This window comes from Vigna unguiculata, chromosome 11 (assembly GCF_004118075.2).
Source record: "Vigna unguiculata cultivar IT97K-499-35 chromosome 11, ASM411807v1, whole genome shotgun sequence".
Lineage (NCBI taxonomy): Eukaryota > Viridiplantae > Streptophyta > Magnoliopsida > Fabales > Fabaceae > Vigna > Vigna unguiculata.
The window spans coordinates 25,140,301-25,284,479 of record NC_040289.1 but is presented as its reverse complement, the minus strand read 5'-3'; the positions used below and the strand labels follow the sequence as shown (position 1 = coordinate 25,284,479).

The following is a 144,179-nucleotide window of genomic DNA, read 5'->3' as shown; positions in this document are numbered from 1 at the left end:
TATTGGGTTAGTGGGAGTCTGAGATTTACACTCTATATTATTATGGTTTTCATGAGATGTAAATTTGTCAATGACGTCAGTTTCATTACATCTTTTCTCTTTCTACATAGAGAATTTATGAACCATTTTGGGATCACATATTTATTATGTTTGTTTTTTATTCTATATATTATCCATTATTTAAGAAATCTAAGCATATGGTAAGTATCCCTATCGGATATTATCTTTGTGATTTATGTTTATATTTCTTAATTGGTATTTGTACTTATGTTGCAATTGATATAATTAATTTATTTATTAATGTTATCCAAGTGGGAGAATGTTATATTTTATATAATAAAATTATATAAAATTATTATTCTCTATATAATTATTATTATTATGGATTAGCATTAATAATAAATTAAGTTATTCGTTAATATTAATTATTATATGGGTAATATATATATATATATATATATATAATTTTGGGTATTCTGATAAACGATCTGTGATGGGGTTGGATTGTTTAATAAACGGTCTGTGATGGGCTTGAATAATCAGATACATTTTGAGAGGTCCCTGGTCTCTGCTGACGGGATATAAAACTGATACTCATTAGTCAGTTTTAATGTAACAACGTAAAATACTCTTACGTTTACAAATATCCATCAGAAAGAGAACAGTAACATCTCATACTGCGTGCTTCCATGGATCCTTCATTAGTTCCAGGTACACAATTTTAACTCATACTTGAATATATTGTATTATTGTATCTTATGCATATATTATTTCTATCAGTACGTTGTGGCGACGAAGTGCGAACTCTAGGAGGGTTTTGATTTCAGTACGGAGACAGTGAGGTTAGTGAGGTTGGAGACGAAGTACGTTTTGTTTTCAACGCATGGAAGAGGTTGCAGTGACATCGAGTTTTATTTCTTAGACGATTCCTTTTTTATTTGTTGTTTGGTAGACGATTCCTTTTTTTATCAAACTCCTTCACTCCTTTTTGTGCCATCATTAGTCTCAAACTTTGCCGACGTTTCTTTTCTTCACCTGTTAGAGGTTAGTGTTTCAGAAAAAAGATTTTTCGTTTTGATTTACTTTATCTATCTTCATTATTTGTTTCTTTGTATATTGATTTGTTGTTACACATTTTAATTCTTTTATGCTTGTTTGGTATGTGTACTTGCTCTGATTTGAGTATCACATCGTAATAACTAGTGTACTTTAGCATAAACAAGAAAATCCACTAGACTTAGATATCACTATGTGAAAATTAAAACACCACTAGCTCAAGCTTTGGACTCTAAGGGTTCTAGTTCCTGCACATCCTCCTTTGAAAATCCATTAAATTATCTTCCGATCTCCTTTTTACCTTTTTATGTACATAACTAAACATACATATATCAATAAAAAATTAGTTTGCAGTCCTTGTTTCTTGGCTTTGACTTTTTAATGTGTTTGTTTGGTAAACATATATATACTAATAATCATGTTTTTGGCCAATTCTTTATATCAGTTGCAGCTTGTATCCAAGATGTTGCATTATGTTTGGCTTGTCTCCATATTTCATAGTAAAGTTTAAGTGAGGCGCGTAAGCCAGATAATTCTTTATTAGTTATTGGTGATGTTCTCATTCCTCCAATATTTGAATGCATACATAACATAGCTTAACTTGTCTTTGTTGATTAAAGACTCTATATTAAATTGTTCTTATATACTAAAAGTAGGGAAGGCCCTAAATTCTAGAAAGGCTGAGATACGGTTCCTGGTGATATTTTCAAGTGTATGTCACAATAACTTTTAACATCTAGGTGTTCTCTCTTTAGCATGCTTTGGCTTGTCATGCATCTTTTATTTGTTGCACTCTACATCAATCTTGAAAGCAAAAGTGGATTCAAATATAGTAAAGAATGTCATTATTTTGAAATATAAGATGATATGAGGTGACCTGGAAAACTAGAGTAGAAATAAAATAAAATTTTGTGAATTAAAGACCTATGGAAGCACAGGGTTAGATAAAAATGAATATCCATAGGAGATTTTTTGTCATTTACTAAATAAACATTAGCAGGGTAGAGGAAATGAGGTTGACATTTTTTTTTACAGTGCAAAGGGGATAAGTATGAGGAAAAAGTGGATGAGAGTGATAGGTTGGTGATGGAGGCTTGCAGACCCTCAGTCGGCTTCATCATTTTCACTATTGCTTCTATTCTTTTTGTTTTCTTTAAAGAGGGGTGAAAAGTAGGTAACAATCCATTTATTTATCATTTATCCAGTCTATTTAGACGAACGAAAATTATACTTGACATCTTTTTTAGAAGTGATTAAATTGAATCTTACTAATATTGTTTTATCTTTTAAAATTACGTGTATAAATATATTACCTCGAGTCTTATTATCTTTTGGATAAGAAAATGAGCCAAAATTTTGTTTTAGTTTATGCTTTTCTAATTTAGTTATTTTTTGTTGCAGTTTTAATGAATCTTTATGGGCTAGAAACATTTTAGCTTAATTTTGTTTTAAGTCATAAGTGTACCATTGATTAACTTCTATTTTATAGATTATTAATTACTTAATAATACTATAATTTTAATTCATGTAATATTATTTTCAATTATTAATTGCTTAATGAAACTATAATTTCTTATGTATTACATTAAAGGTGATGGATAAGGAGTGGAGTAAATTTTCAAGGATTAGTAATGAGTATATAAAGGGTGTTGAATCATTTCTTCATTTTACTTACACAAGAGGAAGGCCTCAAGGACATGAGATTTTATGCCCATGCACTAAATGTAAAAAATTATATTTGGGCTAGACGACACGTGATCTACGAACATTTAATTATCAGTGGATTTCTAGAAGGGTATGATCTTTGGGTTCACCATGGAGAAGAAATACCTTCACCTACTAGTAAAGATGAAGACATGGTAGATGATGAAGATTCACACGATGATAATAATGCCTTATTGTATGACACATTTAGAAATGTAGTAGAAGCAAAAGAAGACAAAGAGGGTCCTAACGATGAAGCTAGAAAGTTCTATCAATTGATTAATGATACAAATCAAGAACTCTACCCTAGATGTGAAAGCTTTTCCACTTTATCTTTCATCATTCGGCTATATTTATTAAAGTGTCTTCATGGTTGGAGCAATTTTTCATTCACTGACCTCTTACAACTACTAAAAGAGGTCATGCCTAACTTGAATATTCCTGAATCTTTTAACAAAACAAAGAGTATGATTACTGATTTAGGTCTTGATTATAAAAAGATTCATGCATGTCCAAAAGATTGTATGTTATTTTGGAAAGAGAGTGAGAATTTAGATGCTTGTAGTATCTGTAAATCTTCGCGATGGAAAGAATTTCTTGAAGTCAATTCTGAGGTTGAGGGCCCAAAATATCAGCATAGAGTTCCTGCCAAAGTATTGCTAGACTTTCCATTGATTCCTAGACTTCAAAGACTATTTATATGTTCAAAGACTACTGAGTCAATGAGGTGGCATGAAGAAGAACGAGCAAAGGATGGGAAAATGAGACATCCCGCTGATGGTGAAGCTTGGAAGAGCTTTGATGGCCTTCATGAAAATTTTTCTACTGACTTGCGCAATGTAAGACTTGGTTTGGCTAGTGATGGCTTTAATCCATTTAGAACCATGAGCATATTACATAGCACGTGGCCTGTCATGATGGTCGTGTACAACCTTCCACCTTGGTTGTGCATGAAACCTGAATATACAATGTTATCATTGTTGATTCCTAGACCACAATCAAATAGGAAATGATATTGATGTGTACCTTCAACCGCTGATCCAGGAGCTGAAAGAGTTATAGGAGTTGGGAGTACAAACCTATGATGCTTCAAAAAATGAGACATTTCAAATACGTGCAGCTCGTCTATGGACAATCAGTGATTACCCCGGATATGTTATGTTGTCTGGTTGGGGCATAAAAGGAAGATTAGCTTGTGCATATTGCAATTATGACACTAATTCATCCTACCTAAAACATAGCCATAAGATGTGCTATATGGATCATCGTGTCTTTTTACCAATGAACCATCCTTGGAGATTTAATAAGAATTCTTTTAATGATATTATGAAGATTTAAACTTTTGTGAAGTTATTTCATTCAATTGCAATTTTATTCAAATAACTAGGTTTTGAAATGTTATGAAGTTTTAGAGTTAAGGAAAAGACTCACCCTTACTTTCTTTATATTTCAGAGGAAGAAAATGGAGACTTAACATGCAATAATAAGATTGTCTAGCTTAACTTTTCATGTAACTTTGGATTCTGTTAAAGCTACATCTGGTATAGTGTAACTTGTTTGTAATATATTTCAAACTAAGAAGTATCTTTAGTTGGTTGTAAAAGTATACACAAACTTCTATTACAAGCCCCTATATGTATATTAACATTTTATTCACATAAATATTATGCATGTTTAACAAATGATGCATTTGAGTGATGTATCTTTCTTAGTCTTGTATTTGTTAAATGAATACAAATTAGTTTCCTTTAAACAAGTAAATGATATAATAAACAAATAAAGCATGTTGAAACTCACATTTCTCTTCCACACATTGAGGACAATGTGTCTCTTAAGTGTGGGGGTAGGAGGTTGAGTTATTGTTGTTTTGGTTCTTGTATATGTTTTTGTAGCTACTTTCTATTTTTCTGGTTAAATTTTTCTATTTCTGTTTTTAATTTTATTATTTATTTTTTGTTTTCAATTTTTTACTGTTTTTAGCCTCAAATTCTACTTTTGTTCCCGTTTCTCTCTTTCTATTTTAGTCTTCAAATAAGTTTGTAAATGCATGAGAGTTCATTTGATAGACCTTGTAGCACGAAAATGAAGAGGAGAAGGTTCACGGCTGCAGCGGAAATGGAGTGAAATGGAGGAGTGGATTCAAGCTTGGAGGCGCTTGAAGCAATGAAGGTTAAATGAAGTACACAATTAAGCAATCAATTATAACAACTAAGAGCACTTTAGAAGTTGCCAACACACCAAAAACCGCAAAAAATTTGGAAAATCCTGAAGCTGCAAGGCCAGGATTTTATGCCTCTGATTCAAAGATTTATCTTATTTTTTGTATTAAACATTTTTTATGTGATTCTTTTTTTGTTATTTTCGTCTCTCTTAGATTCAAGAGGCGAAAATCAGAAAAATATTTGGCCTATCCATGCGTTCAGAATAAATCACAAACAATAGGTGTGCGTAACTGAAAAACAGACTGGAGTAGAGTTGCTCACGAAAATTTGAAGATGTTCTATGAAATTCAAGATGAATGAACTTGATTATAATATAAAATCAAGCATGAATCATAGAAGAACATCTAGGACACTCAAAAGCATAATCCAATCGGTGAAATGGAAGAAAAACAGTGAGACATTTTCTTTACACATCCACAAGCATCACTTGAAGTTCATAGCTCAAATGTGTGATGTAGGACTTGGTTCTCATCAAACAAGTGCAAAGTTTTTAAACAACATAATGAACTGAAATTTAAAAGATGCACCGATTAAAATGAAGAAAAATAGTAAGGAATCAGAGAACAAGTGTTGGAAACAAAAAAATGGAACCTAAAAACACATTTACACCATTGAAGCAAGGAGTACTACAATTTGAATCAACAAGATTCATGTAGCCTCAATGACAATCGGTAGAAAACAAGAAAACTTGAAGAAAACAATGGAGAAGAAGAGAACAACACAGAAAAATGAAGACAAACACAAGTATGGACCAAGAACCTTACCCAAACCAAGACAATGGATGCACCAAGGCTTGGATGGCTCTAGATACCACTTGATGGACCTTGTAACACGAAAATGAAGAGGAGAAGGTCCATGGCTACAGCGGAAATGGAGTGAAATGGAGAAGTGGATTCAAGCTTGAAGGCTCTTGAAGCAATGAAGGTAAAATAGAGAGGAAACCTAGAAGAGAAATTTATTCTAGGAAAGGAGGCTAGAGGAGTTCTTGGTAGAAATTAGTCTACCAAAGTGACTCCAGAGGCAATAGATGGAGTACTCTCAACACTTAGTCTATCACCAATCCAAAGTAACCAAATACAAGAGTAGAATGACCCCATTTATAGGAATCATGGTTGGCCAAATGAAATGAGAAAGGTAGCATAAAATGAAATGGAGATGTAGCTTGGAGAATAACACCCCACGGTTCTTCTTCTTGATCCTCGAATTTCATCTTCATCTCTCACACGTGATGTTTCGAAGGAGAACATACAAATACTAGGAAGGAACGAGAGAGGCAGTTTTTTCTGGTCTTTTGGAAGCAGGAGAAAAGGTGGGAAGGGGAGAAAGAAGAAAAAGTGGAGAAAGCGAGAGAAACAGAAAGGTGGTGAGCGCTGGAAAAGAAGAAAAAGACTGTGAAGGTTCTTGCTAAATTCCATATTCTTTGTTTGAATTATTTGAATGATTAGGTTATACTGGTTTGAGTTGTTTTCAGTTTGGTCTTGCTATAGAAATTGTCGATGCATTTTGTTGGGACCTTCGATTGACGATAAAATGTAATTTGGGTTTTCTTTCGGAGGTTTTGTTTTGATGAGTTTCGGGTCTATTTTAATAGTATTGCTGTTGTTGTTGGCTTGATGAAACATATACTTCTATGAGTTGGTTTAGGGTTTTCGTAGTGGATTAATTCTATGTTCGTTATCATGTTTGAAGCACATTGAGTTTTCACGTCTGATGATGTTTTTTAGGTTGAAATGCTTGTTGTTCCTGAAGCTTGAACCATGGGCCCAGCATTTGTCAAACCATGTATGATGTATATTTTAATATTCGAATGATAACATAGAGTTGTGCAGTGAAATAATTCAATCACATGAATTTTCATAATGTTGCTTGTTTGCACTTTTGGGATTTTGTCGTGGGTTAATTCTGAGTTTGTTTTCATGTTTGAGTTACAATGGAGCGTGAATTCATTGACCGTTGTTGTGTTCTAATTTTAGTGATTTCATGGTCGGAGGTTTGGATGAAACCTTTGGTGTGACAGTGGGTTGAGGTGAGAAGAAGAACGCTAGGGTTGAGTGATTGGGGAAGAGTATCAAGCCTTGGATTGGGTTTTTAACAATGTTTTAATAACAAAAATGAATAAAAACAATAATAGGTAAAACTAAAACTAAAAATCACTAAATAATAAAACCTTAGCATAAGAAAAATTGGTAGGAATCTGAATCATTCCAAGTTTCTTTCTGTACCTCCATTTTCATATATCCTACGCACGCTATAATCAATTAGAAATTTATGCTGCCTCTACCCGTGTTTTAGCTGTCGCACCCATGCTTTATGCTTCATTTGGTCTTATCTTTCTTATATATAAATTAATTTTTCTCTTTTAAATCAATTTATTTTTTAATATAAGGGATTATTGATCATCATGATAAGTCTCGGATTTATTTGTTAATTATAATTCTCATTTTTTTAAATAAAATTTGATTATTATTTCTAGTCTCGAATTTGTTTGGTAATTAATGTTTTTTTATTAAATGAAGTTTGATTATCATGTCTAGTCTCGAACTTGCTTGATAAATAAATATTTTTGTTAAATAAATTTTAATCAGCATGTCTACTATCGTACTTGCTTGATGTTAAATCTTTATCATGTTGAGTCTCGAATTCACTTGATATATAATACCTATACATTAAAATTTAAAATAAAAGTAATAATGATAAAAAGAGATATTAATCAAATTGAAAGTTTTTAATAATTTGTTTTGAAAAGAGAACTACGTAACCCTAATTTCTTATTTTTATGAGAATATTTAGGAGCAAGGTCAAAAACCTTGTCAGGTCCAAATATAAAATTTTAAAAATAGTTTCTTCAATCATAGTAGTATGTTTTGTTTGATTTTTGGGAAAAACAAATATTTTAAAATCACATTAGTTTTGCACTTGATTAAAGGAATGGTCTTACGACGGACGTGTAGAGTGTTAATACCTTAACCACACGTAAGGTTTTCCATTGTTTTCCCAAAAACTATGGTGGCGACTCCCTTTATTAAATTTATATCTTAAAAAAGATGTTTTTTTTTTCCGTTCACCGTCCCGTCGTGATTTTTTCCGAGGTTGCGACACATGCACCAAGTAACAAAGGCGCACCAAGTGTTCACTACAAGAAAATTGTAAATTACCGACGGACCAAAACCAACGGATCAATGTTCATCGGTAAATCAAACTTACCGCAAAATTACACACGAATATGTATTCATTATTTATCGACAGAGACCGACGAATACAATTCGTCGGTAAATCACACTTACCGACGAACTAACCGATGGATATGTAGTCGTTATTTACTGACTAAAATATTCGTCGGTAAAATGCTATGTCAAATTGTTGACTTATTTAACGATGAACTTTTTTTTGACCAACGGATCGTATCCTTCGGTAAAGTCCTCGATGAATTCAGAATTAAATTTCACTTTCCTAGCCCCAATTTCTTTTTCCTACCATAACGAAAGCCGAAAAACGAATACCTCTCTCTGTAGTGCACTGCCCCTTTGAACTTGGCACTGTGATGTTGTCGTTGGCCGTTATGACTGTTGTGCTTTCGTGGCCTGAGCAAGGTGTCTTTGTCGCCGTCCTCCCTTGATCTCACTCGTCATTGGTAACTTTGTGTGTGACCTTCCATCGCTGTTTTGTGGTAAGTGTAGTGGTAACTCTCGTTGGGTTGTGTTTCCTAGTTCAATGGTCACGTGGATTGCATTGACATTGCGTTGTGGTGAGGAGTCTGTCGGAGACCTAAGTCATTGCTAGGTGTGTGCCATTTTCTCCTTTCACTGTCTCGATCCCTTATTGAGTGATATGTTCTGTTTTTTGTTTGATTGAGTTGGTTGATTAGAAATTTGGTGTAGTTTTGAACCAATTCGTCAATCAAATTGTGTATCAAGTTTATTTGTGTTCTTATTTCTAAAACTGTGAAATTGGACATCCTTTATAGCCACAGGGATGGGTGATGGTAGTTGTCCTTTGTACATTGCACCGAGACCATCTTCACCAATACTCTAAACAAGGATTAAAGTTTTTTTATATATATTTTCTTACTAGTTTCTTGTAGACTAGATTAGACACCATTGAATTAATCTCAACTTTCATACTATCAAGCCACAAATTTCATTTTTTATAAGTCAAGTCTTATGAGAATAGTTTAGGATCATTTTTTAGTTCCCATATAATAATCTCATTCTAAAAATATGAACTACATTAAAGGTAATGAATAGAGTTTCAAAGCTGCCAAGAATTTGAATAGTATGAGCCTATATCAATTAGGTTATCAGACCTCAATCCTAAGAAGGGAGAGAGAAACCCCCTGAGAAAGGAAACTTAAATTGGAATTGTTTTGAGATCTGAACAAATAGTGTGTTTTCACTTAGTTCAGATTCTATTTATATAACTACTAAATATGAGTAGTTAACCTACTGAATTCCTGAGTAAAAATTACTTAAAATTCCCTCCAAATTGACAAAAACTAAGCTAAAATACACTTTAATTATGCTGCATTCCACTTTGGTCTAGTTGGTATGATTCAGACCACTACTTCAGCTCTAAAGTTGTTCAACAATTCACTAAATGTACCTGTAAAAGCCTCCCACATCCTAGTCACAATTTGCTAAAATATACCTTACTATGCTAAACTATGCTAAACTTAGATACACAAAGGTAGCATGAAATTGGACCAAGACTCCAGCCTATAGCCCTCATCCAGGGTTCTCTTGCTTCCAAAAAATGTAACTGGACTTCCTACGTAAATTCCCAATGTTGAATCAAGTATAAAACCTAAATTCCAATAAGTCAACCCAAAAGTCAATATTTTCTTTCTTTACCAAAATTGCTGCAGATTTCTTTTGTCAGCACTGGTTTTTACCAAGCTTAATGAATGATATTGCTAAAATTGTGTTGAGGTAATTTGTGGCTGAGATTTTTTCAATGGCATCTTAATATATAGTTCATCATAGAATAACCATATACATGATTAGTATTGAGTTGTGAGAGACAAACTTTTCTGATTTTGGTATCTTTAGTATTTAGTTCGGCTTACAAACTTTATTAGTTTTTGCTTTAGAATCTTATTAACTTTGTGTTGAGTGAGAGGTAAAATTGCACTGCCTTTCTACTGTCACTCTCAAGCATTGCCTTTGCTTTGCTTTGCATCAAGGACCTTCTTCATCCCACCTAGATCAATTCAATTTTTTGTGATGCATTCCTACGTACAATAGTTCAATTTTTTTATTATGTTATCTTTTATTTCTACATGGTTCTTATATTCTGGTCAGAAATGCCTAAGAGAAAATACTAATGCAGGTAGGTGTTTGATAAAAATGCCTAAATGAATGCAAATTGTATAAGAGATTCAACCAACCATTGGAACATATTTCAATCTAGAATAAACTATGTATTATAGGTTGTTAATATATAGAAAACTGAATTCATGCAATGAGATGAACTGAATCATGAATGGAATATGCAAAGTGATTTAAAATCATGCCAATTGAATGATAGAAAATAGAACAAATGCGTCACAAAATTAAAAATCTTAAAACTGGAATGGGTTAGAATAGAAAACAGAACTCAATAATAGCATAGGATTCTGCTAATAGCAGAAACACCTTCTAGATTACTTCTATGTTGTTCAATACACACACACACATGTTATTGCTTATGCTTGTTTATTTGCATTTCTAAAGTTGTAAAATTTGGATAGATGTTATCCTTATTTTGATATATTCATTTGCATGAAGTATAATATTTATTTGTGCACTATGATAGGGGAGGAAAGGATGAGGGTGAGGGTGGATCTGGAGGTAAATCACAGTAGCAAGGAAAGATTTTCCTAAAAGGTTGCCTAGTACCTTTTGTGAGGTATAAGTTCTTTTCACCTGATGTGATTCTGGCTAAGTATTATCATGCTGCTGATTTAAGTGTTGTTTTACTATTGTCATGGTATAAAAGGTGTTGTTGATTATGAAATGATCTTGTTGTCTTCGTGTATTCCTATTTGGATTATGTTAAAGGCAAACCATTAGGAAAAGAATATGAATTGGTTATGCCTTGTTGGACCAACCCCTAACGTGAATAAAAAGCTTAAATAAAAATTTCTCCAACTAAAGGATTTTTCCACCTAGAACACTATGAAACTTGTTAGAACCATTCCAATGGTCAATTTTGCCTTTAACACGTGTGATTAAGTGCCTTAAATAGTCTCCATCCACTTGCATTTGTATTTGAACTTCAAAACAAAAAGTCAAACTTTGGTCAAATTTCAACATTTCCACTTGGCTCCACTGGTTCAGATGTTCAATTTGGTAGAATTGGTTAATCCTCTACATTGAATCAACTTTGTACAAGTCCATTCTAATGTACTTGAAGGTCTAAAACTCTTAAATCACCAAATAAGACCTTAAATGTAAAAGTCAACCATGATGTCAAATTTTAACATTCAAGTGTTCTTCCAAAATTCATTAGGAAAAGCTACTAGGTTTTAACACCATTAGGAAAAGAATATAAATTGGTTATGCCTTGTTGGACTAGCCCCCAACGTGAACAAAAAGCTTACATAAAAACTTCTCCGACTTAAGGATTTTCCACCTAGAACACTATGAAACTAGTTAGATCCATTCCAATGGTCAAATTTTCCTTTAACATATGTGATTAAATGCCTTAAATAGTCTCCATCCACTTGCATTTGTATGTGAACTTCAAAACAAAAAGTCAAACTTCGGTCAACTTTCAACATTTCCACTTGGCTCCATTACATTTCAACATCTTGAATTTGGCAGAATTGGTTAATCCTCTACATTGAATCAACATTGTACAAGTCCATTCTAATGTCCTTGAAGGTCTAAAACACTTAAATGTATAAGAAAACACCAAAGTGAAAGACTGCAAGACAATAAAAACTCTTGTAAAAGACAACCAACACCTAAAAATATATTAGTTGATAAGTCTAATAGGGAAAGAAAGAGAGAAGTGGGTGTCAATCGTGTACATTTGCACCTAAAAGAAAGAGAAGTTAGCCATTCACCATAAAGTGAGGGAAGAGAAGAAAGAAAAACATGGTTGCACTAATAAACCTGTGTTAAAAACATATAAAATTGAATTTTGTACTTTCAATTGCACTTTCATTTTGATTGTAGTTTGCACTGTATCTTTAAGTTATCTATCTAAAACTATGCAGATTTAAAACTATAAAGGCATCTTACAATATATAAAAACTGACTCTAATTATCAACTAAGCTAGATGTTAAGAATTAGAACAATTAAAAACTAAATCAGGCCAAAAACTAAGAACTGTATTAATGTAGTCAATAAAAATGTAAAGTAAGTGTCTAACAAAGTTTTAAATGGTAAAATGAAGTTTAAAATAAATTCAATTACTCAAAACAAGAAAGAAATCAAAATTTGACTCTAAAACCTGAAATTAGACTACTAAAGACAACAAGAAAGAAAATTTGAGCTTAAATGGTCTGCATAGTCATGGGACTTACATTCCAATTAGGACATTGTAGTTGTTAGTTTTGAAATGGTTGAAAAGCCAAGAAGAGGGGTTGAATTGGCTAGTTAAAAATTTAAGCTATCTTTGCAAGCTAAAAACCACCTTTAATTGAATCAAATAGATCAACAAGTTAGGATGCAAAAGGTGCTGGACATTATACTTTCAGTCGATCAAAAATAGAGTTAACAGATTGATTTTACTAAACAGATTCTGTTCTAGTATAATCAATCGATTGAAACAGCAAAACAGTCGACTGAAATACTAGGAAAAATGCAAAAATGCAAATTCGAATTTTAAACCAGTAACAATGCACAAGATTGATCAAGACAGGTTCCAAATGATTATGTAAACATGCTCAATGCTGCAGATACTATGAAAACATGCAAGAACATGAAAAAGATGATTAAAGTACAAGTTCTTTAAACTTTAAAATGAAAATGCAAGAGAGAAAGGTTAGAGAAGAGAGGACACCACGAGATTTTTATACTGGTTCACTCAAACCTGAGCTACATCCAGTTTGTCAAGGCAACCTGAGCTTGACTTTGCACTATTTCAAAAGATTTACAAAGTATCCATCCTTACACTTCCAAAATATGCAAAAACACCACAAAAGACTCTTGAATCTCACAAGAATCACACCAGCACAGCAAGAACCCTCTTGCAGACCTGGAAAACGACTAGGCACACACACAAAGCTTGAGAAAGATCAAACCTCAGTGGTAGCACAACCCATCCTACCACAAACCACTTTCTCCAAGCTTCAAACCAAGCCAAAAGCTCCAAGAATTGATCCAAGATCAATCTTCATTTGCTGCAAACTGCATGATCACGAAAGAGAGAGTTTCCACAAGTTTCCAGAATAAAATCACGCTCTAAAATGATCAACAGACCTCTCTTTCAAAAATCACAGCTTTTATAGTCAAACTGTTACGAAATTTAATAGGTTGATTTTCAAATCAATCGGTTGATTTCACTTGACTTAAGTGAAATTAGTCGATTAAAAACTAAATCAACTGATTGAATTTGTTCTAGTTTAAGACTACTGCAAGCAACCTTTTAACTTGTTGAAAAACCATTCAACAGACTAAAAGAGACATTTTAACCTGTTGAAAAACCATTCAACAGATTAAAAGACACACATAAGACCAAATACATCTAATTAATGCTACAAGGTCTACAATATGAATTACAAACTTCAAATACACTTTCTCAATGATGTAATTACATGGAGAGCACACGTTCCATCCTTGATCAACATGGTTATCATCAAATCACCTTTCCTTCATCAATGTAGGGTTCATTCTAATGGTAATGACTTCAAGATAGTTCAATAGAGCTTCATTCAATCTTCATCAAATCTTCAAGAAGCAAACCACTTTGGCTTCTCATGTCAACAATAGTTTGGTTAGTATTTGGATATCTTACTTTTAATTTGTTCAATTTGAGTTCCTAAGGTGCACCAATGTCACAATATACAAGTTAGTGTGTTAGTTCCCTATATACAAGAAAAATAGGCTAAACTAGGCTAACTAGTTAGTCTCAAACTAATAAAAAGCATATTAAGGGTTAGTTATTAGCAAATGGAAAGAAAAATGTACTCTAAAATGATTCAATAAGAGTAATGAAACAATGAAAACAGCAAACACATATCACACTCTCATCTCAACTTTTAAAGGCTTAAAATGAGGATTTTTCTTCAAATTGAGTGTGTGGAGTTTAAAATAGGGTATCAAAATGGTTTTTTTTATCCTTTGGCCATGCATAATATGACACAAGTGAACTTTAGAAACAAACAAATAAACAAAATATAAAGAGAATTACAAAATGACTAGTTAAAGTAAAGTGAGTGCAAAATGGCTTGCAAAGAGTGCCTAAAATGCATATGAAGACAAAAAATGAGTTTCAAGTCATGTAAATGCTTTGAACACGTTTCAATATAATGTAATGGCCGACGGCTCAGACGACGGAGGTGTCCGTCGAAAATTACCGATGGACTTTTACAATCTGTCGTAAAGTATTACTGACGATGTGTTTACCGACAAATTTTTGGTTGTCGAAAGTCCGTTGGTAAAACATCATTACCGACGGATTATGGCCATTACCGATGGATTGTGACCGTCGGTAATAAGTGTTTTTCTTTTAGTGATTGCCTCCAAGCACATTCTCAGCCAAAAGGTTTGAATTGGGCTTGCATTAGCCCAATTTGAAACTAAACAACAAAGTACTTTAGTATTTGTATTCTATAGCATGGCCTAACATGTGGCCCAAAATAAAAGTTATTCTAATGCTCCAATCATGTGTGCTCTTATATTTTGATGTCTTCTTTAGTCCATGAGAACAACATATAAAGCCCATGATGAATTTGATCCTCTTAGGGCAAGCCCATTTGGATCCTTCTAAGCATGTCTCTTGCTATTGGGCCTTTGATTTGGCTTTGATCTTTAGGAGCATGTGGGCCGTGTATTGGACCCTGAGCATGATTTGGGCCTTGGTGTTGGCCCAAGCTATAAGCCTTGGGGTGGATGCATCATCATTGCTTGAGTTCTTAGCTAAGGCTCTGATTGTAGAAAATAGATTGAGATGATTAATTGTAGTTTTATGTTGCATAGTTCTTCCACTCATTTGTTGAAAACAAAATGTTGCTTTCTAGTTTTGACATTTAATTCTTGGGTGAGTTTTGAGCCTAATTTTCATTCTTGTGTGATTCATTCATCTAGGCTAGTACATTTAAGAACTTGTGTGTTTTCTGTTTGATATAGCTGAACTGTGTCATACATTTTTAGATGATTAAGGCCTTCTTATTTTCGAGCCCATTAGCGAAATAGCCAACCCAACCATACATCTTCCATTACACCTTTAGTTTCAGCTTTTAATGACATGTGGTAGTCATTGTTCATGATCGTTAATAATTTAAATGGTGTTAGCAAAAAAAGAGCTAATTGAACAAAATTGATGAAAATTAGAACTTATTTAAATACAAAAACAAAATTATGACTGATTTAATAAAACTTGACGAAAATTAAAATTAAAAAGATATTTTAACCTTTATTGATTAATGTTAATCTATTATAATAATAATAATAATAATAATAATAATAATAAAATAGAGAATAATAATTTTATATAATAAAACTATATAAAATATGATGTATTTTGTTTGGTGGGGTGTGAGTTTTATTTTCCAAATAATAACTCTACAAGAATAAGCAAAATGCACATATCATTTTTACACTCAACTTAGTTATAAATTATTATTTTATTATAATATTCGATTTATATTTATTTTTATTAAGTTAATATAATATTTTATTATAGAAGGCAGTTATAAAATGATATAGGAACAAAAGTGGTGTGAAAGAATATTTTTCCATTGGATAAATCACTGCTTCAATTTAGGTATTTATCTAAATGATGATGTCAGACGTGGCAATTTGGTCGTCCATGCGGAAGAATCATGATTACGTATAATCATGCCTCAAATTCCAAGTTGAACAATGACAGGATCTAAAGATTAATAGAATAATCTCAGTTGTTACATGGTTTCGTATCATACCTCACGTTGGTCCCCTTTAATTAAAAAAAAAGACCACGAAGTACCCTAATTCGCAAAGTCCATTTTACACGTTATATATATATATATATATATATATATTATTTATGTCCTTTCTTCCCTCCCAACTTTATAAAAATGAAAATATTATAACAGCACCACACTTTCTCTTTTTTTATATCAATGAAGTTAATATAAACAGACCGATAAAGTTAATATGTGTCGAGCATAATGACTTATTGTTTTTATTTCAACCACAAATATATTATTCTCCTAGAGATGTAGTTCTTGCTTGAGTCTGAACGTGTATATATATATATATATATATATATATATATATATATATATATATATATATATATATATATATATATTATGATGAAACTTATTCTTTTGACTGAACTTTTTCACTGTTACCAATGTATCTATTAAACAAACAATAATAATAATAAAAATAAAAACTATACAAATATACTAAACAACAGTAGAATAACACAAATATATAGTTGTAATACTTATATTTCGTTATAAGGTAGAAATTAAGCGTTTACACAAACATCGTAAGATTATAGAAAAACATCTCATTAGGAACACTAGAAGGTACTTTTACTAGCCAGAAAAGAAAACGATGATTAGAGATTCAACGTGCTTATAATTAAACTCTTTAAGATTAATATACGGATTAATAGCAGGACTCAAATAGTTGGATAAGAGGCACTGGTAGCAATTCCACACAAACCTTCTTTGGCACGTATATCTCTCTTCATCCTTATGTACCCTTTCTCACCCCATTCAGTTCCCCATGAATTCTTTACCAACCAATACTTAGTACCATCACCACCTTTTCCATAACCAACCACTGTAACAGAATGATCCATGTCAGTTCCACACTTTCCTGTGAAAATCCCACTTGAATAAAACTGGAAAGCGGAACCTCCAGCTTCAACATAAGCTGACACTGGTTGATGTGCCACTGCTTTTAGGAGTGCCTTTTCACTGTTAGCTGGAACTTTCTCGTACCCTTTGATCTTAATAGCTACACCATCCCTTTCCTTCTTAACCTTACAACTCTTGTTAACCCCTTTGTAGGGGTAGTTTGTTTCACTTGCTATTCCTCCTTTCTTTGCAAGAAATTCAAAGGCATCTTCCACATAACCACCGTTGCATCCCTCGCTGTCACCTCTCACACAATCTACCAGTTCTTGTTCTGACAGCGACACCAATTCACCTTTCGTTATATGATGGAGACCCTCGATGGAAGCCACAGTTGAAAATGCCCAACAACTTCCTGTTTGCACAAGTTGATGTATATAAGACATTATTTAATGGAGCATTAATAGAAAATAATTGAACTGATGGAAAACAGAATCTTACGACATATGCCTTGGTCCTTGATTGGAGTAACAGCACCTCTTTTCCTCCAGTCCACGGTAGCAGGAATCTTAGTGACACTGTCATACATAAACGATGTTTCTGTTGCTGTCAACACGCTACGTTCCTTCTTCTGACCATTAATAAGTAAAGCCTTAAACTCTTCATTATGGAGATCAGCAAATTGGTTAATGCTGAGGTTGAAAGGTTTGTCCGCAGCAGCATTGAAGGACTCAATGAACTGCAAATTGTTGTTGAATATTTGGAACCGTTTATCCTTCTCAGCAGCATCCTTGTACACCTTACCGTACTGTGCCATCCACTTCTCATGTCTCTCCGATAAGAAGGCCTCAGGCAACCTGCGAGACACTGCATGGCATGTCCACAAAGTGAAAACAAGCAACAAAACTAAAATACTGTTATTTTGGCTGAATGAACTCATCATGTAATGAGAAGAATAGTTTAGAGTAGGTTTGATGAAGTATTCGTTGTAACAGAGACAAAGAAAATTGATTTAGTTTGGGGCAAAGGCAATGACAATGGGAAGTAATTTATAGTGGTGAGGAGCACCTCAAAAGTTGTTTCGTAGTGCATGGAATAGTAGGCAGCACAATTTTGAGCCACTTTCTACTTGGATTCTCGACAGCACTGAACCACGTGTGTCATGCGAATTTGTTGAACAGATTGCTTTCGATGAAAGATCCTTTTCCAGTCCAATTGATGTAGAATTCGACGACCACACGTGCTAACCCCCTCTTATCCGAACGTGTTGCAATATAATCTCTTAACAAAACACAAAGCATACGGTCATTCTTATGTTCAGAAAAGAGGGTGTATGAAAGTTTCTGCTTACGCCAGCCCTCAGTGACGCCAGTTATCTGTGGAATGTGGCCATAGTAATCATTCCTATTTTATATATATATATATATATATATATATATATATATATATATATATATATATATATATATATATATATATAAACTAATTATTGAATTACAATAAATCATAAAAATTAATTAATGAGTGATCAATCTAAATAATAATTAATAAATTAAAAGTTATTAGTAATTAAAATAATTTTAAAAGATAATAATTGATTTTTAAGTTACATTAAAATATTCTTTATTATAAATTAATTTTTAAATTGATCATTAATATTAGTTATTAAAATTTTGATTAATAAAAAAATTAATTTTTAAATTAGTCTCTAATTAAAAAAAAATTGAACATATTTTAAGTCCTTAAAATTAATGATTATTTAAGATTTTTTTTTAAATAATTATATATGGATGACCATGTATGATAATTATATGACGACTAAGACTAAACATTTATGAAAAAGCTCAGGAGTGTTTTTATTTTGTTCAAATTTTCTGTTCCCAATTATAAAAATTCCCTCTCTCAGACAATGACATAAGTTAGAAAGTTACCTGATAAACTAACGTATAATATGAGATTTCTCTTGCGATTCATCTTCTTGAAGTGCTTAAAGTAACTTTTTAGTTGCGCAAAACCAAAATAAACAGTGTGAAGTAGAGCCTCCAAATGTACCATTTTTGGGGAGCTAAAAGCTATTTTCAAAGAACTTTTGGCTGGTGGTAACACATATTTCACGTCGCTTAAAAATGCTGTTTTGCATCAATTATTTAGACGATGTAAGTAAAAAGTTTAAATTTCTATATAGATTCGCTTCACTATTGATGCAGCATTTGTTTAAAGGTTCGTGACTTTTTTTTATCTTCTTTCTTATTTTCTTGTTAACTCCAGGAGTCTCAATTTTTTTTTTAAAAAGACCTAATTAACTTCCAATATATATGTAAAAAAACCTCAATATAGTATTTTCTGCTTAATTGGTATGATTGCGTTGAAAGTATCATAAGTGAAAATTTGGATCACGTTTAAAATTCTAAATCATGACCCTCGCGTCAGGAAATTGCTTAGTAATCTAAATTAAAAAATTTAATTTAGAATAGTTTAATATAATAATCATATAATTCTAGTCTAGTGGTAGTAATAAATTCATGCATTCATTTTAATTTTTCAAACCTAAAGGAGCTCTGTTCCTGCCGAATACAGATGTACCCGCGAACAAAAGTTATGTAGGGACCAATGTAGAACAATAAATAACTATAATAGTAAAAATAACATTGTCCTCCTTACCTCGTGAGCAGTGTCTTTTATAGTACTTTAATGGGCCTAACCCTATGGGCCTAGGGTTTGCCATGTTTAGCCGGTTTTTAGGTTTTGTTAACTATGATTAATTAGTTTGATTCTCTTTTAGTTGATCACTATATTGTAATATCCAAGCTGGAGTATAACCAAGTGATGAAGGTTCCTTCGCTGGAGTATATCCATGCTAGCTTAGTTGGAATATATTCGGCCTAATTTAGTGGACTATACTCGGCTTGGTTTGGTGGAGTATACTCGACCTGGTTTGGTGAAATATACTCGGCCTGGTTTGGTGGAGTATACTCGGATTGGTTTCAATGCGTCTGGTCTAAAACCCACGCTGCTTGCCCTTCTTATAAGGTTGAGGTATCCTCGCCTTTCTAGGTAGTATCCTATTAGGTGGTTTAGGATATCCTCTTTTCCCATCACGTACACTAGTCCCCCAAGAGTTGAGACTATCTTAGTTGGAAACTCTTCATAGTGGATATGTAAATGTGGCGCTGTCTCCGCTTGCCTGCGTCACTCAACATGCCTTTACTTTCTGATATGATTTTTTCTTTATTCAAAAGTTTGAGGCACAGGTGACTCTTCAAGTGTAACGTTTATGGAGAAGTGGAAAAGGCTGCATGCGTGAAGTGGGCTTGGGCCTCAGCTTGATGTGACGTGCCATAGGGAACTGCGACAACCATTGTTTGTAAGGCGTTGGATCCTTTTGATCTAACGGATGGGACGCTATGCATTGTGCTCATAGTTTTACTATAAATAGGCTAATTACGTGTGACACCCTTGTTTAGCCATGCTTTTACGATCAAGACGTACTGTTGCGTTCGTGAACTTGGCAGGTATGTCTTCACCCTTATTGTCTGATAAGTCTGCCTCTAAGGCTCATTCGGATCGGGTAGGGACATCTTTGGCCCATCCCTCTAGTAGTAGCACCTCTTCTGATGAGGAGAGTTTGTCTGATGTTCCTCTTCGTTCTGGGTACGAGTGGGTTGATAGTGGTGTGCGTGAATATTTTTCGAAGTACAAGTGGTCTTCCTCTATTCGCAGGTTTGCCGAGGCATATGCGATTTTGGATGAGGATAACCCTGATGAGGCTGTGTCATTAGACCGAGTTGGTCACGTGAATAACGCTTACCATGGGCAAGATGGTTACTCTGACGAATTTTTTTATATGTATGTTGTGTTGCTTACAAACTTACATGTTCGGTTGCCCTTTGATGAGTTCACTGTTGGGGTGTTGCGTATTTTAAACGTGACTCTGTCACAGCTGCACCCCAATGCATGGGCTGCTCTACAAGCCTTTAGGTTCCTATGTCTAGTCTTAGGTTTAAGGCCATCTCCAGTTGTGTTCCTACATTACTATAGTACCAGGCCTAAGAAACCTGTGAGTTGGCATCACTATTTGGTCAGCCTAGGATAGTCTTGCTTGCCCCGTACTCCTCTTCTTTTAAAAATTATAAGAACATCTTCTTTAGGGTTGTAGTTAACCCTTTTGGTCGTTCCTACTTTTTTTATGGTGACACCCCTAAATTTTCATTTTATTGAACGTGTAATCCGCTGCATTATGATGAGTGGCCCCAGACTATGATGTCAGCTGAGGATTGCGAGGTTCTTAATTTGCTAGATTCACTTCCTCGACGGCTTCCCACTAGGCGTATTGTGGCCATACTAAACTCTCCTCGTCCTCGTGGGGACATGTTGGGTATGTTCAAATTTTTCTCGTGACATGCTATATGTTGACCTTTCGTACTTTGTTTTTGTTTATATTAGCGTTGATGGCGTCTCACGAGGGTGTTGGTGTAGGTCAAAAAAGTCGCTTCCACTTGCTTCGTGAGAAATTGAATGAACGGAAGAAAAATGGAGACACAGTTCTTGGGACGAGCGTTGCACCCCATGCCAAAGTTGGTGCAGGTGTTGGGAGTCCTCGGACTCCTCCTCCGATAGAAAATAAAAGAAAAAAGGTTGCCCAAAAGGATGGGAATTCGTCATGTCAGGCCTCCCCCAAACGCAATTGTGTGTCCGAGGATGCTTCTTACAAGCGCTTGATGGGGACAGAGATGCAGATATATGATGGGATGAGCATCACTATATCTCAAGAGGAAGCCAACTTGATTACAGAGGCACCCTTGCCTAGTTTGATGAAAGCTTTTGCACAGTACCAATCTCGAGCTTTAGTGATTGGGAGACATATCGGCCATGAGCTCATTAAAGTGGGCCAGACAGAGAATCTTGAAGCCGAAGTTGCCTTGTTGAAAAAGCAGCTGCGAGCGGCTAATATTGAGAAAGACAAGTTTGTGGGGGAGGTGAGTGATCTCTAGAAGCATCTCCAACAGGCTATTGGTGATAGGAAGTCTTGGTGCAATCGCTGTCTTGAAGCTGAAGAGAAGGTGAAGAAAAGCTATGAGGAAGTATCTGTTCTGAAACGTTCCCTTGATGAGATGAAGATTGCCCACGCAGAGCTAGACAAGGAAGTTTGGGAGTTGTGGGAGGGTGTCATGGAAGAGAATGAGCTTGGCTTTAGGAAGGCCTTGCGTCAAGCATCCCTTCTCTTTGATATTCGCGCGGATGATGACCACTTTGATGTGGGGAAGGATGTGTATCAAAAATCATTGGTGCAGATTGAGGATATTCCTCCTTGTCCTGAACATGCCGAGGATACTCCCTCTACTCCCTCTAGGGAAGGTCGCAAAGGTGGTGGTGCAAATGGGATTGAGGGAAGAGACTAGCTTGTTAGCTTGACGAATGTTTTTTGTGTTGTCATTGGCTTTGTAAGCCCTTTTTAGGCCAGATGGTGTGTAATTTTGGGATATTTTTGTATATGACTGATTAGTTTAACTAGTGGACAATGCATGTTGACCTTAATCATTTATGTTGTTTTGATTGGGATGTGTATTGCATGTTTATGACTTGTTATTCCAACTCAGAAGGCTTAACCATTTGCCTCGACTTTTGTTTTATTTTATATGCATATAGCAAAATGCCACCTTTGGAGTTTAAGCAGCCCAACCTATCTTGGTTCAAGACATCGCTGGATTGTCGGAGGTGTCTCCACTAGTTGCTTGTATAATGTACTGAATCTGTATGCATTTTGCGTTTTAGCAGTATATGTAGAGGAGAGAGTGAGGTTGTTATTTATGGCTGGAGTTTGCTTTCTTCTTTGTTTCGAGGGTTTGCTTACGTCATTTGATTGCACGACTTTTACTGCTTGATTTTTGCTATTGGTATTATAGTGGCTCAACCATAATATCTTAGGTCGCCAGAAATTATTTCTGTTCATGTACACGTTGTGGTGTGTGTAATTGACTTTGTGTGGGAGAGGTGTTGTACTAGGGCCTTCTAGGCTGATAGTCATGATAAGTTTTCCTTTATGAGAAATAAGGTCTTGCAACAGTCGGGCTTGGTTGATGGGTTGTATCAACAGGGACTTGTAAAGGATGGAGTCTTAGGAGAGACCTGGAGTCGACCTTGGTTGATAGGTTATATCAACAGTGACTTGTGAGAGATAGGGTCTTAGGAGAGACCTTGAGTTGACCTTGGTTGATAGGTTGTATCAATAGGGACTTGTGAGAGATGGGGTCTTCGGAGAGACCTTGAGTCGACCTTGGTTGATGGGTTGTATCAATAGGGACTTGTGAAAGATGGGGTCTTAGGAGAGACCTTGAGTCGACCTTGGTTGATGGGTTGTATCAACATAGACTTGTGACAGATGGGGTCTTAGGAGAGACCCTGAGTCAACCTTGGTTGATAGATTGTATCAACATGGACTTGTGAGAGATGAGGTCTTAGGAGAGACCCTGATTCAACCTTGGTTGATGGGTTGTATTAACAGGGACTCGTGAGAGATGAGGTCTTAAGAGAGACCCTGAGTCGACCTTGGTTGATAGGTTGTATCAACAGGGACTTATGAGAGATGGGGTCTTAGGAGAGACCTTGAGTTGACCTTGGTTGATGGGTTGTATCAACAGGGACTTGTTAGAGATGGGGTCTTAGGAGAGACCCTGAGTCCACCTTGGTTGATAGGTTGTTTCAACAGGGACTTGTGAGAGATGGGGTCTTAGGAGAGACCCTGAGTCGACCTTAGTTGATAGGTTGTATCAACAGGGACTTGTGAGAGATGGAGTCTTAGGAGAGACCCTGAGTCGACCTTGGTTGATGGGTTATATCAACAGGGACTTGTGAGAGATGGGGTCTTCGGAGAGACCTTGAGTCGATCCTAGTTGATGGGTTGTATCAACAGGGACTTTTTTTCCTGGAGGGGGTATATATAGAGATCTTAAGATAAAACATGTAGTGATGACACAAAGTATTTTAAAAGATTGAAGTACGAAAGAGTGACATTAGTTGCAAAGTTTAGCTGTAATAAAACTTTAAATGAGTCATGTTCCATGTCTTGGGAACTGGCTCGCCGAACAAATATTCAACTTGTATGCTTTTTTTTTCAGCATCTGCAAGCATCCGGAAAGGTCCTTGCCAATTCGCAGAGAACTTTCCTTCTGTTTGCCTTACATCATTATTCATTCTTCAAACCAAGTCACCTTGGTGGAACTTCCTTGATTTGACCTTAGAGTTGTATCTTCGTGACATGCTTTGTTTTGCAGCTGCATCTTAGATTCTTTTAACTCTTTCATTATCATGTATTTTGCCGCTCTTTGCCTTAACTAGGCCATACTAGTTGTTGGTCTCTTACACAGACTATCGGCAAAGGGCCCGCTTCTTAGTGCGTTAATCATCTGATACAAGGCTACCTCTAGACTCAAGTTATCGATGTGAGGGCAAGCTTTGTCGAAGCGCTCCACGAACGATCTCAAGGACTCCCCTTCTTCTTGGCGTATGCTGATGAGTGCTAGGGAGGTGAGATCGTGTGGTTTGGACGTAGCGAATTTCTCTCCAAACTGGATGATAAGGTGTCGAAACAATCTACAGAGAGTGGGACAAGACAAGTGAACCAACTGAGGGTTGCACCTTTTAGGGATGTTGGGAATACTTTGCAAAAAATTACATCATCAGAGGTGTAGAGTCCGATCTGGGTCAAGTACACATGTATATGTTCATCCGTGTCGGTGGTTCCATCGTATCTGTCCATGGTCAAGGACTTCCATCCTCGGGGCAAGGGTGTTTCCATTATGCCATCCACAAAGGGGTGCATGCGCGCGCCCTGCCGTGGTGCCATGGTATTTGTTGTGCCTTCCTTGGGGGTTTGAGTGCTTTGTGCGCTTTCTCCTACTATTTTCATATGTGTAGGTAGGGAAGTAACATGAGTCTTGCTTGGACATTGTTGATCACCCTAACCCTCTTCCTTTGTATTTTCAAGCTTTCGTTTAAGTCTATTATTCTCTTCTCATAATTCATCTAACTCTCGTTATATGGCTAATATAATTGCCATCTGACTGCTCTCTGCAATTGCCTGGTTGTTCTCGGCTGTTGGTACATCGGGGTCGTTACTTGTCATGTTTCTTGTAGACACCATGTGCTCTAATTCGCCTCGACCCCACGGTGGGCGCCAAATGTTAATGTCGAATATAGATGTACCTACGAACACAAGTTATGTAGGGACCAATGAACCTTATAAATGCACACGTCCACCTTCTTTGCTTCAACTTCTAAGTCCAGGAGCCTAAGTGTCTCCTTCCGAGAGCTTGAGTATCTCCTTCTAGGTGCCTAGGTATCTCCTTCCAGATGCCTAAGTATCTCCTTCCGATGAAGAGTTCCGCTAGCGGGGAGCCTGCAAAGCCACTCCGACGCTCAAGTCAGTGTTAGAACAATAAATGACTATAATAGTAAAAATAACATTGTCCTCTTTACCTCGTGAGCAGTGCCTTTTATAGTACTTTAATGGGCCTAACCCTATGGGCCTAGGGTTTGCCATGTTTAGCTAGTTTTTAGGTTTTGTTAACTATGATTAATTAGTTTGATTCTCTTTTAGTTGATCACTATATTGTAATATCCAGGTGATGAAGGTTCCTTCGCTGGAGTATATTCAGGCTAGCTTAGTTGGAATATATTCGACCTAATTTAGTGGAGTATACTCAGCTTGGTTTGGTGGAGTATACTCGGTCTGGTTTGGTGGAGTATACTCGGCCTGGTTTGGTAGAGTATACTCGAATTGGTTTCAATGCGTCTGGTCTAAAACCCACATTGCTTGCCCTTCTTATAAGATTGGGGTATCTTCGCCTTTCTAGATAGCAGCTTATTCGGTGGTTTAGGATATTTCTTTTCCCATCACATACAAGTTCATATAAGGAATTTGGTATAATAATTAAGAATATAATATTTATCTAGGACAGCATTGGATTTTGAGATAGAATAAATTAGAAAATTTGAATATTAATTACATAATAACTACGAAGGGAAACACCAGTAGGGTTCCAAAAGATACCCATTTTTATTAATTGAAATTTCCTAATATGTATGAATAATTAATAGAGTAAGTTATAGTTGAATAAATTTATAAACAAATGATTTTTGTGTTTCTCACGAGCTCATATTTAGATTTTGTGATATATATATATATACATATATATATATATATATATATATATATATATATATATATATATAAGTGATGTCATTTTTTGTTTTTAGTGTGTAGAATTCAGTGTTACTCTATTTCTTTATGATTTTATATTTAAATTAACAAATTTACTTTTGATAAAAATCAGTATTTTAAAAAATAAAAAGAAAAGAAGCACAAAAGGTGGCGTTTAAATAATAATAACAATAACAATAATAATAATAATAATAATAATTATTATTATTATTATTATTATTATTATTATTATTATTATTATTATTATAAAACGGGTCATAAATAATTAGTATATGGTTCGTTAGTGAATTTTAATCGAAATCATTTAAATAAATTAAGATTGAATTCCGTAAAATGAAAATAAGGGGGCAGAATAAGAAATAAAAATTGAAACAACCAGTTAAATTCTCTGTTAACTATTAATTATATGTGAAATAATAATAATATGAAAAGAATGACGAAGAGACCATTATCATATATGAAGTGATATGCGTATTGAACAATAACAAAAAGCAGAATTATCTAAAGCACCTAAAATTTGATATCCTGGGGCATCTGATAATGTTTGATGCAATTAAAGTGACAAATGGGGTTAAAGGACAGAGCATAAATGCAATGCAGATAAGAACCTGAGCACATATGAGACAATATGCGGCTACAATGTTATGCTCTTACGTTAATGGAGTATTCTATTGATGAAAAGATTGTTTTTCTGCAAATTCCATGTTTCATATCATGATGCCACATATTGATTTGTATACCAGTCAACGAATAATAGTAGTAGTTACGCTAGCTTTTCTTGGTCATACGTAAGCGCATTATTCAAGAACGGAATCTTGTGAATTTTTTTTACTATTTAGTGGATATGTATTAGTAACCAAAACACACTAATTAATGGTCAAACATGGAAAAGCTTGCTTTTGAATACACGTTTGAATATATAAAAGTGGTAGGAATTGTTTGTTTAGTTGTTTACAACTCTTTCATTTAAGAATTAATGTAGGAATTTCTTTTGGACAAAGAATTAGTTTTATGTCATGTCTGACCGAATTTCCAAGGTTCATAGACTAGGCTTAGTCTTGTAATATACATTGACGCTTTTGTATTTTGTAAATATTTATATTAATGCAAAATATATAAGTTGCAAAAAGAACAGTTAAGAATTTAATGAGAGGGAGATATAAAAGAATTTAATGTGTTATTACTAGAGATGACAAATAAATATGTTCTCGTGGATATGTTGGAACCCGTTTCCGTTTTGATGGGGAATCCCCGCGTTAACTGGGTATGGATATGGGTATAGAGAATCTCCGATTTTTTTAATTGGATATAGGGATGGGGATGGGGATGTATATATTCCCATCATAATACTCGTCCCCGCCATATTTCCATATTCGTTTAAATTATTAAAATATTCATAATTAATTAAGTATATATATATATATATATAATACTTTCTATTTTTTATTTTTTCTAATTATTTGGTTTATCATGAAACTCATCATCTCCAATATATTTTTTATCTTGTCATAACCTTTATGTAATTGTGTTAAAATGATGTATGTCAATTAAAAACATTTATGTCTAACATTTGAATATTTATATTATTTTTTAATATTCTTATTTATTGTATATTTTTCTTTCACATGAGAATGTTTAATACTCTCAATTTAAGTGTTTAATAACATAAACCTTTCCTTTACTAGGTAATATAAAACAAAAAATTATTTACTTATTATTATTAATTTTTGTTTCATTTGAAGAACTCTTTTATTTCATTAAAGTAATTTTTGTTATTTCTCAACCATTGACTATATATGTTGATATTTGAAAATTTTTCTTAGATCTCTAAGATATTTTTCATCTTATCATACCCTTAATTATACATTTGTTTTTCTTTGTGCGATTCCATTCAATAGTCTCCAAATTGTTTATAAGACACACATTTGTTAAATTTGTAATATTTTTATTTTTTGTTTATTTTTATCATGTAGAATACAATTTGGATAAATTTTATCTAATTATTTTTTATTTTCTAAGTCATTACAATCATACTTTAATTTTTTCACTATAATTCTATAAATAATTTTTATTTACTACAATATAAAAATTTAATGTAATTGTTATGAATTTTTTTTATCACCATCCAACATATATATGAATTCAAAAGATACAATATCTATGATAAAATTTTATTATTATGTTTATTATTTGTTCTTTCCGTCATTTCTTATCAACCATTGAGTATATATGTGATATTTGAAAAGATTTTTTAGATCTCTAAGATATTTTTCATTTTATCATACCCTTAATTATATATTTATTTTCCTTTGTGAGATTGCTTTCAATAGTCTCCAAATTATTTATAAGACACACATTTGTTAATTTTTTAATATTTTAATTTTTTATTTATTTTCATCATGTAGAATACTATTTCGATAAATTTTATCTAATTATTTTTTATTTTCTAACTCATTACAATCATACTTTAATTTTTTCACTATAATTGTATAAATATTTTTATTTACTACAATATAAAAATTTAATGTAATTGTCATGAATATTTTTTTTATCACCATCCAACATATATTGGAGTTCAAAAAATACAAGATCTATGATAAAATTTTATTATTATATTTATTATATGTTCTTTGCATCATTTTTTATCAACCATTGAGTATATATGTTGATATTTGAAAAGTTTTCTTAGATCTCTAAGATATTTTTCATTTTATCATACCCTTAATTATATATTTGTTTTCCTTTGTGAGATTCCTTTCAATAGTCTCCAAATTGTTTATAAGACACACATTTGTTAATTTTTTAATATTTTTATTTTTTGTTTATTTTCATCATGTAGAATACTATTTCGATAAATTTTATCTAATTATTTTTTATTTTCTAACTCATTACAATCATACTTTAATTTTTTCACTATAGTTGTATAAATAATTTTTATTTATTACAATATAAAATGTAATGTAATTGCCATGAATATTTTTTTACCACCATCCAACATATATTGGAGTTCAAAAGATATAAGATCTATGTTAAAAATTTATTTATATGTTTATTATTTGTTCTTTGCATCATTTTGATCAAGTGATGTATTATAATGTTTATTAGTGTATAAAAAATAGATTCATTATAATTTAAAAAATTGAAGTAAACAAACATTTAAAATATATTTTAATTTAATTTTTTTTCCTTTTATATTTTTTTAAAAATACTTTAAAATTTATCAATGTCTGCAAATTTAATAAATATTTTGATTCTCATGAGATTTTATTTAGTATTATAATCTAAAATTGAATATTTGATAATATAATGTTTCCTTTACCGTAATTTTTTATTATTTTATAAAAATTAATTAAAATTAATATTAAAGTAGTAAGAAAACGGGTATGGGTACGAGATTATATCCGTTACCCGATAGGGATGTGGATGGGACAAAGTTTGATACTCGTTGGGTTTAGGTATGGAGATGGGGATGAATTTTTTTTACGGGGATGAGTATAGTAAAACCCGTCCCCGCCCCGTTGCCATTCCTAGTCATCACAGTGAGATAATAAATAATTGTTACAGACCATAACACATTTTGTTACAAAAAGTTATGAGAATGGATTTTGTGATGAAAACATTTTCTCCTCCACAACTTTTGTATAAAATTTGCCACAAAATTATGTTAATGATGAAGATATATGATGTTAATATTGTTACTATAATGTAAATTATATCTTTTATTTCGTGATAGAAAATGTTTTGAAAAGATTTAATATGATTCCTCTGGCGTTCATATTTCCGAATTTGCTAAAAAAATAATTCAAACAATATATACACATAATAATTAAACTTAAATAGTCATAGTTAAATATGAACACACAAGATTATTTGTTTTCTAAAGAGTTATAATGGAGACATATTGTTTGTAAAAATTATCTTGATATTGTTAATCTTGATATTTAAAAAAAAAATTATCATTACATATTGTTTGATTTTATTAAAATTCACTTTGATATATCGGATAGTGTTTGTAAGAACTTAGATGAGGGGTTCTTATGGTCACGTGATCAGAGACAAAAACATATTTATCAAAAGATCCTTAGTTGCAATAACATACATGTTAGAAAGATCATATATAATATTTATTCGCATTACTTAGAATGTGTTGTTCACATATAGATTAGAACCATTGGGTGGTCTTATATAGATTAGGTTATTATTTGATGTGGTTCATTAGATCTACTAATCTTAACATCTTCTTATGTTTTTTCCTATTTTCACATCTTGATCTAATCGTATTAAGCCTTGTGGTGTATAGAGTAGAAGATGTGGTCATTAAGAAATTCCTTGTTATCCCTGTCATCCCATTAGTTGAAGAATTTCCTTTCAAAGAAAGCCATGGTTTTATGTAGCTTACATTGACTACATAACTCCATTTAAAATAATTCTAAAAACTAAAGCAAATATTGCACTTAAGTAAGAAATATTCAATTGATACAAATTTTACATAATGCTTTTGTACTTAAGCCATAGAAACCCACACTTTACATTCATTTAAGCGAGTAAGCTCACTCAAACTACAAAAATGACAACACGAAACATGAAACACTAGTGCAGTTTTGGGATTTTAACTCGCGTTATATGCCTCAGTTATCACAAAACCGAAGCATAAAATGGTGCGATGGCAATTTTGTAATTATTGCCAACTTTTTTGCCCCGGTTCACTTCAAACTTGAAGTAAAATATGGGTTTATGCTTCGGTTAATAAAACGTGGTGCCCAAAAGCCTTATAGGCTTCAATTTTTCAGACCCAAAGCAATAATGTCACAGGGAGAATGGAATTTGGCCTCGGGTGGCTGTTGAATCGAGGCCATATGGCAAATTAGGGATTTCAAAAACGCGATTGCACAATTCTTCCTCTTCTACGTTGAGTGCCGCTGTTCGCGCCTCTCTCTTTTTCTCCATCCACGTCGCACCGTCCAACCTGGTTCACGATAGAGATTCGTGAGGTGGTCCATTGGAGATCAATGCGCCGAACTTCGCAACAGAGGAGGGGCGGAGTCAGAACCTGTAGGACTTGGATAAAGCGGCGTTGTCACGACCCTTGGACAAGATGCAATAGATTTGGCTCCTGGGTCCCGGTGAACAGAAGAAGAAGAAGAAGTACGTGGATCTCGGTTGCATCATCGTCAGACGCAAGTTCTTCGCCGCATTCCTCGCCTAATTCATCGCGTTTATCGTGAACATCGTCCCTTGCCATCACCACAAACACTCGCCTCCCGAAAACTACACCTCGCCTTTCACAAGGCCCTGATCTTCTTCAATGCTAGAGATGTAAGAGCAACTAAGATCCATCATCGAGTAATCGTGTTTATGCCATCACTATTTATTTAGTACAAGTAACTAACTTATATGAATGACTTGTGTTGGTGTTGCAGCGGGGAATTTGGGGATCTGGTTGATGGAGAAGAATTTTCATTAGAAGTAGAGTTTCCAACAGTAGACACACTTCCTGCTGAAAGTGTTGGAGACAACTCCTCGATCTGAGTAGACACACTTCCTGCTAAAAGTGTTGGAGACAACTCCTCGATCTGAGAAGAAAATCTCATATGTGCAACGGGTAAATAAAAAGATCCATGACCAACCTGCAAACAAGAAAATTAACTTCATAAAGAATCTTCAATGATGAACACATGGCAACACTTTCCTGTGGAGTTTGCCAAAAGGAAAACTTACCATGCGAGGAAAACTTTGCTAGGAAATGAGGAGCCCCTGATGACACCATCAATGAATAGTTACTGTTGTTCAATTGGGAGGAACTTGGTGGTGGGAAAATTCCCACATGAAATTTTATTAGACTTGTCAGGGGATACACAACATTGATTATTATTCAATTGAGATTTCACTATTGACTGCAAGGTGTTTGACAAATCGTAGCTAGGAGTGCACAGTTGTTCATATCTTTCTGTTGAGATGGCTGCTAGTTAAAAAAATGGTTAAAAATTTGGACATACGGCCTCAGTTGCTACACAACCCGAGGTAGAAAAGCGACCATATGGCTTCAGTTATCAGAAGACCCGAGGTAGAACGTGGGGTTTCTACTTCAGTCCACACCTGACACCAAAAGCTGACCCTTTTTGGCCTCGAATTAATATGCTTCGATTCTAGAACCGGGGCAGAAACACAGAAATAATCGGGGCCAAATCCCCTTCCTGCATTGGTGAAATATGTAAATAAAGAAATAAAATACAAAATTAATGAATTTGTTGTTTGGAAAACAATAACATGAAGAATACTTGAGCAAGAAAGCTAGAAAGTTTTACTGAAAGAAAATGGAGGAAGTAAAATATGGTGGTAGACACCAGTACAGTAAGGGCTTTTTGCCCCGATTATTTTCGTCATTCTGCCTTGGTTTTAGAACCAAGGCATATTGGGCTGAGGCCAAAAGCGGGTGCCTTTTGGCCTCGGTTATCACTCGAGGTCATAGACGCGCTTTTATGCCTCACTTGTAAATGAACCGGAGCCATAGAGGGGGCTTTTCTGCCTCGGGTCTGTGAGAACTGAAGCCATAGATTCAGAATAATTTTTTTTAATTAAAAATTTTGTAGAGTCTTTCGTCATCTTCATCTTCTCTGCACATCCACCGATGAACACCACTGCACATCCACCGATGAACACCACTGCACATCCACCGATGAACACCATTGCCCACCAACTCAACTCTATTGTCCAACACTCACCGCCACCATGCTGCAACCCATGGAGCAAAAACCATCGAGCAAACCTTCCGAAACCACCGACAACGAAAATAGCCCCACACGAAACTTTCAAAACCCATCGAAGATCTTGCAGCCACCGTACATTCACACTGCAGATCGAGGTCCACCAGAATAGCTGAACCGCTTAACCATTGTGAGCAACCGCAAAATAGAGCACACTTCCACTTCTACTCGTGCTCGTCAACGGAGTCGCAAACCACGCCAACACACGAAAAACCATTGCGCCTGCACCTTGCTGGAAAACGCAGCACCCAATTGATATCGCTGTCGTTAGGCGATCAAATTACCACTACTTTAGCAACTTCAGTATTGCCAGTTTGTAGTGAAGAAAATAGTTAGGGTTAAGATAACCCTGAGTCGTCTCACAACGAATACGGAATTGATCTCAAATATCTGATTCTCAAAAATGCAATTTAAAACTAGCAACTATAAAAATAGGGGGGTTTTGATATGCAAAGAAAATGACACGGAAGATTGTAAACACAGTAATAGTAAATAGGTCAATTCCACTGCTTTTTCTAAATAAGATTCTTCATTGGTTATCTAGAGATTATTGTTAAATTAATTATTGTTGTTGATTTACAAATAGATCAATGTAAAGACTCAATTCATTTGCTGGCATCCTCACTTTTAATCAAAGTACAGTCTCAATTAAAAGTGAGAATTGTTAGATTGTCCATAGTAAATTTAATCAAAGTACAGTCTCAATTAATTTTACTATGCCTAATCATGTCTATTCCTTTGTTTCTTTACCAAATAGAAAACTTAATTAATCAAAGTAAAGTCTTGACTAATTTTAGTTAAAGTAATTACCTCTAATTAAATTAAAGTCTCAATTATTGGCAAAAACTTATTTAATCAAATGAAAGTTTCTAAACAAAATCAAAGTAAAGTCTCAATTTAATTTAAAAACCTTTTAACTCATATGATTAGCATGCATGTAGATTTAAAATCATTATTTTCTATTCAATTAAGAAGCAAAAGACATAGATAAACAAAAACCACAACAATAATCAAAATAACAAAACATATAAATTCATCTAACCTCAGAATCCAGTTAAGAAATTACAGTGGAATCAACCCTAAAAGCTTAGCCCTCCATGGCTTTGATGGAATACATGATGATATGAAAGAAAGAAAATAAAAGAAAGAATGAGAGATGTGGTGGAGACGGTATCTGCCAAAACCAGAGAGTTCTAAGTGTCTAAGCTGTAAGTTGTAAATTGTCAGTCGTCCTTCTGCTCCCTTAAGTCTCTTTATATAGGCTTCCATTGGACTTTGGGCTTTATCTGTCAGTTGCTAAAATCTTTTATTTTTATTTAATTAATTAGCAACTTAATTCCTGTCCAATTTCCAATTCTGCCCCTCTCATTTAACCATATTTGCAGTTTTGACCAGAGTTGACTGCTGACTTTGACCAGTTGACCAGAGTTGACCAGTTGACCAGTTTGACTGTCCTATCAGATGCTGACACGTGGCAGTGCAGATTCTCTCTCCAGAATTAGGGTTTCACTCTCACACTCTCCTCCCTCCCTCGTGACGGCGCGGCTGACGGTGCGGCGGTCAGATTTCCAGCGTGGTGGTTGCTGCTGCGTGGAACGTGGCTGCGGTGGTGTTGCGGAGGTGCGCTGCAGTTGCGCGAACGAAGAGGATGGTTGCGGAGAAGGCGCCGCTGGTGCGCGACGCGTTGCAGGTGCAGTGGTGGTGTGCTCGCGGTGGCGTTCTGCGCGAGAAGATGGAGGTGTGCTGCGCGTGAAGTGGCTGAACGCTCGCGGGAAGAAGGAAATGGCATCGCGATGGTGGCGCTGCGGACGAGAAAATGATGGTGGAGGTTGGATGCGTGACGGAATTGCGCAGGTCGCGCTAGCGGTGTACTTGCGGCTGCCATGGATCTGTGTGTGTGGCGCGCGTCAGCATTTTCCGGCGAAGAGGACAGCAGGGAGGTAGTTGCCGGCATGGTGCAGGTTGGATGCGCGTTGGTGGAGGCGCGAAACAAGATGGAAATGGTCACGGTGGCAGCGGTTGGTGGTGCAGTGGTTGCTGGTGCGTCGCCGGCAATGGTGTGATGGTGATGCAGTGGTGGTCGGCGAGGTGAGGAGGTGCGGCGGCGGCTGGCATGGTGGTGGAAGGAGAAAAGAAAATTAGGGTTAGGGTTTTGGGAGATGAAGATGATGATGTGGCAGCCTTCCATTGGACAGCTTGTTAGTGCAAGGATTGTTGCCACGTGGCTTGCTTTGGTTGGCTAATTTTAAGAGGTGGGGATTGCCACATGGCATGATCTGGTTGAATGGAGTTTAAGTGGTAGGAGGGGTGCAACTTAGTGAAAACTGGGGGTGCAGAACAGGTTTTTTGTGGTCCACTTGAGGAAGGAGTGTGCAAATAAAATCTGGGGGTGCATTTAGCTCCTGATTTATTCTTTTTCAGAATTTCTTGATTTTGGACTTATTTTGTAACTTTGAATATTTCAAAATCACATTATTAATTTACCAAAAATAAATTCCAGCTGCATTAACAAACGTTAGAATATCCAATAATATTTTATGCAACTAAAATCAATTTTTACGCCACTTTTACCAAACTTACTCAATAAATCCAATAATCACAAATCCTAATTAAATCAATCTTTAAGCACAGAAAATTCAATTAAATCCCCAAATTTAAATATTAAATGAGGGCAAAAATTTGAACTCATCACACACCCACACTTATCCTTTTGCACTCCTGGGCAAAATTGAACAATTTCAAAACTTTATTCTGAGGTCTTTTATTCCATATTTTCAGTAGATTAAAGAAATGAATACCAATGGAAACAGATCAATCTTCTAGAAATCATGTTGTCATGCACAAACAAATGGATAAAATTCTGTTTTTCACACATGAGTTAATCTTTTGAGTTTACAAGATAATCAAATATGAAAGAGAAACACTCAAGTTAAATATATATTTTCTCACCAAGATTCGCTCAAGTGTTTTGGCTTGTGTTTTCACTCAAAATACCCATGCAAGTAAACACTCTCAATGCTTAGCAAGACTCTAATATTCACAGCTTTCAGAAAACATGCATTCAAAAATCATGAGGACTTTTAACAGGTTATAATGAGGCCAAGGCAAAGGTAGGAAAAACTTTAGGATTTGTGTGTTTTTGAAATAGTAAGGAAGAAAGAGTTATGGAGCATAGTTTCAAAAACAATCTTTACTTCTTCTTCTTTTTTTTCTCTTTTATCCTTTGTTTCTCTTTTTCAGACAGCAATCATTTTTCATTTCAACACTCTGTCATCAACAATTATTTTCCTTTTTGCCATTTTTACAACTTTGTGGGGGAAATACTCACCCCCACACTTTATTCCTCAACCAATCTCAACATAATCCACTAGCTCCTTCTTTCTCCCTAAGGTAAGGAAAAAAATGGTCTTTTTCTTTTTAAGGTTTAACAGTATGCTCAAAACAAGAAAAAGAGGTTTAAGCTCAAGGGGCTACCAATGGATCAATGTTATGGTTAGCTTATTTGGCCAAGTAGCTAAAAACAAGAAATGCCTCAGTCATATCAAATCATGCATGTTCACCTAAGATGCAAAACAACAGAATCAAGCTAAACATTTGAGTACCAACAAGACATGAGCAAATCACACAAGAAAAATAGGAATGACACATGGTAGTTCATCCTTACAATAAAGCTCAAAACTCACAAGGTCAAAAACTCTTTCACAAAAGATTTATTCCAGAAACTCTCAAATCAACTCAATTAGTAAATCACAGAAACAATCCATTCATAGCACATGACTTTTATTTTCCCAGAATTATGATTGTTCCAATTAGTAAATCAAATCCAAAAATCCAATGTCAATATGTTTTATTGAAAGCAGAAACTTTTTTTTTTAATAAAAACAAACAAAATTAGAAAAGAAAAAACAAAACAAATAGAAAACAAAAACAGAAAAAAGGGGAAATCTCCCCACACCCCCACACTTTATCCATGCATTGTCCTCAATGTATTCAATATGTATAAAATGCAAAGAAAAAGTATGAAGTGTACTTACCTCCTCAAGGTGGAAGGTATGAGGGAGAAGTCAAGTTCATCCCATCCATCGTCTTATTCAGCATATCTTGATTTTCATTGAATATCCGAAGACGATGCCCATTAACTTTAAAAGTTCTTGCTGAAGATTCTTCCTTGATTTCCACTGCTCCATAAGGGAAGACTTTTGTAACAATGTATGGTCCTTCCCAAGTAGAACGCAACTTACCACTCATGTGACCAAGCTTGGATTTGTATAGTAACACCTTCTGGCCTACCTTGAAATCCTTTCTAGCCACAAGCTTTTGGTCATGGAACTTCTTGGTTTTCTCTTTGTAGAACTTTGAATTTTCATAGGCTGCAAGCCTAATCTCTTCTAGTTCTTGCAACTGAAGTTTTCGCTCATTCCCTGCTTCTTCCAAATCCAAGTTGCATGCTTTCACGGCCCAATAGGCCCGATGTTCAATCTCCACAGGTAGATGACAAGCCTTTCCAAAAACCACCCTGAAAGGTGACATACCTATAGGTGTTTTATAGGCTGTCCTGTGTGCCCAAAGTGCTTCATCCAATCTTGTGGCCCAATCCTTTCGACTAGACTTCACTACTTTCTCTAGTATCTTTTTAATCTCTCTGTTAGAGATCTCTGCTTGTCCATTGGTTTGGGGGTGATATGGTGTAGCAATGCGATGTGTCACCCCATACTTCTTCAACATGTTCTCAAGTAGCCTATTACAGAAATGAGTCCCTTGGTCACTGATGATGGCTCGTGGTATCCCAAATCTGCAGAAAATGTTAGACCTGACAAAACTCGTAACAACTCGAGAATCATTAGTCCTTGTAGCTATGGCTTCCACCCATTTGGAGACATAGTCTACAGCAAGCAAAATATAAGAAAACCCAAAAGAAGGAGGAAAAGGACCCATAAAATCAATACCCCAAATATCAAATACCTCACAATATAGCATGGGTTGTTGAGGCATTTCATCCCTTCTTGTAATGGATCTGGCTGCCCTTTGGCACTGCTCACAATTTTCATATAGCCTCTGTGCATCTTTAAAAATGGTAGGCCAATATAATCCACAATCCAACACCTTCCTACCTGTTCTTTGTGTGCTATAATGTCCACCAAAAGGAGACGAATGACAGAACTCAAGCACATGAGGTATCTCGATATCTGGAACACACCTCCTTATGACTTGGTCACTACCAATGCGCCATAAGATTGGATCTTCCCAGATATAGTATTTTGCCTCACTTTTTAGCTTGATTCTTTCATATTTGGAGAAGGAAGGAGGAATAGCAGAAACAACCAAATAATTAACAATGTCAGCAAACCAAGGTTCAGGAAACATACCTTTCACAGCAGTCAATGCTAGGAGGACTTCATCAGGAAAGTCATCCTTAATAGGAATGTTATCTTCTCCATTTTCAATTCTGCTAAGATGATCGGCTACTAAGTTATGTGCTCCACTTCTGTCTAGAATCTCAATGTCAAACTCTTGGAGCAGTAGCATCCATCTGATCAACCTTGGTTTTGAATCTGCTTTCTTCAGAAGGAATTTTAATGCTGCATGATCAGTATAAACAATTACCTTAGAACCAAGTATATACGGTCTGAATTTGTCCAAGGCAAACACAACAGCCAATAATTCCTTCTCAGTCGTGGTGTAGTTAGCCTGCGCTATGTCCAACGTTCTAGAAGCATAATATATCACATGTGATAGCTTCCCATCTTTTTGTGCAAGCACCGCTCCTACTGCAAAGTTTGATGCATCACACATCAACTCGAATGGTAATGTCCAGTCAGGTGGCTGGATAATAGGAGTAGTGGTAAGCGCCTTTTTCAATGTATCAAACGCATCTTTGCACCTCTCTCCAAAGTCAAATACTACATCCTTTCGCAACAAGTTGGAGAGAGGGTTGGCTATCTTGCTGAAGTCCTTGATAAACCTCCTGTAAAATCCTGCATGTCCAAGAAAAGATCGAACCTCTTTCACAGAAGAGGGGTAAGGCAATTGTGAAATAATATCAATTTTAGCAGGATCTACAGATATACCATTCTTGGAAACAACGTGACCTAAAACTATACCTTGTTCCACCATAAAATGACATTTTTCAAAATTTGGAACAAGGTTAGTTTCTTCACATCTCTCCAAGACTCTAGCAAGATTAGACAAGCAGTGGTCAAAAGATGAACCATATACACTAAAATCATCCATAAAAACCTCAATACAATGCTCCAACAAATCTGTAAAAATACTCATCATACATCGCTGAAATGTTCCAGGAGCATTGCAAAGGCCAAATGGCATTTTTCTATAAGCATATGTACCGAATGGACAAGTAAAAGTAGTCTTATGTTGATCCTCTAGGGCAATACAAATCTGAAAATACCCGGAGAATCCATCAAGAAAACAGTAATGAGACTTACCTGCCAATCGATCTAACATCTGGTCCATGAATGGTAAAGGAAAGTGGTCCTTCCTGGTGGCCTGGTTTAGTCTTCTATAATCAATACAGACCCTCCAGCTATTCTGAATACGAGTAGGAATCAACTCGTTCTTCTCATTCTTGACCACGGTGATCCCAAATTTCTTGGGGACCACATGTACAGGACTCACCCAAGTGCTGTCAGAAATGGGATATATAATACCTGCTTGTAGCAACTTGGTGACTTCTTTCTTCACAACCTCCATCAGCTGAGGATTCAATCTCCTCTGAGGTTGCCTTACTGGCTTAGCATCCTCCTCCAAGAGTATTCTGTGCATGCAGAAAGAAGGACTAATACCAGGAATATCTGCCAAAGTCCAGCCTATTGCTCGCTTGTGATCTTTGATAACCTGCAATAGCTTTTGTTCCTGCTCGTCAGTAAGCAAGGCAGATATAATAACAGGGAGTTTCCCATCCCTCTCAAGATAAACATATTTCAAATGAGATGGTAAAGGTTTCAACTCCAAAATGGGTGGCTGTTCCACAGATGGCAACATTTTCCTGCCTAAGGTAATTTCAGCCACCTCAGCATCACACTTGGACGCCACAGAGGTATCAAATAGTGACACCGCGTCCTCAACATCACCTGTTTTATAATTTTCTCTTTCGTCTAAAATTGAGCCCGAAATATTCGAAAGAGAAAAATCCAAAGAAGAAGAAAAACCAGATAAAGCGTCCAAAAGTCCAAAAGCATAATTGTTTACTACATTACTCAATAAATCAATACAAAACAAAGAATGGTCTTCAATTGGGTGCTTCATGGCTTCTAGCACGTTGAACTGCACCTTCTCATCTCCTATCTCCATAGTCAAGGATCCTGCATGCACGTCTATCTTGGTACGTGCTGTCATCATGAATGGTCTTCCCAAGATGATTGTGGTTGAACTCATTCCTTCATCATCCTTCATGTCCAAGATATAGAAATCTGCAGGAAAAATTAACTTGTCTACACGGACAAGCACATCTTCTAGCACACCTGCAGGGTTAACTGTGCTACGGTTGGCCAATTGAATGACCACACCAGTAGACTTAAGAGGTCCAAGATGAAGTGAAGTAAAAACAGATAAAGGCATTACATTAATGGAAGCTCCTAAATCTAACATAGCATTATCAAACTTAGTACTTCCTATAATGCAGGGAACAGAAAACATACCTGGATCCTTACACTTTTGCGGCATTCTGACTGCAAGCTTCTTAATTAAGCTAGAGACGTTTCTTCCCATGTTCACTACCTCTTTGTCCATAATACGCCTTTTATGTGTACATAATTCTTTGAGAAACTTGGCGTATTTAGGAATTTGTCTCACAGCATCCAACAAAGGAATGTTTATCTCCACTTTCTTGAAAATATTCAGGATTTCTTTGTCTAACTCCTCCATCTTTTTAGTTTTTGGTTTCAAACGGTTTGGATAGGGAGGAGGAGGAGAATAAGGAGAAGGATTTTCAGAGGAAGTATTAGGGGATACCAACCTGAAGTTATCACTGGGTGTAGGCATCTCAGATGTTACTTGTGTTGCTTCATCTGATCTTCCTCTTTCATCATTAGGTACAACTTCATTGTCCTTATCTTCATCTTCTTGGGCATCCCCAAGACCTTGTATTTGCTTACCCGATCTTAAAGTAATAGCACTTACATTTCTCGGGTTGATTACAGTTTGTGTAGGCAAATTGCTTGAGCCTTGTTGAGACTTCATCTGATTTAACTCATTTGCCATTTGTCCAATCTGATTTTGCAAATTCTGATTGGTTGCTTCCATTGTCTGTTTCAACTCATTGATTTGTCCCTTCATCATGTCAGCCATCATTTTCATCATTGGTTCCATGTTTGAATCACCAGAGGTTGCAGCTGGTTGTGGTTGTTGTCTCTATTGAGGTGGAACATAGACTTGTTGGTGTTGAGGCTGTTGATTTCCCCATTTCTGGCTGGGATATTCCTTCCAATCTGGGTTGTACTTGTTGGAGGACAGATCATGGTTGTATTGCTGCCGAGGTGGTCTATTATTGCCATAGATGTTTGCAGCATATGCTTGAGGTTGTTCATTGTCTAACGTCCCTGTCTCTTTTAACATAGAACAAGCCTCTGTAGGATGATTAGTAGAAGCACAAATTCCACATAAAGTAGAAGGGATAGGCTTTTTCTGTAAGTCTGTCAAGGTCCTTACCATGGCTGCCAAGTCATCCAACTTCCCTTCTAATTTCTTGTGATCTGCAACATATGAAGCTTCTACTCCATGGGTTCCCTTCAATAGAGTTATAGAATTACTCCTTGTGGAAAATTGTTGATGGTTCGACGCCATAGTTTCAATCAATTGTCTTGCATTTGTTGGCGTTTTGTCCACCAATGACCCTCCACTTGCAGCATCTATCATTTGTCTATCCATGATACTCAATCCCTCATAAAAGTATTGAATGAGGAGATGCTCGTTTATTTGGTGATGAGGACAGGAAGCACATAACTTTTTGAATCTTTCCCAATACTCGTGAAGACTTTCTCTTTCTTGTTGCCTTATCCCATAAATATCTTTGCGAATAGCAGCAACTCTAGATGCTGGAAAAAACTTTTCCAGAAATAATCTTTTCAGAGTCTCCCAGGTATTGATGGATCCTGGCGGAAGGCAGTATAACCAATTCTTAGCGGCATCTTGCAATGAGAATGGAAAAGCCTTAAGCTTGATATGTTCCTCTGTCACTGTTGTAGGTCTCATGGATGAACAAACAACATGAAATTCCTTCAAGTGATGGTATGGGTCTTCTCCTGCTAATCCATGGAATTTGGGTAAAAGATGGATTAACCTAGACTTAAGCTCACATTCTCCATCTGGATATTGGATGCACATGTTTTGTGTAATTGCTGCATCCGGTGAAGCCAACTCTCTTATTGTTCTTTCTTCCATTCTATCTTCTTGAATTTCTGGTTCAGGTGATGGATCAGAAGATATGTTAATCACCGGAGGTGATTCTAGTGGTACACTTTCAGTGGTAGGTTCAGATGATGATGGTGCTCCTTCAGTAGAACACCTGAGTTCAAGTCTCCTACGTGATTTATGCAAGTTACTTTCAAGTTCTGAATCAAGTTGATAAAATTGACCCGGATTAGCCCGAGTCATGCACTATGCAAGTCCACCTGAAAGTGTTTCCCTGTGTGTTTTTTTTTTCTTCCTATTCTTGTTTTGGAGAAAGATTTCAAGAAAGAAATGAGTTAAGATGTCGTTGGGTCTACTCCCAGGAAAGAGAGGTGCGTCACAATGGACAACTTAAATACCAAGTCTTTCCTAGACAGAGTTTTCCAAACTAGTCTCAAAAAATTTCTTAAAAGAAATTCTTAATCAAAACAAAAATAGAAATTTGCTTGGAATATATTAACACCCAATCCGAGAAGACGACGCACAAGCAACACAAAACATCACTGTCACACCTTCGACAAAGAAGATGAACCAGATCTGCCTCTGCAACCAATGCTCAACACCCTCACCGGAGACGAACAACCAGCTTCTTCCATGGTGGCAGTGGTTGCAGCAGAAAGAGAAGAGAGAATTGCAAAGGCGCGGGGAAGAAGAAGAGAAAGGGGGTTCGTGAAATTGAGCCCTAAATAAACTCTATGGCCTCGGTTCAATTAAAAACCGAAGCATATACGGCTCTTTGGTACCGGTTAGCTGCCACCCAAGGCAAAACACCTAACGGTTAGTGGCATTTTTGAAAAATGAAGCCTCGTTTTTGGCTTCGGGTTTATAGAACAAAAGCATATAACTGCTTTTGGCACCAATTTTGGGCGAACCGAAGCCTATAACCCTCTTTTGCTTCGTGTTCTAGCTGAACCAAGGCATAAAAGTTAGCTAAAATTGCAAAAATGCCACCGTGCCATTATATGCTTCGGTTCCTGGCCAACCGAGCCATATAACGCGAGGTAAAAAGCAAAATCTACACTAGTGTAGAGATCACTCTTTTAAACTGAATGATTACACACACTTAAAGCAAGCAAGAATTACAAAACAAAAATAATTTGTGTTAAATACCAACAATTATGTCCAGTCATTTAAGAATTGAACAAAGGGTGTTCAAAGTTAGCATGTTCTTGCACTTAAGCAAGTTTTTATGTCAATGTCTTAAAATTCTAGCTTATTATTACTTAAAGTTAGTGTTTTATTCACTTAAGCAAGATAATAGAATCAATTATTAACTTATTTCAATTGTTTTTCCTATTAAACAATTATGTTGCAACCGATTATTATCTGAAAATATAATAGATGTGAATGTTCCTTAACATAAGGTGGATGGATAATAAAATAGATTTGAGTCAAAGTAAATCAACGAAGAGTTTGTTGTTGAAAGTCATAAATTTTGTTGAACAATTATGTAAGCAACCTTGGATAGGAGAGGATAATTATTTCCTCATGACTCTCTTTATTCCTTACATCTTAATTTTTTAGTGTACATGTTTTGTTCACAATTTTAGTCATGGTCTTGATAAGTTGTCTCCTTGATCACACAAATGTGTTTCCTTAGGGTTTAAAAGATCACAAAAAGGATACCATTGTTTTTCTCTTTCTCTTAACCAATATTTGGGTTTTGTAGATGTCACCTTCAATAAGTTTTCTTTTTACTTTAAAAGCCATTCTCCTTCCGACATGTCTACATCTAATATAATCCATATCCCTAGTATAGTTAATATTCTTGTGATTTGTGATCCTCGAGTTGTGTCTGGTCCATCGCCAGTTTCTTCTCCACCACCACTTCAGATTTATAGTCGCAGACATCATTCTCAATACCCACTAAATTCCTCAACTCAAGTGCCAACTACTTGTTTCCTTTGGCTCTAACAATCAGAGAGTCTGACCTAAAACTAAAGGTAAGGGGGACTATTGGTGTTAGGCCCAATGTGATTGGGTTAATAAGCCCAATGTCAATTGAGTCAATAATTGATTTTGGTCAGAGCTTTTTAGCCTTAAGTTGTGCGATGTTAAGGCTAATGAGCTATATGGTGTTAGGCCTAATACTGATTGGGTTAATAAGCCTAATGTTGATTAAGCCAATAATTGATTTTGGTTCGAAGAACTTTTAGCCTCACGCTCTGCGATGCTAACACTAAGGGGGGACTATTTAGTATTAGGCTCAATGTCGGTTGGGTTAATAAGTCTAATACTGATTGAGTCAATAATTGATTTTGGTCCGAAGAACTTTTAGCCTTACGTTATGCGATGCTAAAGCTAAGGGGGTTGTATGGTGATAAGCCTAATGCTGAAGGACATGATAGGTAAAATGCTGACCTTATTGATAATTATGTTATTCATAGAAGATAAATGGTCAAATAATAAATGTTAAAGAAATGATACTGGATTAAATAGGGAGTTTTGAGGACAACACAAGCTAAAGGGAATCTAAGTGGTCAGATAATGATAATGATGAATATAAATAAGACTATGAGAAATAGGACAAAGGGCATATCACATTCCAAAATGCTCTAATCTATATGAATTTTACCCTTTCGCTAAAACAATTATAATATTTATTATTATTTTTACCACATACAAAACTAATTCATTTGCTTCTAAGACATTTTTATCATTAATATGTTTCATTATAAGATTTATTAGTAGTTTTCTCGTTTAAATATTGATTAGTAGAATCTACCTCATTTTAGTACTTCACTTAAGCTACATTACTAACTCACTTATGCAATTTCCATTCTAAATTGAAGCCATCTTAATATCACTCTAATGCTTAACCATAATGTCACAATTATCATTCCAAGGAAAGTTGCTTCAAGAGTTAAATACTCATTTCAAACAACATAACTTCACATATTTTCTTAAATAGTATGTATTTATTTCAATCATCAAACTTCCATGCTTCACTTAACCACATATTCCTTTCCATTAAACGATATGCAAACTAACTCACTTCAATGCATTAAAACTAGCATTAAACAGGGTGTCAAAATGACTTGTGGCTTGTGGACCAACCCGCCAAAACAAGGTGGACCAAGTTTCAACTTTCAACCTATTAGCCCATTTTAGCCTTGTCCGCCTGACTCGCCAAATTGACAGACCAAAGACAGACCAACCCGGACCATAGCTTAAGAGGGAGAGACAGTGTGAATAAAATAAAATAATCAATCCATCTTGTAACGTATCTTATAATATAATTCTTACAATTTCATAAATTTACATCCCAGTTAAATTTATCAAGTTCTGAAGATTAAAATATGAACTTAAAACATGTTCGGTGTAAATTAACTTTCTGCTAGTAACAACTGTACAAAATCTCACGTGACCTTGACTTTACTCCATTAAAGTGTGGTATGTAGAATTTTGGTTAAGTGCATAATTAACTTTTGTGATTGTAGGTTTTGATTTGTTCTTGTCGTAACTTATTTGTATCCTTTTCTTTCCTTGTTTTTTTTTTCCTTTTTATGTGTTTCTGCAGTAAAAATATTTTATAAAAAATTTGTCTTCTATACCAAGCTATAATTACAAATAAATTTGACATAATTTTAAAATAAAGATTAATTACTAACTTATAATGTTTTATTTTTATTTTTTAATTTATTAAATTTTGTTGGCACACATTCAGTATTCAGTAACGTATACCAAAAAATATTTGAAAATATTAAAAATGAGGTTTTTAAATTTTCAAGATTATAATTGCTTTATATTTTAATAATTTTAATTCCTTACATTTTATAAAACCAATGTAATAGTCTAAAGTGGTTAACATTTTCAGAACCACTAAAAAAGTTACTTAAAAAAAATGTAAACCTGTTAAATATGTCATTTACTCAAAACATTCTATGAAGAAATGCAAGCTAATGTAAATTATGTTTACGTGTAGATGTATGTGTGGCTTTCTAAGTCTTCTTGAGTATACACACAATACTATATCAGAATTTACATATTGTCAAAAAGTGAAAGAAAGTGGGTAGGTAAACTTGCAATTTGAGTAACCTATTCAATTTTTAAAATACTTTTAGCTAAGATATAATTTAAATAATAAAAAAGAAAAAAAATCCAATTATATATAATACATACACATGCCACTTTCCAAAGTCATAAAGTTGGTTTCACATCTACTTTCTGAATTGTTTTTCTTTCCTTTTGCACCCGTAGGAAGGAACATGTAAATAATTTGAAAACATACACGTGCAATAAAATAAAAGATATATATAGTCTTTGAAACTATTGCTAAATGTATTAAGATTATTCATGTCCAGAACTATATATATATATAAAATTTTTATTGTTAATATTAGCTTTTGTGTTCACATTTTTTTTTCAATTTTATTTTTTAAGTGTCTTTTGTTTTTATATTTAACCATTTTTTTAAATTTAACAATCTTTTTAAAATCAAATAAATAAAAATTATTACAAAACAAATAAAACTATCTACAATTAAATTGTAAAAGTTATTTACATCTATAATATCTATACTTCTATAGTATTATATAAAGAGAATTCATCTTTTTGGTATCCACATTTCTTTTCAATTTTATCCTGCAAGTAACTTTTTTTTTCTATATTTAACCATTTTGTTAATTTAAGCATTTTTTAACATTAAATATATAAAATCATCGTCAAAATACATAAAACTATCTAGAAAATAAATTAAAACCAATTACAAAATAAATAAAAACTATCAACAATTAAATTATAAAATTTATTATTTATTTTTATAGTTATAATTTCTTTATTTTTTATTATTATGAAAAAGTAAACACATGCGCTTAACATATGTCTTCACGATTAATATATAATGTATATTAATTTAAATTTATTTAATGAAATATGTAGGGATTTTAAACTTCATAAAACATCGTAGCCTCGTTGTTCCATACAACTTTTAGTTAGGCAACTGAATCCTTAAAAATTAATATACAAAAACATATTGAGCAGAGTAACTCAATGCAGAATTCCTCCTCAATTTATGAGGCACATGAAAACAAGAATCAGCATTAAGTCTTCATTATATCATCTAAACTCTACTTACTCTTCAGATTTAGTCCATTTTTCCTCTTATAATTAATTCTTTATGTATTTATAAATATTTTTTTCAAGACCTTCTTGTGCCTTGTTTAAATATTGTTAATCTAGAAGAAGATGCATCATCATTGTCCACAGATACTGAATATTTTTTATCTTTTTGAATTAAAACATGTATCTATATGCATGGTGTACTCTTGGATAGCGAGGCTCACATGCCTCACTCCTTGAACAAAATTATCTTATGCGTAAGTTAAAATTGTTCTTCCCATTAAATTGCTTAATCTTGAAAGTGAAACTAATCTAATTATAATAAATTATCACTAACAAATGCAAAATGAAATCAACACTAGCTCCAATTTGTTGGGTATCAAGTGTGGAATTGAGTCCAAAATCAACCAAATGAAAACGAAAAAGAAGCAGAAAGCAAGGGAAATGAATAAAATCAGCCCATATGTTATGCAAGATGACCGTTGAGTTGCATCTCCTCTCCTGCATATTTCATTTCGTCACAAAACTCACCCTTATAAAAAAAATATAAAAAAATTACAAGTTGGATAAAAATGAAAAACAAAGTCTTAATTAATAAATAAACGTATCCATTGATTACTAATTTACTAGACAATCTATAACTCAAGTCCCTAGATGTTATTATATATTATTTACTCATAAACATCGTCAGTAAGGATGTCAACAAAATTCGAACTCGCGGGTATCCGCGGATAAAACCCGCAACGGATAGGAAACAAATATTAAAAATGGATACCCGCTACCCGCGGGTACAAGTATTTTTGATACCCGCATGTTACTCGGCGGGTACGGATATCATAGTATCTGTATCCGTGAATACCCGTACCCGCTAAACTTTAATTCACACAGATACCCTCATATATATATATATATATATATATATATATATATATATATATATATATATATATTAGTAAAAAAAACATTCTGAGTCTTCATTCATTAATGGTGGTTGGATTCTTACCCCACATCGGAGTAGATTAGTTCCAGATACTGTGGAGGCATTGATATGTCTCCAAGACTGGTTATGGACCAACATGGAAGGTAATGAAATTAACACTTTTACTTAGATATTTTATAATTGGACAACATGAAACTTTATACAATGTTGCAAGATGTGGACATTGATGAAGTTAGTAATTTCTTTAATATTTCATTCAAAAATAAACTACAATATAAATGGTTAGTGATTTTTTATTTATTTGTTTTTTAGGAATCAATCGGAGAAAGTGAGCTTGTTAATCCCACTAATTATGGTTAAATATTTATTTTTTAAAATATTTTTGTAAATACTCACGGGTACCTATGAATACTCGCGGATATGAAAAAAAATAGGTGTGTACCCACATAACGGATACCCGATGGATATGGATACGTGTACGGGGCGAATATTTTTCCAGCGGGTAGGATACGAGGGAGCTACTACCCATACCCTACCCGTTTCGTTGACATCCCTAGTCAAATCGTCTACTCAATAATGAGACTCTTTACCCTAATATATCAAAATCTATAAAAATAAATATTATTTAACTTTTATTTAATGGTTTCAATAGTTATAGTCCATTTAGTAGGCTGGTTATAATTATAGACTATTTGTATTTAAAATAGAGCTGAATATAAATACTTTAAAATAGAAGTTTTTATAATGTAAATGGTATCTCCTTTATATTTTATTATACCCGAATAACCATGTTCCATTTATTATATTCCCAATTAATTTTATAAATTTTGTAATTCAATCTTATCAATTTAAATTACATTAGTTCTTATATATATATATATATATATATATATATATATAATATAATATAATATAATATTATATTATATATAATATGTTATTATAATCTTCATAATGGAGTTGGGCATAGAATAAAGTGATGAACTAAACAAACCTATACCTATAATGTTATGGTAATCAGAATGGAGTTTGGCATAGATAATAGAGTGGTTGCTTTTGGATAAAAGTATGTTTTAAATAATTCAACGTGGAGGTAGGCTAGTTAAAAATAGTTAAAGTAGCTTTTCTCTTCTAATGGATAATGCATTATTATTAGTGGGTATGAAAGTCTTTGGATTGTGGAAATATAGTGTGTAGTTTCTAGGAAATTTCAAACAAAGAAAATCACTTAAATCTGTCTCCCACACTCTCCAAAGTCAACATAAAACAATCACTCCCTCACTTTTTCTTGTTTCCCACTACTCCATCAATTGTGTGAAAATCATGGCTTGAATTTGCATAGTTTTGATAAGTATCATTATTAAATGAATAGAAAGGAGATATATAAAAAGAAATTGGAGAGAAAAAGCGATAAATACAACATAAAAGAAATAGAAAAACAAAAGATAGAAGACAAAGTGTTTTGTTCCCAAATGAGATGCAATTAATCTTTGCTTATTTGTCGGGAAGCTACAACATTTGCGTCATTCGGGAGTCACATGTTGAGGCCATGGATGATCTCAATTTTTTAAAGTGTTTTTAAAGTGAAATTAAGTACTAGTTCAAAGAGCCACATGTTTAAAGACGTATGTGTAGGTTTAAAATGTTTTTCTTAGCCAAGAAGGGGTTGAATTTGCCGAGTATTTAAAGATTGCTCAATTAAAACTATAAAAATTCTTTCTGTTTGAATTTAATTAACCAACAAATTAGATATTTATTGCTCCAGGACTACACATTTCAATTGATTAAAAAACAAAAACTACGAATTAATTTGTTCATACATTATAATTCTACACAAATCACCAAATTTACCCAAATAACATGCTTTATCATACAAGATTGATTCCAATTGATATATCAAACTTAATAGCATCCCTAAATTACATTAAAACACATGAAATCTTTACAAAGACCGATTAAACGAGTTTTCTTGAGATTTAAATGAAGAGCATGATAAGAAAGAGAGAATCACACGCTGACTTTTATACTGGTTCACACAATTCTGAGCTACATTAAGAAACATCCAATTTATTAGGACAACCTGAGTCTTGCACTATATCAAAATAATTACACAATCTCACAAAGATTACACTTTTGAATATAACAAAAACATCAAGATTCTTGAATCCCACAAGAATCTCAACCCGTGCACAGTAAGATCCCACTTGCAGACCTAGAATCACACTAGGAAATACCCAAAAGCACAAGAACAAGCAAACCTTGGTGGTGGATATCCCTAGCCAACCAAAACATGTTCTTCAATGCTTCAAAACTAAGAAAAACTTGCTCTAAGATTCAAAGATCTTTAATCACAAGCTGCACAATGTGTAATCCAGAGAGAGTTTTCCAAATTGTTTCACTATTTTTGTGCTCATAAATCACAAAAGTTATTTCACTCCCTAAAAGACCAGCTAATATAGCCTGATCATAAGCGAATTCAACATGTTGATTTATGCATACAATCTATTGAATTCAATTAATTTAAGTGAAATCAACTAATTGCATAACAATTCAACTGATTGAATATATTCATACTAGAACTATATGCAACAAGCCTTTTAACATGTTAAATCCTTTTTTAACAGATTGAAAAGGACAAACATACGACAAAAATACATTTATATTATGTCATGCAATCTACAAATTGAGTCCAATCTTCAAGCTTTGTGATCTTCATGTCAATTCCATATTCAATATACCTCAAGCTTGAACACTAACGAATCACTTCAATTCTTCATCTAAACATCATCAATCACACATGATCTTATGTACTAGCTTCATTAAATCCATGCCCTAAGGTCACTTCTCCTAACAAACTCCCCCTAATTTGATGAAGCCAACAACCCCCTATGACAATATTCTTTGAATTGAATTGATGAGGCAAGATCCATTGTGAAAATTGAAATAGCTTTTGCACAAACAAGATACACACACACACACACACACACACACACACACACACATATATATATATATATATATATATATATATATATATATATATATATATCACAACCAAAAGCATACGAACTTACAAGAACTCCACATGTCCACATGCTCCCCTAACACTATTGTGGTTTCATTTCTGATTTCTAGTCCATTTTTCATTATTACACAAGTAGTTCCAGTCATTCAGTTTTAGTTTTGATATTATTTAAATCAATTCATGATTTAGCTGATTAGCTTACTTTTTGATTTAGCTAATTAACTTACTTTTTCTCCCCCTATGGATTCATCGAATTGAGGTAATCAATTGTGTATTTAGGAATATTAAAATTTTCATTCATGATATCACCTAAAACAAGCTATCAGATCAACTGATAGTGGGTACACGAGATACAAGCAAAAAAGAGAAAAGAAAAACTAAAGCTGACAAGGACTAATATAATTAGCCGATTAAAATCTAGAAACAACAGATTTAAAAACTGACAACAACAAAGGAAAATGTGGATGCAACACAGCAAATGCAATGCATGACCTAAGAGTCATCCTACTCAATCATTCCTTGGGTTGTCTCTATTGTAGAATGTGGAGAGGAGGTCAGTGACATTGTGGATTTGATCATCAAGGTCGTGAAACCTCTTGGTGAAAAATGCATGATGCTCGTTTTGGGACACATTGAGCTCTTGGAGCTGGTCAAGGACCAATCTTTCAAAGTGAGAGTAGGTAGGACCAATTTCCACTAGAGCATTGTAAAACTCAATAGCCATAAGTTCATGTACAAAGGCATCTTCCTTAGCTTGATTCACCCGACTTAGTCCAGCCTCGTGATCGTGTGCACCAACTCAAGCATTTACAACAACATCATTTTCTGTGACCCATGTGTTGTCAACCTTGGTGAACCCCATCTTGTGCATGTTATGAGCAGACACACCATTCAACAATCCAATAGGTTCTTCATGCTCTCCTTCCACATCAACTAAAAAATGCCCAATGAATTTGGAGATGAGCACTACATATGGTTACTTCCAATCTGTGAGTCGTTTTGCTTTCATCATATGGTCTCTAATGGTGTAGGTCCAATCAACAGTCACACCATTCTGGATGCAGTACATTAAAACACGGTCTCCTTTATTCAGTGTAGAGTGATTGCTCTACCATGGCCAATAACCTCTCATCAACACGTAGTCTTCAATCATGGAAATTGTTAATCTAGCCATATGGATTCCTCACACATTGGCCAAAAGATTGGACTTTGTTGAATTCCTCAATAGTAGTAGTTTCCCTTTTCCTAACCTGTATGCCTCTTTCTCTTCAACCAACCACTTCTTTCCATGTTTCTCTTGTGATCTTCATCCGGATTCCTTTAACACTATACTTTAGCACACCACCACTGAACTTGAGTTTTGCATATAAAACCTTCACCAAATCTGGATAGATTTTGCTTGAAAGCTCAAGGAAGGCCTTAAGCTTTTGTGTTCTCAATTGTTGCTACAAAACCTCAGTTTTCAGCTCTCAACTAGGAAAAATACAACACTCTAGGGATGATAATTTGCTTGTGAGTGATCTCTATGAGGAACACCTGAATTTTGTCGTCATGGCCTTCTTTCGGAAATAGGAGAGGTTGGTGTGGGAAGAGTGGAAATTTCCTCATCAGATTGCACATTTCTTTGACGACAAGACATTTTGTATTGTGGTTTGGCTGTTACTAGCAAATGTGCATGCAAATGCATGATGCCAAGACAAGTATTTTTAGAATCAACGCATTAAATTTTATATTCATTCAATTGATTTGCACATTATTTTCATAATTAATGCAACTTGAGTAACCATAGCCAATTAAATGCAAACTGTATTTTATGTGTGATCATAAATCATGATGCTTCCCAGGAATTTTGTGTTATCTACTCATTTCAAATCATAGCAAAGGCATGCACATCGAGAATCATGTAATAAAAGTGCTTTATGGTCAATGAAATCTGAAAAGGTAGTTTTAGCTTAGGTAATAGTTGTTACCACAATACATGTAGAGTGTTAAATTCATGCAAATTTAAATCAACATAAGTAGTTTGTTAATTCATGCAAATTTAAATCATCATAAGTGAAATCAACACATAAAAAGTATAGATTTAACAAATTAAAAATGTTCCATATCACACATAATGCATGTAGTGACAGTTTAAGTGAAATGTATGTGTTATTTTATAGATTTAACATATTAAAATACTGGTAGATCGTACTTTATGCAAAATATAACTATTTAAGTGAAATTAAAGCATGGTTCAATATGATTAACAAGCCAAAAATGTATCAAATCACATTTTTCATATCCAGAATACCTAATTTTGTTTTAAGCTTATTAAACCTATAATGAAAAAATGGTTTAGTAAACAAATTAGCTAGTTGATTCTCTGTTTTAACAAACTTAATTTAACAATCACCTTTTTATACATGATCGCTAATAAAGTGATGCCTTATCTCAAAATGTTTGATTTTGGAATGTTGTATTGGATTATTAGTTAGATTAATTGCACTAGTGTTATCAAAATACAGGGTACCTTTTCCAACTTCACACCATAGTCGAAGAGTTGATGTTTTAGCCTTATGATTTGAGCACAACCATGACTAGCTGGTATATACTCTAACTTAGCTGTGAAGAGTGCCATACAAGTTTGCTTCTTTTTATTCAAAGATATCAAAGCTTTAGCCAAGTATGTGACAAGTTCCATTTATACTTTTCTTATCCAATTTGCATCCTGCATAGTCAAAATATGAAATTCCACTAAGATTTATCTTAGAATTACTTGGATACCATGATCCAACATTGATTGTCCCTTTTAAATACTTGAGAATCCTCTTTGCAGCATTGTAATGTGACTCCTTTGAATTGAATTGAAACCTTGCACACAACCACACACTAAATTAAATGTCCAGCCTACTTATTGTTAGATAGAGCAAAGAACCAATCAACCCTCTAAATTTAGTTGAATTAACTTGCTTCGTAGCTTCATCTGAGACCAAGTAATAGTTCGTGGCAATTGGAATGACAACTTCTTTGTAATTCTCCATTTCAAACTTTTTTAACAAATCAAAACAATAGTTTTACTAGCTTAAACATGTTCCTTGCTTAAGTTGTTTAACTTGCAGCCCTAAAAAAGTAGGTTAGCTCACCTATCATAGACATTTCAAATTCACCTTGCATAGTTGCAACAAACTCTTCACACATGGAGTTATTATTTGAACTAAAGTTTTCGTACCTTTGCCTTGGTCTCATTACAACCTGTGAAAAGTCCTCATCATCTTTGAATACATGTTTGCTGAAAGTTTGTGCATATTAGAATCTTGTTACATATCTAGAGTATTTACTTACTTGAGTATTTTGAGTGAAAACAAAAGCCAAAACACTTGAGCAAATTTTGGTGAGAAAATATACATTTTAACTTGAGTGTTATCATTCATATTTGATTTTCTTGTGAATTCAAAAGATTAAATCATGTGTGAAAAATTGATTTTTTTTCCATTTGTTTATGCATGATAAATTGATTTCTAGAAGAATGATTTGTTTCTAGTGACGTTCATTCCTTTGATCTAGTGAACATATGAAATAAATTAACCGAGAACAAAGTTTTGAAATTATTCAATTTTGCCAAGGAGTGCAAAAGGATAAGTGTGGAGGTGTGATAACGCTGTCGTTGACGCGATCAAATTAATACTACTAAACTATAGCATCTTCAATATTGCTAAAATAGTAGTCAAGAAAATATAAAAGGGTAAAGTCAACCCTAAATCGTCTCCCAACGAACACGGAATTGATTATTGGCAAATTAGCTCTCATAAAAACTATACAAAAGCGGTTAGTCAAATAAAATAAAAAATAAAAAAGTAAAATTAATGAAAGATAAAAATATATAAAAATAATGATAAAGAAAATATATTGATTCCACTACTTTTTCAAAATAGATCCATCATCGGTTATCTAAAGATTATTCCTCAACTAATCATTGTTGTAGATTTGCAAATTAATAAATGTAAATTCTAAATTAACACTACAAAAAATTGTGTATATTGTAGCAGTTTTAATATGGTGGTCATTTGAAACCACCACTTTTTACAACATAATATGGCATTTTTTGAACCACTATATTTTATCTATAATATACGGTGGTTTTAACTGACATTTTATTAATAGTGGAAAACTGTCACATTGTATTTGTAAAACATGTCAGTTTTAACTGCCATATACTAATAAATCCCAATCTTAAAACTTCCTCGATTTTAATTAATTAGATTAGTGAATAGTTGGCATGAGAAACCATTTCCTACATTTGTTATTTCCTAAATTAGTTTGTTTCCTTTGCACGAGAAACCATTTCCCACCATCACCTTTGCATAGTGTCGTCGCTATCGCCCATCACCGTGGAGATGTAGGTCGTTGTCGCGATGGACAAAGAGCCTGTTTTGTTCATCCGTGGTTCTTCAATTTCTGAAGTCGTTCATTTGTCGCTCGTTTTATTCGTTTTTGAAGCTCGTCGTCGAGTCATTCTATGAGGGAATTTCCTGGTTTTAGGTTTTAGTAAGTTTAGCAAAAGAATTTTTGATTTAGGGTTCACTTTTTGAATTATTCGTTGTTCAGCCTAATTTTAAGGTTCAGAAGCAAAAGAATTCTAACAAGGAAGTTGTTTAGCTTAAATTTAAGGGTGTTGGGTTCACTTGACTCATTGAGATTTCATATTAGATGTTTTGAAAGCTTCTACTTAGGAAAATTATCCTCGGCCCCGTGATGTTTTCTATTTGAGTGGTGGTTGATTGTCATTTGTTTAAATGTTTTCAACCTTCTATGGTGCATTCATATAGACCTATAACAATAGCAAAATCTCAAAAAGAGGACTATTTTATGTTTTAGTTAATATATAAGATTATGTGTTATCTTGCTTTTTCTATAATATCTCAGACTTCTGATCCATGGCTCCAATTTTCTGTTACAAAACTAAAATTGAAAGGTAATATATCACTAGGATAAAAATCCTGGAGCCACACTAATATCTTAATATTTGTAAGCATTTACTTCATAAAATTTATAACATCTAGAGCATGTTAAAATTTTTATTGTTTATAGGGATTTCTGTAAAAGTTTTCACTGATTTTTTATGCAGTTGTTGTGGATGAAGTTGCAGCTTTACGCATTCAAAGGTTTTCTAAGGTACCTTTACTTCGTCAATATATATTAAGTAAATTTATTATATTATGAAATCATAAATGTATGTGAAAATTATAAATAATATATAGTTTTTAAATTACGATAGTTGAAAATATCATAATATAATGAAATAATGGAATTTCAAGGTGTCATAATTTACATTAAAATTATGCTTTCAATAAGCAAATTACGGTAATTTTAACTGCCATTTTATACACGACATAAAATGATAGTTTCTACGATGGTTCATTACAAAATGCCATATATATATATATATATATATATATATATATATATATATATATATATATATATATATATACCAAAGTTGATGCAATCGTCACTAGCGTAAATTATGGCAGTTCAAAACACCGTATTTAACAAAAGAAAAAAACAGTGTAACTTACATAATTTTTTGTAGTATAATTTTTTAGTGTTCTCACTATTAACCAAAGTAGATTCTCAATTAAACGTAAGAATTTTGTAGATTAATCAGAGTAAATTTAACTAAAATACATTCTCAACAAAATATTACTATGTCTCATCATGTCTATTCTTTTGACCTCTAATATCAAGTAAAAAGCTAATTAACCAAAGTACATTACATATATATGTATATATATACATATATATATATGTACATATACATATACATATACATATATGTATATATACATATATATACATATATGTATATATATACATATATATATGTATATATATGTATATATACATATATGTATATATACATATATGTATATATATATATATACATATATATATGTATATATATACATATATGTATATATATATATATATATATGTATATATACATATATATATATATATATATACATATATGTATATGTATATATATATATACATATACATATATACATATACATATATATATATATATATATATACATATATACATATATGTATATATACGTGTATATATATATATATATATATATATATACCAAAGTTGATGCAATCGCCACTACATAAATTATGGTAGTTCAAAACACCGTATTTAACAAAAGAAAAAAACAGCGTAACTTACATAACTTTTTGTAGTATAATTTTTTGGTGTTCTCACTATTAACTAAAGTAGATTCTCAATTAAACGTAAGAATTTTGTAGATTAATCAGAGTAAATTTAACTAAAGTATATTCTCAACAAAATATTATTGTGTCTCATCATGTCTATTCTTTTGACTTCTAATATCAAGTAAAAAGCTAGTTAACCAAAGTACATTCTTGATTAATTCTTGTTAAAATTTTCACCTTTAATCAAAGTACATTCTCCATCATTGGCAAAAACGCATTCAATGACATGAAAGTTTTTAAATTGAATCAAAGTACATTCTCAATTAAAATTTAAAACCCTTGAACTTATATGATTGATATGTTATGTAGATTTAACACCATGCTAACTTGCTACAATGTAAAAATCACCACTTTTACTTAATTCAGATATAAAAGACATATTAAAATATAAATCCCAACAAAAGAAATTTTAGCCATCTTTTATGCTTTAGTTTCCACCAACTAAAGCATATAGTTGTATTAATGATCGAGGTTGTACCCAATCAAATTAAATAGATAAATATAGTACTTAGGAGTTAACCTCATGTTGTCTCCCAATGACCATTGTTTCCAATCAAAGCAATCCATATTCAAGCACAAAAAAAAAAGAAATGGGTGGGGTTTGGCAGATTCAAGTACTGACAAAATGCTAACAATAGATTAAATGAAATGAAACAGTGATTAAAACATACTGACTTCCTTGATTTAAATACAATTCCACTTATCATAGGCAACCAAATTAACACCCCTACCTACTCTCAATATGCAATTAAGCAATACATCCATGAATTCATGATAACCCAACCCAAACATATGCACTTAATGTATAAATTAAGCATAAACAGAATAACCACATACATTCCACGAATTCAAGATAAAGGGAGGGCAAAAATTTTAGAACCAACAAAACCTCAAAGTTTCATTGCATTTTTCATCAAGGAGTCAAAACATAAAATTTAGTAAGCCATGGAAATGGAGCAATAAAACATAGATGAACGAAAATGACTCATGGAGAATAATCAAGAACACATGGACCTTTTTGGCTCTAACCCATGTTGTCCAGTTAGGGCCAAATTAACAGGTTTAGTTTTTAGTATTTCCAACCCTCATCACTAGGTTATGCAAATCCTATGGGTTTACATGGATCCACTACGTAATGATCCATATGCTCCTTTGCAACTATCAATGATATTATGTATTTTTTGAGAAGTAGAAGCCCTAACCAAAAGCAATACCAATGTTTCCTCCACTCTTGATAATTGACATTATCATGTTTTTATTTTATTTCTTTTTACGTTTAATTGTTATTTTATTTTTAGATTTCATTTGACATTTCAGGTTTTATTTAATAAAAGTGGAAAAGATAAATGTTGGGGATATATTTTGCAAATAATTGAAAATCACAAAGATTTTGGAAGATTATCAACAAATAATTTGAATATTGACTAATCAAAGATTATCAACAATATTAGTTATCCACAAAATTGGTTACTTCAATTACAAATTGTACCCTCTTAGGGGAAGACTATCGATATAATGTCGATAGGAAAGGTATACGAAGGTGTCGCCTTAGGGCCGACCACCTTAATAGATTCCTTTTGGGGGTCTATAGGAGATGTCGTCTTAAGGCCAACCACCTTGATAGATTCTCACAATAAATTTACAAAAATGCGAACCTAAAATCGATCCTCTAGGGGGAGAGGAGAGTTGGGAAGGACGACGCCCTGAGACCGAGTGCTTAGAAGAAGATAAAAGCTGGCAGCAAAATGTTCAAGAACACCAAAGGGAATTCTGGAGGGGAATCTTTGAAGAATTTTAATTAAAGTAAGAGATATTGTTGTTTCTTTATTATTTGTTATTTATTATTTTATCTTTTGATTAGATAATTAGAGAATATTTTATTATATTTACAAGATATTTGTTACTCCCTTGGTCAAAGGATGGAGAATATTTTGACCTAAGTGAGTCATTAGCTAAGGTTAAAATACTTCACTCTTTTTTGACTTCGGTCAAGAGTTACTTCACACCTTTTTTACCGGAACACAAATCATAAGATTTGAAGAATATATCAAAGATATGGAATCTTTGAAGATTAAAAGATATATATATATATATATATATATATATATATATATCAAGGATTATATATTTCAATTATTCAAGTACAAAATCAAATTCAAATTTTACGACAGTCCAATTATGAAAGTCAATAAATTGAGGGTCTGCCATAGGCCAAAAAGGACACACTTGGAGAGAAAGAAACTTGATATCTCTACACTTGAAGGTAGAAGGCATTCTAAAAGGCTGGAGGTATCGAATTTCAACATCAATATTATGTTCAGAATGTCTAGGAGTGGCTTACTCCCTCATTCACAAGGATTGAGTGTAACATATTCTTAATTCTCTATGAATTCTTCAATCAATATAATTCTTGTTTTAATTGTATAGAAAGATAGTTTGGAAACCCGAATTATGATCTTTAATTGCATGTTTTAGATAGATGCATATGTGGGAGTATAGGCTGATCCGAAAGATAGTTTGGGAAACTTGAGTAATATAAAGCAACTATTGATTTCACATGCTAGACATATATGTTCACTAATGCAGATTTTGCTTTTTACCTCGCCTTATATGTCTCGGTTGGCCAGGAACCGAAGCATATAATGGCGCGGTCGTATTTTTTCAATTCCAGGCAACTTTTATGCCTTGGTTCAGCTAAAACCCGAAGCAGAAAAGGGTTATATGCTTCAGTTCAAAAAAAAATGATGCCAAAGGTGGCTCATATGCTTTGGTTGCACAGATCGGAAGCCAAAAACGTGCCTGGTTATTTCAAAATGCACTAGCCGTAACATCTTTGGCCTCGGGTGGCACTCAACCGTGGCCAAATAGGGCTATATGCCTCGGTTATTAATTGATCCGAGGCCATATAGGTTAATTAAGGCATAAAACTCCCGAGTCCCTATTCTCCTTCCCCGTGCTGCATTTCTCCTTTTTCTTTCTCTACAAGCTGTTGTGCGAAAACGAAGACGAGGATGCCTCCACCGTGCAAAAACGAAAACCACCACTAGCGAGTAGCAGCAAACTCAGGGGAAAGGCCGCAACCAGCACATTACCCCCACTAGAGATGCGAACGAAACCACAAAATGCAAACTCTGCGTGAGCCACCGTTGCAGGAAGAGAGACCACCACTACTACTGTCGTGACGCCTCTACCAAGGAAGAAGAAAGGAGCAGCACGCCTCCCACTACCAGTAGCCAGCAACAGCACCACTGGTCACCACCGTTACAGCGAACGCACCGCGAAACCCCACCACTGCGATGTCAGTAACCACACAGCCATCGGAGTTGTAGCTCGACGCAAATGGAGACACTCCCATGGAGGCGAAAGAACAACACATCCTCGCGTTGTAGGCACCACGACAAACCTGCAAAGAAAACCAGAGCAGAATCAAGCATCGCCGTGACGTGTTATTGTTCTAGACGCAAAGAGAAAACAACTCTGTGGCCTCGAGTCCAACTGCAACCGAGGCAAAAAATGACTCTATGGCCTCGGGTGATAACCGAGGCCAAAAGGCCCCCCCTTTTGGCCTCGCCCCAATATGTCTAAGTTCTAAAACGGAGGTAGAATTACGAAAATAACCAGGGCCAAAAGCCCTTACTGCACTAGTGATTTGTTATCAGTCATTCTTAAGCATTAGCATATTGACCATTAATGCAAGCGTAATAGTAAAAATTGCTAGACATTGAGTTTTTATTATTTTAGTTTAGGTTTATATGTGACGAAATCGAAACATTTTACAAACGATATGAGTGTGAGAGACAGAAATATAAATATATTGTTTAATGTCTTTACTTTGAATGGAATCGTGAAACCCAATCCCAAGAAAGTTTTTATCTTATATTTTTCTCAATCAAGCTATTTGTTTCCATTGTGTCAATTTATATTTATATTTTACATCTCAATTCTACATTTATTTTTCCTTTAAACCACAACTATTTTGGTATTCTCACTCTTTATAAGTAATAAATCAATTAATTTCAACAACATTGCTCCTTATGGAATACGATATCTGGACTTGTTCATTATATTACTTTTACGATTTCGTATACTTGCAAACACATAAATAAAGCAATACCAATGTTTGGTCTACCATCACAAGACATGCAATTGAATCCTCAAGTTTTGAAAACATTAACTCTACCTTTGACTTTTATGATGACAATGCAATAAAAGAGACAAAATAGGTTGTTGAATTTGTTTATTAATTTTATTTTAAATTTTTATATAATTGTAATATTTAAAGAAATATAATTTTCCAAACCAATTTCATTATGTTGATCTCTTTCTATATTTTAATATTTCAATGTATATGTGTAACAAAGTGACATCAAGAATAAGCTTTGACATAATGCCTTTAGTACTTAATTTTAACTTTTACTTTAAATAAAATGGAACAAATAAAATAACTTTGACAACTATTATAGTATAAAATTGAACACATTATATTAAAATGACACAATTCTCGCTAAAGCGCCTAAATAATTTCACTTAAATGAAAATTGAACGATATGAACTTTCTCAACTTACATAATTTTTCTTAAGCACACATTAGTATTTGTTTAGATATGAATGCTCGAAGCAAAATCACTAACCTTGTGTTTGGTTTGGATGAAGCATTTCAACAATGCTGAGAAATTGAAATGCATTGTATTTGAATTGTTTGCAATTAAATTTCCTTCTTTTTCTAAATAACTTGTTTGGATAAATAAATTAAAATACTTTACATTTCAATTTCTTGTTTGGATAAAATATATAAATTTCTTGTGAGATAAAATTTCATTTTAACAATATTTATTTTAGGCTTAATTATGTTTTGAGTTCTGACAAATTTGGAAACAGACATGACAACCTAAATGGATTGGGCCGACTCGATGACCCAGTTGGGTCGAGTTGGTTGGGAAACCCAAACGGGCTAGGCTGGGTCAGCCCGACGATCCAGACAAGCCTAATCAGCCTGACGACCCATACAGGCCAGTAATGCCTCATCAAGTTCGTCGACCCAACTCGACCGTACTTGTCTAGGTTGTTGTAAGATCCGCTAAATTTAATTAATTAAATAAATAAATAATTAATAAATGCAGGTAGTGTGAGCCTTTATGACATTTAAAATTTATTGTTGTGATGTGGAAAAGTACTAGCTCAAATGGTTAAGAGTACTTGATTATGTGATAGCACTTGGGTTCAAATGCTATGTATGCCATTTATGTGTTGTTTAATTTATTATTATTTTAATAATGTGCTGGATCATGATGAGTGATAATATAATCTGATATTTATAAGAATTATCATGAAACATGAATTGGTTGAATGGTTATGCATTGATTTGACATTGGCATGGTTATAGGTTTGAACCTTGGTAAATCCACTCTTTTTGGCAAAATTTCTTTTGGCATGAATGTAAAAGGGTAAGGAAACCCTAGCAGCCAAGGGGTTGGAAAACCACCATGGAATGGCCATTAAATGACAATTAAACTTAATTTTAATGGTAATTTCGTTTTGAGTCATTAACCCACCATTAAGGCTTAGTAATTAACCAATTAAGAGGAAAAGGAGAGAGGGTAAAGGCTGTCATTGTTGCATAGTAAGAGGAGAACGAATTCAGCTAGTGCATTGTGAGAATTGAGAGTAATTGGGAGCTTAATTGAAGGGAAGTGCTATACATCATAGTGATCAAGGGAGAAGGCAAGGACTCTAAAATTTTTGCAAGGAAACCAGGTTAGAGGTGTTGTCATTACGTTTAATTATTGCATGAATTGTGGTATGCATATATGATGATCCTATGCCATTTGTTTTCTCTGGATTTTGTGCATTTCTGGAAATTTTCCAGATACTGCCAAGTGACTCATCCCTTTTTTATGCAATTCTGGGTTCCTGCAGAGGAACCTCCTGGTGGCATAATCCTGGCCGCCAAATGACGCAAGCCACACAACCTAGTTTCTGGGTTTCTTATGAACGACCTAGTGGTGGTAATTGACCCGTTAGGCGACACGAGCCATTGGGGTTCGATTTTGGTGTTTTTGGGATCCTGGAGTGTTTCTAATAGGAAAAGAAGGGAATTGGCCAGGGCTTAATTGTTAGATTATAAGAATGGATTGAACTACGCTGTGAATTGGAATTTAATCGAGTGAAATCATATGAACATGGTTAAGGTTTGGGAAATTAGGGATTTTGAACTCAACTAGAATTGATGTGCGAATTACATTGAACAATTGTAGGTTCACAATTAAATTGATATTAAATAGCATAAGATGAATGTTGGCCTGATGAATTATGGTAGTGAACAAAGGAACTCGTTCTAGAAAACTTGGAGACTTGGGAATTAGATTCGCGTAGTGCGAGAAGAAGTTCTAGAAATTCCAGAAATTTATGCATCGCTTGGCAGGAAGTTGTATGCTGCTAGGCTCCATGACAGGATAAGTGGACGTTTTGGTGTTGTAAGGCGTAAATGTAAGGCTGGGGTTCTGTTGGAACAAATTTTCTTTGATTAATTGGAATTGTGGATTTTCGAATGGGAGATTTGGGTGACAAAATTGACAAGAATTAGAGTAGGAAATGACTTTGGTGTGACTTGGTAATTGTAAGGATAATGGACTAAAAACAGTACAAATTTGGGTTAGATAACTAGTACTAGGCCCGATTATTGAAAACAGGATGGGCTTAGGGCTTGGCGATGCTAAGCAGTTGTATGAGTTAACACATAGTATGCGTAATTGTTAAGGATTGGGAAATAAGTGGTATTGGATTTAAGGGAAAATGCTGAGATTGAGAGAAAGAAGATACTTTTGTAATGGAATGAGTGTTGGTAGTATAAATCAGTAAGAAATGTAATTATAATTAGAATTGACTTAATGGAATATGGGTGAATAAATGTAAGAAGGGAAGTGTGTGCCAATGAGTACAATATATGGACCAAGAAGTACTGAATAAAGGAGTAATAGATACTCTCGAGGTGTGCAATTATGTGATTAATGGTTAGCAATTGAATGAAGTGCAGCAAAACCAGAACAATTGTTGTACTAGTGTGGTGCCTGGCGGCGGTGTTCAACCCGTCAAGCGATAGTTATTGTTCCAGAGGGTCTGCATTATGCAAGGTGCTTGGCGGTGAGGAATGTCCCGCCAGGCGATAGTGTAGAGGCGGTGAGGGATGTCCCGCCTGGTGGTACGTGTCCCCCACCAGGTGATCTGAAAGCGTGTAGCGCCTAGCGACTAGTGATCTGCACCAAGCGATATTGTTGTAGTAGAAATTGATTTGCTTGCTTTGGATTTGCGTGATCTACAAGGCTTTGATGATATCTCGAAGGTCGGCTTGTTGGTGTTCCTTTAGTTGAGGCTCAGAACGTATCCCTTGAGTTGTGACTCAGGATAGGAGTTAAGCACGTGGCATTTCTTGAGTTGTGGCTCGAAATGACATCTCTTGAGTTGTGGCTCGGGATAGCGGATGAACACGAGGAACTCTTGTGTTGCCATTGTGAGTGTGCACGTTGTGGCGTGTACGAATGGGTCCATTTAGATAGCCCTCCTCAGTATTAAGCTGATGAGTTTGGGATCTTCGGACGTTACAAATGTTATTCGTATTGGGAATTCCGCTTGGCGTTACAGAGTGTGGTTTGTAGCATGATTTCTCGCACGTGCTCTATCAGTTGTGGCTGGTAGGTGTGGTAGCAAGACATCTTGAGATACTCATCAAAAGACGTAGAACACGGTTAACATGGTGGTGGCCATGAGGTATGGAATTACAGGATGGAATTCCTTTGGTGTGATTGTGATATATATATATATATATATATATATATATATATATATATATATGTGTGTGTGTGTGTGTGTGTGTGTGTGTGTGTGTATGTGTGTGTGTGTGTGTTTGATGTGTGTGTGCGTGTGTTTGTAAATATGATTATTTTAATTATTAGCTCACCATTCTGCTTGTGTTTGACGATGATCATATACGCGGTACACGTGAGTAGATGATGTTGTAGGTGGATCTGGTGAGGCGTAGATCCAGAGCGTGGGCTAGTTGGGGAAATTATATTCATCTTCTTATTATCTTATGAATATTATGGATTTTGTAGCCATTTTGATTAATGGTACATGGCTTTTATATTTGACTTTATAAATTGAGGTTTGAGATACTTTATATTGTAATAAAGTTTTAAATTTTCTCGCGTTTTGGGAAATGTTGTTTCAATTAATGAGGCGTATTTATTATTTTCATTATTTTATTATTTAAAATTCGTAATATCTGGATGGGATGTTACAGTCGTTGGCCAGACTTGGCCCTACTAGGTCGTCAGGCCTGCCCGACCCATCTGGGTTGTCCAACCCTTTTTTTTCATCAGGCACATCCGCCAAGTTTGTGCCATTGGGCCGTCCCGACCCGATAAGATTGTCGGGTTTGTCTAAGTCATCTAGTCGATTAGGTTTGTCGAGTCAACAGGTCGGTCGGGTCGTTGGGCCTGTTCGACACGTTTGGGTCGTTAAGCCTATCCAAGACCTCTAGGTCGTCTGGCCCGCTCGACCGTGTGGGTTGCTGGGCTCACCCGTCCTACTTGGGCCATCAGACCCGATCACCCGTCTTGGTCAAGTCGGTTCGACTCGTCTCCAACTTCAAGCCCACCTGGTTCGTCTAGGTTGTTAAGCCCATTTGGGTCGTTGGCTCCGCCCGACCCGTTTATGTTGTCAGGCCAACTCAGTTTGTCTCAGTCGTCGGGCCCGCCCGGGCAGTGTGGTTTGTCGTGCTTGACCGACCTCTTTGGATTGTCAAGCCTGCCCGATCCGTTTGTGTCGTTAGGCCACCCCTATCCGTTTGGGTCATCAGGCTTGTAACATCCCTAGGGAATATTACTTAAAAATAAATATTAAAATAAATAATTTCATTAAATAGTCATCTCGATAAAAATCCCAACGCGGAAAAATTTTATTTCGTTAACATAGCGCGCCAAAACTCATAACAGAATACATAACTGATTGCAAGCTATCAAAATTCGTATTTTTAAACATGAATTACAATTTATCAAAAACCCTAGCACTACTCCCATGCTAGCCCTCACTCCGCCATCTGAGCATCCTCAACACCACCTGTATCAACATCTGCTCCCGTGTAACGAATTACACGATCATCGCCACACACAAACAGAAAGGGTGAGCTGAGAAAATAAAGTAATAAGCATATAATCACAGGACAGATCATTTACCCATCTTAATCATTATCTATAAATCTTGGCCAAGACCCTAACCCCAAGACTTAACAGTCTTCAAGTCACACAATTGGTTAGCCTTGGACTCGGGAATCTGATGCTCACACGAACCTGCCCGCTCGTGGTCCTGCCTCTACGAACCTCCCCGCTCGTAGTCCTGCTCTACGGTCCTACCCGCCCGTAGTCCAACACATGTGATCCACCAGCCCCCGTACCTCCCCGCACGTGGCATCTCTCACGTGAGCACGGAACATACGAACCTCCCCGCTCGTATCCTCACGTGAGAGTAACTTGATATGAACCTCCCCGCTAATATCATCACATGTCACACTATCCATGAACCTACCCGCTCATGGCACAGCATCCCCCGATCCAAGCATCATTGTCAGTTTAACAAAAAAACACATCAAATGCAAGAACAACAGCATTTCCGCCTGGCCCGGCCCACACGCCGCCAGGCGAAATTGCTCCAGACCGCCTGGCGGTATTCACCTCTCGCCAGGCGCCAGCGTTCTCCCAGACCCCACTGTTTTCTCGTCACCGCCTGACGGAGCACACCGTGCCGCCAGGCGCCTCTCAGTGCAGACCCTCCCACGCTAAGGCTATCGCCTGGCGGCTATCAGTAGACCGCCAGGCGCCATACCAGAACAACATTTTTCTGGTTTATGACACTCCAATTAATCCAGTTTATCATTTAAATCCCTTCCCTAGATCACATAAAAACCCCAACCTCAACTCTCACATAGGCGAACCTACAATTATCATATATACCCAAATACAGGTACCTCACCCCGAACAATCCCATCATTTAAGAACACAGTCCACAATTTAATGGCCTCAATTACATTACAAGTTATATTCCACTGTATTAAGTCATCCTTCTCTTAGAATCCTTTTCTCATAACCCCTCATGCAATATAACCTAACCAATTATCATCATTATTGGTTATACCGCCCCAAATCTTTAACTAAACTCTGTTAATTCTAATCAACCTTAGACTGTCATAATTCCACATTTTTCCACGCTTCCAGAAGCCTGCTCTAGTAAGCACAATTCTTCCCTCTCCATTTCCTCCCTTATATATATAACCCAACACCATGATTAGTTATACCTCTACTCTTTACCATCCCTTTAATTAATCCTCACAGTTATATTCCCCTATTTTCCATGTTGCCCAATTATCAATACCCTCACCTACCCCAAGTCCTCACTCTCAATCCCACCACCAAGAACTCGCGAAATAGCCTCCTGCCCATGCCATCGCCTGGCGGATAGAACAGCCCCGCCAGGCGGCACACCAGACCCAGACTCTCTGAAATGCGTTTCTGCACTTCCCACAAACCTATTCTATTTTCCTCCTTCCCAGATGACCACCATACAGTTCCAACCTTTTCAGCGTCTAACTCAACACTATTATAATTATCACATTCCTCCATCGCAGTTGGTTCCTAATTCACGCAACAATCCCACTTACAAGACCCCGATATAACCCCAATTGTTCCCGCAAGGAGTATATGACAATAATCCATCAAGCAATCTTATACAATCATTTGGCACTCAATAGTTCATTACACTATTCTAATTTAGCATCAACGTCATCAAACAGAACACGATCAAGGTCGCGCCGCCAGGCAGGAACTCATCGCCGCCAGGCGACTCAAACCAAAACAAGAACACACGCTCATCCCTGATGAGCCGCCTGGCGGTACGGGATGAACCGCCAGGCGATTTCTGGAAAAATTCAGAAACCTCAATATAACAGTGCAGAAATGACACAGCGATCATACAATAAGCAAAGGCATCGCGCAGTGATTCAATACAATTAAAAAGACAGAAAAACAACTCCCCTAACCTGAATTCTTGGCCCAAATTCGAATGGATGTGCTTATACCTTCACCAAACCTTCTCTAGCTCTGACTTCCCACTCCAACCTTTTCAATTTCGACACTGCCTCACTCTATCAGCCCCCAATCCTCTGAAACAGATTTCTCTTATGACAACCACGACCCTAAATGCTATTTTTTTCCTCTCTTTTAACCCTCTCTCTCACTATTACTCTCACTTATTACCCAAATTAAGGTGCTAAGTGCTAAAAACGAAAATGCCTTAAGTGTCCTAGCTAATGACCACTCATGAACCACTATTGAATGATTTCCTACCCATTGGGCTGCCTTCATCTGCAGCTAGGTTTTCCACGTCCCTTCAATACCATGCAACCCAAAATTGCCAAAAAGAAAATTAGTTTTGTTCTTAGCAAGGATTGAACCCATAACCAACCAATTAACAATTTAAATACATAACCACTCAACCACCACATATTTCATGATGACTCCCCCAATTTTAAGGGTTTATCATCATCCAAACGAGTTCAATATATAAGTACACAAAAACACATAAATTAAATAGCATCCAAGTGGCACACATAGGACTCAAACCCAAGTCCTCACACACAATAAAGTACTCTCAACCACATAAGCTAGTACCTTTCCACGTCATAGTTCTTCACATTTATTACTTTGAATATTCTCATTTCCCGTCCTAATTAAATAATTAATTAAATAACTATTTAATTTTCCTGGATCTTACAAGGCTCACCCGACCTGTTTAGGTTGTCGGGCCTGCCTGACCCATTTGTGTCATCAGGCCCCTCTGATCCGTCTAGATCGTCTGACCAGCCTAGCCCGTCATGGTTGTCGAGCTTGCCAAGTTGTCTAGGCTTGAGTCTAGAGTGTGAGGTTGAGTGAGAAGAATTTGAATTTAATGTTTATTTAGAGTATTTGAATTTCTTCTAATTGAACTACTTGAAATACTTCAAAAAAATGCATGCATTTTAACTGTTTTTTAATTTCTCTATTGAAACAAAGCATTTTATTAAAAAAAATCTAAATTCTTAAAAAAGAAAATGAATTACTTTATTAAAATACTCTGTCCAAATATACCGTATGGAAATATCGATTTTATTGTGTTTTATTGCTTAATTGCCTATTAAGGGTACTTTAAGCAACTAGTTTACAATTAGAAGTTCATCAACTGGTATGTATTCACTTAGCGCTCATGGAAGTTAGCATGCTCAAAGTGAAACACTTACAAAATTTTAAAATTGGAGGGATTTCATTGCTTAAGCATTTATTAAAAAGGTCTTTAAGTGATTGTTTTACAACGTGAAGCCCACCAACTTACAAACTTTTTTTAGCATATATATAATTTTTTTTATAATTTTTTTTGACATATTTACAAAAAAATCCTATGTAATATAAATTTTTTTATAATATAACATATACTAACAACTAATATTACTGATAAAAAAATCATAAAGCAATAAATGACAATGTTTGGAGTTGTTTGAATTGAATAATCAATGACTTTTTTCACAATGTCATTACTGAATCTATTTTATACAATTTGTGACATATATGTTGGTGACAGACTCTTGTCATCACCGATCTTTATTACTGGCTATAATGATGGAAATATTTATGTTAATTGATGTGGTTAACTAATTCAAGTGTGTTTTGGTTTGGTTTGAGGTCACATAAGTGACTTGAACCCAAAACCAAGTAATTGAACCCAAAATCAAGACAAAACCATTGCGTTTTTCATATTAAATATTGAATTATAGATTCATTTTAAACTAATGGCTTAAATTTAAAAATGATAAACTTTTTTGTTTCTTAATTTTCATCTCCCACTTTTGATATACATTTTATCACACTCATCCTCTTTATTCACATTCATAAATTTTCTCAATGATATATCTTTCACACGCATTTTCCTTTATTGACCCTCATTTTTTTTATCCATACATACTCATTATATTTTTTTTCCTTATTTTTCTCATCCATATTATTCTCCTCTTCTTTTTCATTCAAATTCTTTTGCTCATCTCCTTCTTTCATACTCTTTTTCTCATCCATATTCATCTCCCAAATGCACATTCATTTCTTTCATCCGTTATATATACTTTTTCTATTTATTCCTTTATATTTATTAAATATGGATGTAATGTATCATTGTTTTTTAATGTATTGTAATTATCGTTGGCCAAACAATAAATTAAATAAATTTTAAAATATGTTAGAGGAGCATAATGAGACATATTTATTTGTGAGCAACGTGATACATTATTATATAATTTTAGGATATATATCAATCACTAAAATAACTGGGCTGTTTTTTTTTTTCTTACTTGCATTATGTCTGGAACCCTAATATCCCAATTTTTAAGATCACGAACACAACTTTTGCAAGTACAAAGTTAGACCAGGAAAATCAGAAATTGCCAAACACTTTTTCTTGCATGGAGCTACACTTACAAGACATCAATTTCAAACTCAATATTTAAATTTAAAAGCATTATCAAGAGGAAAATCAAACAAATTTCAAACAATATTACATAGTAAATTAAGCAATTGGGTATGAAGCATCCATGGCAATGCCACACAGGCCTTCTTTGGCATCTACGCCTCGTTCCATTCTTATGTATCCTTGTTCACCCCATTCTGTGCCCCATGAATTCTTCACTATCCAAAAATCAGTACCATTATCGGTGATACCATAGCCAACTGCAGTAACACCATGATCTAGTTGAGTTCCACATGGTCCAGTGAAAACCCCACTTGAGTAAAATTGGAAAGCAGATCCTCCAGCATCAATGCTAACTGATACAGGTTGATTTGCAACTGCTTTCTGCAGTGATTCCTCACTATTTGCAGGTACTGCTTCATACCCTTTTATTTGAGCTTCAGGAGAAGCCTCTTTCTTTGTGTCACAAGTTCCATTAACTCCGGTGTAAGGGTAGTTTGCCTCACTGGTGATTCCACCGTTTTTTATAATAAACTCGAAACCATCTTCCATGAGACCTCCATCACATCCTTGATCCACAGTGTCACAATCCACTAACTCTTGCTCTGAGAGCGACACTAACTTACCTGTAGTTATCTGGTAGATACCTTCTGTTGCAGCAACCGTTGAAAATGCCCAACAGCTACCTGGTTTTGAAACAAAAATTTTGCTTAATGTTGTGCAATTGTTAAAAGGTTAAAGAACAAATTCTAAGTGTCACTTATATTGTAGGGTTTGGTTTGTGCTACGTACCACATTGGCCTTGGTCCTTGATTGGAGTAACAGCTCCATTTTGCCTCCAATCCACTGTAGCAGGAATAGGAGTAACGTTTTCGTACTTAAAGGACGTTTGTGCTGTTACTCTCAACTCATGAGATCCCTTGTATCCAGTGTGGGAAGCAATAAATTCTTCGTTGGTTTGGTCGGCTATGTGATTGATGCCAAGCTTGTAAGGTTTGTTGCCAGCAGCATTGAAGGATTCAATGAATTGAACATTGTGCTTGAATATGAGAAAACGTTTTTGCTTCTCTGCGGCATTTTTATAAGTTTTACCATATTTCTTCATCCACTGCTCGTGCCTTTTGGACATGGATGCCTCATGGAGGTTTCGGGACACTACTTGGGAAGTACAAATTGAGAGAAGGAGAAGTAGAGCTAAAACATGCTGGTTTTTCCCCATGGAAGTCATCTCTTTGAGACAAGACTCTTGATTGATCGTATGTAGAAGTTGTGTTTGGAAAACTGGTATGCTCTGAAGGCAAGTTTCAAATGGTATATATAGAAGTTCTGTCTCTTAAAGAAAATTGTTTTCTAATGGATGAACTATGTCACCTTCTTGGAATTTAGATCTATTCTGCGTTAGAAAACAAAAAGAGAGCAAACACAGCATGGGATTTTTGTTCCAACATATATTACAGATAACAAAAACTGATGTTTGACCATCTATTTAGAAAACTTTATTAATAATAAGAAAACAGAAAAAAATCAGAAAATGGAATGAAAGATAGGTGACCGTATAAAATTTTGAAATATAATTTAGTACTTATGTATTCAAGAGAGAGATGTCTTGCCTCACTATGAGAAATCAAAAAGATTACAAATTTTGTATTTTAGTGGGGATGCCACATTTTGTCCTATTAGACTACAAGGATTGGGTTGTATTTGATCAATAAAATACCTTTATCAACTTAGCATATTAGATGCCACTTGTTGAACTCTTGGACTGCTGCCGGTGTGATGCAAGCAAAATATTTTTTTTTCTAACTTCCTAATTCAATTAGATACCCCATATTGTTTCATACATGTAAGTTGTTTCAATGTATAGTATTAACCGATAATATGCACCTAAAAAATCTACATTGTGAATTGTCAAGGTGAGATAGAACAGTACAAAGCCCACTCTATGCTTGGTGTTTGCACCAATCATCAGCAGTTCTTCTACTAATTTCATTAACCACTCAACAATGTTGGTCGATCTTTCAAGATGTGAAGTCAACACTTTTTAATGGAGTCTTAGAGGAAGAAGTTTATGTTGAATAACTATTATAGGGTACATGAGAAGAGGAGAAGAGAAGAAAGTATTGAGATTGAAGAAGGTGTTGTATGGGTTGAAGCAAACTCTTCAAACAAATATGAATAATGTGTGTATGAACAGGCTTTATACATAAAGAAAAAATAAAGGTAATGTGACATTTATTACCCTTTAGGTTGATAACCTCACATTCATGGGGAATAGTGCTAAGACAATCGAGGAGTTTAAAGGCATAATGACAAGACAACTTGAGATGACAAACTTAGGATCTATTAAATACTTCCTCCGTTTTGAACAAGTTCAGATGACGACCTCCAACCCGATTTCGACCTTAATGGAACCAGGTACAAAACTCTCAAAGTTTGATAGAACACACTAAGTTGATGCCAACAAGTATCGAAGCTGGGTTGGAAGCCTTTGTTATTTGACAAGTACAAGGCTAAACTTATTATTAAGCATTGGAATAGTAAGTCGGTATATGGAGGAGCTAAGCTACACATATTGAGTTATATTCGGTGAGCGGTAACTCAACATATATTATACTAGGTCAGCAACTACCAACTAGTAGGGTCACTAGTGCAAAGAAGATATTTGGCACTGGATATGATGGAGCTTGGTGGAGACATGAAGCTCCAAGTGCAGTGGAAATGATGGAGGAAGCATGGAAGAGTGGAAGGCAAGTTCGTAGGCTCTTGGTTGCAATGGATAGGTGAAAGGGTGAATGATTTAGAGGTAGCTCTAGCTTAGAAAGGGGGCTAGAGGTAAAGAGAGTAAGCTCTCTAAAAGACGACTCTCAAGTGGCAATAGTAAGGAGTGTTCTCAACTCAAAGTGTCTATTGCGCAAAAATTTAAGAGTGATACAAATGAGTGAATTTTTGGCTTTTATATGAAGCCATTTACACATGAGAAAGGAGAGCCATTAGATGGAGTGGGCCTTGATCTTGGACGTTGATGAAAGCTTGGAGAAGGAGGCAATGTCATGCACCTTGGATCTTGGCTTGAAGAATAATAAGGGTTCTCGGCCATGTATGAAGAGGAATGGGTCGAGCCCAATTTGCACCCAATCCTATGTTCCTTTCATGTCTTATGTATTATTGGAAAGCAAGGCCTAAACATTGGCCCAAAATAAATTCTCTTCTACTGCAATTACATGTAATCCTTCATATCTTGGTGATTTCCTTAGCCCATGTGAATAATGTGTGGAAGCTTTGGTCTTGATGGTCATTTAGAGGAATACCCATTTGAATCTTTCTCATCATAGACCTTGTTGTTGGGCCTCTCAATGGGCTTCCACTGGATGTTGGGCTTGAAGGATCATGTATGCTTGGTGGGATCACATCAGGTTATTTTGGACATTATGCTAAGATGAAACAACTGAAGCATTCTTATGCGTGGTAAAGGTGACTTTTTGCCTTCAGTTATGAACCGAAGCCTAAACATCCATATTAGGCTTTGGATCTTCTAGAACCGCAACATAAAACCATAATAGAAAATAAAAAAATAAAATGGGGGACTAGGCTTTGCATGGTTCAATAACGAAGGATGTTTGAAAGTGGTGGAAGTATTTGCAAGTGCAACAATGGTTCACCTTTGAATGCAAAACATGGTTCTCATTCAAAAAAGAACCAAAGTGGAGTAACAAACGAAGTAGAAAAAAATAGTTATTCGCGTATCCAATAGTTCACTAATGAAATGCAGTGGTACCTTGTTTATGGAGGCTTCACATTCAAATAATAAGTAGTGTGAAGGCTTCAAAGTGCTTCGTGTTTTTAAGGAGAGGCGTGACCTTCACTTTTGAACGAGTGACGATGAACGTAATGTAAGAACGAAATCTAAAGGCAGAGAGGAAGGAGATGAATGAGTAGGACGACATTTGTTTTCCAAAGAGATTGAAAATGGAGGAGAAGTTGTAAAAATAGGCTTCACATTCTTCAACAAAGAATGAAAAGGAGGAGAATATGGGTTTCATAGAGGCACGTTCAAATGGCGAGCGAGGTAGCTTTGCTGAAATTTTAACTCTAATAAAAGAATATGTTTCAGTTCAATTAATAACCAAAGCATATTATGGAATAGGCTTCGATTATTAGTAGAATTAAAAGCTTATTACCTTGTTTAAAAAATGGAATTTTGGAAATTTTTGGCACCTTTCTGGATTCGATTCCCTAAAAACAAAAGCCTACCTAGGAATAAACTTTAGTTGTTATTAGAACCAAAGCCTATTCCTTTATTGAAAAAGAAAAAAAAAATATTGTATAAGTAATAAAGTGGACAAGTCCAAATATCGTATCCCATAGGGACTAATGTGGTTTAAATTAATTAGTTAATTACTGATAAAGGGGGAGAATAACAAAATATTTTAGGTTGAGATAAAATAAAATAAGTTGAATTAAATTATAAAGACTAAAAGGAATTGGCACAATGGAAACATAGAACTTGATTGAGAGAAATATTAGATAAAAGCTTCATTGGGATTGGGTATCATGATCCAATTCAAAAAAAACACCAAACAATATTCTTCTAATTCCTACTCTCGTGTTCACACCTTATGTAACAAGCTCTAATGTCTTGGTGGCAAGTCTATACTTTAATAAGAACCCTAATGTCTTAGAACCTTCCTTATTAAGAGTTTGCATTAATGATAACAATTTTGATGTTATGAATGACCAATGATGTACTTTATGGCTAGATGCACAATCAATTAGTTGTTTATTCTAGTCTAGGTTTTAATATCGTGTTCAATGATTAGATACCTACAAATATGCCCACAAATATGCAATCAATAATTATCATGCAGTTAAAGCAAGAATAGAACACAAGAGTGATGGAAAAAAATTATATTGATTAATGGAATTCATAGATAATTAAGAATACATTACACTCAACCCCGTGAATGAGGGAGTTAGCTACTCCTAAGCATACTGAATACTAGACTGATGTTGAAATTGAATGCTTCTATCCTTCAAAATGCCCTTTCTACCTTCAAATGTCTAGATATCAAGTTTCTTTCTTTCCATGTGTGTTTTTTATCTATGTCAAGCCCTCTATTTATAGACTTTCAGAATTGGACTAGGCCTCACTAGTGCAGTTTTGGCCTTTTAACTCGCGTTATAGGCCTCGGTTGTCGCTCAACCGAAGCATAAAATGGCACGGTGGCAATTTTGTAATTTTTTTCAACTTTTATGCTTCGGTTCATTAGAAAACCGGTGCCAAAAGGTCTAATATGCCTCGGTTTTGAAGACTCGAAGCCTAAAAGTTGGCTAATATTTCAAAAATGCCATTATAGCAGTGACATTTGGCCTCGGTTGGAATTGAACCGCTGCCAAAAACTGTTTTTTGCCTCGGTTAAAATTGAACTGAGGCCAAAAACCGGTTTTCTGCCTCGGGTGGAATTGAACCGCTGCCAAAAATCGATTTTCTGCCTCGGTTAAAAATTGAACCGAGGCTAAAAGGTTCATTAGGGTTCAAAAATCGTGAATCACTTTTTTCCTCTTCTTCCTCGCGTGCGCGTTCTCTCTCTCAGCCACCCACCTCCACTGCTGTTGTTGCACTCCGACCACTCACAACTACTAGACGTTTGGCTCATTCGTGTTCTGGCTTGGCGAAGTGCGATTTGGGGCTCGCGAAGTGGGCATCAGTTCGTTGTGTTACAGGTGCATGGTAGATTGGTGTTGTGCGTGGATGGAGATCTATGGTTTAGGGTTTGTGATTTGCTGCAGATGGTTGATTTTTTTTTGCATTTATGCAAGTGTGATGTTCACATTTTTGTGTATGAAGAACATGGTGGTTGCACGATTCAAAAATTGCTCTTACAATGAAAGAGAAGACTGCAGTGGCTACAGATCTTTCGTTTTGTGTTTCAGATCTGGCGGTGGTTGACGGAGTTGTGGTGTAACCATGGTGACTACCTAGGGTTTCTGGTGGAGAAGATGGGCAGAGAAGCACATATGGCCTCGGTTCTCAACAGAACCGAGGCAGAATATGGAGCTTCTGCTTTGGTTGAGACCCGAGGCAAAAAGCTAACCTTTTTGACCTCGTCCTAATATGCCTCGGTTCTAGAACCGGGACAAAATGACAAAAATAACCGCTGCCAAAAGCCCTTCCTGCACTAGTGCCTCAAATTTGGACTTGATTTGGTACTTGAATAAATTGTAAGAGATAATCCTTGATATATATATATATATATATATATATATATATATATATATATATATATATATATATATATATATATATATATATATATCTTAATCTTTGGAAATTCTATATCTTTGAATTATTTTTCAATTATTCTGACTTATAATTTAAGTAACTAACTTTATGGATATCTGATATTGTTGACAACCTTTGACTATTCAATATTCCACTCATTTTGCTAATAATCTTCCCAAATCTTTGACACCAGTGCAGAAAAAGATTTTAGCAACGGTTATTTTGATCATATGGTCGCGGTTAAAAACTGAGGTATATACAATCGAGGTAAAAAAGGGTCACCTTTCTGCCTCGGTTTTCAATCGAGGCATATCCAATAGCTACTACCTCGATTTTGGGGGCAACCGAGGCAGAAAAGTGTTACATATTGCCTCGGTTGTAAAATAATTGAGGCCTAAAGTGAATAAAATTTTAAAAAAAATTACGAATAATCTTTATTGGTATGAGTTTTTATTATACTGTTAGAAAAGTCTAAGACAAAAAATAGAGGTAAAATAATCTTTTAACAAAGGTAAAATGATCTTATTAAAGTTAACTTTAATATTTTAAAAAAATAAATAAAAACATCAAATCGGTATAAAACCTTTATCCCAAGATATAACTTAGTAAAAAGATGAGAAATAAAAGCATACCACATGTCTTGCACCAAGCAATAACACCAAGAAGCAAATCCCCATGACTATTGTGTGCCAAGACCACTGCAAAAATTTGACATAACATTTTCCTTTAGAATAATAAAGTATTTAGAACAGTGAGATGAAGAAGTGAGCCAAACGTTTAGGAAGAACCTCGTCTATGTTATGCAACACAAAGCTAAAAATAGGAACAATGGCCTTCTTGCTTTAAAATGTTTGACTCCAAGAAGACCCTTCAACTGTTGCAGACTTACAAAATTCTCCTTACACTTACTAAAATCCTAACAGCAATGCAACATGAGATACTCATCCAAAATAAAAAAAATGCAGAAAAAATAAATAAATAAAAGAACCACTAACTAGTGGTGTTTTTCAAGTGCAACATGAACTCCCTCTTCCCAACACAGTAGCAGCGGCGACAACGTGATACAATAGTGGCGACAGAGGAAGTGGACGCTTGATGCAGCGGCGGCTATAGCAACAAGCGCCAATGTGGTGGACGACAATGCAAGGGGAGGGAGGTAGAGCTTGAGAAGAAGAAGATACACAAAGAAGAAGATTGTCCAATTTTATTTTTATGCCCTAGAATTAATTTTCTACCTCAAGTCTATCACCAACAGAGGCATAAACCACCAGAATTTAATTAAATAAAATTTTTAATTATTGAGATAAATGAACTTATATGTCTCGGGTGAGTAAAATCTGAGGCCAAAAACACTTTATGCTTTGGTTCTCTAAAAATGAGACATAATATGCATCTTTCAGGTTAAAAATAATTAAAAGAGTGGGAACTTTCAAATTTTTAAAAGGTATTATGCCTAGGTTCGTATTAAACCGAGGCATATAACCTTCTTATACCTCGGGTGATTGTCAAACTGAGTCATAAAAGTTCGCTTAAATTTCAAAAATGTCACCGCGTTTTGATATACCTCGTTTTTGAAGAAACGAGGCATAATGGCCGATTTCAAAAGTAAAAAATGTACTGGCGAGATTTCCACCTATTTGAAAAATATAATCCATAAATTTTTCTCTTTCACTTTTATTGAATAAAACCTAAAATACCAAATAAAATCCAAAAATAAAATAACAATAAGATATAAAAATAAATAAATAAAAATATGATAATGTCAATTATCAATATATAAATAAATAAAAATCGCACTTTCAAAATTTTTAGCACTTTTAGGCTTGGGTTCTACGACAATCGAAGCTATGGGACTGACATTTGACTTTAGGCTTCCATTTTATAAAGAATTGAAGCCTAAAGGCCTTCCATGATGGTAGCATGCCCAACGAGAGCACAACCACAACTCGATCATTGGTGGAAGGACGAATTCGAACATTGGAATGACGTAGAACAAATGGAAACAGCGGACAATCAGAATGAACGGCGGAGACCCTTTGGCGCTTGGCTCCCACACTCAAGCTCCGGGGTAGCTCACGGTCTTGGAAGCGGAGACGACGAAATGGCATGATGGTGGTGGACGGAAGATTGGGCTATGGCTGGTGATTCCAAAAGAAGAAACGTGAAGGGTTGCTTTGATGAGATTGGGTTACTGGTAATTGTAGGCCCAATATACTTTCGAAGAGGAAGACCAAAATGTTGATGTGTCAATATGTTAGAATCTTTGTGCAAACGATATAGATCAATAGAAAAGCACATTCGAGTATGTATTTTTTGTGGGCAACACGACACTCACTTGCCTTTAAAAGAAGCAACCTATAGTATCATTGTCAATGTGTGAAATCGAGTATGCTATTGCATCATGGTGTGTATGTCATGTAGTTTGGCTTCTAAATCTTCTAAGAAAATTGCAACTGAAATAGAAAGGAGGGTTCGTGATTCAAGTGGATAACAAATGGGTCATTGAGTCGACAAAGAACCCGGTCCACCATGAAAGGAGAAAGTATATTGATGTTTGATTTCATTTCATCTAAGAAAAGGTGTATCAAGGCAATATGAGTTGGAGCATATGGGAATTTGAGTTCAGGTAGCAAATATGTTTACAAGGCCATTACCTACTATGTTGTTCAAGGATAGAAAAAGGCATTTATGTTTACAAGGGAGTTCTATTGGGATAAATTAATTTAAATGGGCAGTGTTAGGAGTTTTTGTTTATTTTGTCAGTTGTAGACCGCAAAGGTTAGTAGTTTTTTTTTAATGGTCATTAGTGTGTCTTGTTTTTGTAGTAATTAGTAGACTTGAAGGGTTGAAGATGGAAACCAAAAATTGAGTCTATAAAGTTCAAGTTATAATGTTTGATTTAGTACAACAAGTATATGACAAGTATTTGAACAAAAAGACTTTTTGCCAACAAAGACGTGATGGGAGGTAGATAAAGGTGGTGGGAGATGCAGGAAGTTAGAGGGAGAATATATAAACAGAAAAACCAGATAAACTTGAGGGATTCCATGGTAGTAGATAACCTAGATTGACAAGTGACACCTTTCAAATGACGTTAACGTCAATTTAAAGGGATCAGATTCAATATTTTAGAAAGATAGAGATTCAATTGAATAAAAGAAAAATATTAGAACTCAATTGAGTCAAAAACATACATTGGAACTAAAATGAATCAAAGGTCAAAATAGGCACCATATTAATAATTAAAAACCTAAAAGAAAATTGATAGTGTTAAACAACCGATGTAGGAAATTATTTTAAGGAAACAATTCATTGATGAAGAAATTTTTAATAGTGTCTACATGAGACAAAGCATTCCAAAAGCACCAAAATGGTGCAATTTTGCTTTCAAAATTACTGAAATGGTGCGATTTTAAAAAGAGAAAGTCGTGTCAGTTTGGTACGACTTTATTGTGAAGAAGTCATGCAAACTTTATATAACTTTGACTTATTAAAGTGGAGTCGTGTCAAGTTAGCACAACTTCAATTAAAATTAGAATTAAAAATTACAATGCACTTAAGTCGTACTAAGCTAACATGACTTCAGTTTATACTACCATACACTGAAATCTTATCAAGGTGGTACGACTTCAATTAAAAGTGAAAAAAAAAAAACTACAACTGAAATCGTACCAAGTTGACACAATTTCAACTTATATGAATACACTGAAATTGTGCTAGAATTAAAATTTAAAAAAAAATTACAACACACTGAACTTATACCAATTTGGCATGACTTCTTCATAATAATTTTTTAAAATTTTTAAAATTTTTCACCATTTTGATAAATTTAATAAAAAATTGTACCATTTTTGTGTTTTTACCCACAAAGCATCTAATTAAGATTTTGCAATGGCAAGTATGCCAATGGATGGAAAACTGGTCGGAAACTCCTCAACAATAAGAAAATATAATTCATATTTCTTCACATTAAAACATTTACAATTGATTTAAATAGAAAACATTCTAAGTGAGTATTATAATAATGTTGTAGTACAGTTTTACATTAGAAAAATAATTTTTTAATAACTAAATTTTGACAATTATTTTTTACAACCTGAGGTAATATCTTTTAATTGGCTTTTCAATTTTCTATTTTCTTATTTCTCTATATTGTAAAACCACTTAGAAGATATCATATCAAGTTGTAACAGAAAACTATCAAAATTTAGTTGTCAAAATATCATAGTTCTTTACATTATTATTACATAATTGTAATCTTTTACATTTTTTTTATAAACGATATAAAGATTGTAGAAAACTAAAAAAAAAGAGAGAAGCGATTGATCATGTTGAATTGAATGATAGTGTGAAGCAATAAAAAAATTAACTGTCAAGTTTACTTCTGCATGGATGTAGTTGTTGGGTTTTTAATAAACTTAAATGTATTAACCACTATAGGTAACTAGCCGTTGTGAGTGGTTAATGCACTAGGCGTTAATGCACTAGCTGTTAATGAGTTAGTCGTTTATAGCCGTTGAGAGTACAATGGTAAGGAAATGTGAGTCTATAAATATATTATGTATTGTATGAATAAAACAACACAAGAGGTGAATAAAGTTTGTTCACAAGATTATAGAGTTGTTGTCTAACAAAGTGCTAACAAAGTGGTATCAAGAGCCAGTTAGTTTGAGCGTTTGAGTGGAAAAGAGAGAGAGCTAGAGAGCTTGAGTGCTTGAAAAAAGAGAGGTAAGTGTTTTTATGAAAAAAAGAAAGTGAGATGGCCATTCTTACAAACAGTATTTCCCTGCCCAAGTTGACAAAGGCTGTCAACTATGACAATTGGAGTCTCAAAATGAAGGCCCTTCTTGGATCCCAAAAAATTGGGAGGTGGTTGAAGATGGTTTCAATGAACCAGCCAACACTACAGGTTGGTCAAATGCCCAGTTGAAAGTGTTGAAAGACGCACGTGTGAAGGACAAGGCAGCTTTGTACATCCTATACCAAGCTGTGGACGAGTCTGACTTTGAGAAGATTGCAAGTGTTAAATCTTCAAAAGAAGCGTGGAACATATTGGAGAAGGCATATAAGGGAGATGACCGAGTGAAGCAGGTGCGACTTCAAACACTTAAAGGCGAATTGGAGAGCATGAAGATGAAGGAGACAAAAGGAGGAGTCTAGTACATTACTCGGGTTGAAACTGTGGCGAATCAACTTAGTAGAAATGGAGAGACGTTGCCCGCTAGCCGAGTTGTGGAAAAGATTTTGAGGTCTCTAACGGATGACTTTGAGAACGTGGTGTGTGCGATTGAAGAGTCCAAGGACTTGTCAATACTCACGGTTGAAGAGCTTGTCGGGTCCCTTGAGGCGCATGAGCAACGGAAGAAGAAGAAGAAGAAGAAGAAGAAGGTTGAGCCACTTGATCAATTACTCTAAACAAAGATGTCAATTAAAGATGAGAAAGCTCAGAACACTCAAGGTAGAGGACGGTATCGAGGAGGTATAAGAAGCAGTCCTGGTGGTAGAAGTCGAGGACAAGAAGAGAAAGAACAATCCGGTCAACAAAATTGGCACGGAAGAGAACGAGGTCCATGGAGAGGAGGTCAATCAAGCAACTCAAATGTGGAGTGTTTTAAGTGTGGCAAGTATGGCCATTATGCAAAGGACTGTTAGGAAAGCATGTGAAAAGCTTGAGTAACTCAAATTAGCTCGATGAAGCATGTGAAAAGCTTGAGTAGCTCAGAATTTGAAGAAGAGCTTTTAATCCAAAAGTTAGAGATTGCAAAAGGAGACTTGCAACAGAGTATTGAAAAGGAGGTTAGAGACAATTTAATTCTACAAGCAAGCTTAGAGAGAAGGAAGCAGGCGTTGCAAAAGCGGCACTTGGAATTTGAAGAAGATGTTTCAAGTTTGCAAGGACAGTTACAAGTTGAGAAGGATCTGAGAGCTGCACTGGAAGTGCAAGATGAGAAGTGGCGACTTGAAATGGATGAGAAGATTGAGCACAACAATACATGGGTGTGGTCTGATCTTTCAAAAAGAAGTCGGTATTGACAAGAACTCAGTTAACGACAAGTCGGTCACAAAGATAAAGAACCTAATGAGTAACAAGTCGGCTAAAGAGAAGAACGAGTTTGTCAGTAAGGATGCAAAAACTGAGAGAGCATAGAACAAGTTAGTCTCAGGGAAAGCGAAGTACAAGTCGACCATAGATAAAGTGAAAGGGAAGTCCGTCATGAAGAAAGTGAAGAACTTAACTATTCATGAAAGGGACAAGCACAATGTGAGAAGAGTTATTGCACGTTGAAAGCCATGATGAAGAATAAAGGAACAAAGATGAAGAATAAAAGAAGCATTTAAGTTTAAGGGGGAGTTTTGTTGGGTTTTTAATAAACTTAAATGTATTAACCACTATAGGTAACTAGCCGTTATAAGAAACTAGCCGTTGTGAGTGGTTAATGCACTAGCCGTTAATGAGTTAACCGTTTATAGTCGTTTATAGCTATTTATAGCCGTTGAGAGTAAAATGATAAGAAAATGTGGGTCTATAAATATATTATGTATTGTATGAATAAAACAACACAATAAGTGAATAAAGTTTGTTCACAAGATTATAGAGTTGTTGTCTAACAAAGTGCTAACAGTAGTGACAAAGAAGTGATTCTGAAGCGGTCACAACTGCAACCTTATTTTGTGAATACAAACAATGGTTGCACTGAGAAACACCTTATGGACACTTTCAAACTGAAAAAACAAGGATTTGAAGCACAATCTTTATATATAACTGAACTAATCAAGCCGTTGGATAAGACGAATCCATGGCAATTCCACATAAACCTTCTTTTGCAGCTACACCTCGTTGCATCTTTACGTATCCTTTGTCACCCCAATTAGTGCTCCAAGAATTCTTCAGTAGCCAATAGTCAGTTCCATTTTCTGTGCCATAACCCACTGCAGTAACAGCATGGTCTAGATCAGTTCCACATTTTCCTGTGTAAACCCCTCCACCATAGAACATGAAATCTTCATTGTTTGCATCAAGACAAACTGACACTGGTTGGTTAGCCACAGCTATCATGAGTGCACTCTCATTGTTGGGAGGAACATTCTCATAACCCTTGATTTGAACCACTGGTCTGGCTGCAACCTCACATTTCCCATCAACTCCCTTGTAGGGGTAGTTAACCTCACTGGTGATTCCACCATTGTTTTTTATGAACTCAAATGCACCTTCCACGTAACCCCCATCACACCCTTGGTCTTCACCTTTTGTGTCACATGACACAAGCTCTTGCTCCGACAGGGACACCAGATTACCTGTGGTCATTTGGTGGATACCCTCTATAGCCCCCACCGCTGAAAATGCCCAGCAGCTCCCTGGTTTTTCAAACAAAAATTAGTTTCAACGTTCATTCAAATCCTGTCAGCACAATGAAGTTGAAAATAGGGCATATCATTATTTTAGTATATCAGAGTATAAGTTTTTTCATTATTCATGCGGGGTGAGAATATTCAAAATGGCTACTGTAACCTTATAAACATTTTACTTTTTATTTTAAAAATGGATCATGTAAACAAAAAATAAACACTTGATATAGACTTAAACAGTGAATGAAAGCAATAAATTTATAAGATATATCAAGTGATAAGAAAAGATACGAACAAAAAGTAAGTGTTTAATAGACGTATATGAAATGAAAGGGTATCTCTATCATTTTTTTTTTATAATTTTAAAGTATAGTGAAAAACAAATTATACTTTTAGAAACATTTTTTTTAATTTTATTAGTTTTTGAGGATTCATTTAAGTGATGATTGAGTGTCCTTTTTGAATAATCAATATACAATTGGATAATCATCCTTTAAAATAATAACTATGATATAATGTATTTTCAGTCATTTAAAATTTGGAATGTTTCTTTTAATTAAATTTGTCTTTCTCTAAATTTTATCTGTTCATTTCTTCAGAATTATATGGGGTGACTATGTGAACCTATTAATATATAGTCCACACCCCGTCTTATTTTATCTGTTTATTTTTTATTTTTTTAATACACACGTCTCTAGAAAATAATTGATTATATAAATTTTATCAAAAACAAAATCAGTTTTATGCAACTAAAATACTCTTCATAAACACCTCTTTAGTAGTGGAAGGACTAGTCGATGAATTATATGCCGGAATATGGTATTATAGAAAGGAAATTAAGTAATTAAAACTTCATAACATTATAGTAATACTAAATTTGAGAAAATATAAGTGAAATAAGATGGAGGAAATAATAATGATGGTGGAGCAATGAAGATAATGAAGTACTGATTGTATGATCTTGTTTATCTTACCACATTGACCTTGGTCTTTGACTGGAGTAACAGCTCCTTCTTCCCTCCAGTCTACAGCTTGAGGAATAGCCCTCACATTTTCATACTTAAATGGTGTTGTGCTAAACTCACGAGGGCCTTTCAGTCCGTTACGCGAAGCCTTGAATTCCTCAAGTGTGAGGTCAGCAAAGTGATTAACACCAAGTTGGTAAGGTTTGTTGCCAGCAGCATTGGATGATTCAATGAACTCCACATTGTCCTTGAATATCTGGAAACGTTTCTCCTTCTCTGCAGCATCCTCGTACACTTTGCCATATCGTACCATCCATTGTTCATGTCTTTCTCTCAAGGATGTTTCATGCAGTTTGCGGGACATCACTTGGGAATTCCCAAGTTGAAGGAGGAGGAATAGGGCAAACATGTTCTGTTTTCTTTGGCTGGTGAAAGCCATTATTAGGTTAGTGAGTTTTGGGAGTGAGGTTGTGTTATAAAGAGAAATGTGAATTGGTTTGCATTGAAGGGAATGGTTGTGGTGGTTTATGTAGAGATTCTTGGTTGCTTTTAGCTCTGTCTTTGGCAATTTGTGTTTGTTTTAGTCATTTGTTTGTTGTTATTTTAGATGGAAGGTTGTCTATTAATTTTCTATAAACATTTAAAAAAAATAAAGAAAAGGAAATAAATTTTTATAGATTAAAAGTAGCCTTTATGTGAATTAAAAATTAGATTAAAATAATATGAACTAATTTATATAAATTAGTTTCTTAGTTTTAGTTTTAAAAAATAATTTTACTTTTATTTTCTTAAAATGTTTGTCGTGATTTTTTTTTTAATCCATTTATATACAGTTTAGATAGCAAACCGTTAAATTTGCAAGAAAATCCTATGTTTGATTTGCATATACATTTTTTTGAAGTCAAAAAAAGAATTTTACAGCAAATGAAATTTTAAGGTAAAATTAAGTTATTTCCACCATGAGAAGAAATGATGTTAACGTCATGTCTTAATTTACCTATTTTATTTTATCACATTGATTTTGAGATTTTACTGTAATATAAAACTTATATTTTAGTAATTATGTTTAATTCATGGGAAATAAAAAGTTATATAAAAAAATGACCTTTTTATTTTTATAATATTTGATTGTATTAAATTTTATATATTATAACGAGAAAGCCGTATAAAAAAGGTTAAGATTTTAAATTTACGATATATGGTTCCAAAATTGAAATTACACTCAATTAGTTGAAACTTGAAAAAGTTATTTTTCAAGTTCTAGAGATGGGAATCCTTGAAATCACCCAAACAAAAAACAAACAAAAGTATTGTATTTTGACTTTATATCCTTGTCCTAGTGCACATGGTCAAAGCGTCTGAATTTTCAATGTTTCATGCACAAGAAAATTTTCAGTGATTCGTATGCTATAAGACATAAGATTATAATAACCATGCCTCGTGTCTACTATGTCTTTTATCTTGTGTCAACAACAATACTTTTATATCTTCACGTCATAAACAAGCATATATATGACTCAAGCCTTGGGAAATATGTTTGAAAATATCCCATTATGTACAAAAGAAATTGTTAACGAAATGTTCTATATCCATAATCAGTGATATCCAACAATTGCTTTATATTTCAAAGAATTTTATTTTATTATAACTTAATTAAATTTTAAATTGGAATATTTTTAATTTAGTTACGGTTAAAAAAATTGTTTATTTGTATTTAAAATAACTTTTGTTTTATTTTCAACTAAATTCTTTCATTTGATTTGTGTCATTACTAGGATAACATTATTGGTATTCCTATCTTTTCATTTTTAATTCATTGATCAACTACTCGCTAATTTTTTCTTCTGAATAGTCAGTCAATAAATTTATTTCTTCTTCAACAACTAGTTGACAGAAAGTTGGAAGAAATTGAAAAAAGAATATATAAATTGATTTACAATAAAAATAAAAAGATCAAACAATGAAATATTAAGATGAAAATGAAAAATATTTAAACACTAAACAAAATGAAAACTTTAAGCATGAAATAACGTCTCATTGAGGGTATAGGAATCAAACTCACCAAAAAAATATTGGGTGATCAAGTAGTCCATAAAGGACTCTAGTTGCCAATAAAGTTAAATGTTTAATTCAATATTTAGGAGTAATGACAGAAACCTATTGGTGGTTTAGATAATCCAGGTCGTCGTTGGTAAGAGAAGTAGGCTATGGAGTGTAATATAATGTTCTTTGCAGTTAAGTTTTGGAGCACTTTAAATTTTTCTTTAATACAAATCTTTTTGTTAGATAGAAAAATTAAAATAAAATTTTAATAATAACTAAGATAAAAATATTTAAATTTATTATAATACTGAAGTATCTAGTTACATTTTTATGTTTGTGTTGTATAAAGAATTCATGTTGTCTGTATATTTGTATTCAAACCTCTTATACAAAAGATATATTGTATGATGTAACATCTCATTCAAATAATAACCTTAATTTAAATGAAATATCACATAGATAGAATGACAAACAAAGTCATGGAGTACAATGTTACTCCTTACTAATATCCAAAGAATTCTAGGAAAATATTTAGACATACTACGATGTCAGATGCAAAGTGAAGTAAGAAATTGATAGTAATTCAAATAAATCCCAAGACAAGACAATACATGGGCATTAGCCCTAAATAAAAGCTGGAATCCAACCTAGAGAGGCTACGCAGCGGAATCATTGTTTCCTTATTGACCACAGGTAGTCCTTGCATCTACTCACATAAATAAATTGATGATCCTCGCGAAGAGAGAAAACCACACCAGACAGAACATACAACAAACAGAAGGGTAAGCTAGAGGAGAAAATAATTTATCATACAGTCACATACAATTTCATAGTTCAAGATGCATATGTCGACCAATTATGTTATGACTTGCACGTAATACACTAAGACTCAGACACGACTCATCTGGATACATATAATTAGTCAGATTCAGCGAATGCTTGCACTTGTGGTGGCTTTTACTGCTCTACCAAGCTAATTGTTCTAATGTCTCATCCCCCACACACAAGGTTAGCCCTTAATGGGTTCTAGGCCTCCTACTACTCTCACCACTCGAGTCAGTACGCTCTATGTGAGACTAACTGACTCTTTAGAGTGTAGGATGCAATCCTTACCTTGAATCCTTACTAAATTATATAGATGGGGCACCACCATGAACTCCCACTAACAGCGGTCATGGAATTACGTTCCGACAAACTAAGGCACCACTATGAGGTCTCACCTAAAGGCTTATGGAATTACACCTTAACCAATGAGGCACCACCACGAAACTCTCGTGGAATTACGCCCTAAAGATACCAACATCATGTTTCATCCATTAATATAGAATCATATCTCATACCAACACCATGCCACTTTCATTACCAACCATCTCATTTGTTTTACATGCCAAGATCATACCAACACATCAATCCAATTCGTAACCTCAGGTATTTCATGCATATTCACATGCCTCATACTTTAAATAGAGCAAGCCAACCAATCAAGCAATCAAGAACAACCATGTAGGGAAACAATGCGGCTTACAGCAGATCTCGCTCAAGGCAGGACCCCTCGCTCAGGCGAGAAGAGTGTTCTCGCTCAAGTTGCAGACTCTCACTTAGGCGAGATCGCGACAGAGGGCCTGGGAAGTTTTGCGAATGCTCGCTGAGGCGAGGCCATCTCGCCTGAGCGAGATGGTCTTTCGCTCAAAACACAAGTCGCTCGCCTGAGCGAGTACTCGAGCAACACTCCTGGGCAAGGTTCTGCTACTATCGCTTAGGCGAGATGAGCTCGCTTGGGCGAAAATGGCAACTCGCGTTATTCAAACTCATCCAAACTCAAACATCATCCAAGCATATAAATCACAAAACAGAGGTAAAACAACCAACATACAATCAAAATATGAAAACCCTAGCTTCCTTTACTTGGAAAGGGTGAGCAAAGGACTTCGACACCAACTACAGAGCGCAACAGCTCGAGGAACATACTTAGAAACTAGAAGAATAGTGAAACAAATTTAAAAAAATGAGCTTGCTACAAAACCCTACTGGAAATACAAAAATATGCCCAGATGGGAGAAGCATGAGCTGGAGAAAATCTTACATGGAGCAAGAAAATGAGGTTGAGCTTGTTTGACCAAGGTGGTACCAAACCCTAGCAGAGAAACGACAACAGCTCTAAGGAAAAGGGAAGACTGTTTTCTGAAAGTGAGATGAATGAGTGGATTAGGGTAGATTAAAGTGTTTTACTCCCTATGGGCCAGCCCTAGGTCCAACTGATTTGAGACAGCTCCTTTAAAATAAGGACAAAAAATAATTGGACCTTACATATAAAATTAAGTTAACTCCGGTTTGGTCAATGTGTACTCTAAATGTCTTGTTCATTCAAACAAATAATATATGTTTATATATATATATATATATATATATATATATATATATATATATTATTTCTTATTAAAAAAAAGAATTCATCAAAGACTACAAATCAGTGGCAGTCAAACGCTATTTACCTACGGCAATTGTTATGAATAGGTAACTACAGTTTGTTCGTTATTTCTAACGTTTAATTATTTATCATTTTACTTATCCTTTTTTTAATATTATAGTTCATATTTTAAATTTTTATGCTGTTTCAACGTGAAACTTACTAAGTAGTTGAGTCATGCCACGATATACAAGCTTATTTGTATCTCCTGCTTACATTTTAGGTTTAATTTGTGTTTTTATTAGGAATGTTGGCCCACCAGCTCATGAAATGTAGAAAAAGACTTGGGCTCAAACTAAGGGAGAGCCCAATACCGTGTTGTGTCTAACAAAGTGAATACAAAACCATGGCTTATTTGCATTTAAAACAAAAAAAACAAAACAAAACCTGCTGTGAAAAGTCTTGGAGAAAAAATATTATTGTAATGTATGATTGTTTCTGTTGAGAAATTATTTTTTCAGTAGTTTCTTTCCTTTTTATGAAACAAACTAATCAATGTTAACGGCCCACGTAAATGAAAGACTTATTTCCCAAAATGTATAATCGAGACTTATTAAGAATGTTTTAGGCCTTATGATTTTAATGTTAGTAGGTTTTATTTCGTTGAAGGGGCTTCTCCCTGTACCCCGACAACAGTTTCTCTTATACCTCAAAACTTTGTTTATTTTTAGTTTTGCCCGCAAAATAAAAGTAAAAGAAGAAAGAAAAAATTTTGCATCCCTGCATGCACCTCTGTATCCTAAATAGAATCTTCTTGCACTGCATTCCTACACCCCAGATAGAATCTGCTTTTACTACAGCCCTGCACCCCCAATAACTTTGTTTATTGATTTTTCGTGAATGATCAACTTGATCGATGAATTTGAATGTTGTTGTGTGTTGTGTGCCACAGATCCTTTTTTTTTTCACTTAAGAGTGTCATTACGGATGTCAACATCCGCTTCAAAAAATATAACTGCGTATGTCGACATCCGTTTCATAAAAAAATTTGCTTTTGTGGATGCATTGCAGATGTCGACATCCGCATCATATTTTTCAGAAACGGATGTCGACGTCCGTTTTGATTTTTTTTTTTAATTTTGGATGCATTGCGGATGTCGACATCCGCTTCATATTTTTCTGAAACGGATGTCGACATCCGTTTCAATTTTCCTTTTTAATGTTGGTACATTGCGAATGTCGACATCCGCTTCAGTGTTTTCAGAAACGGATGTCAACACGTTCGGCTCCACTTAGGTGAAGTTCCCCTTCGACACCGGTCCAGGTGTAGCTCCCCTCTCTTCAGCCCTTACATAACATGCGCCTCCAACGACACTGACAACCAACTCTTTCTGAAAACACACTTCGTCGTCACCTACCCTATCACCTCCATCTCCTACGCCACCTCCACCCTCACTTTATCCCCGTCCTCCATGTCCAGCTGCTCTGCCATTCACCCCGCCATCACAAACTTCACCCTCAACTGGACCTCCCTCTTCCAGCTGGCCTCCACCACCTTCTTCCTCCTCTCCTGCCACCCCGCCCTCTCCCTCTCCTCCCAGTTCTGCGACCCATCCTTCGACTACCTCTGCGCCACCCTCTACACTTGCCCTGCCATCGCCTCCCTCGACCTCCCTTTCTTCCCTCCCACCAACTCCTGCTGCATCTATATTCCCCCGCCAACCTCGATGCCAACGACCAGCTTGACCTCAAAGCCATGCAATGTGGGGCCTACGCTTCTATAGTACATTATCATCTTTTATTTCTTGAAGAGCCATAGTATCCAGATTTTGGCACAAATTGAAATCGAGTTATAAAATATACATTTAGATGCATTTTGTTGGATTTTGATAGTATTTTGAGGTTGTGAAAGGAATAGTTGATGTGATAGAGAAAATTGTGGAGATAGTAGAATGTGGAAGTTGTAGTTGGAAGGAGTATGTAGTTGTAGTAGTGAGTGGTGTGTTAGATGTGGTCTTAGTTCTTGTCATTCATCAAATGATTGAGTACTTGGGTATTTATAGACCTATAGAGTATTCTAGAAAGTGCTAGCCACAACTTGTGTGGAATGTTCTAGATTTTTTCCTATGTAGAATGTTCTTTATATTTTCTTCCTATCTTAGGCTTTTCTACTGTGTTCTAGAACTTTCATTACATTTCAATACTTTTATCTTAGAATTTTCTATATTCTTCTAGAATTTGCATTACACTTTTAATAGATTTTTCGGTTTTTGATCTTTTAGGATCTTTTAAACTGTGATCAACAAATTTAACTTCATGGAAATTTGCGATAAGAGACAGTGAACTAATTTATTTAATTTATTTTGTAATATAATATGGTATTAACTCTTTTTACGTCAAAGAAAGGAAATGGTTTGTATTATGTAAGTCTAACTCATAACATGCTGCAAAATCCAATATTAGATGATGAGAAAGAAAACTTTGGCATTCCGTGGGGCATTCCGTGCGGCATTGCAACTCCTCTCCATTTTGCATGGAGTGTGTTATTGGATAAAGTACGTACTTTATGAATGGACGTATCCGTCGGTAAAGACATGGACTCCACGAATGGATTTATTGACGAATGATTTCGTCGATAATTACCGATGGCCTTATCTGTCGATAATAACCGGCAGAAAGGACGACGGATATTTTCGTCAGTAATTACCGACGGATTATCCGTCGGTAAATGATTACCAACAAGTAGTTTACCGATGGATATTTTACCGTCAAAAGTCCGTCGGTAAAACATCATTACCGACGAATTATGGCTATTACTAACGAATTCTGATCGTCGATAATTAACGTTTTTCTGGTAGTGTACCAACTTTATTCTTTGATACCTTATTATCTGGTATACCTATATCTTTATACGTAACTGTAGCTTTATACAAATAGAACCGAATATAAACAAGAATACAAAGGAGAAGAACTATTAAGTGGTCAAATTAACATTTAAGTTGCATCGATGAACAACACTAAATTATATTAGAAGAATATCGAACAAAACTGAGGAAGAAAACTCAAGTCCATGTGAACAACTAAGGCCTAACTATTCTAGGGACTTGTTAGTGTGAGGGGATTTCAATTCTCGGAAACTCCTCTCTTCTGAAAGCATTTTTGCAAACCTGCAAATATTAGCTCCAATGTTAATTTTACTCACTAAAAATTATGTATAATAAGTCTGCCAAAGAAAATGTGACAGTGTTTTAGGAATATTGGTGAGATATATTTTGAGAATTTTCCTGTGAACTTAATGGCACATTAATTAAACCCAATTCTTTCTTTTCTTGTTTAAACATAAGTATTTTTTTTCTTATAAAAAAATCAATTTAAGTAAAAAACGTAAATTGATGTGCTTATTTGTTTTATGTACAACATGAGGACCTAAAAAGCACCAAGTGAATACTACTGAAGACAAAAGAAATAAACTATATAAATTTCAATTGATGCTTTTTTAAGAAAATGAAAGAGGTATTATATTTCTTTTAATTATATATTATATTATTTTCTTTTAATTATTCTTTATGTTGCTATTAATTATTATAATGATTACTATTTATTTATTTGTTTTTGAATTTCACTGACCAAAAACCCTACTCGTGCAACGGTAAAAAAGAGCTTCAGCTTCTTTAACTCTGTCTTTGTATCGCTGAAACTTTCAACACTCTCGTTCACCAATGGCGATCGAAGATTCTCCTATGGAACTGCACGAAATATCTACAAAATCCGAAGGATCCGACTCGGATTTCGACTGGGAAGACTTGGGAGAAGACTCTGATTACGACGCGCTCGAAGAAACTTATAGCAAATTCTCAAACCTCTCAATTAAGCAAAAGGCAAAAGCGTGATAAAATTGTGAAATATTTGCAGGTATATTATATATGAAAATTAAGAAAATGGATGTCGACATCCGTTTTATAATTTTCTAAAACATCCGTAGTATAAAAAAACAAAAAAAAAATTAATAAAACGGATGTCGACATCCGTTTCACAATTTTCTGAAACGGATGTCGACATCCATAATACAAAAAAAAAAGCAAAACAAATTAACGAAACGGATGTCGACATCCATTTCACATTTTTCCTGAAACGGATGTTAACATCTACATTACAAAAAAAGCAAAAAAATTAACGAAATGGATGTTGACATCCGTTTTACATTTTTCTGAAGCGAATGTCGACATCCGCAATACAAAAAAAGCAAACAAATTAACGAAACGAACACATTTGTTACACATTTTTCTGAAACGGATGTCGTCATCTGCAATGGTAAAAAACTTAAATATCAAGTAAATTCACTTTCAACCACCGAGGCAGGTAAAAATTAATTAGGGTTAAAAGGGTAATTTTTAGGGGTACAGAAGAAAGGTTGGGGGTGCAGCGAGAAGCCCCCTTGAACTTTCTTAGTGGGCTTTGTTTTGAGTCCATACTAAGTCTTGCCTTGGTATATGTAATCTCACGTATTCATTATGGCAATGAAAATTATTCTCCTCTTTTACGGTGAGTATTTCTACATTAGGATTAATAGTAGCGATGTCTAACCTTTTGGTGCTTTCATTTTTACCTAATGCCTCACAAACCCTCCATAAAAGACACAAATGAACCACTTAAAGTCATTTATGACCTCCTCACTGTCATGCAAACTCACATGGAATCACAAGATTCTCGCCATCAACTTCTCTAACAAACCATGGATTCAAAACATGAATGCATCCATTGAAGCTTTACTCTCTTAGGTTTCCATCCTTTCTACTTTTAATATTACTTCCCCTAATTCCAGTTGCACTTCCTGTCCCTCACATGATATCATTGTTCCATCCACCATTTCACTTCCTTTAACCACCAACCCCCCTTATGGTACGTCATACTCATTCATGATAACACAAATCCTACCATCACCCCCTCTATCTCACCACGCTACCTCTATCACTATACCATTTCCAACCTTAGCAAAACTCCTTTTCCCGACTATATGCTTTTACTCGTGCATCCCCATATGCCTTCTTACTTTCCCCACAGTTTCGCCCACCTAAATTACATTTTTCCCCATTGGATAGAACTAACCCATTGGATTAGATTTTTTCAAGCTGAACAATATTTTACATTATATCAAGTGCCCATAAATAAATGATTATATATGTCTTCTTTTTACATGAAATGGGATGCTCTAAGTTGGTATAATAGGATGTATCAGAATGCTCAATTTACTAGTTGGGAGTCTTTTACAACAATCCTAGAGAGACGATTTGAACCATCATTATATGAAAATAATCAAGCAAAGTTATTTAAGCTTCATTAATATACTACAAAAAAAATTGAATTTACCTACGGCCAAAATCAGTGGATAATGACAAAATTTCGTGGGTAATCAGACTTTACCCACGAACTATCGACGACTCAAGATCCGTATGTAATAGTGTCATTTTTAATTTTTCATGAATTTTTTGTCCATGAAAAATGTTAACCTGTGGGTAATACATACAGACCATCATTCGTGGATAATTTCCCACCGCTCAAATTTCATGAATAATACGTACAAACCATTTTTCGTGGGTAATTTCCCACCTTAACTTCTGTGGATAATACAACCAGACTATTATTCGTGGGTAATTTCTCAAGAAAAACAAAAATAAATAAATAAATATAACATAATCTATAAAGAAAATCAAACTAAAACATTATCTAAATTTCAAATCAAATTGAAATAATCCAAGATCTAAAACAAATTGAAGAAAAATTCACAAAAAATAAATAAGCTTGTCTAAGCTTTATGAACAATATACTCATAAACAAACAAATAATTATTTGGTTCCATGGTTCTTTCATGAATTATTTCTTCATAACAATCTCTTTCCCATCCTTCAACTTTGGCTAACCTGCAAAGAAACCCAAAACCCAAATTCCATTAATTCATCCAATTACAATACACTATAACTCAACTATTATTGTAGTCACATTTCTAGAGTGTGGATTTCTACCCATGAACTAATATCAGAGTTTTAATTTAATTATTTTAATTTGTTGTCTACACATGAACTAAATATTGTTACCTATGAAATTTGGTTTCCCATGAATCATCTTAAGTCATTGGTTTAGCCAAACTCATTGAGGGCAAATTAAGGGATACCAAACCTCGCTTATCTAAAACACCATACCCACCAATACACAACCCTTTTCACCCCCCCCTTCCCAACCTACGCCACCAAAGGCCAGTACCTTACCTCAAACTAACGACTAATCCCTCTACCCATCAAACATATCACATTAACCCAACTTTAAGAGCGTTGAGCCTTAGGGTTGTGTTACAACTATTATGAAAAATTTGTCCCAAGCCACAAATGTGCAACCTCACGTTTCTTTCTCATATAAGTAGATGAAGATAAACCACCCCTTCTTTCCAACTATCTACTCAAGCATTAATAGGCCAACATTCACCACAAACTTTGAAATTTAAAGGTATCATACATAATTTGCTAGTGATAGTTCTAGTGGATCCAAAAAGTTCTCATATTATCCTACAACCTCTTTTAGCCAAAAACTTACAACTACCCATCATCACTATATCTCCATTGTCTGTCATGGTTGGCAATAGGCAAAGAATCCCATGTGAGGGCCTCTACCCCCCAAGTTGATACTTATCTCCAATCTACCTTGTTTCAAATACCCTTTTACCTTCTTCCCATTGAAGGTGTCCATATCGTTTTAGAAATAAAAACATTAAGCATGTTGGGCTCAATTACTTATAATTTTGTTATTCCCAATATCTCTTTTACCCTCTCCAATTCGGTCATTACATTGTTGGAGATTCTTCATCAAAACCACAACCCATATCCTATAACCAACTTTGTCACTTAGTCCACATAGAGTGCATTGCATCTTTTCACCTACTAACTTTTAGCCCAATCACTCATAAGCATTGAAAACCTCCAACAATTGAGCAACCATCACACCTAACCCAAGATCAAACTTTTGTTGACCTTTCCCCACCCATGCAAACACTCATAACACAATACAAAAATGTTTTTTCCAAACCCAAGAGCTTGCCACCTCCTCGAGCCCACGACCACCACATCACATTACTTCTTAATCCCTAAACCACCACTACTTCATCTTATCACTACCTACAGTTTAAAAAAGACATTATATCCAATATGATACAATACATGCTTCAAGAGAGCATTTGCTCCCCAACAAAATTGGCATGGCCAAGGACAAGGTGGAGGTCGTGGTGGTAGAGGCCGAGGAGGTCAATTGAGCAACTCAAGAGTTGAATGCTTCAAATGATGTCCAACAGATCAAATACCAAGCTAAGTTTGACTTGTTCTGAAAACTCAATTTTGTACCTTGATACAGGAGTAAGCAATCACATGTGTGGGACGAGAATCTTTTTAAGGAGCTCACCAATGGTGGTAATAAAAGGTCGGGGTATAATCTGGTACTTGCAGAAGAACAACCGAGTTAGAGAAATCATAGACGTGTACTATGTGCTCAATCTCAATAGCAACATATTGAGCATGAGTCAGCTGATGGAAAAAGGCTACTTGGTCCTGATGAAAGACCGAGTACTATACTTGAAGGACAAGTCAGATCGATTGATTGCCCGAGTAGAGATGAAGAAGAACAAGATGTACAAGTTAGACTTAAAAATATTCCAAGAGAGGTGCTTAAAACTTGACGTGAAGGATGAAGCTATGATGTGGCACTTCCAATTTGGCCATTCGCATTTTGGTGGACTGGACGAATTGGTGAAAAAAGAGATGATGTGAGGACTCCCGACTATGGAGTTTGAAAATAAATTTTGCGAAGAGTGCTTGCTCAGGAAGCATTTGAGGACCTCATTTCCGAGGATTATCGAGTACCGGGAAAAATAACAACTTATATTAATTCACACAGACATTTATGGACCAATTACCCCTGAATCTTTCAGTGGGAAAAGGTATTTCATTTCTTTTATAGATGATTTTTCAAGAACCCATGGGTGTGGATGAACTTAGAATTTGAGGGGATTGTGTAACAATGCCATAGTGGATGAACTTTCCAGGTGGTCATTGTGAGAACTCCAGCTAGAGTTTGTAACACCCCGATAGGATATTACGGATTTAAATAATAAAGTTAAATAATAAAATAAAATCTCATTGATTATAAGTCAATTTACCAAAGTTCATCATAATTAAAGTTACATCAAAAATCTTAAAATAAAAATGCTTTCAAAAGCCCAGGTAGCCCCTACTCTCCGCCTCTAGGCATCTTCTGGCTCACCTGTTAAATCATCTACTCCCGGATAACAAGTTATCCGATCATCACCGCACACACACAGATAGAGTGAGTTATGCACAATATATAAATATATACATGAAATAAATATGCCACCCATCCCAAAGAAAATCACATCACTAAAGTGTTTCATTATTTTATAATTACCCATTCCCTGATCTCATAGTCCTTCATGAGTCATATACATGATCTAGGTCTTGGGACTTCACCGTGCTCCCACGAAACTAACCCATTCGTGGTCCCACCCTATGAGCCTATCCTGCTCATAGTCCTGCCCTACGGACTCCTCGTCTGTAGTAAAACATCCAAGCCTTCTTAACTTGGACCCTGACACGCACGTAATCACCATACTATGAACTCCTCGCCCAATAGCAGCCGACGAGAACACAATAGTTCCTTGCCCATCGTGCGCCCAACGTATGTAATCACCATGCTAAGGACTCCTTGCCAAATAGCAGCCGACAGGAACTACACAGTTCATGCCCATCATGTGTCCAACCACCAAGCACATCCTAGACCCCTATTGGACTTAGTCCTTCAAGCCCAAACACCTCAAACACACACATAATTCCTATCCTTTAGGAAATAACCAGCAATTCAGCTCAAACAACACACAAAGGACATAGAATCCGCAATATTCTCGCTTAACCCAAGGACCCTCACCCAAGCTAAACCATCAGTCTCGCTTAGGCTAGTCCACCTCGCCTGAGCGAGCTTAAAACAGCGATTTCTCCACGCTATCTCGCTTAGGCGAGCCACTCTCACCTAGGCGAGAGTGTCTGTCGCCCAAAATCCCAAAAAATCCCTCGTCTGGATGAGAAGTCACGCTTAACACGTGCAAACTTCTTCACGACCTCACTTAGGCGAGCCACTCTCGCCTAAGCGAGAGTGTCTGTCGCTCACCCCAACCATCGTCGCCTGAGCGAGAAGCTTGCGTAACAACAGGGTTTTGCATCTCTGCTAATCTCGCCTAGACGACCCTGGCTCGCCTGAGTGAGAAATGCAGACTCGTACACTGATCACGCACGCAACAACAGCAACCAACATACCAATTCACACTCCACTTCATACCAAAGCAGCTTGCATCAATTGCATCAAACATACAACATAATTTAAATACAATACAGTCTCCCAACCCTCAAATTTGCACAATAATGGCGTACATAGTGCATAATTTAAATACAATACAGTCTCCCAACCCTCAAATTTGCACAATAACGGCGTACATAGTGCAGACATCCATCATAATCATACATTTAGGTAAAAACACCAATAGAACAGTACCCAAAAACCCAACCCCTAATTCCTCTCATGTGGAACACGAAAATCCATGGTAAAACAGTATTATAAGCATGCAATATGACCAAAAGCATACAATTACGGTTCAGCTCCCCTAACCAATAAAGCCTACTTTGTGCCTACCAAGGTTTGAACCCGTGACCTTCCACTCATAAGGCCAAAGCATAACCACTATGCCAATTCACATTTAGTGATACACTCCAATCAATATAAGCTTAAATTACCAATTTCATGCTCATACATAATATTAAAATTAATAATAACACAACAACACGTAATTGGCATACATAGGACTCGAACCCAAGTCCTTTCACACAATCAAAATACTCTCAACCACTTGAGCTAGTACTTTTCCACATCACATCAAACAATAATTAATGACATAAAGGCTCTTTCTACCCGCATTTATTAATTAATTAATTAATTAATTTCCACGGGTCTTACAGAGTTTGCTCTCTTCGTTCGTGCTTCTACACTGAGTTGATTACTTAACTATTGTGGAATCATAGTGAAGAAGGCCTTAGCTCTAGTGACCATTGATCCTTAAGTTTAAGGAGCCACCCTAGTGAGTGCATTTACTTCACCGTAGACCTTAAGCACTAAACCTCTATTAAGGCACAAAGGGAGATTTCTTGCTTTAATCCTCACCTTTTTGTATGCATAATATACATATGAATAAGGGCATGTTGAGGCATAATCATGCATAGCATTTTTATATCATACATCACATCTCATGAAAATAAGTACCTCTTGAGGCATAAACATGCATTTCATTATGTCACTTAATTGCATATCATGCATGGTGTTTTCAAATAAGTGTATCACTTTTCATCATTATATCATGGGAATAAATGTCTCTTGAGACAAATGCATTACATCTCATGTAGGTTTTTTTTCAATTAGTTGCATATCATGCATGGTGCTCTTTAATTACATTGGCATACAAAGTGAACAAGTGCCTCTTAGGGCACAAACTTGCATTGCATTCACTTATTGTCTTTATTCATAGTAGCATGTACATAGTTTTTTAATCCATAGCATGCATCCTCACCTTATCTAGAATAATGCATTCATATGTTGATACCATTTGTATAGGCATGGTCAGTTTTCTTGCATTACATGCATTTGTTTTTGCATTCATTAGTTCATGCTAATAAAATAAAACTTGTGGCACCTTGAAGGACTTGCTAAGACCATTGAGAATACAAGAGCGACTCAAGAAGCGGTGAAAGTTGATGTCGAGCAATTTAAAGAGCAGATGAGTCAGATCCAAGAGGCCTTAAAAGCATTACAAAGCAACAGGGAAACCTCGGCTCCACCATATCAGCCAAGAGATCAGATGATCCAAATATTTCCACATTATGGCCTCCCTTCAGGTTACATTCCACCTCTCAAAGAGGATATGAGGCAAGCATATACCCAAAAAGCGGAGGATCACATATATGTAACTTATATTGGAGATGAGAATGAACTTGGGCAACCACTCTTACAAAACTTCTGGAAATGTTCAACCAAATGTTGTGCATGTGACATCGACAAAGGAACCCGAGATGAAGCCTCCACACTATGTTGGCATATCAGTGGATGTCGAAGCAACCAATAACAAATTAGAAATGTTGGAGAAAAGGGTAAGAGCCATGGAAGGTGGAGGAAGCTCTGAGTTTGAAAATTTTACAAGGGTGTCCTTAGCCCCGAATGTAGTGATAGCTCCAAAGTTAAAATTACTTGAGTTTGAAAAATATAGAGGGACCATTTTTCCTAAGAGCCACATCATGATGTATGGCAAGAAAATGGTTGTGCATGCATGCAATGAAAAGTTGTTGATCCATGTTTTCCAAGATAGTTTGGTTGGCATGGCGCTAAACTGGTATGTTCAGCTTGAGCATTCATGTATCCAATCTTGGAAGGATCTCGTAGATGCTTTCATGAAGTAGTACGAATATAACATGGATGTGGTGCCTGACAGATTACAATTGTAGAACATGGTGAAGGACTCTAAATCATTCAAAGAATATGCCCAAATGTGGGGAGAGATTGCTGCTCAAGTAGAGCCTCCTCTGAGTGACAAGGAGATGGTTACCATATTCCTAAATATTCTACAATCAACATTTTATAAACACATAATAAATAGTGTCTGATGAAGCTTTGCTGATATAGTGATAATTAGAGAGAGGATTGAGGGCGGCATAAGGAATGGTAAAATTGCACTCGGCTTGAATCTGGTAGCAAATTTGAATCAGCATTGTCCTGGATATGGGAAGAATAAAGCACGAATAGGTAATACACATCTCATTGTATGTCCTCAAAAGTTACAATGTGATGAATCCAATCAAGCCATTGGGAAAGGAAATTACAATCGAGACAAGAAGGTATGAATTTCACTCTTATCCCCATGACGTACACAAAACTATTACTGGATCTCCTCTATAATAACCATATAGAGGTTTGTCCTACCATGCATGTACGACCTCCATACCCAAAGAATTATGACGTAAATTCAAGATGTGATTATCATGCAGGAGCATCGGGACATTCAACAGAAGCATGTGGGGCTCTAAAGCGCAAGGTGCAGTTCTTTATTGATTTAGGAAGGTTGACCTTTCACGAAGGACATCTTGATGTTGAAGGGAATCCTTTACCATGGCATGGAAACACCCCTGTAAGAAGAACTCCATGAATTTGTAAACATTAACAGTTTCATGTTTTTCATATTGTGATAGTTATGGGTTTTTTTATTTCGTATTGTTATGACAATTTTGCTTAGTTGCATCATTATTGTATCACACCTAGCCGGTTCCGCTAGCATATTAACACATATCACCCTTGACCGACAACTCATATCGGACAAGGCTGGGGGACTAGTGTACCACACCTAGCCAAACTAGACCAAATAAGTAAACAATATGCATATCAAGGCAGCCAAGTATCCAGCCTAGGCCGGCTTAGCCTAACCTACACCAACGTAAGCCATCAAGACAAATAGCCGGCCTAGACCGACTACTCCAGCATATCCGCTAAGTTTAGAACCTAGGCCGACCACTCTAATGAACTCAACATAATGGAAACGTCCACGTCCAATAAACCTTAAGGGCATGGGTTTGGGCCCTGGCCCACTCATAAGCCCCACCTAGAGCCCAAGTCAAGGCCCAGCCCATGAAATGGTCAAACGTCATTAATGCTCTATAAATACACGTGGACCCCATCATTTAAAGGTACGCATTCATTAATCCCTGATTTGACTTTCAGAGAACTTTGACTTACTTGAGCTTCGGAGACTCTTCTGCAGGTAACCCCTCCTGGGTCCAAGCTAACACGTATCGACCGGGAAGAGGCCAACTGAGGAGATAGCGGACTACATGGTAAGGTGATGTTTGTGCCTAACTTATCTTATTTGTTCTCTGCAGGAACAATTGGCGCCCACCGTGGGACACGAGACGAACACCTTTAGTACCCATTTTTCTCTGAAGATAGTTTCTACCCGCAGCAGAGCTGGAGCGAACAAGCAAGCGGATGCTGGTCCCTCTGGACCTCCCAGCATCACCCCTGACTTGGCCACCATCCTAGACGGTCAAGCAAAGATGCAACAAGAACTCGCAGACCTGAAGAAGCGCAGTGCTGAAGAAATGGAGGCGCTGAGACAAGAGAACTCTCGCCACAGGCGAAGGATCGAGGCGGATCCCAACCTGAAGGGAAAAGCCAAAGAAACCTCTGAAGCTGTGAAGTCTCTGGCTTTCCAGCCTACAGAGGAAGAAAGTGAATACAATCCCTCCCCCCCACACCTTCACCACCACCCAACAAACACCCGTTACCTCTACCCATCCCCATCACTTTCCATCCGGTCAATCGGGGCTCACCGCACCCCCAACTCCCGCCCCCACCCTCCCTACCACCCATATCCCCTACAACGTACCCACCGCCCTCCATACGACACATATCCCACCCTACAACCCACAATATCTTCCCACAACCCACATTCCTCCTCACAACATCACCTCCACCTTTCCTGCTATGATCAACCACCCACCCCCACCTCACATGCCCCCCCTCACCAGCCCAGACGCCACCACCCATTCACGGATTTTATCGCCAACACCCCTCTCTCAGCCCAGTGGGAACCATTCACCTGGATCGCTATACAGACGAAATCGACCTTGACGAACACCTGAAAGTCTACACCACCCATGTCGCCCTGTACACATCCCAAGACGTAGTCTTTTGCAAAGCTTTCCCCACCACCCTCAAAGGCCCTGCCCTCGAATGGTTCACCACTCTCCCGCCCTACTCAATCGATAGTTTCGACATCCTCTCCCACATGTTTTCGACCCATTTCGCCGGAAGCCGCCCACATCAAACCACCACCATATCCCTACTGGGTATCAGACAGGAACCCAATGAACCACTCAGAGCGTTCATCGATCGCTTTAGTAAAGCCGCCCTTCGTACACCGCACCTCAACCAGGAGATGATTCTCCAATGTATGACTCTTACCCTACAACCCGGCCCCTTCGCCAACAACGTCTACCTCCACCCACCTGCCTCCATGCACGAACTCAAGCTACGTGCAGCCGACTACGTCCTCCACCCATCTGGCGAGGACCTTGACCCCAGAATAGGCCGGGATGTCCGCCTCGAACCAGTCGAGGACACCACTTCTCTGGAGCTCCCCAATGGCCACTCCATTAACTTAGGTATCGGTTTAAACTCTGACGAGCGTGCCACAATCACACCCATCCTCATCAACAACACAGATCTTTTTGCCTGGTCAGCCGCCGACCTCCCTAGAGTAGACCCCTAGGTGGCATCCCACAAGCTGTCCATATATAAAGAAGCCTGCTACGTATCCCAGAAAAAGTGCAAGCTTGGGTAAGAACGTCGACAAGCAGCCAAGGTGGAGGCCGACAAGTTATTGAGCGCAGGATTTATAGAAGAAGCTCAATACACCACTTGGCTTTCTAACGTTGTCTTGGTGAAGAAAGCCAATGGCAAATGGCGGATGTGCGTAGACTACACAGACTTGAATAAGGCTTGCCCTCGCGACGCCTACCCCTTACCCAACATCGATCGACTCGTAGACGGTGCGGCAGGAAACAAGGTGCTTAGCTTTTTAGATGCATATTCAGGTTATAACCAAATCCCCACAGCCACAGCAGATATGCATAAGACCGCCTTCATCACAGACGATGCCAACTACTTCTATAGGGTCATGCCCTTTGGCCTCAAAAACGTCGGGGCAACTTACCAGCGACTAATGGACAAAGTCTTCAGCCACCTAACAGGACACTGTGTCAAAGTATACGTCGATGACATGGTTGTCAAGTCCCCAAGCCATCATCAACACGCTGAAGACCTGGCGGCAGTGTTCTTCGCACTGCGTCAATATAACCTCTGCCTAAATCCCGACAAATGCGTATTTGGCGTCGACCGGGGTAAATTCCTTGGTTTCATGCTAACCCAACGTGGCATAGAGGCTAACCCTGAAAAATGCAAGCCTATCATCGAAATGCGCAGCCCCACTACCGTCAAAGAAGTCCAACGCCTCATTGGCCGCCTCACAGCCATCTCTCGCTTCCTACCCAAACTAGCCGAACAAACTCAACCCATAATCCAACTCTTAAAGAAATCTGCCCGGTTCACGTGGACTGATGATTGTGAACAGATCTTCCAAAACCTCAAAATAACCCTAACCTCACCGCCTATCCTCCACAAACCAAACACCAGCCAACCCCTACTGGTATACATCACGGCCACCGACTATACCGTCAGCGCAGCACTTGTTCAAGAAGTAGAAGGCACACAACATCCTGTGTATTTTGTGAGCAGAACACTTCAAGATCCTGAAACCAGGTATCAGATGGTAGAAAAACTAGCCCTATCCTTGGTCCACGCAGGACGCCGCCTCTGCCCATATTTCCAAAACCATACCATAACCGTCAAGACCGACTACCCAATCCAAAAAATATTACAAAAGTCGGATCTAGCCGGACGCATGTCATCATGGGCCGTGGAACTGTCAGAATTCAACATCCGCTATGAACCCCACGGCCCCATCAAAGCCCAGTGTCTTTTAGACTTCGTCAACAACCTACAACAAACACCCATTGAGGACCAGTGGACGCTTCATGTAGATGGCTCCTCAAACCCAAGGGGTGCCGGCGCTGGCATCGTCTTAAAAGGCTCCAACGACATCCTCATCGAGAAATCCCATCACTTTGCTTTCAAAACGTCAAACAACCAAGCCGAGTATGAAGTCATCCTCGCCGGCCTTTCCCTAGCCCGTGAAGTCGGCGTCAAGAGGTTAACATGCAAAACCGACTCCAAACTCACCGTAGGTCATCTAAATGATGAGTTCCAAATCAAAGACCCCATCCTCCTACAGTATTACCATCTGGTCCGTGCGGTTATTCAATCCGCTTTCGAACAAGTCCGTGTTGAACACATCCCGAGAACCGACAACGTTAGGGCTGACATCCTTTCCAAATTGGCCAGCACCAAACTCAGAAACCGTAATCGATCCCTACTACAACAAACACTCTCCACACCTTCCATCACACACACTTGCCAAATATTAACCGACACCCCAGCAAGCAACGTCACCCCCTCCCAAACCCAAAACTGGACCACCCCCTACATTCAATACCTCAAAACCGGCAACCCCCCCCCCCCCTCGACGCGGACAAAACTTGGCTGGCTAAAGCCGCCAGGTACACTATGGTAGGCGATGACCTCTACAAACGCGGATACGGCCAACCCCTACTTAAATGTGTCACGGCAGAGCAAGCCCAATATATCATCAAAGAACTACACGAAGGAATTTGTGGTTATCATTCAGGCGCACGCACCATGGCTACAAGAGTTCTTAGAGCCGGATACTTCTGGCCCACTATAGAAGCAGACTGCCAGGATCATGTCAGGAAGTGCAAGCCATGTCAGAAGCACGACAACCTTATTCATCAGAAACAGGAACAACTACACAACATACTATCCCCATGGCCATTCGCTAAGTAGGGAATGGACATCCTCGGCCCCTTCTCACCCGGCAAGGGGCAAGTAAAATTCTTAATCGTAGCCGTTGATTATTTTACCAAATGGATCGAGGCCAAGCCGCTAACCACCATCACAGCCCAGCAAGTCCAACAGTTCGTGGGAAAGGACATTATATGAAGATATGGTGTACCACATACCATTATAACAGACAATGGCCGACAATTTATTGACAAGGAGTTAGCCAAATTCTACACCGGCCTAGGCATCAAGCACATCACAAGCTCTGTAGAACATCCACAAACCAATGGGCAAGCAGAGGCAGCAAATAAAGTTATCCTCGTAGAGCTGCGTAAGAGGTTGGATACCACCAAAGGCCGATGGCCTGAAGAGTTAATAAAAGTCCTATGGGCTTACAGATGCACCCCCCAATCATCAGCAAATGAATCCTTATTCAGCTTAGTCTACGGCGCAGACGCCATGATACCAGTAGAAATTGGCGAACCATCCCTGCGCCGAGAACTATACGACCCAACCCACAACCACCAAAACATGGCCTTACATCTCGACCTCCTACCCGAACTCAGAGAAAAAGCTCAAATACGCAATCTAGCTGCCAAACAACGAGCTGCCAGGAAATATAATGCAAATCTACACCCACGATCATTTGTCGTCGGGGACCTAGTATGGAGAATGGCCAACAGTGCTAGAAAGAAGGATGGCAAGTTCTCCGCCAATTGGGACGGCCTGTACCGCATACGAGAAGATGCAGGAGGAGGAGCTTATCGCCTAGAACAATTATCTGGGGAAGAGATTCCCAACACATGAAATGTATCCCACCTCAAATTCTACTTCAGCTAAATGTGTATTGTAATCGAACCAATACTTGTAACCCCGGGTGTACTCTTTTTCCTCACTTGGTCTTTTTTCCCTAAGGAGGGTTTTGGCCAAGGAGGTTTTAACGAGCACCACTATTCAATAAATAAAAAGAAGGGTTCCCTACTTTATGACTCTATGTTTTTATTCTCGATTAATTCGTTTAAGTTCCCCACCCTTACCCCAAGTAAGCGGCCTGGGTCGAACACCCTTTACTCATGATTAATTCGTTTAAGTTCCCCACCCTTACCCCAAGTAAGCGGCCTGGGTCGAACACCCTTTACTCATGATCAATTCGTTTAAGTTCCCCACCCTTACCCCAAGTAAGCGGCCTGGGTCGAACACCCTTTACTCGTTGGTTAATTCGTTTAAGTTCCCCACCCTTACCCCAAGTAAGCGGCCTGGGTCGAACACCCTTTACTCATGATTAATTCGTTTAAGTTCCTCACCCTTACCCCAAGTAAGCAGCTTGGGTCGAACACCCTTTACTCGTTGGTTAATTCGTTTAAGTTCCCCACCCTTACCTCAAGTAAGCGACCTGGGTCGAACACCCTTTACTCATAATTAATTCGTTTAAGTTTCTCACCCTTACCCCAAGTAAGCGGCCTGAGTCGAACACCCTTTACTCGTTGGTTAATTCGTTTAAGTTCCCCATCTTTACCATAACTAAGCGGCCTGGGTCGAACACCCTTAACATACAATCGCTTACGCCGTACATAGCATACACCACAAATCGTCAAAATTCGATATACACAATAACATACATAAACTAATCGCATTAAGCATAAACGCAAATAAATGTACCAACGCAACGAACATATTGTACCAGCTAATACAGACATAGGCTCAATAATACTTTTACAAATTTAAGAAATCAATGTCCTACTCTACTAAATCATGGGACACCTCTGCAACCTCATCCGCTTTCCTATCCTCCTCTGCCGCCTTCTCCTCCACCTCCTCAGCATCCCCCTCATCCTCCCTCACCAACTTCCCATCAACTATGTCCTTATCCACATCGAACCTTGAATCCGAGACGTTCACATCTGGATGGAAGAAGGCCGCCTGCCGCAACCCCTTCTCAAAACCATTGACATGCTCCTAGATGATGTTGTTCTTCAGATCATCAAGTTCCCCAACAGCCCCATCATACTTGTCTCTCAAGTCCTCATAGTCTTCTTCCAACTCCCCTATACGCTTGTTCAGTTTATCCTCATAATCCAAACAACGCACCTTCCATATTGCCAGCATTTTCCTCTCCGCTTCCCAGCCTTCTTTCTCCTTTTCTAAAGTCGCCTTCTCCTCCTCCAGCTTATCCACCTTACTCTGCAACTCCCCCACCTCCTTTACTTCCCTCTTGTAAAGAGACCCTACACGCCGGCTCAGGACTAAGGCCTTGCTCCAGAACTTGACCATTGTTCTCACAATATGATCCGCGTCCATATTATCGATAGAGTTAACAACGGTATCCGGGAGGCTGATCGAGATATCCTTCCTAACGGATATCTCCGGCAACTCGATCAACCCGGCTTCAAGCCCCTTCTCCCCACTAGCCGACCCCACCCCGCTAGCCGTTCCAAGAAGAGCCGCCCTTATCTTCTTCACATCTTTGCCCTTCCCGGGTCGAGGCGGAAGCTCAGCCTTCCTTTTCGTTCCGCCATGTACGTGCACCTCCACCACCGATTCCTGCAGGTTGGGAACATCAGCTTTTCCAGCCGCCTTGGCCTTAGCAGCCATTTCCTTCCTCAATGATTGAAAGAGCGCCAGGTTCTTCTTGCCAGATTGCGCCATATGCCCTGCAATAACATATCACGACTCGAATCAAAATAACTTAGCATTATTAACATAGCTTAAGTAATAAATAGATACCTTCAATATCTATTATCGGATGCACCGAATTATAAACCCTAACTAGGCCCTTAGTGGGCAACTTATCAACAAACTTCAACAACATCCCCACCACCTCCTTATCACCAGCCGACAACTCCTCCACTCCCATGTCTTTATATCAAGAAGGATTGTTGGTCCAGCTAAAGGGAAACTTGGTACTCCCATCCGCATTCAAAAAGTGAGATTTACCCCCTTCCTTGACGACGACTTTGAAGTACCCGTCCTTGAAATGCTTGAAAGACTGGGAGAAGGCATCCAGTCTGCTGATGCTAGGGCAACTTATCAAGGATAGCCAAGTAACCGGCCGCCGAGGTTTAGTATCGTAGAAATACAAAAAAGCTAAGGAGTGGGCTCCAAGTATAAAGACTGGCACAGGATGCGGAAGGCCTGCAAATAAGCCCAACTTTTCGGATGCAGCTGTGTGGGTGCTACATTCAACGCCCGCAACACGCCCATGGTAAAATCATCTAGCGGCAATCGTACATGAAGTTGAGAGAAGTGGCACATGTACACGTAGAAGAACTTTTCGGTAGCCCCTTCCTGCCCGTGGCATACCCGGTCGATAGCGCTGACCCTCTCCAAAGAAACAATGGCCCTACTGACACCCTTGGAGATAACAGGTGTGCAATTCAACCAAGAGTTCAGTAAGCGGGACCACTTGTGTAAAATCCCAAAAAAAATGGTATTTTAGAAGTGATAGTGGTTTAAAAATAGTTAGACTCAATTATTTTAATATTAAAAAGGTTTTAGTATAAATAGAATTGTTATAAACGAGTTTCATTATTTTAAAACACATCATCTCTCTAGAAACCACTTTCTAGAGCTCTCTGAGTTCTCTCTAAAAGTTCTGTCTTTCTGGTCATCTAATTGAAGAACCAAGACCGTAGGATTAATCCTCTCGGTGAGCTCTTCAATTTGGACCGATCAGTTTCTCCATTCGTGTAAGTTAAGTTTTTGTTGTCTTTTTGGTCTTTTTCTGTTTTCTGTTGCATGTAAGCACTTTGTTGCTTGCATGTGTCGTTTTATTCATCAATATGAGTCTCTGCTGATCAGTGATCATAATGGTATGTCCTGATCGTTCTTGTGATGTTTCTATATGTAGATAGAGCATCCTGTGAAGTTAGAGACGTTTGGCGTTTATAGAGTTGTTTAAGCAAGATACCAGGTAAGGGAAACTAATGCCTGTTATGTTTCACAAACCTGTTAGGATTGTTATTATATGATTATTCTGTAATTAACTGATGTGTTTGATATGTGAATTGGGTTATGATGTTTCAAAACGATAAATACTTAGGTTTTATCTGTTGCTTGAGAATAATTGTATGCTATGGGTGCAATTGGATGCAATTGGTGTGAATACTTTGATAGAATTCATGTTTGATACTCGAATGGTCTTTGGTGGAGGTTTTGGAGTGGTATGGATTGGTTGAATAAGTATAATTCTGCTGAAATCAGTTTCTGTAGAATTATGCAGATTTGCTTACTCGCTGGGCGAATAAGTTGATCTGCAGAATTATGCAGAACACTGATTTGCAGAATTATGCAGATTCGCATACTCGCTGGGCGAGTGCTACTCGCTGGGCTAGCATGGGTCAGTGGCTGGGCTAGTGCTGCTCGCTGGGCGAATTTCCAAGTAAGAAACTTCAGACCTGGACCAGTGGCTGGGCGAGTGTACTAGCTGGGCGAGCATGAGCCAGTGGTTGGGCGAGTACTACTAGCTAGGCGAGTGAGTCAGAATCTGAAACTTGTGTTTTTGGAGTTAAATTGGATGGTATTTTAGTTCTCATAGAAGCTTTGTAATTATTATGAATGATGAGTATATGGTATGAGATTGTTTATATGAGACTGAGTTGAGATTGGTTGATGCTAACCCAAGGAGGATTAGCAGTGATTGTGGTAGTGTATGCATTGAGGTAGGGATTGTCTTGGCAGTTATCCTGACGCTCTAATAACCATTCAAATTCTCAAGTAGAGAGGAATGGGGTATGTGGTGAGAGGAGAAGGAGGTCCTAGCCTAGGGGCTTTTCCTTGACCATAGGTGTTAACAGACTGGCCTTGTATATGGTAGAGTTTTGACTCTTAATCTGTCGCTCTGCAGAGCATGAGATGCCACTATAAGTGCATAACTGACTGAATCCGACCTTAATGCATGTATCCGGATTAGTTGAGTCGTAGTTTAGAAATATATGTGTGTGAATATATGCTTGTTTGTAGTTGTTAGATATATCAATATTATATTGTTTAAGAAAATTCTAGCTTACCCTTCTTCTGTATTTTTGTCTTGTGTTGTATGTTTTCCTTTTGCGATGATCACTTATTCGGTGGGAGCAGTGGTTGATGTAGTTTCAGATACACCTCTGGAGGTTGATGAGCCATCTTTTAGGTTGAAGGAGGTCTCAGTGGGAAGTTGTTGTATGTAGTTAACTTGTGTTTAGAGTTAGAAATGTTTGGTATGTATAGTTGATATATTTATATAGTCTGATCATTTGTAAGACTGTATTAATATACTATATACATTTGTTTATCTGTTTTGAACACTAAGGTGAAATATCCTATTTTATTAGTTTTAAGCTGCTAAAATTGGGATGTTACAACCTGAACAGAGACGACTGATCACGAACATCACCAGCCACCCACCCGTAGCCGCCTTTCGCCGGCCAGTTGCTCTCCTCTAACTCTTCGGGGGGATCCTCCCGAACCTCCCTCACAACCTCCACTGATATCCCACTGGTACCAACCATAGAACTCGTACCCTCGTCACCAAGCCGCCTATCTTTACTCCTCTCCAACTTAGTACTCTCGCTACTACTAAACGTAGACATGTTATCACTACTAGACATACCTGGTTTTGTTTTTTACGAGAAGACGTCGGTCGAAAGTGGGGACTAGTCGGACAGTATTACGTGCACAAGATCTCTGGATTCAGAATTCTCACAAATGAAACAAGTAACCTCCCATCTGTTTTCAAATCCACATTTATAATCCACGATCTCAAACGACAAAAATCTTCCCGCCAATATAATACCCCAGACCAGTCGACACCATCATTACGAAGGATATGGCACTTCAAAACGACGGCGCCAAAACTTTTTCGATTTGACCAACTGACACCCCTTCACCTACCTTCTGACGGTTACAACTTCTTAGCCTTAACACTCTTCACCACACTTAAAGGCTGGGGGACTGGTGTATCACACCTAGCCGGTTCCGCTAGCATATTAACACATATCACCCTTGACCGACAACTCATATCGGACAAGGCTGGGGGACTAGTGTACCACACCTAGCCAAACTAGACCAAATAAGTAAACAATGTGCATATCAAGGCAGCCAAGTATCCAGCCTAGGCCGGCTTAGCCTAACCTACACCAACATAAGCCATCAAGACAAATAGCCGGCCTAGACCGACTACTCCAGCATATCCGCTAAGTTTAGAACCTAGGCCGACCACTCTAATGAACTCAACATAATGGAAACGTCCACGTCCAATAAACCTTAAGGGCCTGGGTTTGGGCCCTGGCCCACTCACAAGCCCCACCTAGAGCCCAAGTCAAGGCCATGCCCATGAAATGGTCAAACGTCATTAATGCTCTATAAATACACGTGGACCCCATCATTTAAAGGTACGCATTCATTAATCCCTGATTTGACTTTCGGAGAACTTTGACTTACTTGAGCTTCGGAGACTCTTCTGTAGGTAACCCCTCCTGGGTCCAAGCTAACATGTATCGATCGGGAAGAGGCCAACTGAGGAGATAGCGGACTACGTGGTAAGGTGATGCTTGTGCCTAACTTATCTTATTTGTTCTCAGCAGGAACAATTATCCTTCATGGATTTCAAGCATATGATATATCTGAAAAACCAAACATATTGTAAAACCATAAAAATTCACAAAGATAGAAAAATTAAAAAAATACCAAAAGTAGTTCTTTTTTTCTTTTAGTGTCTATCTAGTCGTTCGCGTCATGTGACATTGATTTTCAAATAATTCAAAAATATTAAAAAATATAAAACTTCAAAAATATCAAAATATCAATACATTCAAACAAACAGTCTCTCAAGAACTGTGAGATCCTTGATTCTCCATTGTGAGATACGTAGGAGTAAAGTTAGTCTTTGTCAAGTTCACCTCCAAAAAAATTAAACCATTTTCCAAATTGCTTTTCAAATATTTGTTCTTAAAGAACTACTTAACCTTGATTTCTCATTTTAGAGGAGAATAGTTAGGACCAAGATCAATCCTTGCCGGGCTCAAAAAACCAAAAATATTTTTGTTTCTTTTTAGTATTATTTGTCTTATTATTTTTGGTGAAAATTAACATTTTGAAAACCACATCAACTTGCATATTTAATTAAAGGTACCATCATCCGGCGGGTGTTGTAGAGTACTAACGCCTCCCCTACGCGTAACCGACTCCCGGATCTGAATATCTGATTTTTCACAGACTTGCTTTATCTTTATATTTTTCTATAGTTTTCCAGAAATAATTATGGTAGCAACTCTAAATCTCTTTTTAAACTCAGTTCTTTTTTGGTTCGCTGTTCCATTGCAATTTCGGTTGTGATAATAGGCTCAAGAACAAATTAATTTGATGTTTGATTTTTTGACTGATTGAAAGTGTATTGATCTACAACTTTTGCTTTCGAATTTTGTGGTCTATTTGATTCAATCAAAAGGGGTAAAGCTTTGGAAAATGTTTTAAACAGTCAATTCAACCCCCCTTCTTGGCTTGAATCACCATTTCATATCTAACAATTGGGAGTAACCATTATTTATTGTTGTGGGATCTACTTAATTGAATAAACACGACCATGTGTACAAAAATCTTACAAAAAAGAAAGACAGATACTTGTACACAGAAAGACAATTATGTTTGATATTATTATTGTGTTATTGTGTTAGCAGTAAATGGTGATTTTTCTAGTATCAGAGTGAACGTTGACTTTGTCAAGCAATTAATTAAAATTAATAGCGTGTTCGAGGTAACCTTTTATTGTTGTGGGAACAACCTAATTGAATAAGCATGACCATGTGTACAAAATCTTATGAAGAACAAAAAAAACTAGATAGTTGTATACAGAAAGTCATTTAAGTAACACATACCATATGACTTCCTGCACTTTGATTTTGTCAACTTTATAGTGAAAAATAGTGGTTTGTACCTATCTCATTAGTAACACGTCTAAGAAACTTTGATATTCAATGTGTTGTTTAATGTGTACAAAATCTTAAACAAAGAAAAACACATAATTGTACATGTAAAGGCAGTTTCTTTTGTAAGTGTCTCCTTGTTTCATAAGGCGAATAAAATTTCTTAACCTCTTCAGTTTCTATACGAAATGAGATTCCATTTTGGTAAAGTTTTTAATGACAACATCTTGGTAAAAATTTTAATGACAACATTTATACCCCCATTGGGTGCAAGGATTAAGTTGTGTCCTAACTGAAAAGTTTAATGTGTTATGTTATCTATACAAAATATCACACCGAAAAAGACATATATTTGTACACGTAAAGGCAATGTATTTTGAACTTCTTCTTTTCTTACATAAGGCCTTTTAATGTTTGTCTGATTCCGGTCAATGGTAGGACTTTATAAAGTTTTTAATGACAATGACTATACTCCATTGGGTTCAACCATTTAGTGGTCTCCTGACTGAAAAATTCAATGTGCAGTGTTATCTATACAAAATTTCACACAGAAAAAGACACATAATTGTATACGTAAAGATAATTTATTTTGATAGTGTTTCTTTATTATGTAAGGCCTTTTAATTTTTAATATCTTTATATTTTTAATATGATGTCCGCCAATGGCATGACTTGGTAATGTTTTTAATGACAACTACTATTCCTATTGGATTCAGCCATTTCAAGTATAGTTGTTTCTATCACTCAATATATTTCATAACTTTTCAGTTTGTTTAAGTTTTTGGTGGAAAACAAGAAGATAATTTTGGTTCTCTTTTCACCAAAAGATGGCCCATCACAGTTATATCATCACAGAGAGGCCACTGGTTTAATAAGATTCCTTTAAATGTGCATTCAGCTCCTCTTCATCTCTGGAACAAGTGTACACATTGGAACCAAACTCTACCACTTCCTCCACCACAGCATGCCTAAATCATCAGTGAAACCACATCACACCCATAAAAAATATAGAATGCACAGCTTCAAGTCATTTTAACCAACCCCAGAATCAAGAAATCCAAATCAATTCATACAACTAATGAAATTCACAGAAAATGATAGAAAATAAAAACGTAAGGACAGAAAACTAGGAATTACTATAAACAAGATTTTTTTTCTGATTTTTATAAAAATAATTCTATATATAGTATATATGAATAAAAATTATTGCGGTTTTCAAAACATACTAAAAAAAGAATCTTTAATTATGCTTTTAGTAATATTCAATTTAATACAGATTATAAAAAATTATTGATAAATTAACTAAATTTCATCCCTGAAATTTAATATAAGTTCACAATAATTTATTAAAAAATTAGCACGCAAAGTTTTACTAAACAAATGTATTTCAAAAAAAAATTGTTAAAATACGTCCATTTATTTTTCTAAACAATATTAGTTATTTTTTAAAATAATTATAATTATAACCAACTCTATTAACAAACAACATGAGAATAGAATAGCAAATCCCTGGCAATATTCACATACGTTCACATTAATACGTGGACTTAAGTACAGAAACAGAACAAGAAGCTTCTTTTGAAACACAATTTACATACATAAATTGAAGTATTCATACAGTTGGATAAGAGGAATCCAAGGCAATTCCACATAAACCATGTTTAGCAGCTACACCTCTCTTCATCCTCACATACCCTTCCTCACCCCATTGTGTGCCCCATGAATTCTTCACCAACCAATACTCAGTTCCATTAGCAATGCCATAACCCACTGCAGTAACACCATGGTCCAGTTCAGTTCCACATTCTCCTGAGTAGATTCCACTGGAGTAAAACATGAAACCTGCACCATCTGCATCGATAGAAACTGAAACTGGTTGGTTAGCCACAGCTTTCTGCAGTGCCTTCTCACTGTTGGGAGGAACCTTCTCATACCCCTTAATTTCAGCCACAGGGGTGCTTCCTCTGTTGCAAGTGCCACCAGCTGCCTTGTAGGGGTACTTTGCCTCACTGGTTATTCCACCATTTTTTATAATGAATTCAAACCCATCTTCCATGTAACCCCCTTCACACCCTTGGTCCACACCTTTTGTGTCACAGTCCACAAGCTCTTGCTCTGAGAGCGACACTAGTTTGCCTGTGGCTATTTGGTGGATACCCTCAGTTGCAGCCACTGTTGAAAAGGCCCAACAGCTCCCTACAAGTTTTTCAAACAAAATTATCCTATGCATTAGTCCAATTCCTTAGTGACACAATGAACTTGAAAAAGAGAGACGAATGAGATCAGTGACGGATTTAAAACTCTAAGTCCAGACAATACATATTAAGAGAGGCAAATATATAAGACTACAGTGAAAAAAATCATTTTTTTTTTCATATACTTAGTAACAATTTTAACAAAACCGGGTAATGTGCTTGTCGAGTGAATGAGATAATGATGGTCATTGAACATGATAAAGCACTGATGAGAAAGATGTTCTTTATCTTACCACATTGTCCTTGGTTTTTGATTGGAGTAACGGCTCCTTTTTTCCTCCAGTCTATGGCTGCAGGAATAGCAGTCACGTTTTCGTACTTAAATGGTGTGGTGCTAAACTCGTGAGGCTTCTTGAATCCATTACGAGAAGCCTTGAACTCCTCAACTGTGAGGTCAGCAAAATGATTAACCCCAAGCTTGTAGGGTTTGTTGCCAGCAGCATTAAATGATTCAATGAACTCCACATTGTCCTTGAATATCTGGAAACGTTTTTCCTTCTCTGCAGTGTTCTTATACACTTTTCCATGAACTTGCATCCATTGTTCATGTCTTTCTCTCAAGGATGTCTCATGCAGCTTGCGGGACATCACTTGGGAAATTCCAACTGCAAAGAGAAGGAATAGAGCTAAAACGTATTGTTTTTGGCTGGTAGAAGCCATTTCTTATCAGCACTAAATGGTTTCAGTTTGGAAGAGAAATTTGAATTGGTATGCATTGAAGGAGGAACAATGGTGGCTTATATAGTTATCATGGGCTTCATGTTATGTTATTAATCTGAATATCTGTTCAAGGTTGCTTTCTGATTGAAGATTACTGTTCCGGCAAATTACATTCAATTTTAGTTATTTAGACTGATAGTTTATGCTGTTCTTATTTTTGTTCCATCTTATAATTGCATGCATGGTCAAAATTCATTAAGCTAATGACCAATGTTTCGTCGATTATGTTTGAAAACAAAATAACGACCAACCAACATTATACACGTAAAGGGGACATTGTTTTAAATTACAGAAGATTCTTTGTTTTAGTTTTATTGGGTTCTGTATGGTCAAACATGTTACTGTGATAGAGATGGCTTACAATGCTTCATTTTTAGCAATTGCTAACCCTTTAAAATATAAAATATTTTATTTAAATAATAGGAATAAATATAAGTAAAATTTTTACCAGATTAATTATTAGATATATTAAATTCAACAAGTTCGTTAGTAATTATAATTTTCTTATAATATTATTATATAAATAAATAAAGAGGATTTTCTCTTTCTGCCCACGATAATTTATTGCTTTTCTCATGCTTAAGATTCTAAGGATTTAATGATTTTAGGATGAGTATTCTATGAAAAATATTATTTGCATTTATATAATATTTTTGAATCTTGGACCTATATGATAACAGGGTAATATTAACAATATAACAGCTTATTTACCTCAAATAAGTATAATATATTGTAATATATTACTTGTAACATCCTGGTCGAATATTACTAATTTAAATAATAAAATTAAGAAATATGACGAAAATCTCATTTATTATACTTCATTTTCCAAAAATGAGGAAAATTTTAAACCATTTATTACATTGGAAATTAACCAAAAGTCCATAGTTTATAAAACTCCAATAAAAGATTTTCCCAACTAACTCTCTATCTGATGTTATGCCACACCATCACTACCTACAACACCATTTACTCCCGTGTAACGCATATGATCATTGCCAAACACAAGCAAAAGATAGGGTGAGCTAACATTATATAAGAACATATATATACATACTCAAATATATAAGCACCGACACGCCAAAGGAATTATATCCTTTGATTCCATACCACATGGCCACCACCATGTTACCGTGTTCTACATCTTTAGATGATAACCTCAAGATATCCTTTGCTGCCTCTATCTACAAGCCACAACTTGTAGAACACGTGCGGGAAACCTGTTACGGACCACACTCCGTAACGCTAGGTGGAGTTCCCAACCATAGTTCATAATTGTTCCAAGACTACCAAACTCGTCGGCTAACGCTGAAGAGGGCAATCTTCTTGGACCCATTCGTACGGGCCACAACTCGCACACTCACACTGGCAACATTCGCCAATCCGAGCCGCACTCAAAGACGGCTCGTGTTCATCCGCCATCCCGAGTCACAACTCAAGGGATGTCATTCCGAGCCACAACTCAAGGAATGTCACATGTTTACCCAATATCCCAAGCCACAACTTAAAGGATACCATTCTGAGCCACAACTCAAGGAATGCTACTGCAAATTTCATCCTTAAGGTATCACTCCAAAGCCTTGTAGACCATGCACATGCAAATCACACAAGCAATTACTTTACCATTGACCCAGGATATACATGCTTCCAAAAACCTGACCGCTCGTGGTCCTGTCTCTATGAACCTCCTCATTCGTAGTCCAACTCTATGGACCTCCTTGCCTGTAGTCCAACACACATGATCCAACAGCTACGGATCTCCTTGCCCGTAGTCCAACACACGTGATCCAACAGCTACGAACGTCCCTACTGGCAGTAACTCTTAAGTGTAAGCACAGAACATACGAACCTCCCCGCTCGTATCCCCATACGAGAGCATTAGGATATGAACCTCTTTGCTCATATCATCACTTATTCATCACCAGCCATGAACTTACCCGCTCGTGACACAGTCAAGCATCTTTTGGTCCAAACTAAAAGAACACATTGCCCTCTATGCTATCGCTTGGCCCCGCCATGCGAAATCACAACGCAGACTACCTAGCGAAAGCCTCTTGCCGCCAGGCGCCAAGCAGTCTCCAGATCCTCTTTTTTAAGTCTATTGCCTAGAGGGTCACTACTCACCGGCAGGCGCCACGCATTCTAGGGACTTCGTGGTATTCCTATCACCTGGCGGTCACTCCTATGTCGCCAAGCATTATACCAGTAACCTGACTCTACTGGTTTAGCACCTAAAACAAGCCATAATCAGTTCAACCAACATTCAGATTACTCATTTAAGTATTTATACCTTGTAATTAATTTAATCAATTCTAATTCCAATAACATACTCCAAATCTTATACTCAAACATAATTGTATTCATGTATACTCATGTCAACTCTTAATATTTACCAGGGAACACCTTCCCATATGCATTCACACACAGTAACCAATCCCAATCACCCTTATGTAGTAACATTCTGAAAGTCTCAAGTATACACGACAGACTCATTTACCAAAACAATGTTTGCCAAAAATCTTTTCAATTCATATGTATTATATCCAACCATTGGTTTATCCTTTAACTATATTTGGCCTCCTCTTGTAACCCCCGATCCATTTTAGCATAATTATCATTGTAGGATTTTAACTTACCCTCAAGAAACCCAAATCGCGCATAACCAATTAAATACTACAATTGTCATTCTTGCCACGCCTATCGCCTGGCGGCGCATTCTTGCTACCAGGCGACACATCATATTCTGGGAAAAACCCAGATTTTTCTCGCAACAACGAAAAACCTTAAAATCCCAATTCGAATTTCAGTCAATCAAGTGCATACAATCATAACAATTCAAATTTTCGTCATGCATATTCAATTTACGATTAGTTTCATAAGACACATCAAAATTCCACACAATGGTACCTATAAATCTAGGATTTTATTATCACTCATCATGATCAAGAATATTATTAAATAATACACAATTAAAATATCACATAATTTGGCAAACATAGGATTTAAACCCAAGTCCTCTTAACACAATCAAGTAGTTTTAACCATTTAAGCTAATACTATTCTATTTCATCAAAGTTAGCATTAATTGTAATAAAGGCTCTCACTACTTGTATTTATTATTTATTTATTTATTTAATTAATTAAATTTTTTGGGTCTTACATCACCTAATATACTAAATATTAATAGAATATTTAGTATGAGATTATCATGATTGTCGTTAATATATGGATATCTTCTCTAATAGGTGAAAATGAGAATATTTTTGTGATCAAGAGGTTGATTGGGTCTTGTTGGACCGCACACCTATTGGACCGGATAGGTACATAAATTAATTCAATAATATTATAATATTATCACTTATTAATATAATATAATATATATATATATATATATAATATGTATAAATACGCTAGTTATAATAATATATTTATAGTAAAGTACAACCATTAATACTTATTTTAAAAAAAAACTTTTTCGAAAAAGGAACTTTAATAAGCTATAAATTGATAATTCAATAATCTTATAAGTATGAACTTTTCATGTGGGTGAACATATATAATAATTAAAAATATATTATTTATATATATATATATATATATATATATATAATAAATTTAATATAAGAATAATAAATATTTTATACGTTAACTTATATAAGATCTAAAGAGTTTCTTAAATGACCTAAATTTCAATATTTTTTTATAAACTTTTCCAAAAGCCTAATCTAAGAACTACGCCTCTTGTCTCTCTCTGCCGAGATCAGTAAAAAATATGCTTGTTGCAGCACAATTGCCTTTTGTTCGTTTGATGTGTGGAATTTGACATATTGAATATTTTTGTTATTTCACACATGTTTTTTTGTCCTTGCAGACGAAATAATGAAAATGCACAATGCTATTTTTGTGCAAATGTATGTGTTTCATAATTCAATTAAATTTAGATGAGTTAATGGCCGAAATTAGAGCTGTCAAAATGGGTTCGAATCCGCGAACCAATCCAGTTTACCACGAGTTCGGACCGGGTTAGGTTGAAAATATTTTATAAATTTCAATACGGGTTTATTTTTTATCTGACTCACCTAGGTTGAATCCGTGGTGAGTTGAGTGGGCTCACCAACCCGCAAATAAAGGTCAGGTTGTTAAGTTAGACTTTGCATTTGGGTAAGGGAATTATGTTGTTTTTTTTTAAGCCAACACATAGATAATTTGTATTTGTAATTTTGGATTGTATTGAAGTTTATTTAAATTTTAATAGAATTATAATTTAGTTTTGACTTAAAAAATTATATTTTTTTAATTAAGTGAGTGCATAAGCCAACTCGATTAATCTACCAATCCGTGGTGGGTCGGGCTGAATTTTTTGACACGCTAATAAGTGAACAAAATTAGATTAACGCACTAAATAATCAATCCTCACTAAATTGGACTATTAGACTATTCGTTTTAACAGCTCTGCCAGAAGTATTTTGGATTAATTAGGAAACATCTATTACACCGTTATCGATGTACATTATTAAAATATTCATCTTTATTATATACTTATCTATAGTAATATCTAATTCTTAGTAATTAAAATCGAGACGATTAAAGTTCATTAAAATTACAAAGTGTTGATTTTATTTTTTAAAAATAAAAACAAAATATTAAAATAAATTCAATTTTGTTATAAACAGTTCTACAAACTTAAATTTACAAAAGTAATTATTCTGTAAGCCTCTTACAATTCTAACCATAAAGATTTTAAGGGTGTAACCGTAACAAATGTTTTATTTATAATTTTAATTATATTTATTTTTAATTTGATAGTGTTATATATAATACACAAAAATAAAATTTTAATTATACTAAATTTAAATTAGATTTAAGTTTTATTTGATCTAAATATATTCAAATAAGAAGGTAAGCGGTAAGAAAAAGTCAAAGTCTTATAGGTAAGATTTTATAATTTTACAATTTTAATTTTAAATTTAACTACAATCATCCATATCATGTGCATATAATTTTTTTTTTCAATTTTACTCTTTAATGTAAACCTCCAATAATCGAAAGAAATGTCTCTTCTGAAAAATAATTATATTCAGAAATTTATCGCACTTTTTATAAGTATCTGTATATTTTTCATGGTAAAAGTTAGTTCTCTCTCATTCTTTTTCATCAAATTACACTATTTCCTTTAATTACTTTTAACTTCTTTTTTCTGAATCTCTATTCTTCCATCCTTTATTCTTCCATTATTTCTCTCTTCTTATTTGCAGTTTTTAGTTTATCATTGAACTAATTATATAAATTAATTGGAGCATCTCGTGTAAAATGTACAAAATTTAGACAACTACTTTTATTAATATATAAGAAAATGTGAACACACCCGTGTTTTAAACTAATCTAACGTATGGAAAAAAAATAAGTTATCATTTTCTTAATAAAAAAATTAGTCCGTTTTACATCAGTTACAAAGCCTTCAGATTTCCTATAATCTTCTTTGTAATTCATGTTTCAAATCCTTTTTCAGAACAGCAAATACGTAATAACGAAATAATTTGGAATAAAAATACTTTCAACAAAAACAATCTTCAAAAAATATAAAGTAATTTGGATTGCAACAACATAGTTCTGTCACTTAGTACAAAATTTTTCCAGCGTCTATCAATTATTGAATGCTGGTGTCGTGATTTCACTAAGTGGTTTCACTTGTTTTCCAAGTGAGGGAAATGCTGCAGAAAGGCATCGATTCATTTGCACACACAATAAAGAAACGAAATTGTTACAAAGCATAATTGCATAACGAGGGGTTCACAACTTCACAATTAAAGTGTCATCTAACAGTGCTAATACATGTTGCTTCATCGAAAAACTTAAATGAAAAACATGGATTCAAACCCTGGCTCAAAATTAAGATCCTATCATAGAAAGATGGAACTATAGTTTGACAAAATTGATAACACACTACTAAAGTTAACTCAAACTAAATTGCTTGAGACTTGTTAAGGATCACTCCCTCATATTTTACCTGGAACCACTTCATAGCATCATCCTTTGTGACACGGTGTTGAATTCCAACACGGGACTTGCACCTTCGGCGACGGCCAACACGGTAACCAGGACGCTCCAACACAACAAAGAAATCCATTCCATAAATACCGGTTGAAGGGTCATACCTGAAACAGAGTCAAATGTCAAGAACCAATAATTAGTGTATAGATCGAAATATTCAGTCACCAAAGAACTCCACAACACAAAGTTAGCAGACAAAAACACAAGAGAATCAGAAAATGAATAGTATAACAATGTCATTTAAAAGACGGATCACAAACTGCAAAAACCAGTTTATTGATTTCAGATAACATCATCTAAAATTTAATTAACAAATCAACCAAGCTAATGTAAGTCCTGCTTCCTCAAAAACATTAAGCAATACAAAATATCTTCAATACATGGACCTATACAAAAGGATAATTCTGGAACACCCAAATTTTTTAGCAAGTTAACATTTGTTTGAATCACGATGTACAATGCACACAAAGGGGAAGACATGATATCCAAAATTTTGAGTATTTATAGCACAACCCACACCAGATCATCAACTTCCTATCCCTTCAGCCCTAAAAACTCACACCTTTAAGTAAGTTAGCATTGTTTCATTGTCAAGTTGAAACAACATCACGAAAATCCAATAGTCATTTTTCAACTTACTTGATTCCCAAATCAATATGCTCTTGAATGCCAAAGCCAAAGCAGCCAGTATCGCTGAAGTTCCTTCTGAGGAGTTCATACTCCTTCACCTTCAAACCACTTTCCAAAAGTTGCATTGCCTTGTCACCTCTAACAGTGACATAACAAGCAATCTTCTCGTTTCTTCTAATCCCAAAGGAACGAACAGTGTACCTTGCTGTCAAAATAAAACCAACATAAGGAAAAAAAAAATCTCAGCTTATATTCAACTGTGAGAAACACACATATCTTACATTCAATAACCACTATTATTATACACTAATAGTAAAGTAAAATTACTATCAAGAAAACTTCACACGTATGGTCTGTTTGGCTTGACAAAAACAAATATTTGGACGAGTCTGTTTGGATACAAAACTAGAAGAGCTTGGGAACTTCTCTAATATACACATGCGATATCAGAATCTTCATCTCCAGTCTTTCACAGACCTCTGAAGAATATCTGACACTGAAGAATATCTGACATTTTAATGCTTTCATAAGAACAGACTTCCGTAAATTAAGTTTTTTTTTGGGCATTCTTCAAAACCGCTTCACCAGTATTCTAGATTTTAAAAATCCATAAAAATCCAAAAATGATTCCACTGAACGAAATTTGAGATCTATGCCTAATAACCGTATTACCAAACGACCCATTAAAAAACCAATTGAGAACAAACCTTTGGAGAACACTGGGGTCTGGCCACTCAGTTGTTCCAACACCTGCAAGACCCAAAACAAACAAATTCCACATCAAAAAAGGATGTTTTTTGTCTTAAGAAAGAAGTGGAAGCAATTTGCAAAGAAGAGAACCTTTGCTGCTCTGGTGAGGCGATCTCCACTCTCGCCAACAGAAATATTGAGGACGAGCTTCTGTACCTTTATCTCCCTCATAGGGTTCGACAGTTTCTTCTCTGAAGCCTGAAGTTCCGTTCATTCCGATTCACAACAAACCCAGAAGGTTAAAAAAAAAAATAGAGTAAATAACATTAGAATTTGAGAAACAGTGATTTTGATTTTGGAAGAAAAAAAAAAAAAAGAGACGAGAAGGGTTTACCATTGTTGGAGGCTACTAGGGAGAACCGATACGGCGGCTGCGGATGGAAGAGAAGAATTAATAACAAAAAACCCCAAAGCGAAGGAATGGTGTGAAGTGTATAAGAGGAGAATCAAAAAACGACGACGTTACTCAGTCCGGACAATTTTGGACTTAGTTGAAAGGCCCAACTAATTTTTCGTTGCAAATTATGATTCATCCATGCTATGCACACCCCAATTTTATTCTTTACAACACTTTTTCATAATTTGTTTTAGTCTTTTACAAAACTTAGTCTACGTAATATGAAACCATACGAAAACAAAACTAGTCTGTGTATTTGTAACCAAGGTAATATATTTTCTTTTTGTCAAAATATATCATGAAAAACTAGTTTTCGTTACGAATATAAAAATTAATCTTTTAAATGTTTTTATTTTTATCTTTGATGTATGTACCTTAATAATTTTGTAGTTGATAAAATATTTTATTATATAAAATATGTATTTTCTTTTATCAATTTAAATTTTTACTTGTTTTAAAACGATTAAATATATATATATATATATATATATATATATATATATATATATATATATATAATTGTATTATCACATATTTATGTCTATGAAATGAATAGAAGGTAACACAATAAATCAGTTTGGATTTATTCAGTCGTAGAAAATACGTTAGAAAACTTAATCCGTAAATTATTTATTTTATAAAATTTATTAACATATGAATTAGGCCTATATTAGAATTTTTTTTATGTTATGTAGCATCTAAATTGGGCCTACATTTGAATTAGACCAACATTTGAATTAGGATTTTTAATTATTAGTTTTATTTGTCTATTAATGTGATATTGATATGATTGATACTCATATCATTCTTTACTCTTTTTGTAAATATTTGTGTTAACTATTTGATTTATACCCTTCATATGCACGGTTTTTTTTTTGTTTTTTTTAAAATAGGTTAAAATACTTTTTTGGTCCCAATTTTGGCCAAGTTTTTTCAAATAAGTCCTAATTTTGGTTTTGTGTTAAAATATGTCTCAATTTTCGTCAATTTTGTTCAATTGGGTTTTTTTTTTGCTAACATCGTTTAAATCATTAACGGCCATCATGAACAGTGACTGTCACGTGTCATTTTGTGGTTTTTTTGAATTTTTTATTTCTTTTTTGATTTTTTTTTTGATTTTTTTGATTTTTGTTAATGTACACGTGGCACGTTACTAGGTTGACACGTGGACATTTTAAAAATTTTAAAAAAAATTCAAAAAAAATTCAAAAAATAATAAAAAAAATTCAAAAAAAACCACAAAGTGACACGTGGCATGCCACTGGGTTGACATGTGTACATTTAAAAAAAATAAAAAATTATAAAAAATAAAAAAATTCAAAAAAATTCAAAAAAACCACAAAATGACACGTGGCAGTCACTGTTCATGGCCGTTAATGATTTAAACGGTGTTAACAAAAAATGACCAAATTGAACAAAATTGAAGAAAATTAGGACCTATTTGAACAAAAAACCAAAATTAGGACTTATTTAAAAAAATTTGACGAAAATTGGGACAAAAAAGGTATTTTAACCTTTTTAAATAATATAATTCATATTATATTTATTATTTATAGAAAATGTGTAATTAACTTTTAAGAGAAAAGAAATAAATAATATACATTTCTTAATAGTAACCTATACGTACCTTTTTTTTATGTAAATATAATATAAAATTATCTTATACATATATGTTATTATAGTTTTATAAATTTAATAATAATATTTATAGTTTATGGTAGAAATATTTAAATAAAATAAAAATAAAAATTATCAATTTTGATTAAATAAATATTTAAAAGTAATACTATACTAATATTTTTACTACTACTAATATTATCAATAAATTTAATAATAACAACAATCATATATAATCATAATATTATATATATTATATATATTAATATCTATAATCCATAAAATATATAAAGGGGATTCCCCTTTTTGTGTCCACTTTTCAAAATACCAATTTTACCCCTTTAAATATATAAAGGGGATTCCCCTTTTTGTGTCTACTTTTCAAAATACCAATTTTACCCCTTTAAATATAATAATTTATTAAATTTTCAAAAATTGACCATTATTTTTACAAACTTTGTATAAAATCAGATGTTTCTATTTCTTCTCTTTTTTTTTATTTATCAATGGATATTTCACTTTATTTTTAATAAATATAATTTTAATATATATATTAACTTAATAACATTATAATATTATCACGTATTAATATAATATCACACATATTTAAAAAATATATACACACATGCGCAATAGCGCCTGTTTTACGCTAGTTGTTAATAATACTAATAATAATAATAACAATAATAATATAGTAATAATTTTACTATTACTAATAATGTTAATAATTTTCACAATAACAAAATATAATAGTAATAATACTAACAGTAATACTAATAATTTCACTCCTAATTTAAGTATTAATTTTCGTATATTATAGTTAATAATTTTTCTAATTACTTCTTTACTCATAATAATAATAATAATAATAATAATAATAATAATAATAATAATAATAATAATAATAATAGTAATAGTAATAGTAACTATTTTTTTGAATTAATTACTCCGATATAATGATAAATCAACAACAAAAGCAATAAGAAAGTGCAAGTAATTGGATCATGATCATGTAGTAAATACCAATAAAATAGGTGTCTAACTATAATAATAATATCCCGTATTGATGAAAATAAAAATAATAATAATAATACACAACTACATATATAGAGATACATGGTCTCCTATTTTGTTTTTACAATTATATTCTCTTAATTATTATTTTTTAAATTTAAATTATTATTGATAACAAAAAAATTAGTCTTTAGTTCTATTATTTTATTAATTTTAGTAACTACTTTTGTTTAATTCAGCTAATTACTCGGGTGTAAAGATAAATAAAAAGGCAAGTAATCAATATATAATCCATAATAGATAAAAGTAAAATGTGTATCTAAATACTACAATTCAAATAATAACACTAAGATTGATATTAATATGATAATAATAACCCTAATATTATTTAAAATAAAAATACAAAAATAATAATAATAATTATTATTATTATATTAATATTAATACTAATACTAATTATTATTTTTTAAATTTAAATGATTATTTATAATAAAAAAACTACATTTTAGTTTTATTATTTTACTAATTTTAGTAACTACTTTTTTGGATTCAACTAATTATTCAAATGTAAAGACAAACCAACAACAAAGCAAATAAAAATGCAAGTAATTAAAATATAATCTCGTAGTATATTAAAATAAGATGTGTATCTAAATATTACGATCCAAATAATAAAAATGTAAATAATTAAAATATAATCTTGTGTCAAAACTGAAATAATATTAATAATACTAATATTATTTATGATAAGTATAGTACTAATAACAGTAAATAATAATAATAATAATAATAATAATTTTATTAATAATAATATCATTCAAACTAATAACAATAATGTTATTAATAATAATAATTTTTTCTAGTTTTTTTCCATAATATATAAAAACATTAATACATTATATATTGATATTATAAGTAATACTATACTAATATTTTTACTACTATTTATACTATCAATAAATTTAATCATAACAACAATCGTATATAATCATAATATTAATATATTATATATTAATATTGTTAATAATACTAATAATAATAATAACAGTAATAATATAGTAATAATTTTACTATTACTAATAATGTTAATAATTTTTACAATAACAAAATATAATAGTACTAATACTAATAATTTCACTACTAATTTAAATATTAATTTTCGTATATTATAGTTAATAATTTTTCTAATTACTTCGTTACTCATAATAATAATAATAAAGACAAATCAATAACAAAACAAATAAAAATGCAAGTAATTAATATATAATCCGTAGTAGATAAAAGTAAAATATGTATCTAAATACTACAATTCAAATAATAACACTAAGATTGATATTAATATAATAATAACACTAATATTATTTATAATAAAAATAACAAAGCAAATAAAAATGCAAGTAAATAAAATATAATCTCGTAGTATATAAAATTAAAATGTGTATCTAAATACTACAATCCAAATAATAAAATTGTAAGTAATTAAAGTATAATCTTGTGTCAAAATTGAAATAATAGTAATAATACTGATATTATTTGTGATAAGTATAGTACTAATAACCGTAAATAATAGTAGTATAATAATAATAATAATTTTATTAACAATAATATCATTAAAACTAATAATAATAATATTATTATTAATAATAATTTTTTCTAGTTTTTTTTCATAATATATAAAAAGATTAATAAATTATATATTTATATTATAAGTAATACCATACTAATATTTTACTACTACTAATATTATCAAAAAATTTAATAATATTTTACTAATATTGTATTAAAGAATACAAAATGTTGTAATTTTTTTTCTTCACTACGTTTTTATCCTAAAGAGTTTTTCCTAATAAGGTTTAACGAGACACATCCTATTTTCAATGGACACCCTAGAGGGAGTGTTATGAATTAATGGCAGTCCATTGATTTGATACAGTTACTCATATGACTGATATGATTGATGATTGATACTCATATGATTCATTATTCTTTATGTAAATATTTGTATTAAGTATTTGATTTATTTTCTTTTGTGGGTTACATGTTGTATCTATAAACAAGACTCTTCCGATCAGTAATAAGATGAACAAAAAAGTTGTTCCCATTTATATTTTTACTTTTCTTCTTTGACCTATTATTAGCTTTATTTTATAACAAAATAACGTAAGAATTAAAAGAATAATAAAATAGTGATACAAAATTTATATTAAAAAAATAAATTTTGGAATAAATGTTTTTCTATAGTTAAATGTTATATTCTGTATAAAAAAAGATTTAGTATATGTAAGGCTCACTTTTTCTCACCCTAATGTTTAAGGGCCTAACCTCATTTGTTGGGCCTAAGGGCCAGCCCATAGGGTGTCCCAAAATCCTTCCAGCCCTAACCCTTTCATTCTGCCTCCATTTCACAAGACAACTCCTTTCCTCACTCTCTCTTCTCTCTTTTAAGAGCTCTGTTAGGGTTTGAGCTAGTTGCTCCGTTGGGTAATCGAACTCTATTTTCGGGTAAGTAGAACTCTAGACCCTTATTCCTTCTACGTTTCCCCTTCTGTTTAGAAGCTTTAGTTCCACTTTGACCTCAGATAGCATCCCAGTTTCGTTCTCCTTGGTTGCTTATCCAGTTCCACAAGCTGTCACGTTATGTGGTGCTCTTCTTCAAGTGTTTGTGTAGATTATCTAGCGTATTCCAGGTAAGGGAAGCTAGGGTTTTACATACTTTTTGTATGTCTGCCTATTTTTAGCTTGTTTCGTGTTTATGATGCTTGTGTACTGTTGTGGTTGCCTGGAATAATGATAAACGTTGTTTGGTTTCGAATGCCTGGCTGTTGCACGCGTGAACAATGGTGATAATTAATATTCTCGCCCAAGCGAGCATGTCTCGCCTAGGTGAGACTAGCAGAAGCTTGCCCAAGTTTCTGCTCGAACTATCGCTCTGGCGACGAGCCTTCATTTTGAGCGATGAGTAATCTCGCTTAAGCGAGGAGGTCTCACATAAGCGAGAATCGCAGAAGTCATTGTTCCACTGCCCGAGCTCTCGCTTAGGCGGAAAGGGCTCGCCTGGGCGAGGGAACCTCTCTCGCCTGAGCGAGGACTTCTATAGCTTGAGCAAAACTGGGGCAGGTTTCACGTTCTAGTTTTGATTTGTTCTGTGATGTGGTTGCTTGCCTGCCTGATAGAGTATTTTACCGTAAACGCATGATGTATGGATCCATGTATGTTGCATGAGATTAAATGAGAATGAGATTTTGTTATGTTGAGTATAAAATGGAAAACATCGATTGGTTGGATATTGGCATGAGATTGTTATGCTTGATAAATCTATGGTTGGTTGGTGAGACATGGCTATGGTATGAGATTGACGTAATTCCATGAAACTCTTGGTGAGATTTCATGGTGGTGTTGGATGTGATGGACATAATTCCATGAACCTCTTGGTGAGATCTCATGGTGGTGTCGTATGTGAAGGACGTAATTCCATGAACCTCTTGGTCAGATCTCATGGTGGTGTCGTATGTGATGGACGTAATTCCATGAACCTCTTAGTAAGGTTTCATGGTGGTGCCGTAGTGTATATAATTAGGTAAGGATTCAAGTAAGGATTGCATCCTGAAACTCTAAAGAGTCAATTAGTCTCACGTAGAGCGGACTGACTCAAGTGGTGAGAGTAGCATGAGGCCTTAGTCTTTGGCAGGATAATGGCCTTAGATGTTTGAAGGCTAACCTTGTGTGTGGTAGGGTGAAACACATTGGCAATGGCTTGGCAGAGCAGTAGAGGCCATCACAAGTGCAAGCATCTAGTGAATCCGAGCGATTATATGTATCTGGATAAATTGAGTCTTAGAGTCTTATTGTTTGCTATCACATGCTTGGTTGATTGAGGTGTTCTTGACTTTTAAATTGCATGCTTAATTGTATGATAAAAACCTTTTTACTTTAGCTTACGCTTGTTGCTTGTGTCTGTCTTCTTGTGTGGTTTTTCCTTTTTGCAATGATCACCAATTCCTTGGTGTGAGCAGATATAGGAACCCCCGGTGATTGTAGTGTTGATGAGAATGCTGCAGCGTAGTTGGTTATGGATTGGAGTTGGGCTCACTATTGAGTCTCTCGTTTGAAGAGTTATGTTGTTTTGTAACCTCTTGCACTTTGGGCAAGGTTTTGGGCCACAATTGAACTTTTATTTTTGTTCTGGCATTGTGTAGTGCCTTTGTTTCCTAGTTGGTATATTTGGATGACTGTAAATCCTTTATACTATAAGCCTCGTGCTCTTTGGATATTAAGTATGCGACGTTTTATTTAATTAGATTTATCTATTAAATGGGATGTTACAATAAAAAAAGTTTGGATAAATGTTTTTCTAGAATAAAGCAATTTTATAAATTCTATTTTTTTTAAGATTTATTTTCTTATTATTCACTTTTTAGTTATTTTCTAATTTGATTGAGTTAATTACCGAAAGATTTGTCGACAGACTTTAAGGTATGAAATTACAAATAGATTTTACTGGCGAAAATATTTGTCAGTAATAAAAATATATATTACCAAGATATATATTTTTTTTGTCAATAAAATTCATCGGTAATTGAAAATTTAAAGTTCGTCAGTAACCTTTAATTGACAAATTTATTTTTGTCGATAATTCCATCATTCTTTACACTAAGAGTGTCATGTAGGTGGTGGGGAAAATAAAAGCAAGGCCTCAAAGCTGTTAAACTGTTAGAGTAGAATGTTTATATATGTATATGTTGTTATATTTGATAGTACATTCTACAAATGTAATATTTCTACCAATTTTAATATTTTGTAATTCTTGTGAAAAGTTTGAAACTATTATTTGAGGATTGTTAATATATTATGTATATGCACATTTCTTGACATTATTGGCTATTATTAATCATGTGATGAACAAATTAGTAGTGTGGTATCTACTAATTTGGGTCGTTATAGTTTACATTCTTATGATTACCCTCATTTTGATATGAAAGAATGTAACCATCCACTATCAAAATAAATGGAAACTATTTTAAAATAAGTAAAACTAAACAAACAAGTAAGAAACTAATGCAATATATTTTATTAAAGTAAGTACTTTTATTTTAAAATAAACACATACAAAAGCCCAATCACAATATGAATTTCCTTTTTTAAGAACATGGACTATTATAAATGTGTTGAAAGACATAAACTAAATCCATATAAAAAATAAAATCATTGATTAAAACTTTACCTAACAAGCACCACACTAAAACAAGGATATGACTTTGGTCAAAATAGCTTTTGTAGCAATCCTTCTTGCTTTAATAGCTTAGAATGATAATTTCCTTCAAAATCTTGTTTGATTTTAAGAAAACACATATTTGAAATTGTATTATTTGTTTGCAGGAATGAGAGTTGATGATGAATGTCATGAGAGGAAGGAATGCATGTTGATTTTACCTCAGTGCAAATCAATAGTGGTTTGTGAAGATGGATCCTGCACATGTGTTAAGATCAAAGCATGGTCAAACAAGCAATGTGATGCAAACATGGATTGTTGGACAATTTGTCCTCAATCATGTGATATGGCTCATTGTGATATGAAAACCCACAATTGTAACTATTCTTGTCAAGAATAAACATTTGTATTTAGGGATAAGATTATCGATCTATATTAATAAATACATTTATGTTGACATGTTATTACTTTCTCTAATTTTAGTCTTTATTGTACCTTTAAAAAAATACATGTTATACTAGTTTTATATATATAATCATGTATAAATCTTCAGGACTAAAAAAGAGAACAAGCTTAACTATAACAAAATTCATTAATCTATAAATTATTTATCACTAGTGTAGTTTTGTGTTTTTACATCGCCTTATAGGCCTCGGTTATTAAGGAACCGAAGCCTATAAAGACGCGATGGCAATTTTGAAAATTTTTGAACTTTTTTGCCTCGGGTCAACTACCAATCAAAGCCTATAAGGGCTTTTATGCTTCGGTTGTAAGTCAACCAAAGCCTAAACTCATCAGAATTCCCCAATTTTTTAAAATTGCCACTACCAATAGCGCCTTTGGCCTCAGATGGAGTAAGACCAAGGCAATATCAACTTTTAGGCCTCAGTTATTAATTGAACTGAGGCCATATACCCTATTTAGGTTCATAAATCGCGAATTGCCATTGTTCACCTTCGTCCCAAAACTGCGCCTCCGAATTCTCTACACAAACCACCATTGCCAACGTGAACTCCACCACACTTTGTTGCTCCACTACGCCACCGTCCACCACAGCACCATCGCGGTTGTTGTTGCGCCACCCAACAGCATGCGAACAACCACCACGATCATAAACTCCACCACACTCTGTTGAACCACTATGCCATAATCCACCACATCACCGTCGGTTGTTGCTGTGTCACCGAACAACACGCGAACAATCACCCCGATAGCACTCCATGTGCTCTCCTGAACTGTATCCACTGTCCACGGTGCTGCCACCACTATGCTCCAAGGAACGCTGTCATTGCTTTGTGCTACTGCTCCAACGAGTCTGTTGCGCCTCCTTCCCCATTTTTAGCCACCGTTGTGCCGCCAATTCTCCCAAGGGCTAAGTTGAAAATGCCTTCCTTTCTATGTTTTTTTTTTTTTGTTTTGTATACTCTTTTTTCCGATTTCGGTTATTGTTTTGAGTTTTGATGAGGTTTTTGGTTTATTTTTACGTTGTTCTTTCTGCTATTTTTATGGTCTCTTATGTATTTTATTGTCTCTTGTAGCTCTCGAAAACGTAAGTATCGTGGGTACGCATCATCTTCCATTGTCATTCGCTTTTCACGCTCCCAGGTTTCTAATTCTAATATTTTCCTAAGATTTTGTAGTCTGTTACATATTAGTAATATGTTATATATATATATATATATGGTTTATTATTTGCTTAAATATCTGCTTGATTTTCTTATAGTGTGAGTTAGCCTTAGTTTTCCGTTTGAGATTCAATACAAAAATTAGGGTTAAGTATGTTTTTAGTCCCCGAACTTTTACTCAAAATTGGAATTCGTCCCTATCTGAAACTTTGATACATTTTGGTTCCTAAACTTTAGAAATGAATGAATATAATCCTTTTAACCCAATTATGTTAACTTTTTTTGACATGTCGAATGTTTTTCATATTAGTATTGGAGTTTTTTATACTATTTGACACATTCTTAGTTCAATATCGACTGAGAAATATGTTCGACACTTCAAAAAAAGTGAACGTAATTGAGTTAAAAGGATTATATTCATTCATTTTTAAAGTTTAGGGACCAAAATATATTGAAGTTTCGGACAAGGACGAATTCCAATTTTGGATCAAAGTTTAGGGACTAAAACCATACTTAACCCCAAAAATTATGTATTGTCCCCGAGTTTTCATTTTGAAGAAGCTACATTTTTTTTAAATTAATATAAGGGGATACAATACTAATAATTTAAATGTATTGAATCTTGAATTGTTCGATTGGACAATTTAAGAAGATTAATCACTTTCTAGTAGTTTATTAGTGCATATATATATATATATATATATATATATATATATATATATATATTTTAAAATACATATCTTAAAATTTATGAATATTTGTCAACTATGTTTTGTATTGATATTCAGGTGCATATTTGATTGTGGTTGATAATCACTTTCTTTTCGTGTATCTTGAAGACCAATGCGAAATGCTGGCAAGGTTTCATGAAATTTAAAATATGTGTTTTAAAAGTAATATGTACCAATAAAAGAAAGAAAGTGAATCTTCTTTAATGAGATAGGGTCACACCTTGATTACACAAGCCATGTAAGCATTGATTCAAACATTACTGAAATTGTTCACGGAATTTCAGTATATATACATATGGATCGAGATTGGATTAATTTGCCATGCATCAGTGCTGAGTATGAGAATGGAGTAGAAGAATTTATACAATTTGCACAACATTATGAGGGTAGAAGTGATGATAAGGTGAAGTTTAGATGTCTTTGTGTAAACTATTTGAATGGAAGAAAGTTAAATGCAACTCAAGTTAGGGAACATATTATTTGTGATGGTTTCTTCATAAGTTATAAAATATGGACGTGACACGGCGAATAGCCTTTTCAACTATTGCCCGAATTGAACATGTTGTTGATTCCACCATGGAAGAGTGAGTGGAAGAAGACAATATGAAGGACATGATGTGGGATGTTGACACAAAAGCTTTTGCAGAAGTGCATGTGTATGAGACGATGTTTGCTGATGTGAAAACTCCGTTGTATGTCGGTTCAACTAAGTTCACATGATTGTCAGCAGTTTTAAGACTTATGAATTTGAAAGCGAAACTATGACGCCAAGAAAATTCTTTGTCCGATGGGTGTGGAGTATAAAAGGATACATGAATGTCCTAATGATTGTATATTATACAGAAAAGAATTTGTAGATTTGAAAAAATGTCCAAAGTGTGGGTCATCACGGTACAAGCAGAAAAGAAATAGTGAAGATAGTGGTGAAATAGAAAAGGAAGGATCTGCTTTGGAAGTAGTCTGGTACCTTCCAATCGTGCCCAGACTTAAGCGTTTGTTTGCAAATCCTAAAGACACCAAGACCTTAGATGGCATGCAACTAAGAGAAGATGTGACAGTCTGCTTCGTCATCCAGCTGATTCAATGTAATGGAAAAATATTGATCAGGAATTTTCCAAGTTCAGTCAAGAATGTAGAAATATTGGGTTTGGCTTAGCTATCGATGGAATGAATCCATTTGGTAATTTAAGTACAAACCACAGTTGTTGGTTTGTTATATTATTCATTTACAACTTATCTCATGGACTCTGCATGAAAAGAAAATACATGATGTTGTCTATGATGATATCTGGTCCAAAGCAACCTGGAAATGACATAGATGTATATCTCAATCCACTAGTTGAAGACTTAAAGTTGTTGTGGGTTGATGGGGTTGAAGTATTTCATGTTGTTGCATCTAAAACTTTCGTGATGCATGCAATGTTATTTTGCACCACTAATGACTTTCTAGCTTACGGTAATTTCTTGGGATACAGTGTCAAGGGTAATAAAGCATGTCCTATATGTGAAGAAAACACCACATCTCATCAGTTGAAAAACGGAAGGAAAATCGTGTATCTGCTCCATCGAAGGTTCTTACAAGCTAATCACCCTTATTGAAGGTTAAAGAAAGCATTCAATGGACATTAAGAGAATGACGAAGCACCAATTCCATTAACTAGCCTTCAAATTCATGAAAAAGTTAATAAATTACATCATGTATTTGGGAAAACATCTAAGAAGTCATCTGCATCGAGCCCTTGGAGGAAAAAGTCAATATTCTTTGATCTTCCATATTGGTCGAAGTTATAAGTTAGGTATTGTATATAAGTCATGCATGTAGAGAAGATTGTGTGTGATAGCTTGATTGGTACAATACTTAACATTTAGGAAAAGACAAAAGATGGAGTAAATGCTCGTTTGGATTTGGTTGAAATGAAGATCTGAGAAGACTTAGCACTAATTTGCCCCCTGCATATTAGACTATGTCCAAACAAGAGAAGATAAGTTTTTGGTTATGTTTAAAAAGTGTCAAGGTACTTCAAGGATACTCTTCAAATATTCAGAGTTTAGTGTCCATGCAAAACTTGAAGCTTGTTGCCCTAAAGTCTCATGATTGGCACATCTTAATGCAACAATTGTTACCTATATCTATTCGTGGAATTTTACCCAAAAATGTGAGACAAACTATAATGTGTTTGTGTGCATTCTTCTCTCTAATTTGTAGCAAAGTAATTGATCATTTAAAGTTAGATGAACTTCAAGCCGAGATTGTTATCATCTTGTGTTAGCAAGAGATGTTTTTCCCTCCATCATTTTTTGACATCATGGTACATTTACTTGTTCATTTGGTTAGAGAAATCAAGTTTTGTCGACCAGTATACTTAAGATGGATATATCCCATTGAACGTTACATGAAGATTTTGAAAGGGTATATGAAAAATCAATATCGTCCAGAAGCTTCAATGATCGAAAGGTATATTGCTAAAGAAAGTGTCGATTTTTGTTCAGATTACATGGCAAAAGCAAAATCGATAGGAGTTCTTCAAAGATCATGGTTGAACAGGTGTTCTATAAGTAATAACATTCGAGGTGTGAGTGTGGTTAGTAAAGATCGTGATGAGTTGTTGCAAGCACACCTATACATATTGAACAACATAGATGAGATAATGCCTTACTTATCTGCACACAAAGTCATTGTGAAAGAGAATAATCCAAGACAATCAGAGAAATGACATTTGATAGAGCATAATAGAACATTCATGCCTTGGTTTAAATTTGAGGTTTTGAAAGATTCACAATGTTCTAAGACTTTGATGTGATTAGCGAATAGGTTGAAATATGATGTCATATGTTGTACAGGTTATGAAATTACTAATTTCGAATTCTATATGAAGTCTCTGGATGATAAAAGCATAGTACAAAATAGTGGGTTGAAGCTAATTCACTACAATTTTCTACATCTAAAGATCAAAATCTTGTAGTAGGATCAATGACATACTATGGTGTAATACAAGAGATATGGGAGGTTGATTATACCATGTTTACTATTCCACTGTTCAAATGTAAGTGGGTTGACAATAAAACTGGTGTCAAAATGGATGAATCAGGAATGAATCTAGTTGATTTTTGAAAGGTGGGTTATCGAGATGAGCCATTTATCATGGCACAACAAGCATCTCAGGTTTTCTATGTTAAAGATCTCGCATTTGAACATTGGCTTGTCACTCTTCATGAAAAAAAATAGATTGATCCTAATGAAGAGAATATGAGTGATCTTAATATTATTGTCAACCACCCATTTAGAAGAACGATAAATTTTGATGAAATCCATCTAGTTGGTGATGTACATGAAATGAAACACCTACTAAGAGACCTACCAGAGGAGCCACTAGAGGAGCCACTAGGTTGAGACAACTCTTAATTAGAAGAGCTAAAGGTAAAAAAACACCAGTTGATATTAGCGTCGATACTAGAATGCCTAAAGGTCGTTATTCGAACGTCTTCAAAAGCTATTTAGGAATGTTGGCACGAGAGAAAATATCAATCCTTACTCCATCTTTTGATCATGTCACTGAAGTTGACCGGGACATGATATGGCATAATTTATTGGTAACTAATATTAATGTTATTAACCTTATAGTTTGATTTTGTTGATAATATATTAAATATTATTGATGACATTTTTTATATTGTAACTAACATTTGATATTCCAAATGTGGCGACGCTTAAACACAAATGTTTGTCATCGGTTACTGAAAAATTTCATGGTTTTAAGACCAAGTTGACATCTAGGTATATGTTTGGATATAAAAAGAATGAAAATCCATTGCTGAAATACACATGGATTGATGAAGACACCTGGTGTCAGTTTGTTGAGCTTCAAACATTTCAGGGATAGCAGGTATGTTTATTTAAAATCATCAATTGCTCAATTGATAATTCTGTATAATTTGAACTAATTCATAAAGTGGGTTTTATATGTTACAAGAAAAGAGAAAAAAGGCTCAAAGTATAAGTGCTCAAAATAAAAACCCACACATATTGTCTAGTGGTGGGTATAGAAAACTTGAAGAGAAGATAATGTTAGAAAAGAAAAAATCTAGGCCCCCACCTTCTAAGGGTGAAAATATTGAGCCTCCTGTACTACCATCACGTCATTAAAAGTGGAAGTTAGCCCGTCTACGCACATTGGGCAACTACACTTCTGAATCTACACCAGATATCTCTGAGAAAATTGTAAGATATAATTCTTATCTAAATAACTCATTTGTGTTTTATATTGTATTATTTTTATAACTTTTTTTGTTACATTGCAGGATTCGTTGGTTGAGCAGAGCTCCCAAGGAGGATTCACTCCAGAAGGTCATCATGACATACTTGCTACTACAATTGGACGGCCTCAGCACCCTGAACGTGTGCGTGGTGTTGGATAAGGAGTCGGCATATACCAATTTTTTGGTTCGTCCTCTCGTCAGTCTTCATGCAGTCATGGTGCTGATTATGAAGAAAGAATGATGGAAAGAATCTACGAGGGTGAGAGAAGAACTTATGTGCCTATTTGAGCATTATGACATTCGTTCGCTAGTGGATCCTCCACTAGAAGTAGACCCATTTGTGCCTTCCACGGGTAAATCTGTTTTCTATAAGTTATTAATTGAATAAATGATATTTAATAAAATAATGTAATAACATTAATAAATCATTGACTCTAATAGGTAGAAATGGAAAGGGGAGTTGTTTCTGACCTAGAGATTTGGTTGTTTCTGACCTCCTGGTACAAACTCTTTAACCCACCATATGCTAAATTTTTAAGTTTGCACATGTTTATTAGATTCAAATTTAAATTATATTCCATTTTAACTGAAATTGCTGAAATATCCTTTTGGTGCATTACTCCAACTTGCTGAAATCATAGATGATAAACTGATGCAGGTTTCTTGGGATTCTAACATTTTTGGGAGAGACCTTGAGATCCCACTTTACTTGCATTCCCAAGATGTCTTGGAGCTTGCACGGGGACAAGAGGAACTGAATATTACCATGATTTAGTTATGAATGATGTAAGTCTTTTAGTCATTATATATAGCTATTTGATATATTTATCTATTTACTTATATCAAATCAATTTTATGTTTAGGTATCTGTCTGGTGTCACTAAAACTATGGGGCTGAATGATTTATATGGGTTTGTAGACCCCCAACTCACTCATGAAGACACAAGTTTGATGACACCCAACCATATGTGACCAAATGCTTTCAACGTGGAAAAGAAATTTATTTTGTCTCTTATGTTGCTAGGTAAGTCATTTTTGTTAACTTCTGAATATATTCTGTCATTTTAATGCATAATAATGAATTTATTTTCTTCTCAAACATCATTGGCAGTTACTTGTGGATTCCCTAAGGGAGAACCTTGCTGTGTGATTTTTCTCTTTGCACCGCCCTCCTCCCAACCATCTTAGACAAGTGATAGATTGATAAGAACCTCAATGTTAATCTTATGAATATGACATGTTATATAAAAGTATCCTAACTTATTCTCTTTATCATAGTTCAATTGTTGGACATAACATGTTGTTAGGGAGATCAACGACTAAGGCAAAATGTCTTGCATGGTGTTCCCTCCAGATTTGATATTTCTATCCATATATTTATAATTGTTTGATTTGATTTTCTTCCTTAATTAATTGTAATGTTGTTGATATAATGTAGTTTAATAGACAAACTGTCTCATATGAGTGTGGTTACTATATAATGCAATGGATGACAACCATTGTGCGTGCTTGTATGACAACTAATTGGAAAACAGTAATATATATTTGAATTAAAATGAATACTTTGCAATATTATCTTTCTATATACTAACTTAAGTTAATGTCTTATTGTGCAGATATTCAAGAGTCTTGTCCCATTTCCCGCAAAGTCCATAAAGTTTGGTAGGATAGCATGTGCAAAATTTATAATTCAAATGTACAATAGTATTGATAATGATAGTATTTGGATTGTGGATATTTTCAATTGTCTTTTAAATGTATTTGGATTGTGGATGTTTCATAAAATATTCTGTTATGGTCTTTGCTTGTTTCTGAAAAAAATATGCAGGTTTAAATGTGAGAATAATCATAAAACATAAAATGTATCTAAAAAAATAGTACATTAGGCCTTGGTTCTTACCATAACCGAGGCAAAAAAAGGGTCTATGGCCTCGGTTCAGACCACAACCGAGGCCAAAAGGTCTTCAAACTTAATTAATTTTTTTATTGTATTGCCTCGATTCAGACCGCAACTGAGGCCAAAAGATCTTCGAATTTTTAGTTTAATTATTTTTTTTACTGCATGGCTTCGGTTCGACCAGAACCGGGGCAAAAAGGTTCCCCATATGGCTTCGGGTTGATAAGAACCGAGGTAGAAAGGGTGTATTTTGGCTTCGGTTGACACCTGAGGCCACTCGCTCCAATATGCCTCGGTTCTGGAACCGGAGCAAAAACCCTTACTACACTAGTGTGTATTTTATGTTTGGATTAAATACTTTTTTTTCATTAAATTATTTTTTATTTCTTTTCATCCCTAAATTAAATATATATTTATTTTGTTTCTACATTTTATGAAAGCAATAAAGAATATTTTCAACAAATAACAAAAAAAAGGGTAAATTAAATTCTACAAAATAGAATATAATTTCAATGTATTATTTGTAAGTATTGAAATTGTTGACAAGAGGGGGTGTTTGAATTGACTAATTAAAAAATATGTTGACTTTTAAAAGCCTAAAACAGTTTTCAATTAATCAAATCAACCACCAAGTATGGATGCAAATACTCTTGGACTGGACACTTTCAATCGATTAAAAATAGAGCTAGCCGATTGATTTCATTAAAAAGATACAGTACTGATAAAATCAACAGGGTTAAAGAAAAGAGTAATGCATTTTATACTAGTTCACTCAATGTAAGACCCAAGAAATTTAAATAATTAATTAAATAATTATTTAATAAATGCGGGTAGTAGGAGCCTTTAAGGCATTTAATGCGGATTGCAATGATGTGGAAAAGTACTAGCTCAAGTGGTTGAAAGTACTTTATTGTATGAAGGGACTTGGGTTCAAGTCTTATGTATGCCATTTATATGCTATTTCATTTATTATTATTTTAAATATGTGCTGGATCATGATGAGTGATAATATAATCATAGAATTATATAAATTATCACAAAACATGAATTGGTTGAATGGTTATGCATTGTTTTGACATTTGGCATTGTATGGGTCCGAACCTTGGTGAACCCAAATTAAACTTTTCTTTTTGCCAAAATTTCCTTTGGCATGAAGGTGAAAGGGCAAGTAAACCCTAGCAGCCAAGGGGGCTGGAAAACCATCATAGAATTTCCAATGAATGGTAATTAAACTCAAATTTAATGGTATTTTCGTTTTATACCGTTTACCTCTCATTAAGACCACAATTAGTGACCAATCAAGAAAAAGAAAGAGTGGTTTAGGGTCTGTTATTGTTGCATAGCCTTAGGTCTACGAAAATTTAGAGTGCAAGGTGAGAATTGAGGGAAGTAAGGAGCTGCATTGAGATAGAGTCAAAGGAACATCATTGGTGATCAAGAGGGAACTCACAACAAGTCCAAAAATAAGCTAAGGAAACTAGGTTAGGGGAGTTGGACCCTACGTTTTACTTCACGTCGTTAATTGTATGGATTGTATATTGAATTGGATGCATATACACTACTTATTTCATGTATTCTTCGTGTTTCTGGAATTTTTCAAAAACTGCCTAGCGGGTGATGAACCACCGCCAGGTGACTCATCCCAATTATATGAAATTCTGGGTTCCTGCAGAGGAACCACCTGGTAGGATATACATTACTTAATATTGCTGATTTTGGAGTCTGTAAAATACACGAATAAGCTTTTGATAAGTTCAAGTAACTTCTAATGAAGCATGATTGGGTTATGTGGTAAGTCTCTATCAATTTGAATGTTCCTTTGGGTTAGTCACATATGGAGAATTGGTTTGGTGAAGGCATGGGTGTCAATATTCAATTGCATTGGTGCATAAGATCATGTGCTTAAAATTGTTAGTGTTACTGCTTATATTTTGTTTAAGCATGCTTAGGATGGTCTATATGACTAGGGGATTAATGCACATGTGAAATGATATAAGGCCTGGAATATTATAGATGGCAATGCTTTTCATTAGGGGTACTCTAATATGAGAGCAAATGAGAGCAACTTGTGCGAAGCGTAGAAACAAGGGGTTCTGGATCACAGTGGCGCCTATCGGTAAGGAGGGGTGCGTCAGGCGGAGTCTGTAGTTCAGTGAATACTAAGGCGAATGGCACCTAATGACAGAGGAAGTTCCGCCAGGCAATAATTGTAGTGGAAGTGAAGACTAAGGTGCTTAGCGCCTAGCGGTACGTGTCACCCACCAGGTGATATGAAAGCGGCAGGCCAGGCGGTACGTGTCCCCCGCCAGGTGATTTTGCTACAGCAGATTGAT

The 144,179-nt window shown here is 35.1% G+C and overlaps 5 protein-coding genes across 5 annotated transcripts; all 5 read right to left on the bottom strand.

Moving 5' to 3' along the window:
* Positions 1-16,614: 16,614 nt before the first annotated feature.
* On the bottom strand, positions 16,615-17,937 carry LOC114168839 (ervatamin-B-like). Its single transcript, XM_028053801.1, has 2 exons — positions 17,423-17,937; positions 16,615-17,336 (listed from the first exon to the last, which is right to left on the bottom strand). The coding sequence occupies exons 1-2, from the start codon at positions 17,862-17,864 to the stop codon at positions 16,744-16,746; spliced, it is 1,035 nt and encodes a 344-aa protein (XP_027909602.1). The 5' UTR covers positions 17,865-17,937; the 3' UTR covers positions 16,615-16,743.
* Positions 17,938-71,235: 53,298 nt separating this feature from the next.
* LOC114170626 (zingipain-2-like) lies at positions 71,236-72,364 on the bottom strand. Its single transcript, XM_028056142.1, has 2 exons — positions 71,929-72,364; positions 71,236-71,822 (listed from the first exon to the last, which is right to left on the bottom strand). The coding sequence occupies exons 1-2, from the start codon at positions 72,362-72,364 to the stop codon at positions 71,236-71,238; spliced, it is 1,023 nt and encodes a 340-aa protein (XP_027911943.1).
* An 11,824-nt stretch (positions 72,365-84,188) lies between these two features.
* LOC114168135 (zingipain-2-like) lies at positions 84,189-86,167 on the bottom strand. Its single transcript, XM_028052869.1, has 2 exons — positions 85,738-86,167; positions 84,189-84,772 (listed from the first exon to the last, which is right to left on the bottom strand). Exons 1-2 carry the CDS (start codon positions 86,165-86,167, stop codon positions 84,189-84,191), a joined length of 1,014 nt encoding a protein of 337 aa, XP_027908670.1.
* A 30,138-nt stretch (positions 86,168-116,305) lies between these two features.
* Positions 116,306-117,608, bottom strand: LOC114170283 (ervatamin-B-like). Its single transcript, XM_028055766.1, has 2 exons — positions 117,182-117,608; positions 116,306-116,889 (listed from the first exon to the last, which is right to left on the bottom strand). The coding sequence occupies exons 1-2, from the start codon at positions 117,606-117,608 to the stop codon at positions 116,306-116,308; spliced, it is 1,011 nt and encodes a 336-aa protein (XP_027911567.1).
* Positions 117,609-123,413: 5,805 nt separating this feature from the next.
* LOC114168280 (60S ribosomal protein L11) lies at positions 123,414-125,586 on the bottom strand. The gene is made up of 5 exons (XM_028053033.1): positions 125,434-125,586; positions 125,190-125,297; positions 125,057-125,099; positions 124,359-124,554; positions 123,414-123,823 (listed from the first exon to the last, which is right to left on the bottom strand). The coding sequence occupies exons 1-5, from the start codon at positions 125,434-125,436 to the stop codon at positions 123,631-123,633; spliced, it is 543 nt and encodes a 180-aa protein (XP_027908834.1). The 5' UTR covers positions 125,437-125,586; the 3' UTR covers positions 123,414-123,630.
* Positions 125,587-144,179: the final 18,593 nt, after the last annotated feature.

What these genes read in the sequence shown, in the direction of transcription:
- LOC114168839 (XM_028053801.1), bottom strand. Translation starts at nt 17,864, where the DNA reads ATGATGAGTTCATTCAGCCAAAATAACAGTATTTTAGTTTTGTTGCTT. An exon ending in CAAGGACCAAGGCATATGTC is followed by an intron (nt 17,337 to 17,422) that starts GTAAGATTCTGT and finishes TTGTGCAAACAG; the next exon opens with GAAGTTGTTGGGCATTTTCA.
- LOC114170626 (XM_028056142.1), bottom strand. Translation starts at nt 72,364, where the DNA reads ATGACTTCCATGGGGAAAAACCAGCATGTTTTAGCTCTACTTCTCCTT. An exon ending in CAAGGACCAAGGCCAATGTG is followed by an intron (nt 71,823 to 71,928) that starts GTACGTAGCACA and finishes TTTCAAAACCAG; the next exon opens with GTAGCTGTTGGGCATTTTCA.
- LOC114168135 (XM_028052869.1), bottom strand. Translation starts at nt 86,167, where the DNA reads ATGGCTTTCACCAGCCAAAGAAAACAGAACATGTTTGCCCTATTCCTC. An exon ending in CAAAGACCAAGGTCAATGTG is followed by an intron (nt 84,773 to 85,737) that starts GTAAGATAAACA and finishes TTGAAAAACCAG; the next exon opens with GGAGCTGCTGGGCATTTTCA.
- LOC114170283 (XM_028055766.1), bottom strand. Translation starts at nt 117,608, where the DNA reads ATGGCTTCTACCAGCCAAAAACAATACGTTTTAGCTCTATTCCTTCTC. An exon ending in CAAAAACCAAGGACAATGTG is followed by an intron (nt 116,890 to 117,181) that starts GTAAGATAAAGA and finishes AAAAACTTGTAG; the next exon opens with GGAGCTGTTGGGCCTTTTCA.
- LOC114168280 (XM_028053033.1), bottom strand. An exon ending in GACCCCAGTGTTCTCCAAAG is followed by an intron (nt 124,555 to 125,056) that starts GTTTGTTCTCAA and finishes TTATTTTGACAG; the next exon opens with CAAGGTACACTGTTCGTTCC. An exon ending in CATATTGATTTGGGAATCAA is followed by an intron (nt 123,824 to 124,358) that starts GTAAGTTGAAAA and finishes ACTCTGTTTCAG; the next exon opens with GTATGACCCTTCAACCGGTA.